Below are 144,179 nucleotides of genomic sequence, written 5' to 3' on the forward strand. Positions count from 1 at the left end.
AAAAAGGCTGTCGGCTCCAATGTGCGAAAATTTCATGCCGCGAAAATATTGTGTTTTACAGTCGGCCTACCCTCCTTCGCGATAATTCCCTACAGCTTTACTTCTTCACACCATCTATGCAGTCAATCTAACTGTGATGCATGCTTCTAGCATTCCGACATCTGATGAGCAGAACTTGCCAAACAGTCCTAGTTTAGAGGACCTAGGGCCTACTGAGCTACAGAACAAATGTACACAAACACAGACTTTTCAAAGGACATGTCGTTGAAATGACACCATGTGTTCACTTATAGAACTTGTTCCAGAGGGGTTGAAAAGTTGCTGCACACCAAAGTCATGAGGTATAAGACGTAAAATTACATTTTCCACTGAACACTGATGCATAGCATCTGATTTACAATGTTGTCTTGTGGCCACAATGCCTTCTACATTTTAAATCATGCAAATCAATTTTTTCTTTTTCTCTGAACTCTCAAACAAAAGCTTAGCAATGAAGACACACTAAAAAGAAATCATTACATTAAAATCAGAAGTGCTTCAAAGGGTAGCAGCTGCAACCAGACTTTGGCTGCAGCTGTAGTTATATGAAGTGTCATCATCAACAAGTTTAACAAGAAGGGCACACCAGTATAACAACTTCACCTTTTCACATCACTGAGATACATGTAGGAGCCAGTCTGATTTAAACATGCCATAATCATGTAACGCAATCAAAAAGAAAAGACATATCTGTTTGGGGGGGGGGGGGGGGGGGGGGGACTGAAATTTATATGTGTCAATTTGGATCATATGATACTGCCTCAATTAGACATATTAACCTTCAGTTACAGAATCTTTTTGTTCCTCAGTGTGTGTGTGAATGAACATGCAGTCCTTCGCACTTACACTGACTGTCCTTGTGAATTAGGCAGACTCCCCCCACCCCAAGACAAACAGACAAAATCTTTCACAGGTGAAAGTAAGAAAAGCAAATATGACTTCTATGAGGTGTGAAGTTTGAGAGGTTTCAGCTGTGAAGAAGAGTATTATTGAGAATTTGATTTGTCACATTCCTGACTGGTGTATACACATAATCATACCGAATAATAAATCTGATTCAATAATATACCTGCTCTTGTTCATTATTTACATTGGTAAAGTCTCATATTTGACAAATCATCACGTGCCATGACATCAGGCACCAGATAAACCTGTACACAAGTCTTTCTTTAGTGTCCTCTACAGAAGAAATATCAATCCTGAATGATTGATCACACAAAGCTTCAGCAATGCAGGAACACAATTGTTCTCACACTCTTTAAATGAAGAAGATGCCAATTCACTTTAATAAAAGAACATGCATGCATACAAGTTCAGAATCTGCCTACAAACTGAAGGTTCAATTTCTTTATAGAAAAAGAAAAGAAAAGAAAAAAAAGGAGGCATTTAAGACCCTATCAACACACATGACTGTTTTGAAGAAAATTGTGAGGCATTCGCACAGTAATCATATTCATGATTAGATCGTTCATATTCAAGTGACTTGAAATAAGTCATTAGAACCACAATGCTCCCCCCCCCACCCCATCTTTGCAGAGTATCACCATGTGCATGATAATAATATACTGACCATCGCCCTGGGTTGAACAATAATTATAGAGTATGACATCACAGCCATCCATCACCATGGAAACGGGTTCTAAACAACATCACGTAACCTGAATATCTGTGAACACTAACAGTTGCTATTAACCATGCACATACCAGGTTCCAACCCACTGCCCTAAGCCTTGTGCAAGACTATATTGTGTCGAACCAGAACTAAGCTACATCAAAAGACTGTGACACCATCACTTCTATGCTCTATACTGACTTGAGGTATTTCAATCTTATGGTGGCGGCATCTTATGAGAAAAAAATAAACAAACGCACAAAGACCTAACTATCCCATGATACTGATCTTCCACCTGCCACTATCAACTTTCAGAGCTGCTATGAAACGACAACACAATAAAAACTTTGGATAGTCACAACCAAGAATCAATTGATATAATACAATATTTGTTGGTGTCAAACAAAACACAACAAAAATAAACATGCTAGAAATTACATATTTATAATCATAAGAATAATACTCTTGGGTAATACCTTTGCTCACGACTGCTCCAAAGATATTGTTGGTAGCATTAGGTATACAACTTTGACGCTATTAAATACAATGAGGTGGCCAATGTCCTGTAAGAGAGTTTTACAGCTAAAAGTGTATGAGGAATTGTTGACCTAAAGTGTGTCCACTCGCAGCTGACTGCTAGAACAAGAGGAAAAAATTTTACGCAATTAGCTACATTAATTGTACAACACGCATCACCACTTTCGCACGAACCTGCCCCACAACAGACAAAGAAAGAAAAGATGATTTCTTTACCCAGTCCTGGTCATCCTCAAACGCAGTGGCAATTTTGCACAGAAATGATCATAAATCTGAGAGCTGGGCTCAGCGGGGCAGCTATTGTCTCCTGATATTTGCTTTGATAAATACGGCCTCTCCACACTCAATACTTGGGCTTTAAAGGCGCATAGTCCCGGTAGTGTAGAGGGCGCTGTTGATGATACTACCAATCACCGTTAGCATTGATACAAAGACTGCCAAAGTTGAGCTGTCATCAAGAGTAAAGCACATGGGTGTTGCTAGGTAACGTTGCCTTCGTTGTCTTCTCTGCACATCACGCAGTCTGTAGTAATGCCAGGGTGCGTGCATATGTGCTTCTCATTATGACATCACAAAATAAGTTTGCTAAAGCTGTCATCCCCCTCAGCCGAATCATGAGCCAAACTGTGATCGGACCACTGACTACAGTGGATCGGACTTCTTCGGACTCGGGGGAAATGGGTCACAGCGTAAGTGCTAAAGAGGAGTCAATAGCGTAGGTTTCTATAGGAAACTTGCGCCATGCGCCCGCGTATGCATTTGACTAAACCACCAGGACCATGTGCCTTTAAGAAATCATCAGAGAGCATGTGTTCTTCTTCATTTGCTGGAAAGACAGTTCATGCTTGTACAAGAGAGATAAAAACCAGACCATACAAGCTCTGCCTTCTTAGAGAAAAACGTAAACTTTCTTTTAGGTACAAACTGTATTCAATGCTTACATTCTATTTCCTACACTGTCTATGTTACAAAGAGTCCATGCTTTACCACTTTTATCAATATTGGATAGATTTGGTGGGTTGGTTTGTTTGTATCTTTTTTTTTTTTTAAATGTCAGGCTGTTAACTACATGGACCATCAACCTCTATCATGATTCGTATTTATACCTCCTTGGCTGGCTTCAATGCTGAAACGCAGAGAGGGTAATGGGGTAGATTTACAATTAAGAGTACAACCACTAGACAGACGGACGAGGATCAATTCTGCCAAATCCACAACAATTCTCTTACTTTCTTGTTAGTCTCTCTTCTAGCTGTTGATGAGATAAGCTCTGCACAATCAAAACTATCTGTCATCTTATTCCTTTCACTCATTTAATGCTATTTATCATTTAGGATGACTGCCATATTCTAATGAGCTCTACTCTATTGATTACCTTGTGATCTGTTCCTACAAGAGGCACAACCTTATATCAGAGTAAAGTAAATAAACAGCTAGACCCTTTTGCTACGTTTATCTGCCCATCTGTTTTCCATCCAGTGATTTTACATGATTGGGTCGACAACACATCTCTACAACTTAGAACACACTGCGAACAACTACGTCACACTCTCTTCTTTTTTTTACTCTCTTTTTTTTTACAACACATCATATTCATATCAAAAAAATCAATTGATTGGTAATAAAAATATTATCTCATTAAATGCATTTTTTTCTCTATCTACAACCAAAAAAATCATATAATAATAATATGCTCTGTACACATTTCTACAATCCTGTCATCTGTAACTCTCTCTTTTTTTCCTCCCCTCCCTCTTAAACTTTACAATTTTTCTGATCTGTACATATATATTTCTGCAACATCTGAGACGTGATGCAAAAAAATAAACCTACATGTATCTGGAGAGATGAACTGCTATTAGTTTTTTCAGGACAGATGTGGCAAGTGAGAAATAAGGAACATCGCCCGGTCACAGAGTTGTCCCTGCGAGCTCCAAGCTTCATTTTTTCTTTTTTTTTCTTCTCTTTTGCTTCAAGTACAACCATCCCCGAGGGGTTCCTAATCAATTAGGGATGCAATCTACCATGCAGGGGAACTGCTCTGTGGGTGAAATATTCTGATACCGTCTGGTATCAATGTCGGGTTTATAGTTTTCCAATGTTCTGGGCACACTGCTTATAACACGGTATTGCTAATGATGACTTCATAATGTATAAAGGTATGGGATATCAAGTTCTTAAAAAAAAAAAAAAAATGGAAAAAAGAAATGAAAAGTAATGAGTCTGGAATATTGAATGGGGTGATCTGTATTTTGCATATTCAAATTAAATTTCCACCCAAATCTCGCTGAAAGATGGCTTTTGGTAACAGACAGCAAAGTTTAAATCATTTTGGGTGTTCAGCAGCAGAAAAAGGGAAACATAACCCTCAATTTCCCATCCATCATCATCTATTCCTGTCTAGAGATGTTTCTTTGGCTCATCCTAACGATAAATGATTAAATTCATAATGGGGAAAAAAAAATGTGAGATTTTGAAAACAAAACTGATGGTCATACTCTGATCACAAGAGATGTCATTGCATTGTATCTCCTATGGTGCCAATTTCTGTGGAACACTTTGCACATGTTGGTTAATGCTCAATACACAGTCCAGTGAAGAAAGGGTAACAAAATTTTAAAAAGGAAAAAGGCTGGTGTCAAGGCTACTACCTAGCAGAAACTGAAATTTCCATGTACATTTCCATTTATCACATGAGACTTGTTGGTTTAGAACAGACTGAGCCAATTCTGTTGGCCAAACAATGGCAGCAAAAATATGAGAAATCTGCCATCAATTTCATTTCAACTTTTCTTTCTTTTTCTATTCACTATGCCTGAGTTTTTTGTTTTTTTTTTCTGGTCACAAAACACTCTCTCTTTCACGACTTTGCCATCTGTAGCCAAATGGACCTGGAACTTGTCCTCTGTCATTTTTGTTAATATTTTTTATCACTGTTTGGTCATCTTTCTATAATTTCATGTAAATTTATCATCACATGCAATCTGACTCATGCTGCCAAACAATGTCAAAAAATTAAAATAATAAAAATAAGATAAAAATGGAGATAGTCCCCCTTCGCCTCAGTCATAATTACAGAATAATGAATTTCTATGTACAAACAAAAATAACCCTTTCAATAGGTAAGACATGGTTCCACCTCATTTGGTGGATGTGGTTACTGCCAAGGGAGAGGCATACCATGGTACTAGTTATGAACATACCAGTCTTGCATGAAGCGTTTTATGGGATGCGAACTCCAAGATGCCTGTTTCTAGAATAAAGTCACTTCTCTTGCCATTAGACTAAGCCATAAAACTTCCCTTTGAGACAAGAGAAGGAAAAGTTTCCGGCAGCCAACACATCTTTAGCAGCATAAGGCTTTGAGTGGGGACTGACTTGACGAGCAAGTGGTAGCTTAAAATCTGGCTACAGGTGTCAACAGAATAACCCTTTTTGTGCCAGGGACTTTGGACATGGTGCACAACGCTATGAGGTTTCCATGGCAAATTGGTATGTAAAACACACAAAGGGTTAATTAAATCAGGCTTTATGTGCTCTGATTAGTTTAGCTCTAACACACAAACCTGTCACAGCTATCAACACTCAAGTTTGTTCCTTTCATACATTCAGCATGAGTTTTCCAAACAAAGGCGACTGCTGTTCTTGCTGCTAATAGCTCACAAGGGGTAAACGTGTTATACATCAAAGGCAGGAGACAAATTGCCCACTAATTCTTGCTGAAAAAGAATTGAATTTGGAAAAAAAAAAAGAGACCAAAACAAAGAAACTTGATACACACTGGCAGTGATAACACATGTCCAAATGACGAAATTTACTGTCTGCTGCCAATCTGTGAACCCATATCACCGGGCGGTTCTGCTTGTTCACAACATATTGCTCTTAAAAGCAAAGGAGTTTCGTAAGTTTTGTGAGTACCATAGGTACACGCTGTGCACCCGTTGAAGGTTACTTACTCACCGATTGTGTTTAGTTCCTTGTACCAACACAACTTTGGCAGTTGACTCGTTAATCATCTACCTATCACTTCAGAGATTCTCTTTTTGCACTTGAGAGATCTGTGGGACAGCTGGGAAATATTAGACATTTTTTTTCTTCAATCAGTTAAATTTACCAGCTGAATTTAAGGCTTTCTATCTTGAATAAATATAAATGAAGAAAGGGAGAGTGAGAGAGAGAGTTCTCTTCTTCTGGTCCTTTGGGAATTTTGAAGAAAACTTGCTCTGGCCGTTTTGTTGTCATGGCAACGAGATGAGGTTGGCGGTCTGGTTCTTCTATTGTTGAAGAGCATGAACAAGGGGGGCAGGAGGTTGAATGTCTGGTAGAATTCTGGGTCTGGTATATACGGCTCTGCGGATCAACGGTAAACATATTGTACAACATATCCATAGAAGCACAAAAATATATCTGCATTATATTTCCTTCTGTGTTTTGTCAATGTATTGTATCTGTTCTTTTGCTTCCTATATCTTTTGTCATTCTGCTGTTATTCGCATATTCTTTTAAAATCTTTTGGCAGTTCAGTTATTTCTTGATGAGAAATCGGGCGTCGGTGGCGACCTCCGTCTCTGAGAAACTGAAGATTCCGATTGGGCGGATGGATTCCGAAATGAGAGAGCGCCGAGGAAGGAAGGAAGGATGACTTTAGGGGTGAAGCGGCTTCCCCCTTCCCTCCCTCCTAGCGCTTTATGTGATTGTGGTTCTCCTTCTTGAGGATCTTGTAGACGTCTTCCTCCTGGGAGATGCGTTCCAGGAGGGGGAGTACATCCAGGAGCTCGGTGTCGGACATGTCGTCGAACCACGAACTGACTGGGATCTGGGGAGTTAGGAGGAAAGGGGTTAATAATCCATACACACTTTGTGTACTCATTATCACTTAATTCATTCCATTCTATTTTATCTATAGAATTGTTTCCACAAATTACAATTTTGACACGTCGTGTATCTACACATTAAACAATGGCCACAAAAATTTTAAAATTCTATGCATACAGAATGAACTTTACATGATAATCAAAGTTCCAGGATACACTTTAAGTCTACAGAATACCTGTCATATTCCTATAAAAGAAACTGAAATAGTGTGTTGGGGAACCAACAGAAAAGCAGATGCTATGAGGATAGGTCCTAGAAAAAGAAGTTGTCACACATACATGTACATATGCACACACACATGCACATACACTTCATGCAGTGATTTCTTTAACAGCTTCATATAGTACAGAATTTGACTACCACATATCTGCAAACCCTAATATTCAGTATAAAGAGGACTATTCAAAACTGGGGATAAAGTATGCAAAAACTACACAAATTGCCCACTCATTATCATGCCTTGACAAAAATGAGAACACAAGGTTAAAAAAAAAAATTCTTCTTTCCAAAAAAATTGGAACAGCTGGCAGGTATGCTACTGCCAACATTTTCTTGAAGCCCGCAACTGACACAAGAGAGGCTCAATATGACTGCTGGGATTCAACATTCATCCAACTTGCAGATTCACAGAAACAATTCCTCATCTTCCTTTCTTTCTTTTTTTCCAATTGCAAGCTTCTGGATATAAGTACATTTAATAGATGGCACACTCACTGCGTTATCTTGGTGGAAGATGTAAGAAGCGGGAGAATTGTCCACAATGACGATTCGTTCTAGTTTGCGCCCAAGCCGACTGAGATCCTGGGGGGGAGGGGGGAAAGAAGGGCAGTAGATCTTGAAAATAATATGTAAGTAAAAACAAACTACCAAACAAACAAATAAACAAACAAACAAAACCCAAACACATAGAAATAATCAAAGATACCAATCACCCTTAACTGAAGTGTATCAGTGGTAATTCCAAACTATGTAAAAGTCGACGTTAAAGGGATGGTACAGTATTGGTGCAGATGAAAATTGGGCTTTAACTTTTTTGCGAGATACCAAGAAAACACTTATGAAATAGTACAGAGCATACAGTGTACCATTTTAAGAGGAAATCAAAGTTTATTTGATGAAAATCGGGTTTGAAATAGCTGAAACATCTAAAAACAAAGCAAAACAAAACGATCGTAATAAAATGTGGGTCCCACACTTTATCAGGATCACTCTGTTTTGGATATCTCAGCCATCTCAAAATCAATTTTCATCAAATAAATATTGAAATTCTCATGGAATTACATGCTCTTTCATAATTCATAAGAGTTTTCTCACTATCTCACCAAAAAATGATAAAAACCTGAAGTTAAGTCTCAACCAAAACTATACGATCCCTGGAGAGACAAATCCGACAGTCATAATGGTGAAAGTTTTGTAAAAACTGAACTTGATCTACAAGTTTTCCATGTGTCCACTGGATAGTGACATTGGTCACTGAAAACTGCATGTGCAAAACAGTGGAGGCAATGCTGTCAGCCAAATCCATTGACTGGTACGTAAAATTATCATTATTAATATTACCCGAGGAATCAACGTTTATCTGATGAATATTAGTTTTGAAATGCCTGAGATAACCAAAACAAAGAGGTCCTAATAAAAGGTATGACCCTAACTTTCATAAGGACCACTTTGATTTACTTTGTTTTTTGATATCTCAGCCCTGTCAAAAGCACTTTTCATTATATAAATTTGTAATTACTCTTAACAAAATTGTATGCTCTTTAAAGGACAAGTTCACCTTCATAAACATAAGGATTGAGAGAATGCAACAATATTAGTAGAACACATCAGTGAAAGTTTGAGGAAAATTGGACAATCGATGCAAAAGTTATGAATTTTTAAAATTTTTGTGTTGGAACCGCTGGATGAGGAGACTACTACAGCTTGTGAGTCACATGCGTACAACAGTATAAAGAAAATGTACATATTTTCACTTTTTTCGCATAATAAAAGAGCTCTTGACTTGCCTCTTTCTAAAGGCAGGGGGAATAATATTACTCATAACATTTGTCGGTAACGAGTCATGGGAATGTGTACTTTTTTCAAAAGATGGCATTTTGTGAAATTCTCTTTATATTTTCCTTATATTGTTGTACGCATGTGACATCTAAGTTATTCATACACTGGAGTAGTCTTCTCATCCAGCGGTTACTGCACAAAAACTTCAAAAATTCATAACTTTTGAACGGATTGTCTGATTTTCCTCAAACTTTCAATGATGTGTTCTACCAATATTGCTACATTCTCTCAATCCTTATGTTTATGAAGGTGAACTTGTCCTTTAATATTTCCTAAGTGATTTCTCATTATCTCACAAAAAGATAAATTCTCAATCCCCTATCTCCATCAAAACTATACCATCCCATCGATGGGAGATTGATGAGGACATATGTGACCCGCTACAACAAAAAGGTCCTAAAGTCGCGCACGGTCGAAGCCGTGAAAATCGAGTTTGAAGTCAGAGCATTAAAATTAGTCAAAACTTACGATTTTCTGATGTTGATATATTATTAGAGTCTAACATGTCTTCTATCATCCGTTGAAATTTTGAAGCAAAATGATCAAAGGAAAGATTAAAAAAATAGCGTTTTACTGAGCCATGTTTTTTGGCGTTTCAACGAAGCAGAAACTGGTTCCAAAATTTGGATTGAGCGCCACAGATAGGTTCCGCCCCTAACAACGACCAGAATGATCTCATTGGTCAGTTTGCTGCTTGCTGCTAACCGAAGCGTGAAGCTCGCACACTGCCCAGTCGACTGGTGCGGGCGGGCGGGGTGCGCTATGCTCAGCCGCTTCTCACATCCTGGTCACTGATTGGTTGGTGAGGAGACCGCCGACGCTGATGTGCTTGAATGAACTCTTCGGAAGTTGCTAGGGCTTACCTTCTATTGTCCAGCGGTGAAAACTGATTTGCGTGTCCCTTGATCGCGGTTGCGTCGAAAGGAAGACTTTTAGGACGCTGTTCTCGAAACAGTGATTTTCCAGACGTCTCGACATGCTCCCTTTTAAACATTGATATCTCCGCGGCCGATTATTTTTATAAAATGTGTTAAATAATAATTTAAAGCAGAAAGATTAGGGGATTATATCATGCAATTTTCAAATAATCGACCTCGCGCGACTTTAGGATCATTTTGTTGTAGCGGGTCACATATTATTACATCATCTTACTCTGATGTTGTTACAAATCATATCACTCTTTGGGGGAAAAATGTGAACCTGTAAAATAGAATTAAGAAAAAAATATTTTTTTGTGTGTTTTGTTTTTGTTTTAATGTAGGTCCAATAATGGAAAATTCATTGGTTGTTTAACCTAAAAAATGAGCAAGAAAATAGAATACTTCAACAAGCATGAACAGAATCATACATTTCACCTGATCATGAACATAACCTGCAGGTATTGGATATAATATTGCTGCACTCATAACTGGCATGCATTTTCTGAATGTAAAGCAAAACAACCATAGTTCCTCTGAGCTTCAAATAATGCCCCAGTCACATATAAACACGGATGCTCAAGGATTTACACGGTGATCCAGGGAAATCCGGGGACGTCTGGCCAGATCCGGGGAGATCCGGGATTTGTACACACGGTATCAACACGGCAGCTACACGGATAAGGCTGGAAGAGCGCGGCGTCTACACGGACAAACATGGCATCTACACGAATCAACATGGCAACTACACGGATCAACACGGCAGCTACACGGATCAACACAGCAGCCACACCGACCACCCCGGATTGCTCTGCCAACACGGCAATCCCCGGATGACGCCGGATGTTTTTTACCTCCAAAAGTTGCCGTGTTGGCCTCCCGGTGTCAACACGGATCTCTCCCCGGATCAGATCCGGGGTGGTCCGGGGTGATCCGGGATGTCTATGTGACTGGGATATTAAGTGTATTTTTTGCAAACAGATTTGCCCTCATCTACAAGAAGTAATTAGATCTAAACAAGTTAGTACTGCTTGTTTTCTATGAAAATTTTTCCTAATTTAGATAAAAATCTTTGGTGCTGTACAGTAATGTGGACCAGGGTGGTCCATTCTATTCACAACAACAAACAACAACAGCAGTGCTTCTCATCTTTCAAATGATAAGTCTATCTGACTGCTCAGGAAGTACAGCCAGGTGGCGGCGTAGGGTACCTTGATGTAGTTGCCTCTGTGGAACACGCAGGATTCCCGGAAAAGCCGACACCTGAAGACGCCCCACTTGTCCAAGAGGTCAGCGACTGGGTCTGCATACTGCATTACAACATATCAAATAGAACGAAATCAATTATTTGACTTGGTAGGGGCAGGGACTTTGTGTAGAATCTCAATGCATTGATTTATTAACCCTTTGGAAACCTTGAGGTTTTTGGAATTGTCGTCTTCTACTAATGCGGGGAGGGGGGTGGGGGAGCAGTGAATTCGGACTTCCTCATCGGTCAAGGCAAATTGATGACCGCCAGAGCAAGACAGCCTTTCTAAGAATAACAAGGAAAAGTAGAAATTACGCGGTGCGTAATATATGTCCCAGCCGAAGTAGCATTTAGTAGCAAAATGTACAATATAGGTAAAAAGATCAATTTCAAAGGTCAAAGAAGTCAAAGGTCAAAATTCTATGTAGAAGTTTTGAAGCCCTCACCTAGTGCCATCACATAAAGCAAACGGAATCGAAATCGGGTTAGAAATGGCGAAGGAGTAGCATTTTGTAGCCAATGTACAATATAGGTAAAAAAATCAAGGTCAAAGGTCAAAGAAGTCAAAGGTCAAAATTCTGTGTACAGGTTTTGAAGCCCTCACCTAGTGCCATCACTTAAAGCAAACGGAATTGAAATCGGGTTACAAATGGCGAAGAAGTAGCATTTTGTAGCAAAATGTACAATATATTTCAAAAATCAAGGTCAAAGGTCAAAGAAGTCAAAGGTCAAAATTCTGTGTAGAAGTTTTGAAGCCCTCACCTAGTGCCATCACATAAAGCAAACGGAATCAAAATCGGGTAAGAAATGGCGAAGGAGTAGCATTTTGTAGGCAATGTACAATATAGGTCAAAAATCAAGGTCAAAGGTCAAAGAAGTCAATGGTCAAAATTCTGTGTACAGGTTTTGAAGCCCTCACCTAGTGCCATCATATAAAGCAAACGGAATCAAAATCGGGTTAGAAATGGCGAAGGAGTAGCATTTTGAAGCAAAATGTACAATATAGGTCAAAGGTCAAGGTCAAAGGTCACAACTGAAATTCTGTATATAAGTTTCAAAGCTCCCATGTAGTGCTATCATATACAGCAAACAGAATCAAAATCGGGTTAGAAATGGCGAAGGAGTAGCATTTTGAACATTTTGATCACACACGGACGCACGGACGGACGGACAGACGGACAGACAGACGGACACACGGACACACACACGTACGGAGCCCATTTCATAGTCCCCTGCTCGAACTCGTTCGGCGGGGACAATAATTTATGGAAATGGATGATATTTCCCGAAGCAAACACAGAAACACTAACCCTAACCCTAAGCCTGGCACTTTCAAGCCCACACAAAAAGTAAGCTAAAATGAATTTCCACTTTTCTCAACAGTTTGAAAAAGATTATGCTCTGAGCTTTAAAATGATAAATAACTTGTTAAAATTGGACCATCTCATACACATTTAAAAAAAAGTGACTGAAATGAGTGTTAGGAGGTGCAATATCATATTTTAATAGGATTTATAGGTTAGGGTCGCTTAGGCCTCGTGTGCATATGAAAACATTTATCTCTCAGTGAAAGCAGCACTTGGCCACACAAACACAGTTCAGAAAAAGTGCTAAGATCTGAACTCCATTTTTTTTTTTCAAGCTGCCAAATTTTGACAGTATGTAGACAAAAGAATACCCCCAAGATTAAGAAAAATTTGAGACGGTCAACCGAAATGACTAAGTATCTTGATCCATTTATGCATAGAATTCTAATCTGTAACATTTTGAGGGTTCTGAGCTGGGTGGTCACAGTTTTGCATACAGGTGATTATTTTTTTTTTACTCCAGCAGGCCTGCGCTAATTGTGATTTTTATAATGTACCCAGGTGGACAACAAATGAAGATAGATGCAATCAGGCCTAACTCCTCTGCCCATGCCAAAGGATTTTTAAAATAAGAATCTGCCACACCAGAATGTTACAAACCTGCTTCCCATCTTGCCACGGGGCACCTAAAGCTCATTGCTGGGCAAGTGATATTGATGTGTCCTTGCCTGTCAAAAGTATAGACTACTTTACCTACAAATGTAGTTGCCCATTCTGGCAGGGAAATAAATCCCTGTACGTAGAGGTACTTGTAGCTTTCCCTCAAAATACTCCTAATGGAGTTTTAACAGGAGGTACCAGTACACTTTACATTTTGCACTTGTCCTGAAAACTGAAGAATCTACACTGTAGAAGAGCTGTTCCAATGAGGCCTCATCTTACGGCTGCACTAAAATACTTTGGTAGTGATAACTATGACTTCCAGTAGAGGTGCTTCCCGGCTTTCGCTTGCATGTTATTTCTGCAAGGGACTGTTTATACTATCCTCTACTAGCTAAACACCATAAAAAGTGAAGGCAGAAAATGTACAAGTTGTACTTCAAGGCACAGATCAGCGAGACACTGTTAACAAAAGGGTGACATTACACAAACCTAATAACGAGCAAACATTTTCACGATTTGATCATTGGTAATAAAAAATGTTATAGAGGAATAAAATCAAATGCAATCATAACATTTAGTCCCATATATCTATATCTGTGTTGGTGAGTTTTGTATGTGTGATCTTTGGCAAGTTGTCTGATTTTGCTCTTTTTTTTTTAAATCCATAAGCTAGTCGCTTAAAAGAATCTGTGTGACCAACTATACTTTTTCCTAATTCCTAAACCACATTCCTATCTAAAATGCAAGATGGTAATATATATATATATATATATATATATTTTTTTTTTTTTTTTTTTTTTTTTTTTTGGGTGTGTGTGCGTGTACTTGTTCCAGCAAACTTGTCTAAAGCCAGCAAGGAAACTGAAATTTCTTGACATCCATAGGTAGAAATAACAGGATCATCCTGCTGTGGTGTCCCATCCTGATACCTTGTTTTGTTTATTTGCCCAAGCACAAGTGGGTCTGAACTCCAAAGGGGAATAAAACTGTTCTCATATACACCACAGGTGTAAACCTGAGCTTGAGGTATAATGTCCCACGCACAACACACAAACACAAACATGGAATGCAATATATCTGTCCTTGACGGGCTACATACACTGTACATGCCTGCTCAACAAGAGAATTATAACTTTACACTCAACCTTAGAATCATGTTTACTTTTTTTTTTTCAATGGGCACTTTTCTGGGTGTCAAATGATCATGCTGTACATGTCAATGCGTGGCATGCCTCCTTGTCGCCTCTGAAGCACAGCTGTTCAACTGAGTAGCTGAAGATTGTCTTACATCATAATGTACATAATACATTGCACCAAACAAAGTGCTTGATTTCTACTTTAATAGTATACTGTATGTTCAACAGTATATCACTGTCTAACCAAAGTAGAAACAACACATGTTACTGTACACCACTTACAACTGTATGTGTGTGGTAACATTGCTGTTTATATTAACAGAAGTGAGTACATCACACCTTCAGACAAGAAATATCCTTAAAAATAGCCAAAAGAATATTTCTCCACATTGGTACAAAGAAATCACAACCTAAATATGAACAATGACTTTATTATTCAACAATGTATACAAACTATATCACCAGTGAATGAGTGATCTGATATTTGCATTATACATACAAATGGTTAGGCCCTATTAACCAGTAGGAACTACAAGTTAATAATCTAAGATTGTAACTTAAGCTAATCCTCATGTTTAGGAATGTTATATGAACAGAACTATAGATATCATGTAGGGCCTATGTTTGTGTGTGGGGGCAGGGAGGTTGCTTGCCTCATAAATATCACATATGTTTGTGTTTGTGTGTTGGGGGTTACTCACCTTTGCGAGGCTGGCTGTAAATAACACACACTCGTAGAGCTGTCCAACTCTCTGCAAGAATTCATCCACATGCGGCCTCTTTAATACATACACCTGGGGAACAAAAACAAAAGACAATGCACAGAACATACACACTTGTAATATCATCCTTATAAATCACATGTGTGCCAAAAACATGCATTCACTATTACATGACCCAAATTCTGGGGAAATGCCCAGTCCTTAGCATCTCAACACAGAAAGTGAGGTCTCTTAAGAAAAGGGCAAATTGCAAATATAATGTATACGTATAATGCAATACTCTTCACCACACAATCTGATTCCATATGTTTGAAATACATATGTACAAAAACTCTCTATATACTGTAGTCTTCAAGTCTGGTGTCATCATAATACTAAATAATTTCTTCTGCCCTCCCAATTTCTTTTTTGTTTTCCCTTGCTATATTTATAATTAACTACATCCATGTGAACCTACCTTTTCTTTTTTTCTTTACCATTACTTTCCAAGAAAAAAAGGGGGGGGGGGATACTGAATCATGCTTACCATGACTTCAGGTTTGACCTGATGTCTTTTTAAAAATCTAAATGTAGCCTTCGTGCAAGACTCTGTGGCTCATGTTTTACTTTGCTAAGACTTTGCCTAAACATGGGACTCCCTCTTTCCCAAGATCTGTTATTGGAGATGGCCTACGGTATCATATTATCTCCCAGTATTTTCTCCTATTTTCCTCCCATCTATCACCATCGCTTGATATCATGCTCATTTTTTTTTTAACCTATGAGTGACCTGGACAGAAAGGCCACCCACTAATAAAGATGACAGCATTACTTCATGGGTGACTGTCACCTTTTATCTTGAATAAGTGAAATATCAAAATGCCATATAGACCTGTACCTAGCTTTCAGATTCACTTTTAGTGAACATCGCATATATTCAATTGGCTATATTTTGTACTCAAAATTATTTGAGCGAGCTCGGGCATGGAAAGTGCTCAGTTTCCCTTTGCAGCACACCCGAGGCAAAGTTTCCCTCGACATGCATCTAAACCTCTGTTGTCTGAGATGAGTGCTTCTTCATAAGAGGAACCATCACTTTGAACCGAGACGCACAATAGGGGATCCAAAGTATATTGAATCATTCAAAGACAAGGGGCCAGTAATGAGTGAAACTCACTTCCTCATTGTTTTAACATTGCTGGATCATACTGTACAGCTATGTTGAGTATCTGTACTGGGTACATGGGTTCAAGATTTAAGGCACGTACAGTGTATCATAAAATGTAATGCAACATTATCGAATGTAAATAAGAGGAAACGACAAATGCAAAGGAATTTCCTGCCAGTAATGGCAAGTCAGAGGTCGAAATGAACACTATCCCCGTTGAGTTGACTCACAGCAACGATAACATCATGGTGGGGGGGGGGGGGGATTGACCACCGACTCATTACTATTCTAACTGCCGTTTGAAGCACTGCCATTCCTGGTGAAAGATGAAAGAAGGTAGGTGTGACCCCTATTAATGAAGCCAACGACAGACTGATCCCTACAGGTGCATTTTTTAAGTAGGCTTTAGCATTATGATTCAAATTCCTTCCACTTTTTATAGCCCATGAAAACCAACAAGCCACTTCAGGCCTACAGTTATGGGATATGGCTGTGAGCAAAATGCACATTACAAGCGCTGCAATCAAAGGCTAAGGGGGAAAGTTGGGAACAATGCCACATCACTATGGGGTCTGGGGGATGAGACTAGGGGAGCGCCCGGTGACTAAATGCTACATGTCGCATGATGCATCACAGAGCACTTATCAATTGGCACATCAGCTGCTGGGTCTTCATGATCAGCTGAAAAGCAGGACCTGAGGTTTAAAGGGGAACATCACCTGTTTCACACTCTTAACATCCCCCTTCCCCAAACTTCATAATCAATTTAGTACAACACAAGAAAACTATTAGAGCTGCACACAAATTTAACCCAGAAATTGCTCCTATACACAAAACTTAGAATATTGATAACACTAAATACTTAAACAAATAATCTATTTACCGTACTCAATTATATTTTGCAAAACAAAGCTATAATAGGACAAGCAAATTTTAGTTCATGACCAACAAGAAAAACAAAATCGTGCACGCCACATTGATTTACATCATTATGGCTCCTTCCCCATATTCTATTCATCTGTTATACCATATTGTATCTAAAACACTCCTTTTTGTTGTAAATTTAGTACCAATACAGGAGTCTCTTTACCTTTTTCTGTTCGACTAACATTCAAATAACACATATCTAGAGAAAAGACATTTTGTTGGCTGCACAAGAGGAGTAAAAACATACCAGCACTCATGTTGTGTTGTCTTTAATATTAAACTACTAATATCAGTGTGCATAGTTATCTATATGTGAAGAGCAGTCTTCAGAATGTTATCTTAATATGTTTTGTTTGCATAAGTGGACAGCCTATCAATCTATTACTTTCACTTTCTATGACTTCACATAACATTCATGCTGACGTGAATCAGCAAGAACAAAATCTCGAGATTTGCTTCATGATAGATATCTTGAAGACTTTTGCCAGTGATAACATAAAAATCTCACTAAATAGCTCGATCAACATCACACTCTAAATCACAAGAGATCTTGCACCTGATTCCAGCATTATTAGGCCCGTTCACACACAAGGGAAAAAGTGCGATTTAAAAATCGATTTTCTTATCGCGATCAAAATTTCGAAATTTTTTCGTGTGTGGACAGAAAAATCTCACTAATTACCGCGATCCTTATCGCGATCCAACTCGCACTATTAGTGCGATTTTTCAGAATAATCGCGATTATTTTGCTTGTTTACAAAATCGAGTCTCTTTGAATCACGCGCGCGCGAAACTCTTACAATTTGCACAGCGGCGATTGTGTGAACCGTAGAGCTAATAACCTAGGCAAATTCCAGGATATATATTTGAAAACCCCCACAGACAAATTGTGCACAGCTTTATCACTGACATTCATGTACACCTAGGTATTTTTGTACACAAGCAGCCTAAGAATTTTGGCTGGAGCCAATCATTACTGATGAGCTGAGGATTCTATGCACACATTCACTGACAAGCAATTTTATTAGAACAGGCCTCCACTAGTTATGGTTTTCGAATGTACCACGGTGTGCAGCAAATGAAGATAGAGCTGATCAAGCCAACCTTCGCTCCCCTTGCTACCGAGTCTCTGAGATACCTGAACACCTCGGTAGTGTCCAAGTAGTCACTACAGTTGCAAAACATTGTGGTGCACGGCTATCTACGGCTGATTTTAGAAGAAATATGTAATGCATCATGTGAATTGCAGTCTTTACATATCATGTATGTACCTGTATGGTACCTTCATTTTCGTATCATTATTTTGATTATGTCTCCGTTCTCTGTCACAATGATTTCCTTACCTTTAATGTGCAAAATCAGCCATGAATTATTATGAACCATGTGTATATTTCTGAAAGTGATCATCGTTGATTACAAAATGTATATTGTACCATACAGAAACAATAAAATGAAATGAAAAAAGCTTTCCCAAGAGCGTGGACCTTTTTTGATACAAAGCATTGGGCACACAAACACACTATGAATACAACACAGAAGGGTAAGCACATGAGATGCAAGTCCCAGTGCCAATGTCAAAAGCCACTGGAGCTCCAAATACTGTATACACTGTTATTTTCGCATACAGATATTTTCGCGAATGAGGAGGTCACAGACATTTTTGCGAGAGTTTGCGAGATCTTGTTTTCGAGAATTGACACAGAGGCCTTCACAAGCACACCATTACCTTAGCGCATGGTGACATTTTTGCATGTTGTTAAAATTCGCAGTCCAACTGTGATTCGCAAAATTTGCGAAATTCGCAAAAATATAAGCTCATACAGTATTTGACAAGTGCTATTACAGCTGCAAATTGGCAATGCTGGCACAGACAATTCAAGTCAAGAGAAACCAAGAAAGCACATGAACAACAGCTACTACAGTTAAATGTTCCAAGCTCTATCAAGAGCCAGCTTACACCTTTAACCCATTGAGGATGAGTCCCGAGTATACTAGGGCAGGTGTCTATGGGAAATGCATGTTGTAGCAAAATCAGTCCGTCCTCAACGGGTTAAAATGTCAGGAATTCCCCCTCCCCCACCCCCTACCACATCCCCCATCTAGATGTTGAGGTGATAAGATACCCATATCAGCAAAGCGCATTCCTAGTCAAAATGTGGAGTGTCCATCTTGTGTCCATTCTCAAGACCTCCATATATACTTTCAAATCGCCCCACTGCAGCAAGGTTGCCATTTTGCCAAATCCAGCCTAGGGCTGACATCATACCGGCCAAATCCTTTTCTAGCGGGCATGCTCTACATGTTAAAGCCCTCAAGCCAGAATGGTCAGAATAGCTCATATACAAAAAGTTTAGTGAATTACTTCAATTTCAATTCATCATAAATGTATGATTATTTTAAACCACAAATTGATATAATGTTGGGAAACTTACCTCATGAACTGTACCGTCAATTTCTACAGGAACAACAAAATCTGCATTTGAAATTGGCTGCAAAGAGAAGAAAAGATAGAAATGTATGAGACACTACGTTGTGCCCACAACATGACTTTGGATTTCACTGGAATCAACTGTCTACTCCCCCTTGCGAGATCTACCGGTATACATCACAGATCTAAACATTCTGTGGATATTTGGCAGTATGTTTCTTGTTTGCATCGACACTCAGTCCCATTGTCAACAATCCTCAAACATTTTTGTCTTTTGGGAAGTAAATTTCAAATGTTAACCTCCAGGGCACTCATACTCGGTGCAATCTGTATGCTTAACATAAACAGCCACTGACAGGTCTATTTTTAGGTATGGGTTGAAATGTGATCGTATTCTGGACTGCTTGCTAAATCCTCCACATGAACAAATACACCATGTATGAGGAGTGTCCACGTATACAGCTACTCGTGGAGAGTATTGATCTTCAAGGTCCAGATCAAACAAGAGCCAGTCATCTTCTTTTGATGCCATCTTTTGCGGATATTTACTCACTGGCTTGTAGCAAACGTTGCTTCTTTTGCTGGCAAACCGTTGTGGCTTACAAATGGCATGAGTGACAAATATTTACACTGGAAAAGGGTCCCGGTATGTGGCTGCGTGTCTGTTTCAGCATATTACACTGCACTCAAAGGGGAATGCACAAACGCAGAAAACATGTTATTCTCGGAATGACCTGTGAGTGTACACTATTAGGTGGATCACATTAAGATTATTGTGGTATCATACAACAGTACAATGTAATTTTATACCATTCTCATTGGTAAAATACCATGATAATATGAAAGTTACAGATGCCACTGTACTTGAGTTTGCAACCGTTCTCATTCAGGAAGTACTGTGGTATTTTTGGCCCAAAAGTACACCTCTATGAGGTAACCACTGTGCATGCGCATTCTCCTGTGGGAAGAAGACATGAAGTGTGCCAAGTCATATGTAAAATACACCACTACTATATGGTGGGCGGTATTTGTTACATGATTCACAATGAAGTCATGTATACATACTATGCATGAAGTTTGAATTATCAACCTAAATACCATGGCATTTTGCAATGAAGCTGTTATTTTACAGTGTAGTTCACAGTGTATTTGTGTTCATATTACAAAATAACTGCACTGAGTTCGAGCGGTAATTCACCATCAGTGTGCATGAGCCTATTGAGCATGCCTGCTGTCAACCCTAAAGTTAAAGTCCACTGAAGTTGACCCTGATAATTAGAGTGGGATCAAATGATTGTAACAGTAGAAGTTTCCTCTAAGAATTGACAGCTGTAGATTTTTAAAGGTTCGCCTGTCTGTATTCATAAAATCATGATATTGGTCTCACTCACATATTTTTTTATTTTAAAAATGCAAATATGGTGATGTCATCACTTTATGAGTCTCCTAAAAAAAAATATCAAATTACTTACACACAAATCTCATATTTGTGAGGTGATCGCACATTGGCTGACCTAATTTGCATCAAAATGACCAACATTACTGTCCCATTGAAAAAAACAAAAATACAGACCTGTGCATTTTATGGTACCATTTAATGTCTTTGGTTTTTGACTGATCTTGATCGGACCTACCAGGTATACCATTTCCTGAGTTTGTTTTACTTGACTATTAAAAGGCAGTGTTCAGTAATGTTTTCAGTTGGCAAAAATCTGCAAAGTGATGAGGTCCTACATACTACCAGTATATCTTGATATTGCACCAAATATAAAAGCTATGAAAAATATGTGGTTGGATATGACAGTGTAAAACTCAACAAGGGTAAAAAACCTGTGACTTAATCCTTAAAAAAAAAAAAAAATGATATCATTGTTGGAATATAACAATTATTTCAGAAAAAGTTTCCTGGCATAATGGAATATGATCATAGATGATTTAAAGATCATCTTCCCTATCCAGGATAGCCTCTTCAGTGTTGCCACTGCTCTACCAGAAGGCCCTGCCATTATTATTTACCCTAGCGTTGACGGGTACCCATTTATACACCTGGGTCAAGAGGGAGGTGGTGGGTAAAATCATCTTGTCCTTGGATGTAGGCACTCGACAGGATTTGAATTCAGGACCTCCCATGCCAAATCTTGATATCCACTATACCACAGCGTGTAGATATTTTGAAAGTACAAGCACAATTTTGAAAACTCTTGTACACGTGCTTCCTTGAGTGTTTCTTCATCCATTTGTTGAACATTATATTTGATCTGTCAGCAAAGTTGGACATTTCTTCAAGACTGGGCTACCTAAATGGCAAAATAGTATCTTTAAACTGGGCACTTTGTGCTGAGGAAGTTCAGCCAAGAAATAGGGCATGACAGCAAGTTTGTTTGATGACTGCCTGAAAGTTGCTTTCCCAGCATATTCTACATATCTGACATTTAGAAACCTTTCATGTTTCTCTTTACTGTATGTTTGGGGTGTTTTTTTATGCCGAAAGAATGTATGCGTGGAGGAAAAATGATACATTCCTGTTATCTGGTCGGCATGGTAACAAAATACTCTGAAAGGCAGGAGCTGACTGCAATATGAGGAAAGTTTCGGTTTTCTTGTAGAGTTAGGGAAGGAAACACGAAAAACAGAAGTCGATCTGTCCTTAACAGTGCTTACCACTTTGCTGTAACAGCATCTGTATTTCAGGGCTTATAAACTGGTTTACAAAAGGAAAGGGGGGGGGGGGACACTGTTGTGGAAGCGATTGACTGTTGCCTGTCAAATTAAGTAAGCAAAACTAGAATAGCCGATCATCTGAAAGCTTCAAAAAGAGCTTCTGTGCTATGTGTATAAAAACAAGGTGAACCTCTACTGATTGCTTAATTTAACCCAATTTTAAACTCTGATTTGAAATATTGTTTCAAAATTTTTTTGCAATATTCTTCTACAGATGAATTTGGCTTAAAAAAGAAAGATGACTTGCATCACAAAATATTGTGTTTTATCAATATGAAGGCATTCTTGGATCTCAAGAACAAACTAAATGTGTCCATGGATTTGCACTATTTAAACATTACTGAAATATTAAACACCAACCCCATTCTTTTGGTACACACATTCATACCAAGATACTAGAATAACAAACTGATTTCATTTCATTAAACTGATAACGGAAATAATAGAGTAATACATTATTTGATTCCATAATTGATACAGGTTCACTTCTCTGATAAACACATAAATTATGTAAGTACACAACAATACACGTAGACAAACAAACAGTTGTATACAACCTTACACACATACATGTACAACCTCACACACATACCGGTACATACGCACATTGTACACACATTTGTACACACATTCACACATGTACAATGTATTATGTACGTACAGTATGTGTATTACAACTGTACAAACATATGTATAATTTACTTATAATGACAAGGCCCAGGGTCCATGCCTCAACTAGCTATTTGCCTAATTGGATTTGCCTATTCATGCATTTATCAAAGGCTATTGAGATAATTAACCTGCTAGGGGTATACAACATCGTATGTGATCGATAATTTGAAATGGCTTACAGACGCCGCAGACCACCTGGGACATGCACCGAGAGCTCAGCCCCAATTGACTAATGGTGGAATATACAGTCAGTACCACTTCGTCAGGAGTAAAACCTTAGGGCCCAAATTCATGAAGGTGGTACAAATGAAACCATGGTTTAAACCATGGACAAAAACCATGGAGCACCAAGTGTCGCACGGAATATTTCGTTACGAAATTGGTCATTTTGTCGATGAAATGATTATTTTGTAACGAAATGACAACATTTTGTAACTAAATGAACACTTAGTCCACGGTCATTTTGTCGGTCATTTTGACGGTCATTTTGTCAACGAAATGACCAATTTCGTAATGAAATATTTCGTGCGACACTTGGCGCTCCATGGTTTTTGTCCATGGTTTAAACCATGGTTTCATGGGCAAGTCCAAGATAAGGTCCCCTCAGAAGGCAAAATTTCATCTTTGCTCAATATTGACATGTTTGGTATCATTTTGAAGCTTATGAGTTGAAGTTTTGATTTCCGTGAAGGAAAAATGATATTATGTAAATTTATGCAAATTTCAAGGGCTTCATTTGCATAAATGTGAAACACAGCGTTACGTATGGGACATTTATAAAAATTCATATTAATTCAAAGGAAAGCAAATAATATTTGATTAATGTGTGGACATAAGAAGTTCATCACATAGTTTAACTTGGTATGAAAATTTAGGGATTATGCAAATGATTATGCAAATTAGCTCGTGTCCTATCATGAGATGTCCCATACGTAACAAAATGAGGTCATTTTTTTAGGTTTTTTCTTAAATTGCTAAGGTTATTTTAATGCCCTTTTGGAAAGTTCTAATTTATTGTTTAGAGAAATTAAATACCAGAGAAAAAAGAAAAAAAAGTAAAAGAAATATTTTTTATTAGGCATTGAAATAATGTTACGTATGGGACAAATGCGTTACGTATGGGACATCCTCATACATATTGCATGTGAATGCATGTAGCTAGCTGGGAAGGTCTCTCAGTACACAAATGGTCAATCATCCTGAAGAAAGCATCCCAACATTGTAGCTACTTTTTGAGTGATAGACACTTGAAACAATACATGAACTTGACTGAACAATTTTCAGAAAGGGGGAGGGGAAAATGGCAAAATACACAATGAAAAATCAGCATAAAAGGGATGGTATAGTTTTTTGTAGAAATGGGGATTCAGTTTTCAACATTTAAAGAGATGATTGGAAACCAATTATATGAATTACTTAAGAGCATAAAATCCTAAGACTAGAGGAATTCAAAGTTTATGTGATGGAGATCCAATTTGAAATGGTTGTGATATATATAGAAGGAAAAAAAAGTAAAATGATTTTTTTTTTTTATTGCAAGTGATACACAAATTGTCCTTATTCAGTTTTCAGTAGTAGCCACAACAAAATTCATGGGTATACATACTGAGGTGTGACTCGAATCAATGACTTGACTGCTAGACAGACATCATATATCTACTCGATTACTGGGGTTCCACGCAGCAGGTATTGCTTATTTATTAAACTTAATATTTCTTGTGTCAAGTTGTGTTTTATTGAAACTAAATGGCAAACTGCCCTTCATCAATGCAAGTAAACACTTTAAACTATTCAATTTTTCAGTAGTAACTATCCTGATAAAAATAGGGCATACATACTCAGGTTGGTCATAAAAAATATAGAATATGATTGAATGTGATTATGATGGTAAATATCTGGGAATATTGTTCCCTTGTCAATCTGGATCAGTATTTGAGTAATTTCAACTGATTCCACCTCAATAATTAGGCAAAAAATTTGTTTAAATGGGTATTTTGCAAAATTATTTTGCAAAATACCCATAAACATGGTTCTCCACACACTAAACGAATGGGGGACAAAGGGCATGCATACCCAGGTTGGTCATAAAAATATAGAAATATGATTGAATATGATTATAATGGTGAATATTTGGGGAATATTGTTTCCTTGACAATCTGGATCAGTATTTGAGTAGTTTCAACTGATTTTACTTCAGTAATGATGCAAAATACCCATAAACATGGTTCTTCACACACTAAATGAATGGGGGACAAACTGTCCCATACGTAACTGTCCCATACGTAACACGTCATGTCTGTCTTTAATTAGAACCTGTAATTAGAGCTTTTTGACTAATGACATGAAACTTACTTGTAATAATCTTGAGTGTTGTGACTTTCATCACAGTGAGTTACAAGTTGTAGAATGATATACTTTCAGAGAGTTTTGAGGTTGAAAAAAATGTTCAAAAAAACGAAATTTTTCTGGTCCCATACGTAACGGCACATATTTTCTCTTCTAGAATATAATTGTCAAGGTCATTTTTCTCAATTTTTTACATGATTATACTTCCTCTAGATATCAATCACCATGATGAAGTTCAATATGATCAAAGGCCCTTAACACTACTTTTCAGGTCATTAAAGTCTCTGAATGTCCCATACGTAACGTGCGCGTTATCTTGGACTTGCCCTCATTTGTACCACCTTCGTGAATTCGGGCCTAAATGTCCTGATTTATTTTATTAACTAAAGTGACTATTTTAGTTACAAGATGTCAGAAATTGAGCATTACTCTGAACGATACTCAATGTTCAATTTGTGAGGTACAATGTAACACTACCACATCACATGTCACATGTACACACATTGTCCTTCACCTAAGGGCTAGGCTGGGCTCAGCATGCTTGGTTGACTAGTATTAAAAGTGGTGTACAGACTAGAGGCTGTAAAATATTTTAGGGTGGATAGAGTTTACATGCAGACAAGTAGTGGGCCACAGCTCGCAGGAACCAGATTTGCCAATGGGGGAATGTCAGTTCTATGTGACTAGTTGAAAACTGTGTCCATGGTACTGTACCTTTCATGGTACTTATACATACTAATTTCCACAAATTTTGCAAGTCGAGTAACATTCATGAATATCCAATAGCAACTTGCAAAAATATTGTCTGTAATGTCTCCCATGAAACAAATAATCTGCATATAATCTCCTTGGTCAGACAAAACATGGATGATACTTACTTTTCATTAAATCAATAAGGTTCTTGTGAACACAAATCTATTAAACCACTAACAAAATTATCTTAAAAGTCTGAATTCCTGAAAAACATGTCATGTACAGTAGTAGATCTAAATATTCTGGCAGAAATGCAATGCACAAAATCCAGTCATTGCCAGGTTTAAATTTTGTTTGTTTTTTTATTTGATTTTGTTCACTGGTGCTCTTATCTAATTACTTCCCGTATAACAGACATGTAAATTGCCGCAACTGATGATGTCATGATTTTTTTCCTGTTCAGACTGAATAATGAGGTCTTCGCACTTTCAGCAGTAATACCTGTATGTACAAATTTTCAGCTTGTTCAACAAGGGGACTTCAAACACCTGCATGATATTATCAGTGTTGTGGCCGTGAATAGGTACTGTAAATATAATAAAGTCAGGGTATAAGAGTTTTGGAAGCTAGCAAATAAGGCAGGGTATGGAATAGTGAGTTATTGCAGCTGTCTGCAGTCTCCTATCCACCACAAGTCAATGTGAATTATCAGGCATTGCCCTGATTAACCTCTCCTGAAATTAACACTACAGCTGTATATGAGCCAAACACACTGAAAATAAAAATAGCAAAACAATATATCTAAATTTCAGGAGTATTATCTACCACATATTTGGATTCTCAGAAATTTTACATTGAATACCAACTAGTAAAAATCAAAGTGCTGTGTCACTCCATCCTTACGTTGTGTAGGCTTTTAAATTTCCAAGTTGTCAAAGCTCGTAAAATCTATTCACTTTGTTTTCATTTTTCATTTCTAACGAGATTAACATACTTTAAATTCACTAAATGTAAGTTAATTGCACTAAATTCAACAGCACACAATGGCTCGTACACAGTGAGGCAACTACATGTACTGTACGACACAAGCCAGCTCTAAAATTTTGACTTGCAGCTGGTTAGTATATATATGTGCAATCAAATTGGTCAACTGAACATCTAACCCATCTCAAGTCCTGGGCAAATTTGCTGCACAATTCATCATCTTGTCAGCATTTAATTGACACTTTGCTCTTTTATAAATATCATATGCAGCAAGTTGAATTAATGAAATCTGCATACAGACAAAAAAAAAAAGGACTAATGCTAATTTGAGAAAGATATACATTAATTCCTAGTTACGTTTAACCTGCTCATATCTGTCACCAATTTAATGATCTTTTATCACACATTTGTATTTTAAAAGCCATTTACAAGCCCATGATAATCCTGCACAGTTGAAGAAAAGCTAGCATATGACAAAATAGGAGCTCAAATAAAAGAAGAATGTTGTATTTTACCTCGTAAAATCCAAGTTGCAATATCAAAAAAGAAAGTAACAAAAAAAAAAACAGAGATACAGAGCCCTCTTAAGTATACACCCACACACACACACACACACAAAGGTTTTTAGGACTTTGATAAGAGTGAAACAGCACACAGGCACTTGAATTACAACATAATATACTCACCTTAAATGAACTATGTACTAACGTCTCGTCTAAGTCGATGACTATACAGCATTTATGTGCGTCCTGCTGTCTCACCTGGGGAAGAAGATATTTATTTGGTTGCTATGGAGATGGAGATAAACAAAAGGGAAGAGAGAAAATATACAAACTCTGTTATGTGAGAAATACACAAATACAGTGATATGACCATGTACCCACAGATTACAACTTTGTGTACATGGCTAGGCAGTACAACTCTATTGGAGCTGGAACCATCACACATTTCTTGATATGAAGGCAAAAAAGAAAAAAGATTTTGAGGTACAGTAATCATTTATGTCTTTCCCGAGACTTCTTAAAGAGTACCTGTGATGTAAATGAAAAATAAACAATTACATGCACAGGGGACTTTCCATTCCCCCTCAATGAGGTTTGAAATGAAAGTATAACATCACAGCAAATCAGGCACAAACACAAGATCTACCAATGTCCAGCAAAACAGAACGGTTTACTGAGGCAGCAAAGGGACATGCACGGGACTGAAAGGGTTATAAAAACTATGCTGAGATACAAAAACAAGGCCACAGCCAGGAGTTTATATAATGATTTTAATCTATTCCCATCGCAATGGCTCGACTCCGAACTCATCAGCTATCGCTATGTCAGGTACTGTTAGGCAAACTATTGAACACTTCTCTTCCGTTTTTTACAACATATTTTCTGCTTGCAAGATTGCAACTTGCACGTTAGAGTACTGGTACACCCAAGACATTCTACTGACCAGGGAGACACCTCCCTGTACTGACCTACCACCTTGTTTAATAGCACTGATTGAAGCGATTTGCTTTGCTTGTTCCTGTGAACAGTACCCATATGTATAGCAACTATATTATGTTGACAGAGATTACAAACAAGAGCCTTATACAGAAAAAACAAAAACAAAACACTGAAGTGGATTATTCAGATATGCAGTTAGTATTCTATGGCTTGCTATTTGTTTCAGTAAGGCTCACTTGTGTTTCTGGATTCATTCACAGGCACCTCATAATGCACCATATACATGATAATCAAAATCTTATGGAGTCATTGGTCTCTTGTGTTCTAAAGCAAGGCCATTATAGGGGGCCATTACAGAACACAGCAGAATAACAATCTATAAACTCTGCTTTTCCTTGTGCAGCATAAAGCTATTGTCCAAGCATTCATGTGGCAAATGAAATGTGGAGAGTCCTAATCGTAAAATCTGTCATAAAACTACACTTGTTTTAGTACCACGTACAGTAGGTACTACTAGACTCCTCTCCTATTGTATATTCTGAGTTGTGCAGACCAGCAAAAACAAAAGAAAGCTACAAACCTTAAAAGAACATGAAATATGAAATACAAAAACTGCTGACACAAAAATGAATATGTGGAATCATGGAATCCTGAAAAAAAAAAAATTCCTCGAAGTACATAAAATAGCACAGTCAGTTATTTGAGCTTCAGCAAAGTCATATTTAATCATCATGCTTTTTAATTTTTATTCATTCAAACATTATCCATGCACATCATGCAACATAATGTCTTCTTCAACAATTTTGTTATCATCTCGTCATTATACTCTGGTAGCCAAAACTGCAAGACACTGCTTGCCTTTGTTCCAAATGTTGTCTAGTTATTGATTTGTCAGATATTACTCAAGTACGCCTATTCCTGCTCTACTTTTGATCTCATAATATCTACTTCCCACAAGCATCATTACACATAATTTTTTGTTTACTGTTGAATTCATAAATCAGGTCTATGTAATTCTTTGTAATTGATGTGATAATTTTTTAGTTCCTTGATGCCAATATACAGCAATGTTTGCTGCGTCTCTATCTCATGGTTCCCTTTAATATCAGGCCTATGAGATTGGTTTGGCACTACCCTGTGTTCATTTGTTTAAGTTTGTTTTTTCGTCTTTTTTGCTTGTTTGTTTGTTTCATTGAAAATGTAATTGATGCTTCAATGAATAATATATGATAATGAATGTTTGTTTTCATTGCTGTTTTTGCATAAAAAAACAGACGTTGATGAATAAATGAATAAAATAAGATATTGAAATTAAAGTTACTCTCGCTGGTTCCAAGGTATGCTGCTTTGCCCACTACAGCTAAATCCTAATGCTGGGCTAGTAAAATATGAGGGGAAGAAGAATATTGTGCACATGAACTCACTCCCAGTATAAAATGCCCTTTGGTCATTCCTTTTCAAGTCTGTTGGCAGTATAGAAACACCTCGACATGGTCAGCTTCTATGTTGGACGAAAAACTTCCTAAGAATTTGGTGATGATTAATTAAAACACATGCACCGTTCATAATTTTTGCTTTCTCCTAGCTTCATTATTCATATCTCAATGAATACCATCACTTACGAGAAAATTGCAGTGGAGAGAATTCTTATTTCCTCATTTTGGAATCAATGTCTCTTGCATTCCCAAAGCCAAGTGGCTATTAACATAATGATGCAGAGCCACCCTACTGCCCAGAACTGACAGGGTACTAATAATCGGTCCCATTTGGTCTGGTGAGCTGTGTCCCACGCACCAGCCTTCATGGCGTGTAAGTCATCCTGGAAAATCATTTAGGATGCAATCAATACATATTGCTTTGAATAGCCTCTTGGACAGGAGGAGAATGCACTGGATGCCTTCTGAAAGGCAGCAGCATATTAGCGAAGAAGAGGCCAATGAAAACGTAGAATTCACTCACTGCAACTCAGGCTTTTTATAGCCCGAATGCCACAACCAAGGTAAATGCCATAGGTGAATCCACACTCAATCATGTAATGGATACTATCCAACTATTTACTTTTCCATCGAACTATAATTTCCAGTAATGGACTCAGTAGCAAGATAGACTCTTTATTGCCTGCCTTAAAAGAGGTATAATGAAATATAAGTAATTGGTTAGGTAGTGGAGACGACACAATGCGATACATCATATACACATGTACATGTACATGTACCAGCACATCTTGATTTCTCCACCCTGCCCCATTCCCTCTCCCAAGTCTTATTGCTTCTCACCTATTTGTACCAGTCTTACAGGTAGAATGATGATAGATTTAATCCACATCCTCCCCCCCCCCCCTGCCATTATCGCTAGATATCATCTACAGCTCCTCATTTAACAACCCCCCCCCCCCAGCCACTTTGAACAACCACTGAATATCACTTCACTTTGAAAGCACATTGTACTGAAATAGCAGTGACTGCATGCCAAGTTCCAAGCTCAAACTTCCTTTCCTGTTTTCATAGTAATCGGAAATAACAGAAGAGATTTAGTTTCAATACAACTGGACAAAATGTAGCAGAATAATAAAATTCTATTTAAAGATGATCCAAATGTTGTCATGAACCATTTAAAATATGGCAAAATCACATGATATGCAAATTAGATAAGAGGATGTCATTGCCCTGCAACTCTCCCATTAGACGGTCATGTGCATAGTACATAAACAATATCATCAAATACCTAGTTTGCCAACAATTCAGCGACTACAACCCCCTTTAAACAATAATTAGATAAAACCACTACCATTTGATATGAAAGATATGATTTCTCCTTCCTACAAATTGCTCTTTGACATAAAAGAGCTCACATCCTAATCAGTGCTAGAGTCACAGCCACTATAAAAATCATTTCTTACAGCTGTACATGTTTTAGTGTATTTGTTTGATTTTATCGTAAATATGTTATGAACCAAACTTGGACCATTTTGGTTATTTTCACTTTATGTTCTCCTAAATGTCATCAAAAGTGCCTATCTGCCAGACCCTCCTACCAGTACATCCTAGATAATCGCTTTGATAACATAATGATATCTCCTATAAAGCATTTATGGTCACGATGGAAGCCCCATAAAAAGGTCATTAAGATTCTAAATTTTGTATGATCAAGAGAAAATGGCATGTACTACAAGGCACAGGAAACCCCAACATGAAATATGCATTTTTGTCTCTGCATTCCCATACAGAATGTTCCCATCTCTGACGCAATGGATATCACTTAGAAGTTGTAAGAACATATTACTGTCAGTTAAAGGCCCATAAGACATAATTTTTACTCAAAAGTAGAATATATCATTGGTGTTGGCACTCTACTGTGGTCATGGCATCCCATCTATGCTATTTGTTTACAGCTGTATATTGATAGTTTCGATTGAGTAGCATTTTTAAACATTCTTGTGCAGTTCAGTGGAAACTTGTATGAAATAAACTTTTATGTTTAGATAATAAAACTCATGAAATCAATTCATTATGGACATAAGGAGTTGAAATCAATGATTTTTTATAGTAAGACAACCCCCCCCCCCCCCCCCCACACACACACACACACATTTCTCATACACATTGATTGATCTTGAAGATAAATTCAAACACAATATTTTCGTGAGGATAGAACAAAATCACCTTCTTGGAAATGAATATCCAGCAATCAAAACCAGACCTTTAAATCCATTCTTTCTGTTGTTTCGAAACCCTTAACATATGTCTCATGGGGCATCTACCATCAAGACTTTACTTGTACATAGTTGCATAATGTTGAAATGAGTGGTGGCCCCTATTAACATTCATACTATAGTTGCCCACAGTTGGCTCATTTTGACATGAAGGAAGGGGCTCAGTCTCTTTGCAGGCAAGGCAGCACTGCCACAGTGATAATTAGTCCTTGACATACTTCCTGTTCCAAGTCTGGAATGCCACTGGAACTTTTTAAAATCACTAGGTACTGGAGGAAACATAGGATCAGAATATACAATCATTCTCCCCCTTTAAAGGCATTATTTACCATTTGAAGATGAAACCCAAACCCAGCTTAAGTCCTTCAAAATAGTTCCAAAATGTGAGGTAGGGATAGAAACAATCAAAGTAACAATTTGAATCACTATAAATCAATGTTAACTAATATTGTTTAATATGCAAAATGTGAACAATAGAACAAAACAAATGTTTCTAAACTAAACTGTCTACATTTATGGTCTAGTGGGAAAGATTGATATTTCCTTTATATGTAGGCTTTATTACGAAATTTTTATATGGTAGTAAGCTTTGTAATACAACTGACCTACACATAGATGCATCAAATGTAGTATCTTTTTTTTTTTTTTAAAGAAAAAAAAAAGAATTAAAACACTGCTCCCTATGGTAAACAGTTTAATTCCTTATAGAGCCCAAATCAATGTTTTGCTGGGGGTGAATCTCCAGTGTCTCTGACACCACAGTGTGATGGAGACAAAGATCAAAGTCTCTATACGTTAATAGCACTGTTTTTCGGTGAAGAAATATGCAGGTAGTCTGAACTGAAATTTGACACAACCATGCCATCTTGCCCCTAAAATCTTCATATAAAATTCATAATTAATTAGGAGAGCAACCAGAACAGGACTACTGTAGTACTCCTTAAAAGTATTAACCGGGGGGCCAAAAGCTGAAAACAGAGGTCGAGTTGCACTCTCTCTACAAACTAAGTAGACCATGCTTATTTTCAAGTTTTTATTGTAACAAACAACATTCCACTGGTCTACCTCAAAAAATTTGTTGCGAAAGCCTCCAAATCCAAGATGGCGTCCAAGATGGCCGCCATATTCACTGAATTTGTTATTTGAAAGATAGAATTTGATAAAAACATCAAATTTCAACAAATGTGATGTCATATGAAAGAGAATAAGATTTTCTACAAGTTGATACCATTTTTGTGGGTTATTGTGACAACTGGATTGAGATTTTAAGGAAAAACACTCATTTTTTGATATTTTTCTGAAAAAAGGAAAATCATGAAAATGCTTGATTCAGCATAAATCAGAGAAAGACTGAAGGATTATCTTGAAACATCTCAAGAATTTTGTTTGACATATAATTAATATTTGGAGAAAATTAGGGGTCAGTACCATTTTTGGTTCAGGAGTTATAATGTCTCAAACTTAAAAACTCACTACGTAAGAATGGCCATTTTAGTTGTGACCAAGACCTTGTTGGTCATAAAAAAGTCTGCGCGCGCCAAGACTACTACACGCACCACTGGCACTGGCGCTGCTACCAGCGCCAGTAGTGCGTGTAGTAGTCTTGGCAAATGCAGACTTTTTCTTTGACAAACAAGGGTTTGTGCCTGCAAACTAACTTTTCATATCAAGTGGTAGCTCAGGTGATACTGATCGCTATTATTTCAAAGTAGATTATTCTGAAGCAGATGAGATGAAGCAAACAAAATTTCAAATAGAGGTAATAGCTTGAAACTGGGCACCAATCTTGTTATAGATAGTTTAAGACACAATTTAGATCAACCGTTCAAAAAAAAAATCAAGATGACAGCCATCAAAGTTGACATAGATTTAGTGTATTGCGCCAAAGTAAATGTATTATTTCGATTTTGATACAATTTTGTCTGTTGTGATATCTTAAACCGTCTTAGGTTTTTATGGACACATTTTTAAAAGCAGTGATATTCTACTCTCTGAAAAAGAAAAAACAAATCGAGTGGAAGTTTTTACTTTTGATGTGAGGAGTGAATAACAGAAAACCGGTGAATTTAGAGTGAAATTGGAGTGACTTTTGAGTGAAAATGTTCATTTTCACTCATTTTAGAGTGACCTTAGGCAGGGCTCCACACTAACTTTTATTTTTGGTAGCCCAAAGGCAAATATCTGACCTTTTTTGGTGGCCCGATCAGGCCACCAAATTCTTCATTTCTGACATTTTGGTGGCCCAACATGCGTTTTTGGTGGCCCCGGGCCACCGGACCAACGTTAGTGTCGAGCCCTGCCTTTGAATAGGGATCACTCGTCACTCTTCAAGTGATCCCCGAGGTCACTCTAAAATAAATGAAAATGAATATTTTCACTCTCGAGTGATCCTGATATCTAATATGGGAAAGCATCTACCAATGGCATAAGTTCAGATCAATTGTGACACTATAACCCACATGAAGTCAGCCCAAAAACAATGTAAGAAAAATCTGATAACAGTAAATACAGTTTCAGCATGCTTATTTGTAAATGTGAATATACAGCACGAGTAATCAATTTGGAAAATTGTATTCGAACAATATACCGAAAAGTAATTTCGCACAACACATTTAAGAGCAAAGTAGAGAAATTGCCGCCATGTCGGATTTTTTTTTTTTTTTTGGGGGGGGAGGGGGGTTCGGATCAGAAGGGCTTTCAAGGACATCTACGGATCAGACATTATTACACATATACTATCATCATTCACGTTTCTACAACAGCAGAGTAACATACAAGTAAAAAAGCATGTAGTATCTTTGATACAGAAGCATTTCTTTTTTTTTATCAAAGATTGGGCCTTACCCAAACACTGGAATGAGCTCCACCCCCCCCCCCCCCAAAAAAAGACCCTTAATATGGTTTACACTAGTACAATATCGTTCGGATGTATAGAAACATGTAATAGACAGAAAGATAAGAAGATTAAAAATATATATCAAATTATAAGTTATAAGTTGAGATTTAACTTTGACGCAACACACTTAAGGTATTTTTTTGCCATGGGAGAGATATCACATTCGATTTATATGTGCAGGTTAGTTGTATTACAAAACATTCTACTATGTAAAAAAATCATAATAAAGCCTAAAACATACGGAGATATCACCATTTCTTTTCAAGAAACCATAACCATGATAACTGTTAACAATTTAGTATTTGAATTTGAATTTGAATTTGAATTTGAATTTGAATTATATAAAAAAAAACATTCTTATCAGATCTATTTAGTACATCTAACAATATTTAGCATTAAATATACTGATTTAAGTTTGTACATTAGTTGTTCTATCCCTAACTCACAGTTTAGAACTAGTTTGAGATTTTAATTAAAGCTGGCTTTTCGTTTTACGTGCACTAATGGTAAATAATGCCTTGAAAGACAACGTCGATTAATTACCGCCATCTTGAATTTTATGTTGATACTGTTTTTATCGCTAATTATTACACATTGGAAAAATTTGTGCCAAATTCCAAGCTCCTATCTCTTTTTGGAAAATTCTGTTCAATCTTATCTGCCTCAGAACAATCTACTATAATGAAATGCTACAGTAATAGCGACCAGCGTCACCTACCACTTGGCATGAAATGTTAGTTTGCATGCAGGTACTTGCAAGTCACTAGACCATTACAGTATTATATGTGACCATCAGGTAAACACATTGTATGCAAAATTTATAATGCATGAATATATTTTTTTCAAGTTTTAGATGTTAACTTGTCAACAGTGTATGATATTGCCTGTAATTCCAGAAATATGAATTATGTCTCGATCTCAGTAAATCTCAATCTCAATCGCAGGTTTCAAAATAATTCTTCAGTTCTTCTTTGATAAATACTAAATCATGCATTTTTACATTTCTTCCTTTCTTCAAAAGAATATAAAAGTATGGATCTCCCCCCCCCAAAAAAAAAAGAGAGAAGCAAACAACCCCCCCCCCCCCCCAATTTATCACAATACACAGCTAAAGTGGTATCAACATTTAGGAAGATTTGCTCTCCTTCATATGACATCAAATTTGTTGCAATCCAATGTCTCTATCAAATTTTATGTTTGAAATGTTAAATTCAATAAAAATGGCGGCCCTATTGGACCGCATCTGTACTTTGGAGGTTTTTGCAACAAATCTACTGAGGTGTATTTACGGAACATTGCTTAGTATGCTTAATATTATGTATGGTTTTGTTTATAGAGAGAGTTGAACTCGAAAAGTAAGCACGATCTTGGATTTGACCCTCTGTGACGTCTTTGGGAACAGATGCGTGCAAATACATATTATGTAAAATGGGATTTCAAGTTTGAGACATTATAATTCCTGAACCAAATACAATACTGACCTCCAAATATTGATTATATGGGAAAGACTTTGATTTCTGCATGGTTTTCATAAACATTTTTAATTTAATCTTTTGTAACTTTTTAGAGAAATATTCATAGTGCATTCTGAAAAATGTCTCCATAAAAACCTAAGATGGTTTGAAATAGGATTAAAATGTTCAGAATATATAAAAGCCATATAAATATACACCAAAACAGACAAAATTGTATAAAAATCGAAATGATACATTTACTTTGGCGCAATACACTATGTCAGCTTTGATGACCTGCAATCTTGAATTTTTTGAGTGATTGATCCAAATTTTGTTTTAAACTTTCTATAGCAAGGTTATTTCAAGCTTCTACCTCTATTTGAAAGATATTTTTTGCTTCATCTCATCTGCTTCAGAACAATCTACTTTGAAATAATAGCAATCAACGTCACCTGAGCTACCACTTGGTATGAAAAGTTAGTTTGCAGGCACAAACCCTTGTTTGTCAAAGAAAAAGTCTGCATTTGCCAAGACTACTACACGCGCCACTGGCACTGCTACAACCGCCAGTGCCAGTGGTGCGTGTAGTAGTCTTGGCGCGCGCAGGCTTTTTTTACGACCAACGAAGTCTTGTCACAACTAAAGTGGCCATTTTTACATAGTGAGTTTTCAAGTTTGAGACATTATAACTCCTGAACCAAAATGGTACTGACCCCTAATTTTCTCCAAGTATTAATTATATGTCAAACAAAATTCTTAAGATGTTTCAAGATAATCCTTCAGTGTTTATTTGATTTATGATGAATCAAGCATTTTCATGATTTTCCTTTTTTCAGAAAAATATCAAAAAATGAGTGTTTTTTCCTTAAAATCTCAATCCAGTTATCACAATAACCCACAAAAATGGTATCAAGTTGTAGAAAATCTTATTCTCTTTCATATGACATCAAATTTGTTGAAATCTGATGTTTCAATCAAATTCTATCTTTCAAATAACAAATTCAGTAAATATGGCGGCCATCTTGGACGCCATCTTGGATTTGGAGGCTTTCGCAACAAATTTTTTGAGGTAGACCAGTGGAATGTTTTTTGTCACAATAAAAACTTGAAAATAAGCATGGTCTACTTAGTTTGTAGAGAGAGTGCAACTCACTCGTTAAGTAAGCGACTTTTTGGGGTTTGGCCCTCCGGTTATATACTATATTTCAGCTTTTGAATTAGCCTATGCTCCAAGATGCAAGCCAAACAATCATACATCTTTACTTTTCAAATTCACAGTGGACACCAGGACCCCACCACATGCAAAAGAAGTATCCAATAACATTTACATCCATGTAATACATGTACATTAGGCCTACCCCTGTGAGATTTTATATGCCATTGTACTTGGCTTTCAATTTTTTTTTGTCTGTTTGTTTTTTTAGTCTGTTTGTTTGTTTGTTTGTTTGTTTGTTTATTTGTTTGTTTTTGAACACCACACTGTCACTTGAGTTTTGCAAGGAGGCAACTAAAATGTCATGTGGAGCATACATGATGTATTTCGTGGCCCTGGGATACCAGTAAAGTACTGCTTTTGTAGTAGATTCTTCAAGCTTTACGGTCATTTATTTCTAGAGGGGATTTGTAGGTACATGTAGTATAACAATAAAAACAAATTGTGTGACAATGTACACAGTGTATATTATTTGTATTCCCCCCCCCCCATACTTTCTGCCATGTTTTGTATGCTCAATGCAATGCCTTTACACAAATTCTCTTGCAACTCTAGTGAAATGCTGAGGCTACATGAATATCCTTTGCTTTTGAAGTTGTGTCACTGATTGAAGAGTTGTATCAAGAGAATTCTAGAATTCCTCAGCAGGACCCCACGCAGAACTCTATAATGCTACTCTTTTATAAATAACATAATGCATGTTTCAAGCGATACTAAGGACTGCATTTTTCTCCTATTTAATCTTTTTTTTTTTTTGTTACTTTGAGATATGATGCAGCACTGATTACTCCATATAGATTAAGTAGTGCAGTTTGGGGAAACCATCAGGACAGAAAAAAAAAAGTTGCAACACTTTTAAAGTATGAAAAAAGGGCATCAAAATCATGGATTGTGAAAAACAAAGTGGGTAGAACTTTGTCAGTATTAAAAAAGGTATCAAGAACTTTTAAATACCTTGGGACACAAGAATCATTTACATTGTAAGACTACAAATTTCATGATATTGTAATCTTAAAAGTACATTGCAGGTGGCATACCATTTCTTGAATGCTGAAAATGGTTGGACATGTTTACACAAGTACAATGTAATCACATTAACAGTATTTACTGCATAACATGGGCTTTCGCCAAGTTTTGTACCTTTGCTCTCATTTTGCTGGTCTACACAATACCATATGGAAATTTGTGTTCACATCAATTAACTATTAAACAAGAAAATTACTTTTTCTTCAAAATACTTAAACATTTGTGTTCTGATCTTTATCACTTCATTATTGTGACTTTATAAGTGCCAGAGTAATGATAACATTTTAATGAGATTTTGGGATGCATGCAAAGTGAAAAATAACCCAACATTGTGAACATTCTAGTCACAGCCAAAGCCAAAACTACAATGTTGTACTAACAAACAATCATGTTTGTAACAAACATGCATGTATTCACTCAGTAGCTTTCAAACTACAAATTGAACACGTATCAGGTACAAACATACACTGTGAACAGAATGAACATCAAAGTGCAGTATATGCATGATATATGTGAAAATATATTAGTACACTAGTAAAATAAATACATAGTTTAATGATAGAACAATCATATTATACAAGGAAAAAAAAAGACTTGTTTTTACACAAAGTTCAAAGTACACATAAAATGTATCTCCCAAAATTATGTCCTTTCACTTGTAATGGACTCCTAGAACTTCTCAAAGAAAAAAAAGAACTTCTGTAATGTAACATGTTTTCAGGATACATGAAAAATTCAAGATACTGTATGGAAAATTCTGCATATTTTATCAACAGATAATACTACATTCAAAGGCAGTGCAAGTTTAATACAACTTGTATGTAGCACCCTTTTAGGGCAAGAAAGCATGCATCTAAAACTCATGCATCCACTTGGCAATTGTCTTTGTTTCTGCTTGAAGTTTTTTTTGCGTAGATCAATTTAGTAATCTCATCTAAAGTTTTTCTTTACAGTGTAGTGCAATTATCATCAGGTGCTTATATCTTTAATATGCTATCAAACATTGAGTTACATGCAAAAAAGGGAAAATTATTTTCATGAACCATGCAAGCAACATGCATCAGGGAAGTTACCCAAAAGAGCATACTCTCATAAACCTTAATGATTTTTAAATCTTTTGATTATTAGATAGATCACATCTATTTATCTGCAGTAAAATATCTTTTATAGTACTGAAAGTTTAATTTTGAACCCAATCATTAATTACAGTCAAGTATTAGCTTTATGCAAAGAATGTTTGCATTCGGACAAGAAACTGACACCTTTGCAGACAGCTAGTGCTAATTCATGCAATACTGCAGCAAAAGGTACTTGCCAGACAGCAAATTTTGGTTGCCCAGGTAAGCAGGCAATTTATGGGTTTGTAGCCCGCTAAAAGTTACGATTACAAGAAATATCCATAAAGGAAGAGACAAATAGCTCAAAGGCATATTGCCGGAAGCACAAGTCTACAGTGTACATCAAAGCTTGCTCTTTGGAGCAACATCCCTGTGCATACTATACACATGTATACCATACTTTCTATTTTAAAAAAAAAGATACTTAACGTGTGACATACCGAGCTAGGCACATTACTGGATACTGGATGGTTCTCAGGCAACTGAATAGACAAAAAACAAAGAAAAATGCACACACAAAGAAGGGTGGGATGAAAAAGGGGGATTGCTTCACCAATATCTCACAAAACCTTTGACAAAAGCACTACATACATGATGTACAGCAATACAATGTGGGATGTACTTTCATTTCCGGCAATATCAAGGTGTATGAACACGAGAAAACACCAGGGGTGGGGGGTGGGGGGTGGGGGGGGGGGGTGGGAGGTGGTGGCATTGTAACACAAAACTACTACAGAAGCAAAGCGACATAACAAAACACCACTGATTGTACATTTGCACAACAATGTTATAGTCCCATTAAAAGTCATAAGAGTTATCACAACTTTGTACTACAGTAGCAGAATAACCTTGTAATCATATTTGAATTGTACACATATTGTCAAGGGGAAGGAATATGCAATGATTCCCCTTGGTACAATATACCTGCACGGTACATAATTTCTTTCATGGCACAAAAATAGTGTTGCTATTTTAATAAAATTGTTATTGCTTTAAATGTTAAAACACAAAGACTTCCAGTGTACATTCACAATTAGACACTGGAGTGACCAAATGATAAAAACATTTAATACAATGTAATTCAACACAGTCAAATATGTTTGAAGTATTATAGGATATGTTATGCATAGTGTACAAAACAGGGCTACTCTGTATTTAAGCATGCACAATGCACAATGTACTTCATTGCGGGTACATGTACATGTATTGTATGACACATTACAAGGGATGGATAACAGGGAAGGCAATCGAGGCATTTTGACCCTTAACCTTTTCAATCTGTCAGGTTCTTGTCACTACTCTTTCAACAAGCGCTCCACCTCCCATCCAGACGTATGGCTTTCGCAACAACTTGTACAAATGTACGAAATGTATGCGGTGTCCATTTAACGGATGATGGAAGAGGTTTGTTCATGAAATGTGACATTTTGTGATGGAGCGTGTTTGGTGTTTTTACACAGTCTCTAACCAACAGGTAGTTTGCAATCTCTTCACTGGTATCAATTGACCATAGATAAAAATCACAGGTATCATACTCCCAAGATATTACAACAACTACAACAGAAAGAAAGGGGGAATGTCAACACTGAATTCCATTTTATGGTCAAATGAAAGCAGACATGATACTGAAAGGTGTGATCTAGTTTAAAGAAATGAAAGCCTTTTTAACATCAAATGCTGGGCAACAACTATGGTAATAATAATTTGCTGTAAATTAAAAGTGGATCAAATTATCAATTGTACATAATGTTCAACATACACAAATCTACATTACAATGTATGTATGACATGTCTTTGTCTTTCTGCTGCGTATGGTCCTTTGCACAAACATGAATTTGTCATTTAATTTCCATTTTGCAAGTCAAACTATTCAATAATACCTTGGGATAGCACTGACAAAAGTGCATGACAACCTGAATTAATTCTGATGTTAATCAATTTTTCTTCTATTAAAGCAGGAATACATTGTGATACAGTACTGTATGTATAGACTGGGTATTCACATTTACCAAGGAGATAATCAACTATGCTCATTTGAATTCATTTAATTTAGCATTTTCTAATATATTATCATAAACTTACAACTTGTATCCGGGGAATAATTTTCATGGTATACTAGTAGCATGGCAATTTGCTATGCATTTTTACACCATTGCTATGCACACAAACTAACTTTTTTGTAGCAGTTTTCTTCCATAAAGAGCACAGGATACCATTTAAAATATTATTCATAAGCTGAAATTGCTTATCAAATTCAGTTGGAAAATTATTCACTGGTATCTCAGGAACATTGGTCATTACAAATACATGTAGATTCATTTATCTACTATGTATTATACAACAAATTTATAGAAAACCTAGGGAAAACTTCTAAGGAAGCACTATTCAGTGAAGCTAATTTGTGATCAAGCATGGGATTTGATGGCATTATACATTATACTAGTACATGTATTTAAACTATGCTGCTGTCATGAAAATAGCTATGGGAGAAACAGTTTTGAAGTATTGATATCTCCTGATGCTGTGTGGGATGAGAAAGTTTTGTTTGCTTTGACAAGTGATCAGTTGGTCACAATTGTCCGATGAGTACGTTCAAAAGAATTCAGTACATGGAAAAACAATAATCCAAACGAAAGAGACAGGTATTAAGATTAAAATGACACCAGGTGGGTTGAGAGCAAAACTGAGAAGGTTTTTAAGCTCACCCTGGGATCAGACTCCGATGTCGTGGGTACGCTTTGGTGTGTGCCATGTCTCGCTGACCCAAAACAGCACAGAAAGGTGTTGAGTAAACTTCTACTCCTCGGCTTCTTTGATGTGCTTTGCCCTGCAACGAGAAATGGGAGCATGTTTAATACAGTAGTACGGTATACTGTAAAAGTGGATATTTTCGTGCGACTAATTTTTCGCGCTCGGCCGGGTAAGAGTTTCGCGTGTGCCATGTTTTTAATTCCGCGGAATCAACACGTCAACTACTGTAACATATGGCAAGCAAAAATATTTGCATGTATGCATTTATTTTTGCGCTAGTTTCTGGTTGCACGAAATGCGAAAAAATTTCACCATCGCGAAAATTTCCACTCTGAGTATAAAGTACTGGGCCACGGATTGGCAAAGCATTATCATAGAAGGCTCCCTAAGTGTTTAACCCATTACCACTCAACACATCTTCTTTAACCCATTACCACTCAACACATCTTCTTTAACCCATTACCACTCAACATATCTTCCACTGCCACAAGGAACTCACTGGAGAAAGACGTGCAGTATCAAACGATTGCATGGGTTTCCAAACAAATTTCAAACAATTACAAATACATGGGATTAGAAAATCTGCAAGTTTATCTTTGAGGAGACTAAAATTGCACAGCTGGACCTGACATTTATGATACAAGGGAATATTTAAAGCAGAATTGTTATCAAAGTGAAGACCTTTAACCATATCATGAGAAGTTGGAATCTAAAAGGCTGTTTCTAAAATCACAGGAAAAGTTCTCTTGTCTAATTCAATATAAACAGTTTATTTAAACACAATGTCATCTGCCCAGTTGGTTCACACACTGAATTTCACAATTATTGGGTATCCTAGAATAGGGAGACAATACTCTAAAACGAGGAATGTTCGCAAACATTCTAATTTCGCAGGAGCCAAGATTCGCGAAATTAAAATGCACGCACAAGTTCTTGTTTACCTATATGCATTGAATGTTAGAGGCAGCTGATAAAAATTTCATGCCGTGAAAATATATTGTTTTACAGCAGATCACATATCAAAGAAAAAGTTACAAATCGTGTTGACCCTTCTCAAAAGAAGAGTTTAAAATTGAAACTTTTGAAGACAAAATCATGTGCACTGAGACGGACAGAGGGGGAACCAGATTTCATCTGGCATCCCTCTGAAGCTGAGGAGTAATATTTGAGAGGGCTTCAGATATATGACAAACTCCAGAAACCGCAGTAACGCATACTGCATTCATCACTGATCTTTGTTCGGCGCTGAGCACGACCAAGCCCCATTTGATATCATATAAACTTCATCTTTTCACCAATATCTTATCTTGATGTACACTATTCAAAGTACGCAAGTATACATTGTAGTTCACTCTGTAGTTTTAAAATTCAGAGATGTACTGTAAAAGTGGATAAGTTTTCGCGCTCAGTGGGGTGAGAAGAGTTTCGCGTGTTTTTAATTCCGCGGAATCAAGACCTCAACTACTGAAACATATGGCAGGTAAAATTATTTGAGTGCTTTTATTTTCGCGCTACTTTCTGGTTGCGCGAAATGCGCGAAAATTTCAACACCGCGAAAATTTCCACTTTTACAGTATTGTTTTACACAGGATATCTGGATTGTGACTACAACTTGAAAATTCCCCCTTTCACTCTCCAAGGAAGTTCACTGGGAAACATAACTGGGGTCTGTTTAGTAGCACATCATACATTGTATGTACAGGTAAAGCAAAAGATAGAGAAGAAACTAAGGCAAGGGGTACTTAATACAGATGCTTAAAAGTGCCATGGAGAAGACAAGATACTGTAATTCCTTGTTTTCTCAACTTTTCCTGTCCAAGAGGACAAAAAGGCAAGATATAAGATCTCCCTACACAGGTCCGGGAGCAAGAAGTTCAGATATGAGATCTCATATTTCCCTTTCTCACCTTCTCACCCTCGAGATCTGCAAGAGAAAATCTAATATCTTGCATTCTCAAGACTCGAAAAGTTGAGACTGATCTCAAAACTTCCCATATAGGGCCTGACAATGTGTATACACAAGATCTTGCCTTCTCACCTTCTCGCCTTCCCGGACCCTAAAAGATTGAGAAGGCGAGTGTCGACACTTTAATATGAGCTTCCATAGGTACAGCCAGGCCAGGGGATAATTTGGCAAGCCCCGAAAGCTTGTTTTCACCCAAAGTCGCCAGCATCGACCAGCAGTGACAGCGTAATCACGTAAGGGAGCGAGCGGATGGGATAGCTGGATTTAAAAAAAGAAAGAAAGAAAGCTTTCACACCCATTAGCATTAAGCCCTGTCAAAGTACAACCATTCAAAACATGCACCAGTGCGGGGGTGGTATGCTTCCCAGCTCTGATGTCATGCTTCCGAGCCTTGATGTCAGAGGGGGCATTTTAATAGCCAAATGAAGGGCAGAAGGTAGGGGGGAGGTGTAGTGAGATGTTGTGACGCAAATCTCGCCACAGCGAAAGTCGCAGCGCACCGACTGTGCCAATACATAATGTCGGCAATTACTGAGAGGGTAGTCTTATGCTATAAACTGCGTCCGATTATTCACTGCTCTCATCCACAACATTATGTTCTGCATTCTAATTATTAAAGAAAACTGCCATATTGCACTGCATTCTTATCGTAATATTGTTCTGTATGCGCTGCTGCTATTCACAAGTAAACAATTATTTGGCATCACAGAATGCAAGGAGTGTTAGAGAAATTTCAACATGGCACCTTTGTCAAGCACAGAGTGTATCAAGGACATTTTACCCAGATGGCATCAGAGCCACACTCATATGACTGACTGGCTGTATCATAATTATGTGTACGCCTACATTGTATACTGTATGCTTTAAAGGCATAATTTACCATTTGCAGATGAAACAAAAACCCAGCATTAGTGCTTTAAAATAGTTCTAAAATGTGAGTTAGGGATAGAAACAACAACTGTAAAAATTTGAGTCTGTATAAGTATTGTTAAATACACAAAATTGAACAATAGTTATAATAAAAATGTTTCCAGACTAAACCGTCTACAGTTATGGTTTACTGCTATCAAGAAAAATACTTCTCCTTATATTTCAGATATTTTACACTTTATAGCAAAAATTATACATGGTACAATGTAGGATGTTTTGTGATATAACAGACCTACGTACAAATATGCATTAAATGTGATATCTTGAACATTTTTTTTTTTTTACATCACTGCTCTAAAAGGTAAAAAGGACCTGATTTAATAAGGTATCATTCAACATACATACAACATCCAAGGCTGGATTACCACTGGTTTGATTCTACTTGATAGAATATTCAATACCTCTTTTGCTCTGAATTCCCTCCATCATATCATAACTAATGCCTGAAGTAACCTGCTCTACATTACTATAGACAAAACTGTTAATTGATCATAGAAATTTGCAAAAGATCTGGAAGAATATCAGATGAAGGACAGGGGTTAAAGTCATCACCAGTCCCCGCCTGCATTTGGCTACCTTATAGTGGCTGGTGGTCATGGAAAACTATAGCGAAAGTGGAGAAGTTGAAAGAAACATTCATGCCATTGGCATTCATGATACACACTGCATTTAAAGAAGAAGTGTGAAGTGTCCTTCTGAAAGGCCCATGTGTATACAACCAGCCACTGTAGTCAGCTTCCATCCATCACATATGTACAGTCTGTATGCACCAGACAGAAATACATTACATTACAATACATTACAATACATTACAATACATTGTTTGCCTACACTGTATTAGCACAGACATCTGGAAACTACACTATGTACCTACTTGCCAATGAATAGAGATTATCTAATCCCCCTAATCCCTAATATTACACAGTGTATGTCACAATGGCCTTCCTGGTGGATTGCAGCACACTGCTACACTTGAATAGGCATGCTAATTTTACGACTCAGTCAAGTTCAGGGATTACTGAGTGAATACAAAGAAAAAGCTTGCAGGTTTCAAAGCTATGAAAGTGCCTGGACACGAAAAGGATTAATACTATTCAAATGTCACCATAACTGATGGTATAAGTTCATCTAATACACAAACTGTACCCTAATACATTTCAAACTGACCATGCACTTCTTCACACACTGTTCCCTTTAAAACCTCAGCGGTGCCAAAGGCATGCACTGACACTGAACCACAATTGCAGAACATTTGGGCCTGCAGTGGAGCTATCGATGAACCCGCCATACGACGATGTATCGTTTGTACATACGTAAGGACTATGATAACAGCAAGCCACCAACACGTTGACAATGCGTGGCATGTCATCGTATCTCATTCAGAGAGACAGCAAAAGAAAGCAAGAGAGAGAGAGCGAGAGGGAGATGACGTTTCTTGGCTTGGTGTGACACTTCCGTGGACATGTACCCAGATGGTGGGCAGGGTCAAGTTCTCCTATTATCAGATTATGACAAAAATCTGCTGAGGGAATGCTGTGATGCACTTCAACTGGCTATAAATTAATTTCAGTGCATCCGTTTGCCAATCATGGCCTTTCACTGCCTTTCAAGCCTTTTCTATCTTTGTTTTCGTTGTCTTCTCTACAGTATTATGCATGCCTCTTTTTTCATACATGTATGCTGTTTTCCAGATCTTAAAATCTCTATTCTTCTCAGGGTCGTGCACTTGGTATATATCCTGATTTTTTTTTTTTTTTTTTCAATCTGTGTTGGGCAAACTGGTGGATTTCTGAAAATAATAATAGAGAAAAAAGATCATGATTAAAAAAAGAATTGAATCTTCAAGTGGAGTAAACTATCAAATACTTTGCCAGTAGCATCAAATTTCAGCTTTGAATGTTCTCCAAGGCAAGGTCTCATTACAGTGTAATCAACACAGCTGGGGTAATATGAACCAATTAGAACACAGATTGATATCATTACAGAATGCCACACACTATATCCCCGTGAAAACAAAAAAAGCTGATGTTGGGATAGATTTAGAGTATAAAGAAAAATAATCTTTTCATGCCATAACAAAATTGCGAGAGAGAAAAAAGAAAGAAATAGTATTTACACTTGTAGTACAACTGCATATGAATGTACATTGTACGATACCTAGTGCTTGTACTGTATGAATATAAGAAGTGTAAGGGGGAGATTTGATTACAAAACACACACACTCTGACAAAACACAGGACATGGAGTCGTGTTGACAGGCCTGTTCTACAAAACACAGACTACAGTGTACATACCACGCTACGACATTTGCAACACTGACAGCAGGACACACAGAGTGTACATGTACATGTACACACACACACACACACACACACACACACACTATATACACACAAACACAGACGCAGTGATTCCCCTGCTTTTGTATGGTACATCTGCCGATTCCACAGGGACACATACACGTATTTAAAGGCATTATTTACCAATTGCACATGAAACAATAACCTAGTTTTGGTCCTTCAAAATAGTTCTAAAATGTGAGTCAGGGATAGAAACAACCAATGTAAAATTGCTAATCAGTATATTCAACGTTATTGTTAAGTATTGCTGAATATACAAAATGTGAACAATAGTTACAACAAAATTGATTCTAGAGTAAACAGTTACAATTTATTGAGAAAAATGTGATATCTCCTCATCTTCTAGGTTTTAATGCAAAATTTTTATATGGTAGGATGTTTTGTGGTACAACTGACCTACACATATGCATCAAATGTTATCAATACTGAAACATACTTAAACTCACCGCTCCCAATGGTAAACAATAGGCCTACCTTTAAAGGGATTGTATAGTTTTGGTTGAGACTTCCAGGTTTCCAACATTTTCTGTGAGATAATGAGAAACCTCTTAATATGAAATATGAAAGAACACGTAATTCCAAGAGGATTTAAACGTTTATTTGATGAAAGTTGATTTTGAAATGGCTGAGATATCCAAAACAGAGTGATCCTAATAAAAGGTGGGACCCATCTTTTATTACAATTGCTTTGTTTTACTTTGTTTTTGGATGTCTCAGCCATTTCAGAACTGATTTTCATCAAACAAACTTTGAATTCTTCTTAGAATACAATACAATTCTAATACAATACAATACAATACAATACAACTGGATCATTTATATAGCACTCTTACACAGTCAATGACTGGTTTCACAGCACTTTACAACAAAATTCAGTCACAGATTAGCAATGGCATGCTCTTTACTATTTCATAAGTGGTTTCTTGGTATCTCGCAAAAAGTTAAAAGCCTAATCCTCACCTCCACCAATACTGTACCACAAAGGGGATGGCTAATGACCGATCAGTGGGAATCAGTAGGAATGCTGAGAGATGATTGTTCCAATCCTTGTGGGATTCATTTAAGAGTACATTATATACAACTGTATCTACTGTTGTGTGAACATTATTTGCTTCATAACGGTCTCATATTCAAGTAATGTGCAGATTAATGCCCCGTCACTGACCAGGCACGCTAACCTGGAAACATTAAACTGCACATTACTTGAATATGAGACCATTCTGAAGCAAATAATTTTCACACAACAACAGATATAATGCACTCTTAAATGAATCCCACAAGGATTGGAACAATCATCCTCCAGCATTCCCACTGATTCCCACTGATCAGTTACTAGCCATCCCCTTTAACAGTGCACAGGAGAAAGAGGTCACTACATGCCAACAACCATATCTCTCCCTCTCACTCTCTCTCTCCCTGGCCATCATGTAGTTAATTACATGTACATGTATGCCAGCCAATAACTTTTCATCTTTAATAGCACATGGAATCAGATGATAAATATCTGAATGATGATGATGATGATGAAACAGCATGCACTTGAGATTTATATTCAATGCAGCTCTATTTGTCCCTCTGTATTCTGGTCACATCCATAATATATATTTTATGCTACGTACATGTCTGGTACCCCCATGATGTCTACACGTTTGTATGCATTCCTTTTGAAATATCCATGCCATCTTAATACTCATTCCCCAGCAATATTTCTTGCTTTATCAAATCATCCATCCATCAAAATTTATTGTCTATAATCATGAATTGCATTACAGTAGCCTGTCTTGTCAAGCATGCAGTACCGCTAAACATGTACAATGTATCTTATTCACTTCTATTCCTCCTTTTTGTCTCATGCTAGAATTTTATATGATTTTTTTTCATAATGACTCTGACAAGAACCTTATAATCTGATTTGAATTTCAACACAAACTTTGTAAATTTTATGAAAATGTGTGAACATTTATCTTTCAATCAGTTCAATAGCATACTGTAAAACATGATACATTCACGGCATGAAATTTTCACGAATTGGAGCCGGCAGCCTTTTTCGTGGCATGAAATTTTCGCGAATTGCTTCTTGCATTCAATGTATGTAGTGTAGACAAAAGCTTTCGCGTGCATTTTAATTTCGCGAATTTTGGCGCTCGCGAAATTCGCGAAATTAAAATGCACGCGAAAATTCCTCGTTTTACAGTATATTGCCTACAATTACATACAGTTGTAGGCCTACTGATCTCTAAAACAAACCACTGTTCCAATTAATGATAAAATGCCTCTTACATTGTATGTTGTTGTTTGTTGATTTTGGAGAGACTTTACAAAGAACTGCACAAGTTGAGTCATGTATTGCAATAGTTTGCGTACACAATCTTCCCAGCGAGGGGGGTACAAAGTGTAGATCTTTATAATGGCATCTAGACAGCAAAGCAGTTTAATGCAGCCTGCATTCTTTACATTAAACTTTATTATAATCTATATATGCCCGTGACCTAGAATGCATGTATGAGATACAGTTTCAGTACTTTCAATGCTAGAAGCATTAAAACATGCCATTAGATGTCACCTAGCTTCATCATCACAAGCCTTCCATCGCCAGTACTCTCCAACCCCACAAAAGAGGGTGCGACTCATATTACCAAGTCCCACATGCATGAATCTGTGTCGGTAGCCTTTGTCAGACGTGATTTTATGCACCCGTTGACCTTAGCATCCTATATGCTTTAATAATTCTCTGGACATTTGCAGTCTTGCCTCCAGAATATGTAGGCTCTCCACAGACATTGGAGTATAATACATGTGGGCGAAGTGAAGACCATACACTGGTTCTTTCCAAGGGCACTTTGTGTATGTTGCACAGCATGTAAAAATAGACATTGCCAATCACAATGCATGTGTTTGCATTTATTTGTGTACATGTCAGAAGTACAATGTAAATATCACAAGGCAAAGATTTTATATTACAAATGGGAAATTTATGAATAAGTTTCAATCTTAATGTTGACTTAATACAGTCAACAAAAATGTCAAATGTTTATATCAACAGTTCAGACTGGCAAAATGTAAATACAACTTGCTGTAGCCATTCCCCATCATACATCCTTGATATTACTGCTGTCTGCACATTCTTCACAAGATTATGGCATTAAAAGAGAACCTTGTATTTAACATTTTCTCATTTCTCTGACAATTGTGGAAGGCAAAATATGTCTATCCCTTGCAAGACACTATATGTGGTATAATACAACCCATTGTATACAGCAATGTAATATTGTAATTGCAGACTTCTGTGTTTCTCATGGCATGTCCTTTTAGTGTGCACGTTTTATAGGGTTGCTTTAAATACTTGTAGTTTTTACTTGTGTTATGAATGGTAGTCAAAACTATGTTTTTGTGTTTGCATGACAGTTACACTTTGTACACAGACACTCACAATAGAGCTGTTCCACATTAAAGTTGTTGCAGACAGGACTTTGAACCTCTTGGGTATGACCAAGAAAGGAACAGGTACACTTTGTGCAATGTACAGTGTAGCACTGTGCTTGTCAGAAACGTTACAGGTACTGTAAAACATGATACATTCGCGGCATGAATTTTTCACGAATTGGAGCCGACGGCTTTTTTTGCGGCATGAAATTTTCGCGAACTGCCACTGGCATTCAATGCATACAGTGTAGAAAAGAACTTTCGCATGCATTTTAATTTCGCGAATCTTGGCACTCGCGAAATTCGCGAAATTAAAATGCACGCGAAAATTCCTTGCTTTACAGTAAAACATATTTCTCGCACTGTATGCCTGCAGAAGAAACCATCAATTTTTGCTCTTTAGAAATGGACACATTACATGTACAAAATGGTATACACAATGTTGTGGGATTAGCACCATAAATGTGCAAAAATGGAATCACTCAGTTTGCACTTTCCAATTTCTGCTCTAGTTCATTCAAAAGTAGTCACTGGGTAATACTCATTCTTCAAGCAAATTTCTACTAAAAGAAAGTAAAAAATGGCACACTTGAACTCACACAAAATGCAAGAAATGCTGACAAATCATTCATGACACATTTGCACATCAGTATAATTGTCAGCAATAGGCCTACATTTAATTGTGACATGTAAAAAAAAAATGTTAAAGACTGTGACTGAGACTACATGTAACTCAGAAGTCCTTAACTCCATAATATGTAGTGCGGTTCAATAGGGAATGAATTCTGCTGGTCATCACTAGCCCAGTAGTGCGAATGTTCTACGTGTATGCGAGCTGACCTACTGTGCATTTCTTTTAATGACAATTCCAGGCACGCACCAGATTGTAATGCATACGCTTCCTGACAAATGAGACACATTCAGACCTTACAAGACTGTTCAATCTTGCGGCAGGGACAGAAGATTTATCAGAGATATCAACTTGTGCATACTAGTCCTCTTGACAGCAGGGCTGCAAACCTCGAAACACCTAACAGCATATCGTTGTAGAGTATACAACTTGTAGGACTACATGTAGGCCTACATACAACAAATATGTGTACATACTGTAACAATCTACAAGTTATACAAACAAGTGTATACCATGTAGGCCTACAAAAGGTAGACAATACAATATATTTTGGTTATTCAGCAAGCATATTAAAACACATGCTGGATGCAATAGTTCAAGAAAAGAACAGAACTCAGTTCCAATAATAAATCTTATAATCTTTTAAACTTTGAATGAAGGGGAACCATATTACATTGTGGTAACAAAATACTACATTTGTATTTGGTAGCCCACTAAAGAACATACAAGTTGTACTGTAAAAGTGGATATTTTCGCGCGACTAATTTTTCGCGCTTGGCCGAGTCAGAAGAGTTTTGCGTGTTTTTAATTCCGCGGAATCAAGACATCACGCACAGGAACTTATGGCAAGCAAAAATATTTGCGTGCTTTTATTTTCGCGCTAGTTTCTGGCTGCACGAAATGCGCAAAAATTTCAACACCGCGAAAATTTCCACTTTTACAGTATTTGACATTTGTAACACCTAGTCTACATAGTACACAAAGAAGACAGGGTGCAACAACCCTTGCTGAGGGGGAAAAATACATTTTCATTCTCAGGTACTTTAAAAAAAAAGGAGCAAGCCCTTGCCTGCCTTTAAGTTGTGAGACTCTCATTTCTTAGCATTCCCATCTAGGACAAAGGTAGAAATATCTTTTGAAATGCCCAAGTACGAGTGTAGAGCTAGAGAGACTAAAATAAAAAGAAAATCTGTCTTCAAGGTCAAACATTTCTTCAGGTTTCATTACAGGCCTTGGCATCTTTATGCAGCACTGATGAATACTTATTACGAATATTAAAGAGATGGTTATGGACAGATTTTCAAAAGGGTCCTTCAAGCTACATTTGCACAAAGAAATCTGTTTGGACAACAGGGAATGAAACATTTATGTATGGCAGCAGATCATGAAAAAATACTAAAATGAGGAAGACATCATGAAAGATATAACCCTGTGAATGCAGGTAATTTTCTCCATATGGCACTATGTTGACAATACAGCAAAAAACAACAACAAACAAACAAATGAACAAAACACAACAAAACAAAACAAAACAAATGCAAACAAAAACAGAATCTTGGCCTTTTCCAGTGCCATGTTTTCATCATTATTCAATACTGACATCCTTTGTAAGAGAGTGTCTTCATACAGGTGTATCTCTATATCTGCAACAATATTCACACAGAGGAGTAGCCTTCTCTTTTTAGAGCTGGATTTGCTGCACTTTTGTACTTGATCAATGTGATAGAATGAGGTTGGTTTTAAAAAAAAAATATCAAACTAGAAAAGCACTCTGAGAGCGCAGACCTCCGCCAAGCATACAGCTTATTTCCACCACTGATCTTGTTCTTCCATAGAGATTGTACATACACACAGCATCGGTGCTGAAAGTCGCCCGATTTCCCAATAAGCCTTTGTTACGTCATAAACCCTCAGCTGCACGGCGCGCCTCGCCCAAGCAGAAACTAGAGCACGCACTTTAGTGCGCGCAGGCAAACCTCAAATACGCGCAGCCTGAACTCCCAAGTTCATTGACCCTACCTGCCAAAATATAAAAAATCCTTCATAAATTCCCCCAAAATTCTCGGATCATTACCAAAAGTTAATCGTTTGTGACTTGTGTCATTCTCAACCTTTCCTGCAAGTTTCATCCCAATCCGTTCACTACTTCTTGGCTTATTTTGAACACGGACACACAAACGAACGAACAAACAAACCTACGGTAACGAAAACATAACCTCCTCCCTTGGCGGAGGTAATAAAAGGAGAGAAGAAAAGCCCGGCACACTTGTGGCTAAAATGTTTGCATACAACCATGCATGTAGACATGCCAGTGGACATGGATGAGTGGTTGGTTTGTGAATATGCACTGTATGCATGTACACTGTAGACATCCTGTATGCCCGCCCGACAGCAACTCTACAGCATGTCAATCAAGTGGTGAGGAATGCAGAGCTGCCACTGTAAAACCAACCACTCCTTTGCCTTTACAGGGGGGCGTGTCTCTTTACCAAATGGTATTGATACCCAGAATGTGGTTTCTGTGGTCCAGGTATCAAGGAGCATTAGGTCCTGGTGGTACACACAGGTGGTAGTAATTTTACATGGTGCTCTGGTTAGGTGAGGTTTGTTATGGTTCAAGGAACTTTTTCTCTTCTTCACAACAAAGCCTGGTGAAGAATATATAATAATTTCTGCTGGCACCATTGTTTACAACAGAATTTAGGAGAAAAAGTGCTCGTAATTTTCTGGGTAAAGTTTTATGGACTTCTCTTCTTTGATAACGATGATAAGAAACGATATGAAATTATTTAAAACTGGTATACAGTAAGTTCATTTACAATACACTACTGAGAGCAAGAATTCATATCTGCATGTAAACCAGCCTCAGCAAGCAACCTGTCCAACATAATACAACCAATAACTACCTTAATCCCTGTGCCATTATAATCTAATCCCACTGACAGCTCTGAAAGGACCAAAAAAAAAAAATGATAATAAAAATTTTAAAAAAATAAAACACTGCGTATTCAGTTTGATTGATTGTTTGGTCAATACTGCATATTTCTATTCAATCTTCTATGACTTGATCGTGGAAACTGAAAATTTATTTCCTTTTTCTATACTTCATATAAAGTAGTTTGCCTCAAAACAATGCTTACACTGTATTTTAAAAGGGTGATCTTTTTTTAACAAGTCCCATATTTCCTTGAAATACCAATATATTACTTTGCATAATGGGCCATCAATTGTATTTTAATGGGAGAGTCCATGTGCAATTTGCCATTAATGCATTGTGGAAAATTTGCAGCACTATAATGTGTATGTAAAGTGCATATTGCACATCACATACAATTTTTACTGGTATTGTGTGTTATAACATTTTCAGTATACATTGTATTAAAGACTCCATGGGTATAAAGACTTTTATCATAGAGAATACTGCTGTACAAGCTACATCTGACCCTAAAGGAGTATTCAATATTTTTAACAACTAGTACAACTACATACAATGTACTGTACAATGCAATGTGATACATGTACACATTGACACATAAAACCAATCAATTATAATGAGAGGTATTAAAATTCAACTACAAGTGCTGTATCTTTCAATACAAGATTACCTGTTCTGGAGTTCAAAGTGAACAGCCTTTTATTGATTTATATTCATGCAGTATAAACTCACACAAATCATTAATTGACCTACACTCCTACCAGTTAGTGCTGACTATTAACCATTGTGCATACAACGTTGTATATAAGCAAGCCAAACAAATAGTGCCTACTGCAATAAATTACATGGTGTTAGAGCAGCTGTTTCATCAAGGTCCATCCAGGTAAATTGCATCAACTGCATATATCTGATCTGTCCAACAAATTGATTACTCAATCAAGAGACGACATCTACACCACGCTAACACAATGAAAGAGTGCAAATAAACACTGGGTCATCTGGTGATTACAACAGCTGAGGCACAAAAAGTTGTTTTCAAGCTATCAATTTTTAATATCAGAATGATAATCAGTGCATGATACCAATACACACTACACAGGATTCATATAAATCAAACTATCACTACCCCAGACTTACGGAACCAGTCGCTACTTAACAGGAAAGCGAGTGACTATTAAAGGCATGATTTACCATTTGCAGATGAAACAAAAACCTAGCCTTAGTACTTCAAAATAGTTCTACAAATGTGAGTTAGGAATAGAAACAACCACTGTAAAAAAATTCTAATCAGTATAATCAATATTAAGTATTGATACAAAATGTCGACAATAGTTATAATAAAATTGTTTCTAGAATAAATTATCTACAGTTATGGTCTTTTGAGAAAAATAGTGATATCATAGGCTTTATTGCAAATTCTTTTATTTGGTACAGTGTAGGATGTTTTGTGATACAATTGAATTAGGTGATCCGAGTATCCTCTCGGATCACCTATTGTATCTGTACGGATTCTTTCTTCTTCTTCTTCTTCTTTCTTTATTTCTCCCCAAAAGTTGTGCAGAGGTTAGCTCAGAAAGTACTATGTCTATCAAGTTCAAACTTATACCATGTATGTATCGTGTCCCAAAGACGGCAATCGAACTAAAATCAAAGTGATCAGTCGACCGTGACGTCACTATGACGTCATTATATGAAAACACATTCTCAATCATATCTCATTAATGGAATGAAGTTTTTCAATGAAATTTACGTCACATATATTTCAAGTTATGCGCATTTTACTCATATTCTCAAAATTCACATTTTCTCTTGATACGTGCGCGTACGCGCGCGTTGAAATATTTGTATGCTCAAATCGAGCTCAAATTTTTTTTGCACACGTTTCAGACCATTTGGAGCATTTTTTGAAAAATTGAAAAAATCGGACGGACGCGTACGCGCGCGCGCATATACGCACGCACAGCTCATATGCAATAGAAATTTTCAGTTTTTTCACACAGATCGCATGTCCAAAATGTCAAGGAATATTTCTATCAAGTTTCAAGTCGATCCGACTCAATATGACGTCATACGGGCCCGTCAAATTCAAAATTCCGCGCGTGCGTCAATGGGGATACACAGTGCAACTATGCCAAAAAACCGCCAATTTTAAATCGGATTTTACTCGTCAGGATGGACGGTGATCCCCCATTTTCTTGTAATATTCTAAAAGCTGATGAGTTGTACATGTCATTTCATGGGTTGGCGATACTGAAAAAATGATTAAAAGATATCACATTTCTTAATAAAGTAAACAAAGTAAATTTTCAAAATGACGTCATCAAATTTCAAATTCACTCGAGCGTATCTCACTTAAATTTCGCCAATTTTCACCCAGATTTCAGTATGTTGTAGCTTATGAAATGTTCTTTCATTAATGTAAAAACAACATTTTGATTGGATAACGTCATCACCTCGTAAAAATGGATTGAAAGTATCCTTGTAAAATTTGACCAGTTTACGTGTTATCTCTATGGGAGAGCAGTTTTTCTGGCAGTGAAAATTGACACGACTATCTTTTTCGAGCACTAGCTCACTTATGCTTCGGTGAATTTTTGCCAGATTTTAGTATGTTGTAGCTGAGACTTTGAGCTATCGTAAGTGTGCCCTCCATTTTTTCATACGACGTCGGCATCACGTCGAAAAACTTGGTTGAAAAATTGCATGTGGCTTCGATGCAGCGTCATTTTGCTTAATACACAGGGCCTATGGAGCATGAAATAGGTCATTGCATAGCGCATCCGACTCGTAATCCTAAGGTCCCTGGTTCGATGCTCACCCCTGCCAGTTTTTTTTTATTTTTTTTAAACACTTTTTTTCTTCTTTTTCTTTAGTTAGTCTGAATCTCCTTTCCTAACTTTATCTTTTTCTGATTTTTTCATGCTTCTCCTTCAAATTTCTATAAAAATAACATAATTTTTTCTTTATTTTTCTTTCTTTCTACTACTTTCTGTGCAATAGATGAACAATAACAATGGCTATTAATCCCATATTTTGCACATGTTTTGTTCATGTCACGTATATTATTTCATAAAATAACAATTACTTGATCGGACACCATCTTGGGTATGTAAATTAGGGTCAAAAGTCATAAATGTTCCATCCTGTATCTTGGTGAATACATGTCCTATCTCTCCCATATTTTGCACACGCAAAGACCATGTTACAAGAATCATTTCACAAAATAACGACTTTTTGCTCAGATGCCATCATGTCTGTGCAAAGTGGGGTCAAAGGTCATATATTCTTCTTTCTGTATCTTCATTATGACGTGTTATCTCTATGGGAGTGCAGTTTTTCTGCAAATGAAATTTGACATGACTATCTTTTTCGAGCACTAGCTCACTTATGCTTCGGTGAATTGCTCCCAGATCTTAATATGTTGTAGCTGAGACTTTGGGCTATCGTATTTTACCCTTCGTTTTTTCATACGATGTCGGGATCACGTTAAAAAACTTGGTTGAAATTAAAGCTTATCTTCAATGTATTGAGATATGTCTTTCTTTCTGCAACTTTCTTTGCAATAACTCAAGAAAAACAGCGTCTATCACCCTCAAAGTTTGCACATGTTTAGTTCATGTCACGTACATTATTTCATAAAATAACAACTTCTTAGTCAGACACCATCTTGGGTATGTAAATTAGGGTCAAAGGTCATAAATGTTTCATTCTGTATCTTAGTGAATACATGTCCTATCTCTTCCATATTTTGCACACGCAAAGACCATGTTACAAGAATCATTTTACGAAATAACCACTTTTTGCTTAGATGCCATCCTGGCTGTGCAAAGTGGGGTCAATGGTCAAATATACTTCATTCTGTATCTTCGTTACAGTGTATACGGAATTTGGTACCAAAGATGGCAGGTCTGACTCGCTTTTGTAAATGAGATTCCAAATATCACACGGCGAATGTCCCTAAACACACATGAAACCTGTATGGTCATGCCTAAATTATGTATTTGTTGCTGAATCTTCGTTATCTAGTGTATACAGAATTTGGTACCAAAGATGACAGATATGACTCCCTTTTTTAAATGAGAATCCAAACATCACACGGCCAATGTCTCTAAACACAGATGAAACCTGTATGGTCATGCCTATTGCGATCAGACCTCGAATCATTGATTAAAAAAAAATCGGATCACCTTAATTTGTCAGTAATGACAAATTACAATCTCTAGTTATTTTTGTACACATATGCAATGCATCAAAACTCAAAAATTTTTTAAATCACTGCTCCCAATGGTAAACAGTTCCTTTAAAGGTACTGTTTACAGTACTATAGATAAGCAGATACAGTGTATGAAATAAAATCTCAAACTAGGACCTACGATGTACACTACACGTACATGTACACTGTCTACTGATGTGCACAAGACAATTTCACTCCCCATATGGACTCTGCGTGAACAGAAATGCCTCATGACGGTAGCAACTTGGTCATTAGCCATTACCTGAGGCACATGAGGAAAAAAGGGGGGAAATTACAGGATTATGCATAATGCTGTGTCTGCCTTAATGGAACACACATACCCCCCCCCCCAAAAAAAAAAAAATACAATAAAAAAAATAAAACACTGCCTGTTACTAAAACGAAAGTCACAGTTGTGAGTTGTACCTACAGATGTATAAACTGCATTTTTAATAAAAAATATACATGACGTTCTCCCTGATATACAATTCCATACTGTGGACTACAATGTAGACACTGCCAGTCTAAATCTGGCACGGGGTGTATAGCATGGTGTCTGTAATTCTAGATTGTATTCTTGTCTTTTTGTCACTTCACACATTACTCTCTTTCAAGACAACCAGACATACTTGTCCTACAACAAATACACATGTAGTTGTACGTACAGTTACCCATACAGTTTGCGATTCTTTTCCTGGCCCTGTGTGGGGTGAGATCTATTTAAATACTGTTAATGATAGTGACAGAAAGATAAAAGGAGACCCGGCTTCAAAGTCCAGCGTTCACATTTGTTTGCCAAATAGCAGAGGATCTAATTTTGTGTCACTAAAGTTTGATATGCATGACTGGGTGTTGTGTTAATGACACTGACAGATTCCATTCACACAGATTTTCCACAGCACAGCTCTAGTGAACCCTTTACACAGTATAATGTACAATGTACCTTACAATGTATGTTGTAGCTTCATCTTTGCTGTGTCCTGTTCAATTTGAGAAATTTCTCTCAATGGCACTCAAGTTTGATATTGTATGTTTATTTGTGACATGTTCCTGCTTTTCAAGCAAAGCACCATAGTAATTAGCAATTTACAAGTTATCAACCTGAAGAATCTTCTTCTTTTTAAAGCGCACACAATACAATTTTCAAAATTCTGGGCAATGTGTTACTTCCAACGATGCTTGCAAACTACAGTTCTGTAGCATCAATTGCAACTTAGGCAAACATGTACAATGTACACCATGTACGTGTACAGTATGCAAACACCCTCTATTAAAGCTGTAGGCTATACAAACGTGTACGCCACCTAAATTTCAGCTGTGTTTCTGCAAAATACATACAAATCACAAATGTAATGTATGAATGGGCTGGCACTATTACTCGGGAAAGTCCTGCCCTGTTGTATGTGGTTGGACAACGATCCATGCACAGTAAGAATGTATTCACATCCTTTTTCATTTCTCTACGTCTCTCCCTTCCTCTTTCCCTTTCTCTCTCCCTCTACATGTATCTCTCTCTCTCTCTCCCTCTCTTTCTCTCTCTCCCTGTGTCTTTTTGCTCTTGTTTTTCGGACAGGAAGATGCAAATTCTTGCTATGATTCATCCAGCCACATCTCGGCAACGCTTTCACTCGTGGGATGACCTCATCATAACCTTGTACCCAAGCCAGACTCCTGTCCACTTGGCGTTCGTTTTTCACCCCAGCTCTATGGGAGGAGGGGGAGGGGGGCTAGAGGGGCAGGGGGGCTAGAGGGGCAGGGGGAAAGGTTCCATCTGTACACGTTTGTAGTACTACAGGAACTTACACAGGAATGCTCGGTCCTGTAGTGGAACTAAGGGGACAGGCCGAGACTGCCATGGAATTCACTCTAAACATTAAAGGCATAATTTACCATTTGCAGATGAAACAAAAAACCCAGCATTAGTGCTTTAAAATACATGTAGTTTTAAAATGTGAGTTAGGGATACAAACGGCCACTGTAAAAATTTGAATTTGTATATTTGTTAAATACATAAAATGTGAACAATGGTTATGATACTAGTTGTAAGAATGCTCCCAGACTAAACCGTCTACAGTTATGATTTATTGAAAAAAATAATGATACAGCCCTGTATCTGCTACATATATTTGAGGCTTTATTGCAAAAATTTCATAGTAGGATGGTTTGTGATACAACAGACCTACACATATGCATCAAATGTGATATCTTTAACATTTTTCAAAATCACTGCTTCCAAAGGTAAACTGGACCTTTAAAGAGTGACATCACTTTTTATCTATAGCCCTTGCTCTTGATGGTAAAAATGATATAGTGTGTACAGGCACTCTAATCTTCTTTGACTTTGAATAAAGAGCACTACTTGATATTTTAAAGCACTGTATAATCTACTAAAAATAAAAAGGGTTGCAATGCATCTGCAAAGCTGAATCTAATCCCCCTCATGTACCCAGGCCCTGTAATATACATGTACAATGTTGTGTCTTCTGTGCAATGTACATGTATTACTACCATGTACGTATCCAATTGAAAAGTGACAGATAATGTACACCTACAAATGTATTCACATTCTTCAAAGAAAAACTGGCAAAGTTCATGCAGATGTATCTACAAATTGCACACAATGCCATAAAGTTTGTACACATAATTCATGTATTATGTCAATTACAGAGAGCGGGAAATGGAAAGCCCTACAAATGTATGAACATTAAAAGAGAATGAAACCCCTTGCACAATAATATCTCTTTATTATCAAGTCTACACATCTGTATCATATATGAACAAATTGATTGAAACATAATCTGGTTTTGAACATGACTAAAGATGACACCATGGTCAAAGGGAAAAAAAAATTATAAAAGACTCTTAAGAGTTTCAGAATGTTTCATCTCATCTTTGTATGACAAGACAATAGGAGCACTTTACTAGTCATATGAGGCCTATCACCATACAGGCATAGGCCTACATTTGTACTCTAAATTGGCCTTGGTAATGTGACATGAAAGGTGGTAACCTGTATTCTTGTGTATTTATAATCTCATTATTTCACATATGACAAAGGGACTGCATTATAGCAATACGGGTAGCGGAACAGGAACGAACTGCTGTCTCACAAAGTGATCTCAATCGTGACAAGAAATTAGGCCACGAAGCCTTGGCCCACTGAGGCTAACACTATTTCCTGTTCAGAGGCTGCATTTGAGACTCAGTCACACAGTGAAGAATAATATGCATCCTACTGGTGTTGGACATGACTTGTACGTGTACTGTCAGTGTGCAGTGGATGTCACAACACTGTCTTTTTGTCATCAGCATTTACACTGTATTTCACACAACTGGTATTGTTTTGAAGCTGAAAATTTTATGTCTTCATTAACCAATTCTATGAAGAAAGATAAATACACACAGATGCAAAATGTGTAAAATTCGAGTACATGTAAGTATGCCAACAAACTCGTATGTACACTAGATCTACATTTTAATAATTGTATTATTCAATGTAAGCCCAAACATTGTATGACTACATTGTAACTATAGGCAGCAGATACCAGCAGCTACTAGTAATTTTTTTTTAGCACCTCTTTAATCTCTTTGATCTCCAAATTTTATGAACAGCTGTTGCAGTTTTTTTTTTTCTTTCTTTTTAAAAGTCTTCTATTTTCAAGCAAGTGCCCTGGAGAGTAACAATCACATACATGTACAAAGTGTACAGAGTACACATACGATATAAAGGATTTGAAACAGTACCACCAGTCTAGAATTTATGGTGATTGGGATAAGGAATAAGAATGTTTCTGAAATTCTTTACAAAACACAATAAACGAGGATGATGACATACAAAATGTACAACTTTGTTAATACTTCACAGAAAGAATGCATGATCTAAAGGTACAATGCATACTCTGGGAAGCAGAACAATGTTAAGAAGAAAGCATGCATAAATTCTACACAGGTGAAGCTGTGAAGCAAGTGGTATTGTCATGGAATTACACTGCTACAAGTACACTACTGGGTAAAGTCTCCTATAATGTACAACACAGGTTTTAAAATGTCATCAGCTTTGTTCAATAGGCCCCCTATAATATTTTGGGTTTTCCAGAGTATTGGTTTTTCTGCTCTAGGACCACAATAAATTCCACAAATCTACACATGGCACTATTGATTTAACTGTGTGTACATCCGTCATGTACAGACTGTATGTACTCCATAATGTGAAATTACCACACACAAAAAAAGGTCTGGAATGTCCCTTTATGAAATACACACAGGAAAATAAAAGACAAATTCTTGTCCTATTGCCTTTTTTTTTCATTGGCAAATGATTTGGACGCTTTACATACAGTGTACACTCACAGGGGAGTACAAAGGTACAATGTATGTTCACTGTGCTATTTCATATTCTACCTGTAGGCTTGAGATACTTAAAGCAACAACAAGTATTCCTGGTATTCCTTGTTTACTGGTACATCCTTGGATATATTAAACAAACAGCAATGACATGGGTGAATGATCTTCTGATCAAACAAAGGCTGAATATTCAACAACAACAAAGAGGTTGCAAACAGGGGGAAAATATGACAAAGCCTATTCATAAATTGAAAGACATAATAAAGACAAAACCTAAACATCTCAGCAGGTGACAGAGAAACAGCTTGTTTCTGTTTTAAAACATACACTATTATGTGTACGACAATTGTATGTCTTTAATATGCAGAATTTTTAGCTGGATGAAAATTTTCACACAACTTGTACACCATAGCACAGGCACAACACACAAAGACAAAAAAAAAAAATGTACATCTTTTGTTTGCTAACTACATAAGTATATTAATGCTAAAGTGCATGTAATGCAGAGTCCAAGGGCACTATGGATAGTAGGTCTGTACGTAGTACTAATATGGCAGGACTAATACAGAAGTAGGTGCATATAGGCTTTTCTACGGTTCTGACAGAATTTTACTGACAATAAATTACGAGTGCAAGTACATATGTAGGGTTACTCTTTATCCTATAGACTTATGGTATCAACTGGAGCTGCAGAATATTTTTTTTTTTTTGGGGGGGAGGGGGTAGGGGCTGCATGCCGATGGGGGTCGAGGGTCAATATACAAATTACAATTCAGAACTCTGAAGGTCATACCTTTTGTGATTTGTTTAGAATTATCATTGCATTCTTTTAAAGAACCAAAAAGGTGCAAAGCACAGCATCCGATCAGGCTAAATGGACACATAACCTTTTAACCTAGTCCAAGAAGTACGTACCAGTTTACCACTTTGCCTTTGTATAGAGGAATGAAACTTACACTGTAGCAGGTGTTGGACAATTCGTCAGAATGAAGGCTAGTAAAGTCTCAACTCTGGATGTTCGGTCTTTCAATTCCATTTGAACGGTAAACATTTTGTATTTTTATACTTGTTTACATTCAGATGATATTGTATTTGTACAAACAAGGAAAAGTAGAAATTACGCGGTGCGTAAAATGTGTCCCCGCCGGAAGTAGCATTTAGTAGCAAAATGTACAATATCGGTAAAAAATCAAGGTCAAAGGTCAAAGAAGTCAAAGGTCAAAATTCTGTGTAGAAGTTTTGAAGCCCTCACCTAGTGCCATCACAAAAAGCAAACGGAATCGAAATCGGGTTAGAAATGGCAAAGGAGTAGCATTTTGTAGCCAATGTACAATATAGGTCAAAAATCAAGGTCAAAGGTCAAAGAAGTCAAAGGTCAAAATTCTGTGTAGGAGTTTTGAAGCCCTCACCTAGTGCCATCACAAAAAGCAAACGGAATCGAAATCGGGTTAGAAATGGCGAAGGAGTAGCATTTTCTAGCCAATGTACAATATAGGTCAAAAATCAAGGTCAAAGGTCAAAGAAGTCAAAGGTCAAAATTCTGTGTAGAAGTTTTGAAGCCCTCACCTAGTGCCATCACATAGAGAAAACGGAATCGAAATCGGGTTAGAAATGGCAAAGGAGGAGCATTTTGTAGCCAATGTACAATATAGGTCAAAAATCAAGGTCAAAGGTCAAAGAAGTCAAGGGTCAAAATTCTGTGTAGAAGTTTTGAAGCCCTAACCTACAGACTGTAGTGCCATCACATAAAGCAAACGGAAATGAAATTGGGTTAGAAATGGCAAAGGAGTAGCATTTTGTAGCAAAATGTACAATGCAAGTCAAAAATCAAGGTCAAAGGTCAAAGAAGTCAAAGGTCAAAATTCTGTGTAGAAGTTTTGAAGCCCTCACCTAGTGCCATCACATAAAGCAAACGGAATCGAAATCGGGTTAGAAATGGCGAAGGAGTAGCATTTTGTAGCCAATGTACAATATAGGTCAAAAATCAAGGTCAAAGGTCAAAGAAGTCAAAGGTCAAAATTCTGTGTAGAAGTTTTGAAGCCCTCACCTAGTGCCATCACATAAAGCAAACGGAATCGAAATCGGGTTAGAAATGGCGAAGGAGTAGCATTTTGAAGCAAAATGTACAATATAGGTCAAAGGTCAAGGTCAAAGGTCACAACTGAAATTCTGTGTAGAAGTTTCAAAGCTCCCATGTAGTGCTATCATATAAAGCAAACAGAATCAAAATTGGCTCATAAATGACAGAGAAGTAGCAAATTGAACATTTTGATCACACACGGACGCACAGACAGACAGACGGACAGACAGACGGACGGACGGACACACGGACACACACACGTACGGTGCCCGTTTCATAGTCCCCTGCTCGAACTCGTTCGACGGGGACAATAATGCACAGATGAGAGTCCGTTAGTGGAGATGCAGTCCACTCAAGAGTGAGTTGGATCTCCAATATTAAACGCTACAAACTTAAACTTGTGCATTATTTGGTTTAGAAAATGGGTCAAAAATTAACAACATTTTTCATGCACCTTTATGGGTGAATACCAGTCAGCTATGCTGAACAGTGGATGATGTCCAGAGGTCGTCCACTGCTCACCCTAGACCACAGTTGGTATGAAAGGTAGCCCGAAAAAGACACCTGGGTAAACAGTGGACGAACAGCGGACGAATAGTGGACGCGATGCGTGCTAGACTGTCTAGCACAAACAGTGGGTGAACGGTGGACAAACAGTGGATGAACACTGAATGTCGTTCCGGTATGAAGGTCTCCGCACGAACACTGTACATCTTATAGAACAAAACCAGAAATCGTAAAACGTGGTCATAAGCACGCGCTTTGTATCACTTACCACTTACATTTGTACGTGCGTTGGAAAAAAAAATGTGTGTATTAAACACAATTCACTGTACAGTATGCATGCATGCAATGTGAATGCAGGTAACGACGATAAAATCAGTGATGACAATATGCTGTATTAATAATCTGTTAATGATAGATAATTAAGAAGTGTGATTTGATCTTTTAATCTTAAACGCTCTACTTTAAACTGCTGTAAGAAAGAAAGAAACAATTTTAAAACTCAAAAGAAATAGCTGCTGTGGTAACGTGTGCCGAGCTTACCCGAGCACACTCCAGACGAGCCTCTGGTATGAAACGGTGCTCTACCCGCGCATCGTGTTTACTTAACAAATCACACCCCAGACGTCCATCTAGAGTGCGCTCGGGTGACATCCGGCCCAGAGCCTAGAGGAGTTTGGTAATGGTATGAAAGGGGAAAGGCCTACTACAGATCTAGACATCTAGTTCATGTAGGTAGGTAGGGCCTAGAGCCAGACCACACATAATGATATGAGCAGCTAGCACATAACACAGCTACATGTACAGTTTAGTGAGGAATAGGTCCTACGTGTTACAAGTATCATCAAGTCTCACGGTCATCCACAAGCTTCTTTTTTTTTAGTTTTACGTGCTTGTCTATGGGAGCATCACGGTCACCCGCACACGTCTTTTCCGTGCTTTGTCTATGGGAGCGCAGGTGGCAAGTTGCGGGCCCCTTCCTTAGCGCGCAACTTTTTCGCATGGTTCGCGTTTGAGGACGATAGCTGCAAATTTCCGGTATCGAACAGTGAATTTGTGGTTCCATCCATTGGAATCTTCAGCATTTTTCCAGCATGTAAATGGGATTTCACAGAATTTTAGTGACAAAATGTGATTCAAATATGCATAAACATATGGCGAGGTGCGGGTCACCCAATATAGGCCTACATGTAGCAGCACAGCCACAGGCCACCATATGCAGTGCAGTGAACAGCACACAGGAGCAAAAAAGACCAGTGTCAGAATTGTTTAACGTTACAATTTTGTTTTGCACCACCATTCTCAGCTAGAAAAAGGGGCGACGTTCAACAACTACCTGGTTGGAGTCTCTAGTTCTGACACAATATGCGATGTTGGTGCATTATTCTTTTTTATATTTTCGGTGGCTTTTTTTAGCTCTATTTTGACGAATAATTGAGGTGATCATATATGGTGATTATTGAAATCAAAGGGGTTCAGCGTTCTTCTATTCGTTACACTAGCTGTTGTGAAGCCATCAACATTTCGCTCCAGCGCTTCCGGATTTTCAAAATCATCCCGCCCGCCCGTTCACTGTTTACTCTAGTTCTCCCTCAAATATCAGCTCAAACAGTCAGGTAATACTGATTGTACAGTCTTCATAGTACTAAACATGTTACATCATTTGCTGATAGCCCTCTTAGATAATAAAAAGTAACTTGAAATTTACAGGAAACAATCATTTTGGAAGAAACTCGAGCTCAGCCCTTCACGATAAAATGGGTATTAAATCACTGGCGTACGCACGTACGTTCGCGCGGAGAGCGCTGCGTGCGAATCAAGTGGACGTCCCGCAGAAAACATACGACGATCGTTCGAAAATAGCACCAAAAGTTACCTGATTCTGATGTAGGAAATGTATTTAATTGTTCCTCATCCCGGTTTACTTGAGTGATAATGGAAGTACTTTCCATCTAGCGTGCTTGTCTTTACTTGTTCTCAGAAGATCTTGTCCAAATTCGATGCAATAGTAATCCTTGCATGGGCAGTCACGGCACAGTTTACTACGCTCGTTTCAAAATGGAGGTTTCGGGTCAACATTTTCTATGGGAAAATAATAAGATCAATTTACATGGAGCGGGTTCAGGCAGCAAAAGCCCGGATGTAAATAAACCCTCGGCGAAAATTGGCGGCATTCCAAAGGGCTGGCCCGTGAATTGTGTAGGATGGACACACACAAATTCTTGCAGGGCATACTGAATTTTACATGGTCAGTCTTGTGCCGAGGTTGTGCTAGAGGCAGAGCTACCAGGCGGAATAGGGAAAACTAAAGAGCATGTGTCATGAAATTAGCTGATCTAGCTGGCACACATCGTACGCCCAAGATTGGCTTTTTGTTAGACGACATATTCGTGCGTGATTAACTTTGTTTTTGTTTTGTTTTGTTTTGTTTTGTTTTTTTGGTTGTTTTTTTTTATGTTCTTTTTACTTTCTAGATCCAACTGATTCCAAGACATCGGCGCGGTGTTATCTGTACGTTGTATTAAATAACTTGAGAACACGAAAGCAAAATGTTCATGTCAGCCCAGTCTACAGATCAGTGCTCTTTATTGAACAGTGCTGAACAGTCTGCAATTCTACAATTACTCACAATACGGATTGAGCAGATATCCACCCACTGTATAATAGCAGCTGCTATTTTGGGATATCCTTGGTATATGCAGGGAGGTGTCTCACCTCCCTGGTATATGAAAGGATGAATTACAGCAAGAATAGCTAGGAGAATGGATTGATATTCTGGGCAAACCGCTGGATGAGGACAATGACACTAAATCTAGCTTAAACTGTATTTGGATTTTGATATGTAAAGTGGCATGATTACAATTAGAGACAATTGTAGGCCCTATTATACCTTGTCGATCCTTTACCAGATGAAACGATATAACCACATAACATGTGTCTAATAAAACAAAAATAGTTAATTCGTATGTAGTCAGAACAATCAAGATTAAGTCATTTTTATAATTGGTCGAACAGTGATCTCAAAAAAAGGTCAATTGGATTTTGGACTGTTTTTGTTTTTGTTTTGTTGTTTGGTGTGCGTGTGTGTGTGTATGTGCGTGCGCGTGTGTGTGTTTTACATTCATTGTGAGACTTTTTATGCCGGCGATGAGGAGCGGCCTTGCATTTTCAGAAAGTCAAGTTAAATTCAACGATCTGGTGTACAGTATAGGTACTACGGGTCCCTACCTATAATATGGGTGGCCTTCATTTTGAAGTTTGTCAAAATGTAAGACGATAGGTTACTAAGACCTATTTGAAAGTTGCAAAAAAAGAACATAAAAAAACTTAATTCTACTTTGTGGTGATGAAAATCATTTGAAAATCTACCCGTAGATACTTGCGCAGAGACCTACAAATAACAGGGGAGATTGAGGAAGGGGATATCCCCCTTCCCCTCCACATGAGGGAGCTTTTGCATCTTTAGAAATGAAATTCGATGATTTGGCGTACACTTTTGGTGAAATTGTTTTAAAGTTTTCAATTTAAAAAGTGAGACGACAGGTTGTTAATTTGCCAATATTGCAAAGAAACCCCAAACAAGCTAAATTCTGAATGTTGTTATTGTTTCTTGACTTTCTCATTTACTGCTTGAACTATTTGAAGATCTATGAATAAACTTGGTCACTCATGATCACGACGTATAATTTTTGAATTTTTTTCAACTGAAATTCTGCATAGTGTCCCCTTCGTTGGAATATTCAGAAAATATTGTGCCAAGTATATCTGGTTGTTCAGTTCGTTAGGTTGGTTAATTTGACTACGAAATAAAAAGTTAGTTAATCCTAAAACGAAAAGGTTTGAAATTCCCAGGGTTCATCTTACGCACTTTTTCTTTTCCAGAAACTCGAAATTGGGAAGAGTATACTTAGTATTTGTTTTCATTTTTTTATATGAGGCGAAAAGTCGCATGTTGGATGCGATCTACAAGTGACTGTACGAAGCAGCGCAATGTCAGAATTGCTTTGTGATGTCACAGTAGTGTTGTTACATTTCACAAAATGACTGTACGAAGTAAGTGCGCGATGTCAGAATTGCTTTGTGATGTCATAGTTGCTCTGTAACATTTTCACAAAGTGCCCATTCGAAGCAGGGCGCGATGTCAGAACTTTGTTTGTGATGTCACAATCATCTACGCGACATCATAATGTGCAGTACCCCATGTACTAGTTACTGGTAGTACAGTACAGTATTTGGAAAATGTCATAAACAGTGACGTCATTTTCCAAATCGTATATCATGCACGGAGTGTCAAATAGGCCTACCTTCTGAAAGAGTTGAAAATGATTACTTGAAGATCTCTCAACCAATCACTATTCATAGAAGATTGCTAAGTATTTTATCCAAAATATGATATAGTATGCTAAAATATCATACTGCTATATTACTGCTCGCGCTACTGCTCCTCCTACAGGAGTAGAAATAAGAGGCTACCTGTTATGTAGTAGCAGCATGCAGAAATGGGAGATATATACGTACCTCATAATGTTTTTATCGTCATCACAATTTTTCTTAAAATAAATGAAATACTAGTATGCGTCACGCCCTGTGAGGCAGCCTTCTGTTCTTATTTGTGAATTGAATTTCATATTTCGTTTTCGAAAGAATATACAATCTTCGAAATTACGAACCTTATTTCATTTTCGGATTGACGAACCTTCGGAATAACGAACATCGCCCAGGATATCTATAGGCTTAGCAAATTCACTTCCCGTAATAACATTTCAAAATCTGTGATTGAATATTATATTCGAGACAATAATTACTGGAGGAGTATTACGATCTGTAAGAGCAAAACTGCATGCCTTTAATGTTCTCCTTAAATCCTCCACGCCTAATCTAAATAAGGATGAACACTGAAATCATATACGCTTGTGTTAAAACGACACTGGCAAGATGATCACTATATAGGCCTATCCGTCAGAGTACCTTCAAAAAATGTTATTCCGCGAGGTTTTTTTTATATATAATGGCCTATTCGTCAAGTAGCTTCTTTGCGGTTTTATTATCAGACCGTAATTTTCGGTTATCCCAATTTTCATTGAAGAAGCGTGATGACTTTTTTTATTATTAAAAAAAATAGTATAATCTTACTTTGGTGTTACTTTTGTATAGGTATTTTATTTTGACTTTGTTTGAAACAAAGTATTCTTGAGAATGTGAGTTTTTAGTACAACTTGAGATTTCTTCTTCTTGCTGCAATTTCAATTTGAAATTAATTGATTGGTACAAACATGATCAACTGTGATGATTGCAAACGCAACTTTTCAAAATAGGATCATAACCTTCATGTCCTTTTCATTTATTTCAATCATCCATATAAACCAAAACATTTTATCCAACATTTCATTCGAATTGTCATAGTAACATTGGTCCGTCGTTGCCTTCTTTCATTCCTATTACTTTTTCCTTCTTTGTTTCTTCACTATTTATCCATATACTTATTTATCAATACCTTTGTTTACATGCAATCAGTTTTTTTTTCATTTATGCAGACAGGAATTCGAGAAGCTATTTCTATATTTTCTTTTGTGATCAATTTAAACAGCGACAAAGTTCAGTGGATACGCCTTTCAAAGAGATCATCACTCGCAAGAATTAATCATGACAACTGGTGTGGATTGGATAAATATGATATCATAATCACCCATCCGCAGAAGCAATGAAGAGTATAGTCTCATTTTCTTCAATGATAGAAGCAAGTCAAGCAACACGTCCTTTTCCTTTGGCGGTTATGTCCCCACCATCAATGCGTGACCTCTGAACTCGTTAAGTTCCTCAGTCTCAATTAATTTAGTGTATATACATCGACATGATACTGAAAGAGTTAATGTTCTTAAAGTGACAGGAAGTGCACTTTGATCATGAGTGAAATGTGAGAGACGTGGAATTCCAGCGAGGCGAGAAGAAAATAATTTATTTTGCAAGATTACCTGGGAGTCGAAGTGTTTCCTTTTTGGTTAACCTCAGAAGCTCGTATAAACATGATGTGTAGATACCAGGAAGTGACATATACCATAGAATGTTATTTTCATAATTATTGCTTTTTATTAAATGTTTTATTGAAAATAGACGTTGGCAGACATGATGAATGAAACAGGCTCACCATATCATCTTTGAACATGATTTTATGGCATTGTAAAGTTTTTTGATCTGTCTCAATGTAGATATGAAGAGTTTGTTCGCAAAAACCGATAAGTCCATATTTGCCAAAATAATGGAGATATTTGCGATTAAAGGTCAAGAAAAATAAAGAGAATAATAAGAAAATATTTGCTTCTTTTGACCATAACTTCAGAAATGTACCTTTATATGTAGTGACCAATATGTCATTTAAAAGGTATTACTTTGTACTTTATGACAGAGACCGTACTGCAAAATCTTCAAAAATGGACTTATCGGTTTTTGCGAACAAACTCTTTTTACTCTATATTTACACTGTACAAGCTTTAGATTTAAATTCCATAGAAAGTGGACGCAAATAAACATAATGCAGCAATATCAGCAGTACATTGTAAAATTTGAGGAAATTCGGAAATTATAGGCCGACTCAGATACAATGGAGCTATTAGCTCCATGATTAGCCTAATCATAGGTCCTCACTCCTGCTAGAAACATGACAGTTCATGAGTTGCAATATGAACGAAGTCTAGTGCCTGTATGATTACCAAGCTTATAATGTGTGCGCCAACCTCCCGCGGTACCCCGCGGTGCACCTTTGAGTGGCCACTGATGTTTTACTATAATTATCAGTGTGAGTCCACGGCCCACTGTCAGACTGAGGTATGAAACTTTCTTATACTTCGCGGTTCCTGGTCACCGGATCGGACCAAAACAGAGTTCTGTGGATCGGACTCTCCTTGAGGGAGGAGCTCGGATCCGTCGTTGAGGGCGTTTATCTGAATTCCTCTCTGTCAAGATAAATACTCTATATCAGAACACTTTTTTCCACCAGGGATCTTTATTCATGTTTCCATTTAAAGGCATATCTAGCGTTTGCAGATGAAACAAAAACCCAGCATTGGTGCTTCAAAATAGTTTTAAAATATGAGTTGGGAATAGAAACAACCAATGTAAAAATTTGAACCAGCATAATCGATGTTAAGTATTGTTGGGGAATACTAAACAAACAATGTAAAAATTTGAACCAGTATAATCGATGTTAAGTATTGTTAAATGCACAAAATGTGAACAATAGTTATAATAAAAATGTTTCCAGACTAAACCGTCTATGGTTTAATGAGAAAAATAGTGATATCTCCTTATACTTTAGGCTTCATTGCAAAAATTTCATGCGGTGAGGTGTTTTGTGATATATACAACTAACCTACACATATGGATCAAAAGTGATATCTTGAACATTCTTTAAATTACTGCTCCCAAAGGTAAATTAGACCTTTAATACAAATGAAATTTCCACAATCACTTTAAATGTGTTGAAAATCAGAACAAAACAGTTATATTGATAGTTGAAGTACAAATCAAATAATTACGATTAGAATAGCTGAAAATATATCACAATATTTAATTTTATCCCCGTAATCAGGTAATGACGCTGAATCAAACAAAGTGAACATATACAATTGTATATTTGCGGAGTCTATAAAACAGAACGGCAAATACCCTCCCTGCCCTCATGTATTCCTACTCTGAAGCCTATTAACCAATTCCCTTTTAGGAACCTGCCTTTCCTCCCATGTAAGCCCTTTATACTTCCCTAAATCCAGACATCCACCCTACCCCAAGCGCACGCGTAATCTCCCACTCTTTATTATTTTTATAATGCATCAATAATTTTACACACATGCATACTCTTCGTTTTACTGTTGTCTTTATTAATTTTCTTAAAATCATACTTGATTAACAACCCATTCTCGGTACAGAATGGAAAAACAAACAAACGAATACTGTTTAAAACAAAATTAACACCATTTTCCAGTATTTACTGCAATGATACACTGTATCTCCCTTAAACATCGACAATAAATCAATTAGAGTCAAACCAACTAATTGATGCACGCACACACACACACACACACACACACACACACATCACACACGTCATACGCTTGAAAGGCTAAAATATCATTCCAAATCAAATAGAAAAAAGGACATTCCAGTCGCAGTCGTATATGCTATACGTGAACTGTATTTGTAATTTGGATTAAGATTGATGGTGTGAAAGCGAAGCAACTTTGCACATTGGTTATAGGACCCTATTACAATGTCAATTTTAATTTCAATTTTATTTCCGTATTTCTCGATGGAAAATACATAAAACATAACAAAATATAATAATACGAAATGTCCAGCTTGGATATACACAAAAAGAAATAGGAATACAAACATAATATACATACATAGCGGTCGATGTGTCATTTTCAATCAAAGTAAAGAATGCAAAGAGAAATACGATGGAACCTACTAAAAAGCAAAGCTTGTTGAGTGTATAGAAGGTCCCAACAAAAGCCTAGTGCGGACAACAGGATGAGGAGCACGCCAGGACGGGTATACAACTAAAGACCAAACTAAGGATAAACAAAAGAGAATGACTATTAATACTCGAGGGTACAGAAGATTCTTCTCACATAAATTCATGTGTGTGATAAAACGAGAACAAGTAACCACATGCTGCACACTAGCAGTTGCTCTAATAGCAATTATGACATGGGAGTGATAATGTGAATACGACATAATTTTAGGGTTTAAACATTCCGGCTTCCATTGACACGGGAAAAGAGTCGGAAAATGGAAGACATGAATCAATTACAATTCCAATATGTGATATACCAGCCAGCTGCAATGCCGCATGAAAATATATGTTATGACATTCAAAATATCATCGATGTGCAGTCTTTACATGAATTTCACACCTCAGCACAGACAAATGGAAGGTTTTACCCAGATTTGAAAGACAAAAACAAAAACAACAACAACAAGAATTGATCTATACCTGAAATGAATATTTTGAAATCAATAGTCTATTCAGGAGGACGGCGAATGGCTCAATATTTGTTTATATAGTTATACAGAGTGAAGAGGGAATGGCCTATTATTTTTAAGTATACAAGACTGGTTATTTCACAGTCACTAAAAATGTTATGTGAGGTCAGACCTCACATAAAATTTTTCATAGTGACTGTGAAATAACCAGTCTTGTATATACTTAAAAATAATAAGCCATTCCCTCCACCGATCGCTTTCCCGTACAAACACTGAAATAAAGTAGGGAAATTTTATGCTGAATCAGAGATATTCGTTTTTGTTAAGAACAGTAAACTAACAGTGGTTGATAAGGTAGAATACCTACTATACGAAGTACATTCTTTGAGTCCATTTGAGAACATAACACAGAGCACTTTAATCTAAATTAGAGAATATTGGACCTATTTGTTTCGGCGCCATATTAACAAAGCACGTTCAACCGTTAATGGATCAATAAGTCTCTATTAAGGGTCTTGGAGTCGTTTTAAAGATTATGAACTTGAATTACAAATTATGTTACGAAGTAAAACAATTTGATTCTCTTGATAATGACATAATGCAATATGCCTTCTTCTTGCGTATATTCCAAAATCTTTTTCAACACGTGTCTCTAGCTACTGGTTGGAAACCCGTTATATAACCTCTGAGAAAAAAAAACAAATTAAAGAATACAACTTTTTTTCACTGAATGATCATTGTGTCAAAAGATAGGTTGTCGAAAAAGCCATGAGAGAGATACGAATAAATGGTAATAAGTTCATTTTCTTTCTGAAGAGTTTAATGCCTATGAATGCATTTGGATTCCTTACCTCTTATGACAGTATTATCTTCAGGACAAATGAATATCATGTCAACATAATAAGAGACCGCACGCACACACACACACACACACACACACGCACACACACACACACACACACACACACACACACACACACACACACACACACACACACACACAAAATGAAGGAGTATTACTTCAAAAATTTAAGTGCGGGTTAATATGAGAAAATTTATTTGTGCATGCAAACGAATATGCGTTTCGTAAAGATAGAGAAAAAATTCTATTGACAATGTGTGATAATGATGATCATGCTACCTGAGAACAGGGGGGTGTTTCACAAAGCCGTTCTTAAAGTTAAGAAGGACTTAAGACCGACTGGTGACCAGTACTTCTTGTGCTGAAATACTGCGATTCTGATATGTATAGCACATAAGAACTGGGCCCCGTCTTATAAAGCCTACAAATCAATCACAAGTCCCCAAATCAATCGCAACTTGCATTGCAGCTCTCAAAAAACATGTGATTGATTTCTATCACAAGTCTTTATAAGACAGGCCCCAGATCACTAAGTCCTTCTTTAACTTTAAGAACGGCTCTGTGAAACACCCCCCAGATACGAAATTGAAATTCTCTCACACTAAACTAGTCACATAAAGGCTGCAGCTGCAGTACTAAAGTATTTTGTAGGACGCCATCTCTCGGTGTATGCTCCAAACTTGTGGTAGATGATCATAAACAAAGGCAGGCAGAAAGAAATCAGGCAAGTGTGTGTGTGTGTGTTGTGTGAGTATGATAAATGTGACAGACGCGTGTGTACGCTCTTTGGTATATGGTACTCTCTACTACCGGTAAAGGGGCGGAGGCTGGATCATTAGTAAAAACTTTTGAATGATTGCCCCTTTTCAATACATCCATGTGACGTTCGTCTAACTTAATGTCCAAAAACGGAATTCATTTGACCATTTGGCCGAAGAGAAAAGTATTGTCAGTCTGTTGCAATCGCGGAAAAGTTTGCCATATGTTCAGGACAGCAGTTTAACAGCAGGCAGCTGGATCCACTGACCAGGCACTGCGTGTCAAGCCGCGGAGAGCTACCGGGGGTCGTCACCGCTCAGACGGTATTCGCTCGTCAGAATAAGCCGCATCGCAGCAATTTCGTTTCGTGTTTGGTGATACTGACGGTCTAGGAGGAATCATCGAATTATTCGCAACCTAGATGACAATATTGCATTTGTCCTTTTCATAGCATTCCATGCTGACGAGTGCTAGAGCATAATATTCATCTAGATAGATCTAGAACTACCTTTTGTTAGCCGTATAGCCGTTACTTTTAGACCTCCCGAACTCTGAAAAGTAAGTCACCACGCCGTATCGCGTATTCCGTCCGTAGATCCCAGGGCCAAGGCAAGGCATAAACTGTGGTGGAATGTCAGTTTAGTGAGCTGAGAGAAAATAATGATGAATGATATGCCGACCCAGAGTTCGAATATCACTGACGCAAACAGTGAAAGAGGTGAGTATAACTGTTTTTTTTTCTCTCTCTCAGTTGTGTTCAAGAACTCTTTTTACTTCTTCTAGAGATATATAACAGTTCAGCCTACTTCAAATTATATTAATAACCGTAGATATCAGATAATACCTATCATTTGTAGTACAAGTACTCTTGCAAGTTGCAGTGTAGTTAAGTTCTACCCCAGACACTAGGATCTCAATTTTACCGAGTCCAAGGCTAGATTATGCAGTCTATAGATTATGGACATAAGGACAATGTTGCAACCATAACACACTCATAAGAGTCATATGTGACCCGCTACAACAAAAGGATCCGAAAGTCGGGGAGGACAATTTTCTGAAACTGGCATGATATTATTCCCTTACACTTCTTCTTTAATTTCAGATATGGCACAACTTATAAAAGTACTCGGTCGCGGAGATATCGATGGTTTTATTAGCGCATGTCTTGTGGTTGAGGAAATCACTGATTAATCAGAGTACTGTATCGAGAAAAATGCCTTCAAAGTTTGCCTTCATGATCAAGGCGAGGCCACACAGTTTTCACCGCTTGACAATAGAAGGCACATTCCTAGCGACCTCTGCGATGTTCATTCAAGCTTAATAGCGCCAGCGGTCTACGCACGACCAATCAATAATCAGGATGCCACGCACTGACCAATAAGATCACTCCCTCGTTGCTAGGGGAGGAGTCTAGCTGTGGCGCTAAATCCAAATCTTCGGACACGTTTCTGTTTCGTTGAAAGTCGGAAAATCATGGCTTAGAAAAACACTGATCTCTTGCCTTTCCTTTGATCATTTAACTTCGAAATTTCGGCAGATGATAGACAAAACATTAGACTACAAAATTGTGCAAAAAACAGAAATTCACTGGTTTTGACCAATTTCGATGATGTGACTTAAAACTCGATTTTCTCGGCTCAGCCGTCAGCGACTCTAGGATTCTTTTGTTGTAGCGGGTCACATATGTTGACTGAAAGATTGGTCTGTAGCCAGGGATATGTTCCATGGAGTCTGCATCTGGCTTCACGGAATCCGGGCATAAAAGTTTAAAAAAAAAAAGATATTTAAAAAGCTCCTCTGGACAGACAGATTTTTTTTGTCTAACTCATATGCAACCATGTACAAGACAGATGTGCAAATGAAGATAAAAACAAATGAAAGAGAGAGAGAGAAGGAGAAAAAGGCTTCAGGAAATGGAATATATGAGAAGGTCAAGAAGAGAAATTAAAACAAGCAGTCCAGTAATTTACAATCAATTTCATAAATAAACAACAGGGTAGTATTGCCTGCCATCGTCAAAAGTTTAGCCTCTAACTGTATACTGCCCACAGTAAAGTCAGGGCTGGCAACTTTTACACAGTCAGTATGAGATTCACAGAATTTTTCCAGTTTACGTGGGTATCTCACTGAGCGGCAAATATTTGCGAGCGTAGCGAATTCTAGGGAATTTAAATTCATAAACAACTGCAATCAAATTCACAAACAGTTTTTCTTGTCGCGGAGAAATTTTGAACATGTTCAAAATTTTCTTATTTCAAAAATAGAAATGTGGCAGTTACTGTCAAAGTACTGATAACAAGTTTTATGAAACAGGATCCTGGTGTAACCTTCAGGTTGAATTATACAATCTTACTGTCTGCTGATACTTTTGTGTGTACTGTTTTTTTTTTTTTTTTGTTTTTTTTTTTTGCATAGGTGTAGAGAAGACTACCTCTTTCTCTGTTGATGTTTTGCTAGTTTTTAAGGGAAATTCATTATGAAGATTGGAAATTTAAATACCTAATGCTATTCACCATACTATTCCATCATGCAAGTAGACACCTTTGATCTTTGCTAGCATTATTATATAGACAAATAAAAAGGAAAACTGGATTTGGAGGGTGCAGACCTCTGCCAAGTAGCTCATGTTTGCCCTACTACACATACATTTTCCCAATGATAAAGAATTCTTTGAAAAAATAATCCTTGAACCAGACGTTGATCCAGATCACTACAAGTAACATGTACTAAAATTTAATTATCTGTTCCTTGTGTCAAGTATCAACTTCTCTTTAATAGAGAATTTCTGTTAGATCTGTTCATCATTTGAGTCATGTTGTAAAAAGACAAGCAATTATTCATACAGACAAACTAGCAGACAGACAAACATAACCTCCTATGTGGAGGTAGAAAAAACAAAAACAAAAACAAAACAAAAAATTAAAACAAAGCAAAACAGTTACAGTGTTACAGGCACTGCAAGCAATTCCATGATTCTCAAGGAGTGGCCAGGGTGTAGATATTGATGCTTTTCCTCTGCTAATTTTGCAGGGTAAAGAGCAAAAAAAAAATTAAAAAATAAAAAATAAAAATGTGGAATGATGTGGAATATGAGTTGATGTGCACAGTGTTCCTTTCAGCCACATATATTTTACTAAGAGAACAATGACACAACCATTGTGACTCCATTCTTTATTGCTCTTCAGCAAGTACACAGTATGAATAAAATTTACAGTTTGTTGTAAAGGTGCTTACAGCATGAGTATTTGTAAAAAATTTCAAGGCCAAGTTCTACTGTGAGGTACAAGTACTAGTGCATGCATACTTGAAGATCTGGCAATTGTATCAAAGCCATATATGACAAAGGAAACTTCCATTATGATTTGTAATTTCTGCTCATTTATGCCCTTAAAGGGATGGTACAGTATTGGTGGAGATGAAAATTGGGCTTTTAACTTTTTGCAAGATACCAAGAAAACACTATGATATAGTACAGAGCATACCATTTTAGGAGGAATTCAAAGTTTATTTGATGAAAATCGGGTTTTGAATGATTGAAACATCCAAAAACAAAGTAAAACAAAGCGATCGTAAAAAAGTGTGGGTCCCACACTTTATTACAATCGCTCTTTTTTTTTGGATATCTCAGCCATTTCAAAACCAATTTTCATCAAATAAACGTTGAATTCCTCATAGAATTACATGCTCTTTCATATTTCATAAGAGGTTTCTCATTATCTCACCAAAAAATGTTAGAAACCTGAAATGAGGTCTCAACCAAAACTATACGAACCCTTTAAATTCTTGATGAGCTTAATATGCTAATTATGAAGAACCATAACCACTCCCCCCACCCTTGACTATGATGTACGGTTAATATGGCAGAGAAATGGGAGAAGAGAAAAACTTGATATTTAAAGACCTAATAAAATGCTTGCAAAATGTTTTAATATGCAAAAGAAATGTAAAATATATGTCATGCTTATCAATGTAAATATGTTGTCAGTGTCGTTCCGGTTTTTATCGCTTCTAGAAACTCCCCCCAAATATCACATTTTTGGAGGACCCCGTTGCAGCTTTTGCGAAAAAGATAGTCACGTGACCAACACCCCTGGACCGATTGATGACGTATAAGCACGGAGTTGTGCTCAGTTAGCAGACGCCGCTCAGCACAAGCACTCAGATTACTAGCTTGGTACACGCGCGTACAGGATAGCTAGCCCGGCCAGGCCCGGGCCCCGCGGGATGTGCGCTCCCGGTCGACCCACTGACTGTCGACATGTACGCATTTAACCACGTACATTATCACTAAGTTAGCTTGCACAGATACCTGGTACCTCGAGCATAATGTCTTCCCCTATATGGGTAAACTTCGACATTGATGATGATGATGAAGACTGCAGCTCTGACGATAGCGGAGAAGAAGAGGAGGCACATGAAGTTGAAGGGGAAGATGGGGAGGGAGAGGCAGCCGATGAACCAGAACGTTATCGTGGGGCTGCACCTTACCGATATGAACCAGCTGCATCTCCCCCGCCCCGCTGCCAGTGCAAGAGCGTATGAACATGGCACCAAGCCCGAGAATAGACCTCACGGAAACGATCGCCTGGGAAATACAGAGTGGTATGTCTGGTATGCCCCCATATAGTTTAACGTTAGAAAGGATATACTGTATTCTACTTGATTGACATTGTAAGTTGTAACTGTTTGTCTAGTAAGTAGATTAGAAGAACAGGCCCAGCTCGCTCACAAAGTGAGCGGCTACTCCGGCCGCAGCAAGCAAGCGGGAGCGTCCCGGCCGTGGCCTGGCCCGTCGGCCGGCGCTTACAAGTTAAACTACCAGTAGTAGTCTAGTACGTAGTAGATCTAGTAGCAGTCTACTACTAGTAGTAGTCTACTAGTACTACTACTACTAGTAGTACTATTACCACTACGGCACTAGGTCTAGTAGACTAGTAAGTAGTAATAGCAGAATCTTTGGTAGTAGTACAGAGGCTACACTCTAACGCCTAACAGTTAGGGGGATATGTTGTTACAGGGTGGGTCGTGGCTCAAAAAAAAAAAGAAAGAAAAAAAAAAGGCCTAACCAGTTTCCCATAGTCAGTTTCTGCAACATTTTTTATCAGTAATTTAGATGCGCCATTTTCTAAGAAAAACGATACCAAGAATTATCGTCAATTTTGGTCGAGTAGTTTTTGTTTTATGCTAAAAATCATACTGTGGAAGGAAGCCCAAACGCCGTGCTTATCTACCGATGAATGCCACGGTGGGGCTGGATTCACGAGTAGGTCTAGGCCTATAAAGCAGGCGAGTCGCCGTAGTATTAGTACAGACACGCAGTGGTGGTGGGGCTATCGTGAAATAAGCCCCACCGCAGTGCGCGTGCACCGTACCCGTGCGTTTAAATAGCAAGCAAGGGTAGGTCCTTCTAGGGTTTGGGGTTAGGTAGGGTTGTATTTATGGTTAAATTGGCCGTTAAATTAGTCGAGGGCCATATTATGAAGTCATTTCCGCCGCATTCACGAGTATTCACTGTGGAAGGCAGCCCCACCGCCGTGCTTACCTACCGAGATGAACGCCACACGGTGGGGCTGAAACAGGCGAGTCGACGGTAGTATTACTATTAGTACAGACACGCAGTGGTGGGGCCTATTTCACGAGTTTGCAGAAAATAATGGATATCCAAGCGTACCACAGTTGTAATCTGTATTATTGGCAGTATTAAATCCGATACAGTTCATTAAATATTCTTTTGTCTAAAGGCTTAGCCAATGACAATAGTGCAGTGCAGCACCTGCTATGCGCTCTCTAGCTCGCTCCCCCGCCAGCGCTAGCCAGTGCAGCCGACGGCCGGCTGTCGCTGCGCTGCGCTAGCATAGCCTTGCCAGCTCGCTGGCTACGGCTCTAGACTGGTCGTGAACGACTCCGTTCTTAGACGTCATCACAATTTAGAAGTGATAGTGCGCCGCATGCGGCGAAAGTATAGCAAGTTTTCCAAAACCGAGGAAATTGCATCCATTATGTTAACAAATATAGAACAAAATTCAGAACAGTAAAAAACCCCGCACAACCATAGAATTACTTAGAATTTAACATTTAATATTATTACATCATTGAGAAAAAAATGCCTAAACCATTTTATTAGGTCTTTAATGTTATCAGTGATTTATCTTGACATATAAAAGGAATGTACATAATGTATCTGATTTTTATTGTGTGAACAGTCCAAATATACACACTGTGTATCATTTGAGTGCAAAACTTAGGGCCAATAATTGTACTGTACAGTGCTGACTACCAACAACACAGATCATTTTAAAACATCATATGAAATTTCTTTGCTGAGTGTAGACAAATTTGTTTGGAATTGCTTTGTAAATCCATGGTCACTAGTTGTGTTGGGCAGATGAGCACTTTACACAGGTTCATTTTTTTTGCAGCACAATACCACATGGCCACTCTGGGCAGGTGGTCATTATACATGTTGACTAATGGTCACTAGAGTAGGTTTGACTGTACTTTCCCTCTCAGAGTTTCCCCCAACAAAGTTTACATGACACCACAAATCCACAAAAATAGCACCATTTGTGTTGCTCTCCAAATTTTACAACGGAGCATGAATTTTCTATCCAAACCCATTATCTTCTTTATAATTAGCACTGAAATAGTGTGATGATGTGCCCACACGCTGATGGGAGTATGGTTTAAATTGAATACATGTGAGCACTGCATACATTGTAAATTAACAAATCATATCAACATGTTTTTATGCATACAGCTGTATATGGCAGAACATAACAGGAACACAGCTACTGTATGAATAATTCATATGAGTGATTCTAATAAAATCTATAGCTTGTAGATCCATATCAGTGGGGGATCTATAAAGGAGGACTGCACTGGGCGCACGCCCCCTTTATATTTTTGTTGAAACAAAAGAAATAAAAAGAAAAATATGGGGAGAGGGGTACATGCACCCCCCCCCCTTTAATTTTGTAAATTTCTGTGCCCCCTCTCTGGGGAATTCCTGGATCCGCCCCTGCATATCATGTCATTTTGGGCAGCATGACACTGCCTCTTCAACTTAAATTGAGCTTCATTTCTGGCATGATGTTATATTATGATATGCCAATGGAACACCATGTACATGGGACCCCTTAATAATGGATTGATCAGTATAATCCTCATTAGGTGCTGTTGATATTGCACTGTATAATCTTACTTTGGGGCTTTGGACATTGTACATCATTATCTGTTCCTCCGTAGGTGGTGTATATTAAATCACCACAAAATATGAGCATACCCATTTTGTATTGTGAGGAATATATATTACAACCCTGCAATCTCAATCATCCTTTATGCATCAATAGATTGAAGTCCATCCCACCATGGAGTCGACCTTTGTGTGTCAATATCAGTGTGTGACCTCTCCCCTAAAAGCGAGAAATATATGGAATTTTAAGATTTTGCTTTGTTTCGTAGAGTTTATTGTGGAGGGGTTCAATATCTTTCGCTGAAGGCGGAGATCTATAAACAATCACCTTATTATGTAATTGTGCATTTGGGCAAGTCCAAGATATCGCGCACCTTACGTATGGGACATTCAGAGATTTCAAACCTCTGAAAAGTAATGAAGGAGCACTTGGATTTTACTGTTTATCATCAGGATGACTGGTATCCCTGAGAAGAACATTGTGTTTAAGTTTGATGTCATTTGACCTTGGGTTAATTATTTTATTAAGAAAAATATGGCAACTTACGTATGGGACCAGAGAAAAACTGGATTTTTCAAAAAAAAGTTTGACTTGAAAGTTCTCTGAAAGTACCTTATTGATCAAGTTCTGTTTAGAAGTGAAGAAAGGTACAATACTGAAGTATCTTTCAGCAAAGTTTCATTGCAAAAGAATAAAGCATTTTTTCATGAAGTTGGTTTAATTAACGAAAGTACACCTTATGTATGGGACATGGCTCAACTTACGTATGGGACATATGTCTTTAGTGCACAAGTGTATTCATGGGAATGACTTTGAATTTTCCCATAGTGTCATATTCAGTTCCACAAATCATACTACAACATTTAACAAATGAAATAGACTGCTAAGTAGGTGCTTTCCCAGTTCAGGTACCTAACAAAAGCTAAAATAAGACAAATAAAAGTAATTACCAATTTACAATTAAGTTTAGTTTGGATTCCGTCATGCATTAACACTGTCCTCATGATGTCTATACATACAGATACAGTATATACTGACACTCTATTTCTAGCCCATTTGTAATACTCTGGTCAATATTTTTATCAATTGAAAAAAAAATGTGCGAATTCTAGCTTGTGACCTTGATGTAGCATATATGCACATGTACCATGACTAATTTGTAGTCTTGATAATTTCAACTGTAAAATCAAATGTCATGTACAGTGTAATTTGCAAATACAGTTTGAAGTGGGTACTTTCAGTAGTTCTAGGCTTACCTTGCAAGTTGTCTAAGTTTTTATAGAGCTTTATAATTGTTTGAAATGCAGCACAAAACACAACAACAAGAGTAATTCATTTTGCACTGTAATCATCATGTTTTGCCATGTGAATTTTAGCTTCTGCAAAATCAATCAAATTTTAATGAAACTTTTAGACTTTAAAAGCCGTGGTAGAACAAAGAGATAGAAGAATGTATGTACCTATGCTGGCTTTTTTTTCTCAAATTGCATCATGGCTTCAAGTCTATGAAACCAAAGACCACAAAATTTGTGTTGATACTTTGTACATACATAATGCTTGTGTAGTGAAACAGGAAAGATTATCATTTGTATTCAAATCTTAAGAGAAAATGTAATTCTAGATTTGAAACACTTAAGTAACTCACTGATCTGAAACTTACAATTTTGATAAATTCTAATAACCTCATTTGATCATACACTACCAGATTGCAATGTATGTTGATAATTGTGTAGATGTGGGGTACAAAGTAAGTATGATCTGATGAAGGTGTCTCAGAGCACATCTGTTTCCTCAAACACAAAATAGAAAAAAAAAATGAATTCCCTATTTTTTGTGTAGTTTGTGTTTTTAGCACTCCAACCAGAGAACCAGTATTGATATTGTGGTTCATGGCAAATGTAAACTATAGTCTTCATTTTACCGGATTTTCAGAAATCATGTTCATGACCTTGATAAAGTCATGACATATTCTGAGGGTGTGCAGTTGAAATATTAAACATCATATCAAAATAAAAAGTATTCTCGTAGGGTTTTTCCTTTGCTATCAACTCTAGTAATGACAAAGTTACCTGCTGTCACCTCAAGTGATTTTTCTATTCAGTAAGACCTGTAATGTTGTCATTGATGAGCTCCACAAGCACAATTGTTTTGATTTCCCTTTTGAGGCTGTACAGCATGTAGTACATGCTGAACAATGTACTGCACTTAAAATGACATTCAGAGAATCCCATTCTCTTGGACAAAGTCATTTTGTAGAGAGGTAAAGTTGAAAATGAAAACTGAATTAAGAAAATATCCAATATCAAAATGTTAAAGGGAGGAATGCTAATTGAAGACCAGCTGCACAGCCTGTAATGAAAATAAGAAAATAAATGAATATTCTTTGTTTTCCTTTCTTAATCATAGAATGACTCAATAATGCTGTTCTTACACTCTCCCTGAGGTCAACTGAGTAGGAGAGGCAGATATATAGACATATCCTTCAGAGTAGGTGCAAAGATAACCATTAACCAAACAAATGTAAGGACATATAGCATCCATGTCAAAAGGCGGTTTTCCCATTCACTTTGCATGTAATGTCCCATACGTAAGGCATTTGTCCCATACGTAAGCAAACTTTAATTAGTTATAAGACGAAGGACTAATTAAATTTCCACATTTAGTTTTGCTAATCTGGAGTTAAAATGAATAAATTAGAACTTCCTGAAGTATGATTGGTCAATGTTAGAAATCTTTAGAGAAAACTTAAAAAAACATACTCAAATCCTTACGTATGGGACACTTCGTTCTGGGAAAGTGCATAATTTGCATAATTAATGTGCTGACCTTGTCTTACCAATTGGAAATTATACTAGCTCATACAGGGGTCATGTCCATAAAGGAACTAGGTCAAGGACAAATTCTACTGATTTTATATGAATATTTTTAATTTGTCCCATACGTAAGGTTTGTTTTTACTTTATGCAAATTAAGGTCATATTTCTTGCATAAATTTGCATAATTCAATATTTTCTTTGCTGGAAATATATAATTTAACTCTTTGGCTACAACATGATATCAATAACTTTTCGATTAAATCAAGATGAATTTTGAGCATCTGAGGGGACATTATCTTGGACTTGCCCATTTCTACACTGTAAACCCATGTAGACCCCCTCCTTTTTGTCAATGTACAGTGTTGTAAATGGCTTCAAACTCATCACATTTTTGTCGTACACTGTATCTACTACAAAGTTTGTATAATGAAGCGAAATATAGTGTATAGTAACGGCATGAAATTTTCGTGAATTGGAGCGGATGGACCTTTTTCCCAGCATTGAGCATGATATTTTCATGAATTGTCACTGGCATTCAGTGCCTATGGTGTAGACAAAAACTATCACATGCATTCTTATTTTGGAAATCATGGCTCTCGGGGAAAATCCATTAAGTTAAAATGCGGGTGAACATTCCTCATTTTACTGTACAGTACCTTGTATTTTCCAGAAGGTCTTAAATCATGTGATTCCTCATATAATTTCTTGATGTCACATGATATTCTCATGAATCATGATTCTGTCTCAGAATTTACTGATTTAATATCAAAAGTTCTATATTAGAGATGTGTCATGAAATGATGGATCTTTTTTTCCAACCCAGTTTTGAGCTGTAAAGACTTACACTCCGGGATCCTTTCCTCTTGATATGTACATTTGTATCAATGATATGTTGTCCATAGTTTTACAACCCAGAAATCAGAAAATTCTGATGTGGTGATACTTAGTAAAATCCCTCTTGGTATTCATGTACAAAAAGAGAATTTCACAAAATTTCATGGGAAACTACACACTCCTTTGACACATTACTATTGAAACATAATGGATATGGTGATATATACTGTTCCCCCTGTCATCTGGAAAAAGGAAGTCAAGTGTTATTGTATCATAATGACAGGAAAATGAAAATATGCTGAATTCTTTATATTTTCAGTATATTTTTGCCCTTCTGTGATATCATGAATTTCATTGGTAGACTCGTCTTCCAGTGATCGTAGCACATTGATTTTAAAGACCCAGTAGCATGGGGATAGCCATGGAGTGGGAAGGCTGGCCTGGCTTGGATATATTTGAGAATCCTGTCAGAAATTGTGTACAATTTTATCACTGATCTCTGATGGGTACAGGTTGAATTGTAAAATTAGGAATGTTCACATACATGTATTTCCATTTCACAAATTTCGCAAGAGCCAAGATTCACGAAATTAAAATGCACGCGAAAGTTCTTGTCTACACTACACTGTATATGCATCAAATGTTAGAGGCAACTTGCAAAAATTTCTTGCAGGGAAAAAGGCTGTCGCCTCCAATTCGCAAAAGTTTCATGACGCGAAAATGTTGTGTATTACAGGTATTACATGTACAAACACAGCCACAGAATCTCGACTAGATTCAACTGTTACCGATGAGCGTATCTAACGCATTGATGCACTCCACTGACTGGTGCTATTTGTGGTTTTTGAATGTACTCCGGTCGGTGCAAATAAATCAGGCCACCAATGTACTGTATTCATTCATTTATTCATTTCATTTATTTCCAAATTCTCATTAAAATACGTACATGTAACAAGAACAAGGCGAAGATGATAACATTACATTTGGTAACAGTATACAAGAAAAACAAGCACATTGGAGAGAGAAAAAAAAAATTTAAAAAGTATCCCCATGCTACCAGGAAACATTGAAAAATGTGTAACTTTTGAATGGACTGTTTGATCATGATACTTTCTAGAACCATCACTGATGTGTACTTTGCAGTATTTTTGCATAGCTTTCACTAAATTCACATATTTTTGGATAAATCTCCCCTTTATTGTAGCCTTTGTGCCGTAAGGTGTGAAGAGATTTGAAGTGCAACTCTCTGCTGAGTTGAAAACATCAGATTTGTTTGGGTTTTTTTTTGTCTACCCTTCACTAAATTCAGAGCACCAATTACCATACACATGTTTGTGTCTAAGTCAATGAAACAAAGCTACAATTTGTAACTCGGAAAAGAAGTTGCTGGTATGTGTAATCTATGCAAATATTCAGTTTTCACTCAATGACCAGATTAGGTGCATTCACATTGAAATTTGTACTCCATGGTATTAAATACCATTTTTTTTTTTCAAAACTACAATGTATTCTCATAATTCGCAAAATACCAAGTAATAGATACCGCGGCATTTAATTTGGAACTGTTCTCAGGGGCAGATCCAGGAATTCCGTAAAGAGGGGGGCGCCTTTACAAAAAGGGGGAGTGCAAGCGCCCCACCCCCAATTTTTTCTTTTATTTCTTCTGTTTTAACAAAAATAAAGGGGGGGGGGGTGGGGCATGCGCCCAGTGCACCCCTGCCTGGATCCGCCACTGGTTCTCATTCACAAAATACAGTTGTACTATGACGATTCTGGCCCAAAATTACACCTCTCCAAGGGAAGCACTGCACGTATAAAGCAATTTCTTTCATACATGTAGTAGACGGGGAAGTATATGTCAGGTTGAATGAGAAACGCACCACCGTTTGAAGGGTGATACAGTAAATGTATTTTGTGAAAGGATTCACATTCAAATGCCACATTGTTCAAACTTCGAACTAGATCACTCGAGATACATGTACCATACATTTTTCGCGAGGTGTTTGTGTTCTTATTGCTAAATACACTGTACTGTGCAAAATATGGCATTATATCGCTGTATGTGTGAATGGGCCTGCTGATTTTTCAACAGATTTTTCAACTGCGCCAGCATCTCTTTCATTTCAGCCAAAGTTGCTGGTTGGCTCTCCATGATGTTTCTTTTTTTATGCCATATGTTTTATGAAGTGTAAAGGTGTTATTTCATCCTCTAAGAATGATTGATGTTTCACAATGGATGCCGATCTGTAGGATGAAAAAAAAATTTTTTTTAGTGCATCGAGGAAGACATCTGCATCTTTTTCATAGCAGAATGAAAAACTGTCCGTGTATGCAATGTATGAAACATGAGTTATTTTGGGCAAAGTATTTTAAAGGCACTGATAGTATCACTATACAGGAACACGATCATTGCTATAGCCAGTAGAATTGTAATAAATGCATACCACACAGGCATATAGATAGGACTTTCTGCTTTTTTTCTGTAGTGTGCCCAACAGTCATTAGTTGTTAAAAAATTGCAATTTAGCATCCTCATCTTAATATTCCTCCATACTTTTAAGTTCAAGAAAACTGAGGCTGCAATTTTGACCAATATCGCACTTATTGTGATGGAATGCAAGTTGTGATTCATGTATTATTAACATCTGACAGATTTCCATTCATTTGTAGATTGATGGAAACAGTCAAATTCTCCTTATGTGTAAATGTTGAAAGATGTTTAATATGGAAATTCTCACAGCTATTGTAAGCTATTGAAGCAGTGCAAAGTACAGTATCTTGTCAAAAAGAGCACAATATGTATTTAGAATAATGAATATATATATATTATACTATGTTCACACGGAGAAACTCTTCAATAGAATTATTGACTTGTAAGCGAAGTTCCCTAAAATGTAGCCAGATTAAAGTGCACCAACACCCTGGAAATAATTCCCCTGTGACAGCCCTTGAAAGTAAATGTGTTTCATTATATCAGATCATAACATAGGGCATGTCTCAAGAACATTCTACAAATATATAGCAAATATGATACATGGGGTATTGGTACACTTTTAGAAATACAGTACTTATATTGTGCACCTTTGCTCCTGTTTCTGCAGTACTTGTAGGTTGAATAGAATGAATGAAGATCGGTATGTTTTTAAAGACAAAGTCTGTAATTGAGTGAAGTTAAAGTTTAAGTTAGGGACTGCTGAATTGCTCCTACCCAAAGTCAAGCTATTTGTACAAATTGCAGATTCTCATGTCAGCATCACAGAGAAAATTTTTAAAGGAAGGTTCTAGCTTTATTTGTACAGCAAATTGAGAAAGGTTCGATAGTGTGTATTAACCGGAGGACTGCAGTGGATATCAGTTTTTTGTAAATGTGTATCTTACTGTGTTTTGATATTACGTGACATGTAAAACTCATACATATCACACACAATTTTTCACTTGCAAGCAATATCCATTGGTAAAATATATGGAGTTGTTAATTATTCATCACTTCGTATATTTAAAATACCCTCAAACAAGATGAATTTAGAACAAAATTTCTGACTAGCATACAGGGCTCAAAACTAGCGATGATACAGCATGACTTAAAATTTATGTTGGGCCACCAGATTTCCAAAAAGGTTATCTTTTTTGCAACTGTGTACATGGTATTTTATGCAAAGTTGGAATCACCACCCTAAGTACAATGTACCATGAGATTTTTTGACACATAATTTGTGGCATATTAAAATTGTGTTCAAATTTAGAAATGCTGTGGGCTAGATACCACAATATTTTTGATATTCCAGGATTCCACCGTCAGTACGAGTACTCCTGTCGTATAATGTACCCGTAATGAGATATTTTGGCCCAAAGCGTAGATTGGCTCTTTGCTGACTGCGTACTTGTGTGAGCGTGTGTGTGTGTGTGTGTGTGTGTGTGCGCCTGCACCTGCATGAGTAAATGGGAAAATACAGGCAATATGATATGTTTGAAATTCAGCGAGCTCTCACCCTTTAATGGATGCAGTGAAGTGGGGAGATACTATCTGGACATTATGTATGCTAAGCCATACCTTCTTCAGCCTACCTCCCATGGGGTGGGGGCAGCCACGTTTCCTGGTGAAAAAGTCAAGGAAGGGTTGTTGTTTTTTTTCGTGTTCTTGTTGTGTTTTTAAATTCTCCTAACACCAGTTTATCACTGGTAAGCTTGCAAAGAGTACATGCCCCAGCCACGTCATGTGGTGGATTAATTTTGCTGCTAACCAAGTGTGACAGCCAGCGATCTGGGAATATGGGCACTCATGCAGTCGACAACTTTGTAGCTTCTAGCCTTATTTCCAGCCTTGGCCCTGTATATTTTTTTCTTTAAGATCTTATATGCAATGTATTTGCTATTTAAATATTTGTATCAGATCTATTTCATGCTGTAGAGTGTATAGAATTGTCTTTCTTTTATATCACATGCACTACAGTAGACATGAATGGAAAATTGTGTAGAATGGAAATTTTCACAGATTCAGTGGCTATTAAAATCCTTTTGAAACTCTTTCATTATTTGCACCACATTTCCAATATTAACAGCATATTCGTATTTATCTAAAAAGAAAAATCATCAGATTTTTCCCCCAGTACTCCTTTTGCTCAATTGAGTAATGAGATGTGCTCTGTTGTTAAGGATATGAACGTAACATGAAGAATTCACCAAAATCTGACATATTAACTAGACACTTTATTATTGTTACATTTTGCATGTTTTCACATTACAGTGATATTGTACACAACGAACTATGCAAATAAGGTATGATGATGTCATTACATCATGACCCTTCCATTGGATTATTCACCATATGTGTAGAGATTTCACAGAAAAATCGAAAACTTTCAGATAATTTCCATAGCAAAATTATATCTATGTTCAATCCCATTTGGTCTGTAGAGGTCAGTATTGCTAATCTATCGCAATTGACAGGTATAGAAATAATTAGACATGAAGTATACTATTCAAAACAAATCTTTTACCTTTATTTTTTATTTCAAAAGGAAATTTGGTACTGTATAAGCTGATATTTCTGTGAGGGTTTAATTTTCACAAATTTTGCGAATCACTGTTGGGCCATGAATTTAACGGGTGCTGTTCGTTATTCCGAAGGTTCGCTATTCCGAAGGTTCGTTATTCCGAAGGGTCGTTAATCCGAAACACGCAAATTCCCTATACCTAGAGGTTCGTTAATCCGAAAATGAAAAAGGGTTCGTTAATCCGAAAGTTTGTGGCGTTATTCCGAAGGTTCGTTACTCCGAAGATTGGTTAATCCAAATCTGAAATTCGGAACAATGAACCTTCGGAATAACGAATCTTAGGAATAAAGAGCCTTCGGAATATTAAACGAACCTTCGGAATAACGAGCTGTAACCGAATTTAACAAGATACAAAATTATCGCCTTGCGCTAGGCTACCATTCAACTTAACCCGTTGAGGACGAGTCCGGAGTATACTCGGGCAAGCGTCTATGGGAAATGCGTGTTGTAGCAAAATCAAACCGTCCTCAACGGGTTAAGATGACCTCAGTGTCAATGCGCGAAAGCAGCATCTCGCGAAAATGTCCATGACCTGCTCATTTACAAAAATATCTGTGCGCAAAAATAACAGCTTATACAGTATGATAGATTAGAAATATTATTTAGTATTCAGTGTATATAGTAGGCTTGTCAATGGGAGATTGTGAAGTCAATTGGATATCATTACTTCATATAATGTTATACTGAATGTAGACATTAAGATTTACTGCAAATAAAGAGATGCAAAACTGTAAAATCCCATAACTTTCCTAATTCTTCTTAAATTTTAGTGAACGTTATGCTGTTGTAGTTGTTTGATTTTTGATACTCTGTTGAAGCTACCTGTAACTTCGTACTGTATGTGGAGTGCACAATGCACTTTCAAGACAGCATCTATATTGATAGCCCATGCCTTACATTTATGTGGTCTGGGGGCTAGACTAGATTTGAGGATAAAATTTTTGCCCACATGCACTGTGGGATTCCTGTAGCGACTCTTGAATGCGTAATAAGCTGAATTACAGACTATTCATGAATCTTTAAAAGATGGTCAGTGAAGTTGCAGTCAGTGGCAAATACCAGAAACATTCACCGACCTCATTCCTCATGGCACCAGAATATCATTCAAATGTCAGGATTTACTTCTAGTGCTATTCACACACAGTCAGTTCATCCTCTGGGGGCCCCATTCATACTGTTAAAAAATGCAGCAAAATATGATACTGTTGTAAGACTAATAGAGTAGGGCCTACATAAATCAAGAAGTTTTGATGTTTCTGTCCTCCTCTTCCAGTATTTAAAAATACAATGTAGTTGCAAGACCAAACACAATACAACATGCAGAAGAAAATGCGAATCCATGTAAAATTTATCTTAATTGATCTACAGGGCTATAGCTTGAAAAAAATTAGTCACACAGATACTGGTCAGTGGTGGATTGGGGATGGGTGCAAATAGCACCGGAGCATTTTTTTTTCTTGTCAGCTGATTAAATTCCTGGAAGTGGCACCAGAAGTATTTTTTTTTTCATCCCCTCCCCTTTACAGAATTCCTGGGTCCGCCACTGTTGATGCTTGTTGAAATGTTTCTGAGCAGTGTGTACATATTTTCAAATGGATCAGTTTTATAGGAAAACCCTAAAGTATGAGACTTAAAAAAAGGTGCATTAAAGTAGCCTGCATCTGAGGCCTTGCCAAAGCTGTATATCAATCATTATACAAAAATAAAAGTAAATAAACAAAAAACTTTTGTGAGAAAAAGAGCCAGATTATATACTTTGTGATCATGTGGAAACTGTTCAAGGACAAAAGAGACTAAACACTGTTCAATAGCTGCAATACATCATTTTAGTTTGACCATGAGTTGCTCTTTCACATTGTTTTTAAATGCAGCATGATGACAATATATGGTATGCCAGAATGAAAGAGACCATACAATGCACACATTGTATGCACAACACATGCACTGAAGGACTGGCTGGCATATGTACACGTAAAACCACTAGATGATATGTTCTGGTCCATGGAGCTAGCAATGCAGTCTTATGAAGGTTTTATGTGATTTTAGGTCGCTTGTCAGGGAGGTAACCTCCTTGATTATACATAATACATACACAGTATACATGCTTATTTTGTCATCTACATTTTGTATACGTACAGTACAAATTCAATGCAAAACAGATCTTAATCCATTGAACATATTGTATTTATATTCATTTTGCACATTGCTGTGCTGAATGTTGAGCTAGAAATGTAATGCTTTGGCTTGAATGGGCAATCATGAAAATCATTGTTTTATTAATCAACCATGCGATTCATTATGAAGTACGTGACAATGCTAATCTACTGAACCCCATTCTGTTTTTCTGCATCCATTTCACTCTGTGACAGGTCTCAGCATAGCATCATAGCCCCTCCAGTTGACCTCCACCTTGTACCTTCCCCCTTTTCCATGACAACCTCTGCTTTCACCGCTCTATCATATTAAAGCCAATATATCCAACACAAAAAGCTCTTTTCCCATTCTCATAAAAAAAATCCACTAATCATATACACAGTGCATGAAACATACATCGTAACTATCCCTTTAAATGATTCATCTAGAAATCTAGTCTGTATCACTTTTAATACTCAGTGATCTTTAAGGGTAGAATGCTGAAATACTATAAACAGAGTTTGTGATGATAGATCTTCTGTTTACCTTTAATCATGCTATTTTTTAAAACAATACCATTCAGATTTTACTGAAATTGTGCTTGCCATCTCACTATCCTCAGAATCCAGATGTTAAATGAGGGGACCACAAGGTCCTTGTTCATTATCTCTTTAGGGGTTATAAAGTACTTTAATGTTTCATCTTTCTGTCTAGTATTGTAAAATGTTTTGACGGTAGGCTTAATGATTTTGAGCGCTTGCTGGTAGAGGGAGAGTTGTAAGGCTTATTAATATCTCTAACACTGCACAAAGCGGGGAAGAGCAGCGGACTACAGAGGGGGAAAGGGTCTAGCCTTTGATTGGCTGGAGTGAGCTGGACGACGGATGACGGACCTGGCCGAAGAAAGCGAGCTGGTTCCTTTCATCATGGAAGAAAATAGCGCCCCCAATAATGGTGGCAAACCTACTCCAAACCAAGGTATAAACAGCAAGATGTTTGTTGATGTGGGATATTCTTCACATATCTGGAGTGTTTAGTGCTGAGTGAAAATCTAACCTTCCTTCCCCATTACCTTCCCCCTCCTTTTTTTTTTGTTGCCAAATTGAAAGCTTTTGTTTGACAGATACATGGTCTACTAGTACTGCAACTACTTCCGCTGGTGCTTCTACTAAATGTACTATACATCTATTATTTCTACTATCTACTGCTTTGTTGCTTATTTTGATACTACTGCTGTATTGTACTTCTATTCCTACTACTATTACTAACTGCTACTACTACCATGGCCAGCGCCATGTTTTCAAAAGTGTGTATGTGGGGGGGGGGGGGCACTTCACACTTCTGGTACCACTTCCTGATTTCACCAGCTAACAAGCAAAAAAAAAAAGAATGCCTTACCGCACTCACACTTCAAGATTTCTATACTATTTCTTTCTAGTGCCACTTAAACACTTCTGGGTTAAAAAAGTGGGGGCCCAAAGTGGGGATGAGACCTTATGTATTCTTTTGTATGGTGTGAAAAAAAAAAAAAGTGTGTGTGTGGGGGGGGGGGGGGGGGGGGCCCTCGCCCCCTCGCCCCCGTTCTGCCAGCCCTGACTACTACTACAACGATGATGACGACTACTACTGCTGCTGCTACTTCTACTTCTGCTCCCGCCACTACTACTATTACTGCTGCTGCCACTACCTCTACTACTATTAATAGTACTACCACTACTGCCACTATATTTTCTGCTACAAGTGATATCTCCACTATGATTACTGTGATGTATGCTTACAGCTGTGATAAAGTCATTTTAGTTTATATTCTGAGACAATTTCTTCTTCTGCTACTCTTACTAAAAGTTTGTCACTCCTTCAACAATGGCAATGCATGCTTGTTGTACACTTTCTCCTGATGCTACATACAGTATATATGCTTCATCTGCTTCTGGTATGCTGTAATGCCATTTCAGTCTGATGTATGAAAAAAAAAAATCTAATTGAAAACGAATAAGGACACCATCACCTCGGCATGCTAGTAAGATCACTGCTATACATCAAGTGCTTTAATATTTCTTTCTGAATTCATTTACTATGGGCCCAAAGTATCACCATGAAAGCAAACCTGAAGACAGGGCAACACACACAAAAAAAGAGCTGATGTTCATGCTTCATATGTGATGTAAAGCTTCATATGAATTTAACTCTAACAGAGTTCATAGAGTATTACAGTGCTCATGATGATGGTTATTCCATGATCAAATTCATGTATTAAATTCAAAATTCTTTTGTCGAGAGTTTTTCCTCCCATCGTCTGTGCCTGATTGATGTTGCAGATACGTCGCTGATAGGCAAACAGCCCGACAAGAAGATAAGCGGCAAAGGATGGGGGCGTGTGGGGGTAAGTCATGAATCCCTCGTTAGGTCCTAATGAGGACTAATTTCATATTAAGGAAGGATGCGTGTGCATGAGTTTGTCGGAAGAGCTCACCAAATGGGTAAATGTAATTACGCGATTTGAACATATTTAGCTACGCTGCTGCTGTTGGGCGGCAGTGTCAAAATGTAGGTCGGTGCAAAACATCAAGATGACAAAATGAACCTGCCTATTTTATATCATTTATCAAGCTTGCTTGAATTAGTTGTTGATAATGACACACCAGAAATCAGAGCAGCGTAAACAGCAATTGATTGAAGAAAATGGACAGAAAAGTTCCACAGTTGAAATGTCAGTTGGTCATGCCATCCTAAAGATAATCATTCTAATTGTCATTAGTTTCATTCAATTCTTCATTTTGCTCCTTAAAAGGCACAATTTACCATTTGCAGATGAAACAAAATCCCAGCATTAGTGCTTTAAACTACATGTAGTTTCAAAATGTGAGCTTGGGATAGAAACAACCACTGTAAAAATTTGAATCCATATAATCGGATAATGTTATAAAGTATTGTTAAAGACGCAAAATGTGAACAGTAGTTGTAATAAAAATGTTACCAGACTAAGCCGTCTAGAGTTATGGTTTGATGAGAAAAATACTGATCATGTATCTCCTTATATTTTAGGCTTAATTGCAAAAATTTTACATAGTAGGATGTTTTGTGATACCACAGACCTACATACATGCATCGAATGTGATACAGTACTCTCCACATAATCGGGTAGGCTCGGGCAGAGCGTTTCTTACCCGATTAAGCGGAGTACCCAATTAACAGAGAAACACGTCTCATTCACAATATGACGCACATTGTATACTGCACCAAACACCTACACAGTATGCTTAACACAAGTGCTTGCACGGCACATTACGAATACCTTACACCTGCTCAGTCACGAACAATTATATTGTTAAATTATATTACAATTTACATTCTTTTTTTTTTGAGGGGGGGGGGGACAAATAATTATGTCTTCAAAACACTTTATCATTTGACTATAGACTCCACGCTAACACGCAGACTTTTCCGAAATGAACATGTCTCTTTGCGTGCACAAGTCACGTAGAACGTCGGGTTACTTTTCGCTTTTCGAGAAGTGACTGGGGAAAAGCCAAATTTTATGGAGCTGGCCAGATGGCGCATGGCCTGATTTTCGTTGCAAACTTCTCGTATTGTGAATGTTGTGGCGGAGCAAGGCGGGAGCGCAAGTGTGTTCAACTCCTGTCTGTCTATGCAGTTGTGAGTGCCAGCTACATAAATGTTCGTTTTCATGTGGCAAGTCGGTATGTGTACAAGTGTTTGCATGTTTAATCACTCCCAAAATGATCGATCTTCTTTGCAAATTATGCAGAAAATGTGATTAGCCGTGAAAAATTTGACATGCATGATATCTTAAAGTGTTATATCTGCGATAAAATGTGGGTAGAAATTAGGTTAGAAGAACATTTTTACCCGTTTATGCGGAGAGGCAACCCGATTATCAGGTAATTTTAATGTGCATTGGAACTGACTTTAACAATACTACCCAATTAAACGGAGTACCCGTTTAAGCGATACCTGATTACGCGGAGAGTACTGTATTTTCAACATTTTTCAGATCACTGTTCCCGACCTTTAACCCTTGTGCTGCTTTACAAAACAGCCATTGGCTGCTCATTGATGTGTTGTGCCATGACAGTAATTGAATGCAATGGTTCGATGGCTGGCATTTAGTGACACACTGAGTTGCATGTGACAATACTAGTTTTGTGCTCCATTCATTTGGTCAATGCATTCAATGAGCTCTGTAATTTCCATTTTCTCCCTATTAAACTTGTTGTTCTTTTTTTCTGCCTCTCTTCTGTATAACTCTCTATCTGTCCATCTGTGTCTGTTGGTCTGTCTGCATGTCTTTCTGTCTGTTTTTGTTTATGTCTGTGTATTTGTCTGTTTCTTTGGCTATCTCTCTGTATTTCTGTCTGTCTGACTGTCTTTTTCATTTCTTCTTTTTTATTTTTACTGTCTGTCTCTCCATCTGTCTGTGTATATCTATTTGTTTGTCTGTCTGTATATGTCTATTTGTCTGTCTGTCTGTCTGTCTGTTTGTGTGTCTATCTGTCTGTTTGTTTGTCGGTTCCAGAAATTCATGACAGGCAAGTCCGGGTTCCCCAAGAGTGTCTTTTTCATCGTTGGCACGGAGTTCTGCGAGAGGTTTTCATACTATGGCATGAAAGGTTTGTAAACCATAACGCCGTTCCTTTTTAGATGTACTTTGTGGTAAAAAGAACAACAAAAACAATATCAGTATTGATTAGGATGTTGATCATTGATGGTTACTGATGATTGTGAAGATGACAGTGATGATAGAAGCTCTCATAGTAATGATAATGATGATTGTAATGATACTACTACTACGACTGCGACTACTACTACTAGTACTACTATGTCTACTGCACGTTGTGCTACTACAACTACTACACTACTACTACTACTACTGCTATTACTGCTGTTGCTGCTACTGCTACAACCACCACCACTACTACTACTACTACTACTACTACTACTACTACTACTACTACTACTACTACTACTACTACTACTACTACTACTACTATTATTACTACTACTACTGCCAGTACTACTGCTACTAGTTTGTACTACTACTACTGCTACTACTACAATGTACTACTACTACACATTGTTTAGTAATTTAGCTAAGGGTGATGGTGTTAATGAAATGATGTTCATGGGGAAATGATTGAACAATTTTGTCCTCTCTAATCAAATGTAATGAGAAAGAAATGGCAGGTATACAGATAGCTATATTTACATATGACAAGGTGTCTTTGCATTCCAAATGTCAAACATGTTTGCTTTGTAAAGTGTTATCCATATCCATATTGTATCAAGATTGTATTTGTTTAAACAGAATTGCTGTGTCTGACTTGATGTCTGGCAATAACAATTCTTTTTTTTTGGGGGGGGGGTAGGGGTAGATTTTTACACGATGTCAAAAGCATCACAAGTCACATATTTCCATGATGTGGTGCAGAAAGAGTTAAGAGAAGAATCGATGTGATGTCAGTGATTTGTTAATCTTGACCACCCAGGATTTAAAGGCACCACTTTTAACATTCACGTTGTTTCCTGTTTGCTACGTAACAAAGCCTCTGATATTATGTTGACATAAAGCTGTGAAAAAAATAGGCTAGGAAGTAAATGCTAATTGCTTACAACTGAGTGAAACTATGATAGTGTGCAGATTTCCAATACAAATCACTTTACCACAGACAATGGCATATGAATAAACAGTGCATTATAGTTTACGAGAATGGTAGTATTCAAGCTGATTGACAAATTGCCTTATTGACGTAAATAAGCACTGAATTGATCAGTGTGTCTTTTGTCATGGCTGCCACTGAAACACTGATCAATTTAGTGCTCATATGATGTGGGGCAATTTGTCAATCAGTTGCAATAAAAGCAACTTGACACAAGAATTTCATCAATTTAAACATGCTGGTATTCATTTGTAAATCTTGTGATTGTAATGGCATAATTCTCAAAACATTTGTATTCGGAAGTGTTTATCCATGTTTTTGAACATCATGATGCAGTTCAGTCAGCAAAGTTGGACAGTCGCTTCTAAAATGGAGCCATGACAAATGAATTAGAGGGAGCATGATCTGAAAACCCACCCCTTTTGTACTGCACATAACTTTAGCTCACTTCTGAAGCTTTAGCTCAGGATAAGTCATTTTGTATTGTCATTCTTCACCACCCGAGTTCCATGCAAGACCAGAGTTAAACTTGGTATTCTTTATCACCCCTCCCCCCAGCTGTGCTTCCCACACATGCATTTTTTTAAATCAATATGTACTTCATGGGTTACTGAATTTAGTTGGAGTTAAAATCGAGATACTACTTGTGACCTGCTACAACAAAAGGATCCAAAAGTTGGGGGAGGTCGATTTTCTGAAAATGACATGACATTATTTCCTTACTCTTCCGCTTTAAGTTCATATATAACATGATTCCTAAAAGTGCTCGGTTGCAAAGATATCGATTTTATGAGAGCATGTCAAGTGGTGTAGGAAATCAGCGATTCGAGAAAACCACCTTTAATGTTTTCTTTCTGATGCAATTGTGATCAAGGGGAAGTATGACAGTGTTCACCTCTGGACAATAGAAGGTATGCCCCAGCAACCTCCACAATATTCATTCAAGCTTAGCGCCAATGGTCTATGCACAACCAATCAGTAACCAAGATGTCATGCACTGACCAGTAAGATCACTTCCTCATTGCTAGGGGAGGAGTCTATCTGCGGCGTTAAATCCAAATCTTTGGACACATATCTGTTCTGGTGAAATTCAGAAAATCATGGCCCAGAAAAATGCTAATTTCTTGCTTTTCCTTTGATCATTTAGCTTCGATATTTCTGCAGATGATAGACAAAACATTAGACTACAAAGTTATGCCAAAAAAAGCAATTAGACGGTTTTGACTGATTTTGATGATTTGACGTCAATCTCAATTTTCTCAGCTCAGCCATCAGCAACTTTCAGATCCTTTTGTCGTGGCGGGTCATATTTATACTGACATTAGCTTGGGCCTGGAGCTGGCCTGTACTGCGTCTGAGAGTGGGCTAGCTTTTAGCAAGGGCTATTACATATCTTTTGACCTTGTATACTGAGAGTCATTTTGCTTCGGGTCTGGACCTGAAGCCAGATAACTCCCGTATGAATGGGGTGCTGATGAAGTCAGCTGTTTGCATTGCTCCACTCCTCCAGCTATCCTGGTGCTCTACTTCACCAACATCCTTCTCCTTGGCGACAACACGGCGACAGCCATCTACCACTCCTTCAACATGCTCTGCTATTTCTCCCCCATCTTTGGAGCCATGATAGCGGACGGATGGCTGGGGAAGTACAGGTAGGTAGCAGGAAAATTCTGACTCGGCACAATTAACCCGTTGAGTACGAGGCCCGAGTACACTCGAGCAAGTGTCTAATGGCAAATCGTTGGTGGGGTGACAAACCCTCGTATCTCAAAAATGTCAAATGTTCAGGAGAGCTAAAAAACATGGCTGCCATAACATGTAAGTCAATGGAAACAGCCAACTTTTATTTATCATTTGTGACCTTATTTTTGCAGATGGGCATATAAGGATTGGGAATTACATAGTAATGGTTCCTAGCTTCAATATAATGAAGAAAACTAATTTTCACCAAATATTGAGATACGAGGTTTTGTCACCCCACCAACGAAATGCACGTCGAAGCAAAATTAGCCCATCCTCAAGGGGTTAGGAGCCATTCACGCTCTGTGAATAAAGTTTGCCTGCATTTATTTATTTTTCATTTTGTCCAGATGCAAGAATGAAAGATTATGACTTACTGGTAAAATGATGATGCAATTTTCTAAGGCTCATTTAATAAGGTTGCTGAGGTTTTTTTTTTTTTTGTTTTTGTTTTGTGTGTGTGTGTTTTAAAATATGATACTGATAGGTGGTTGACTGATTCTAATTATTATTATTATTATTATTTTTGTTGGTGATGGCCAATAGCGAGACACCTGCCCTTAGCCTTGGTCTTTTTGCTTAAAACCAGTCATTTCAAGCATCCAATTGACATTGGAGTAGATCGGCTTGTCAGGCCAGACTTGATCCTTTTATTTTGTTGCCAGCGAAAATCTCATGGTACCCTAAGTCAGAGAGAGAAAATAAAATACTTTAAAAGTGGAAATTTTCTCACATTTTGTATGATCAAAAACTAGCACAAAAATAAAACCACAGAAATATTTTCTCTTGTATGTTCTACAGTGTAGTGTCTTGATTCCACAGAATAAAGAACACACAAAAGTCAGCTTAGGAGAACGCAAAAAATTACTTGCGCAAAATATTCACTGATACAGTAGGTCATATTAAAGTTTATAGTGTACGACATCTGTGCATCTCGCAATGTAAAAGTCTAGTATTATTACACTTGTCCCAATCTTTGAGCAACAGGTATGTGGAATAGAAATAATCCTCCCTTTTGCATTCAATCAATTTAGCTAACTGGAGTAGGCCTTCCATTGATGTTTTTGAAATCTGTATCCATGACGATGACATCACACTTTTCATGTTTTATTAGTCACTGTCCACCTCATCTCTTTTCCGCTGCTCCAGGACCATCGTGTACATCGCCCAGATCTACATGATTGGCAATGCCGTGATGTGTTTCACCGCCTTACCTCCCCAGACTACGGGATCACCCGAACTGTAAGTGGATGACATTCAAACTTCTTTTTATTCTTTTGTTTTTGCACTTTGGTGCTCTCTGTAACATCAAATTTCACTTTGACGACTTCGTACTTCATTAAATAACACTTTGGTGACTCAAATAGACATTTAAAAGATGGATTTCGGGTGCGTACTGTACATCTACATGTATGTTCACTTGAGGGAGCATACATCTACCTGTTCACTTGAGTAACAGAACATTTTGGCCCCCAAATCCGTCAGGATGGTATGAGTGTGTTCTTAAAACATTTAAAGGGATTTCTAGTGCTTAGCATTGTATCAGTGAATTTAAAGTGAACATGAGTAAAATATGCTCTGTAATATACTGGTAGCCTTCAAAGTGTGTGTATGTGCATGCTGTCCACACAAACCAATAGTGTTAGACTAACAATACAGCACGCCCCCACAATCGTTGTGTGTGTTCAGGTTGCGCGTGCCTTGTGTGATCACATTGTTCATTTCTTTCTCTGCAGATATGGACCAATGATAGGCCTTATCCTAATAGGTCTTGGAACTGGTGGTATTAAGCCCTGTGTGTCGGCTTTTGGAGGAGACCAGTTTAATGCTGATCAGGTACAGCTTGTTTTTTGTTTTCTTTTTGTTTGTTTGTTTGTTTGTTACATTCAAATCACAACTATCTAAGACATCAGTCATATATATGTAGCATATGCTCCTATTTTCATCGGTGATGAATGATAGTCTTTCAGTTTTACAGACACATTGTAATTCAGCACATATGGAAAGTAGTTTATGGAGATTTCTAATACCAGTAGTTCTCACGATATACAATGTATGATATCAGCTAGTCTTCTTTTGATAGTACACATGTATTCTTAATCTACATACATAAGTCTATGATAGTTAAAATGTACTCAATACATGTATATGCATATAATTGTTATAGTGAGTGTATTAATGTTTCATTAGGAACCCTTTTTTGTTCCAGTATTTTGTGTCTGAGATATTGATCTTTGACTTTTACCAAGGCATTTTTGTTAATTTCTTTTTTTCGTCTGGGCACACTCATTAGGGGCGGTCAGACTGGCAAAATATTGAGAAATTTAAAATTGCAAAGTCTTGGCAAGTAAGGTGATGACAACCATTTCTCAGGAAAAGCAAATAGTACAGTTGTGTGAGAAATTAGAGATTGATATGAAAATTATATCATTGGAACTATTTAAGGTGCTTTTGTTCCTGAGTGAGTGTGCACTACAAAAGTGTACATCATGTGATGTCACAGGAAAACTGGGATCTTGAGGAAGAGCGTATTGGAGTAAATGTACATTATTGATAGCATTGTCGTGTGCTGTTCAAACTGGCTGACAAAAGTTGTATGCTCATCAGTGAAAAGCATGCAATGGTACTTTCTAGGCAACGTCATTTGACCAGGCTGATAGTAAGAATCATTGTAAGTTTTGTATGATTCACATATCACTTGCACAGCACTACCTTGTATCTTTCTCTCGCTACATACTATCCCAAAAATCTACCTTTAGAGGCAAACCTGAGCTACATTCCTCGTGAGGCCATAATTCAGCCCAGTCAAGCCATGCTTATGCTGATAGTCTCCTGCTTCCTTGTTGAATCAAATGTACTGCCTGTTTTGATTTATACAACCAAAAATGTTGTATAATAATTGTGCTGTAGTATTCTATGACATTGTACATACTTCTATTTTGATCCTTTGTGATGTACTCAAGTTTTGTTTAATTCTCTGCAACAATGTAATTCTATTTTGCATTGATTTTAGAAGCAGAATACTTGTAAACAAACAAATGAGCAGTAAATCTGAAAGACTTTGCATCCAAATTAAATGCGGGGAATGAAGACACCTTACTTTGAAACTTTTCCGCGTCCAGGAGCGAGACATCCAGAGATTCTTCTCCATCTTCTACTTCTCCATCAACTGTGGAAGTCTCCTGTCCACCTTTCTCACACCCATCCTCCGTCACGATGTCCAGTGCTTCGGCAACGACTGCTACACCCTGGCATTTGGGGTCCCAGCGGCTCTTATGGCTGTGGCGATAAGTGAGTTTTGAGAACAGACTAACATCAGTCTTTGTTTGCTAGGCATCATGGGAAGGAGGGGAGGGTTCTTGACCCTTCCTTTCTTCTTTTATTCTCACTCATGATTAAACACCTCTGTGCCTTTGTTCTGTTGATGTCCGACATGTGTTTTCAAGTGTTTGCCATTTCTGTTTGTGTTCATGTTGCCATTGTCCTTTTCATTTGTCTCAATATTCTTTATGTTTCCTTTCAATGAGTGGATAAATCAAAAACCTCAGCATGCAGTATGTGCCAGCATTTTTCTCAGATTTTGATGAAGAAATAAAGAGTTTTTAATAGTGTGCCATCTCAAACCAGCTTTGCATTCCTTCAGGTTATGATACTGATGATTGTTTCTTGTATGAAGTGTATGTAGTACAGAGATTTCAACACAATGCTTATAGGGAGATTTCAACAAAATTAATGCCTACGGGTGTCTGTATGTGTATGTAGTCCAAACAGCCTGATGAGCCATAGTACATGAGCATATCTCTTTTGTCTCTATTACAGAAACATAAACATGCACATTAAAAGACACTGGTTTATTGGAGGTACTCCATGTCTCCCCAAGGCGACATTACCCTAAGAGAATGAAGATTCTGTCCATGACATCATCTGTCAATCACTGGAAAATACTGAAATGATGAACAAAAGACAATGGAATGCAACTGGAATATCCTTACAATGTCTTTTGTTAATCCCTACTAATGACATTGGAAACACGCAGCATATGCTCAGTTTAGGGAAAGGTGCATTCCATTGTCTTTTGTTTGAAATCATATTATTACTTTAGCAGTGATTGACAGATGATGTCATTGACAGTATCTTTGTTTGGATGTTTATTTTTGTAAGAGTATCCACGTTATCTGACTAAAAATATTTTCAAAAAAAGTTGTGAGATATATATTCCTTTGGCCACATAAGTGGTGTCCAGGTAATCATTTATCAATATAAGTCAACTTACATTTGCAATGCATACACTGTAGTTCCTTGATTGCTATGGTAGCATAGAAATATTAAAATATTGTTTTCCTTCTCTATTTCTGCAGTCATCTTTATCATCGGCCGCAACTCCTACAGGAACACCCCTCCGACAGGCAACGTGGTCGGGGAAGTGATCAAGGCTACAGCTGTATGCATTTTTTTTTTTTCATTTCAAAGTATCGGAATTCAGTTCAGTTCAATTCAATTCTCGCTATCGCCAATGATGTAAAAAGTACCCGGATGTGGCTTTTTCGTCAAGATTTAGTGCACTTGGTAGCAAGGGCACTTCCGGCGCGGGGCATAATTTGCACAACGCTAGCGTGCGTGTACGTGTACCTTACCAATAGCGCAGCGCCGACCACGGATACTAGTACAGTAGGCCACTGTGGCCGCTGTACCGCCCGAGCCAGCGAGTGGCCAGGCCTGTCATACTCGTACACCATGTAGTCCCCGCCGGCGGCCGGCCTACGCAGCACATAAGCTAACACATACTGGTACAGCGTACTTCGTGATCATGCGATCGATGTGCGCATCACAGATCAGTCATCTCTGCATACGCTGAAAATATGCTGGAAAATATTCACCCACCTGGATATACAGTATATCGTCATGGAATGCCCATCTTTTTTCTTTATTTGTTTTCTGTCGAAATGTCGCGAACACAATCGGGAACGAACAGTGATCTCGAACTTATCCTGTCTCCGAAGCAATAAGTAAGTACGTACAATGTACGTAGGCACTATAGGCCTACTACCTAGTGCTACTACCACTACTAGTAAGTCGCGCGTGCGCGTACTGCGCTGTGGAGTCACCCGCAAACTTCACCCACGCTGCCACGTCACGTCTCGCATGCCAGTAAGGGTCCTATTTCTGCAGATTTTTTTTTCATTTATTGTCGTGCGAACAACACATGGCAGCTTCGCAGCAACACCCAATAGTTGTATTAACAGCAATTTCTTAAGAATGGAGAAATTTCAAATCATATTAAAGCTGTAATTCAAGTCGAGAAAACCGGAAGTACACATAGAATACAGTCGGTTGTGTGTGTAAATAGCATTAGTCACGTATCACGCGCGTACGAACGGAATTGACTTTGCTACCGGACTATCCCATATTGCACGTAAATGACACTTAAATCAACATCCGGGTACTTTTTACGTCATTGGCGATAGCGAGAATTCAATGTTACTGTCCATTTCTCAAAAATTTGTTTTTGCCTGCATGCATGCATAGAACACATCGGTACATACACTCCATAGAGTGCATACACTCCATAGAGTGCATACACTCCATAGAGTGCATACGTGCTTGACACAGGACATGTATAATTTACGAACATTGTAGATAGATTATGGTGTACATACATTGTACATACAGTACATTGTAGGAATACAAGGGATATGATTTGAATATCAGTATCAGTGTCAGAGATATGTGACATTAGTGATATTAATATTGTTCAGCACATGACATCACTCTTATTTGTTTTGTATATGGGATTGATTTGACTTCATTTACTTTCTTCATGCTTCTCAGAGTGCTACAAATGAATGAGATTTACTGTGTCAATATAACATGAAGAAAAAAAATCTAGAAATGACTGAAAAGAGCAAATTATAGTGTTTTTTGTATGAGTACAAACAGATCATCTGTCTTGTTTGATAGCACATGTGAGCTGACATCATTCCTTTGATTTGCCTTAGCGTCGTCATCAAAATTTTCTTCCAGAAATGATCAAAATTACTCTCATATTTAATAATGCATAAAGTTGAATGAAGAGTGCCATGCAGGCCACATGTACATCTAGGACACATTGTGGACACATAAACCTAGATGTTTTCATTCTTGTTTCTAGTGGATACTTATGCAGGATGAGTTACTCCTTTTTGTGTGTGTAATTTGTCAAATTTTCCTATAGTTTTTCGTCCTTCAAGCCTCAGTCACAACCCACGGTGCGTGTTATTAGTCCATACATTTTTGGTGGAGACCATGGCATTCACGTTTAGAAAAACGTGGGGAGGGAGTGGCAAGAGCAGGGAGGGAGTACGTCAACCCGAACACCTCGAAAGTTCATCGTGTCCCATAAAAGTGCTACGGCATGTCTGCATGCTCCATAATTCGTACTGAGGCGGTACTTATTACCATACATACAGATCCCCAAATTTTGCCCACTTTTTTGCAAGTAAACAGCACGCCCTTGCAAGTGCGGCGGGTTGTGACCGAGGCTTAACTTATTTCAATATCCCCTGTGATGACAAGAGTGTAAAGATTTTGTCCCATTTCTTTAAATTAGCAAAATGTCATTTGAGGATATTCTGATATGAATTTTCGTTTTCTGTTCTACATTTTTGGTAATCATTATCGTCCTTGCCTTTATTTTTGTCAACAGTATGCAGTGAAAAATCGTTTCCAGCAGCGAAAAAGCGGGGAGGGGAGAAGTCACTGGATGGACTGGGCTTCCGATAAGTACGAGGTAAGACTCAGGAGCAATCCATGATTTCCTCTTACCTGTGGCAGAATTTACATCATTTGTGCTACAATCTTTTCATTGAGTACTTTGATATGGTCTATTGGATGGCAATTGATGGGATACCAGGGAATATTGCACAATTTAGGGCCCATATTGCACGAATAAAAAATGAGTGCAATAAGGGCCTTAAAGAGTGCAATATTCCCTGGTATTCCATGAATCAAAGCCATCCAATGTGATTATTGGCATCTACCTGGTTAATCTCCTGAACCTTTGGAGTGATTGAGAAAACAAAATCAGTGACAGATTTTTTTCCAAGTTTCATGTATTTTATGCCACAGTGGTGACAGTAACAGCGACTATGGTATCAATAAGAAGAAATCCTAAATGTTTGTTTGTTGCTTGATCTGTTATGTTTGATAGCTATGCATATAAAGTAGTTACTGCCATTGCAGTTCATCTTGTAGTGTAAGCAAAGAAGTCAAGTGATTTTAGCCAATAGCATACTTGTGCAAGTACTATGTAATGTTCCTTCTTTTTGTTTTGCTATTTTAACCCGTTGAGGATGGACTGATTTTGCTACAACAGGCATTTCCCATTGACACCTGCCCGAGTATACTCAAGACTCGTCCTCAAGGGTTTAAGTTGTGAATAATTGAAATAAGAATACAGCAACAAAAATAAAAATAGATAATCGTAGCAGTTTTTATGTCATCACTGCCTCACTTTATAGAGCGGGTTGATTGAAGACATCAAGACCCTCTACCACGTCCTGTTCATCTACCTCCCGCTGCCGTTTTTCTGGGCTCTCTTTGACCAGCAGGGATCTAGGTGGACACTGCAGGCGGAACATATGGATGGGAGACTGGTCAGTTCAGTTGTGGGGCCCATCGCCACACACCCCGTATCATTCCCTTCACCCAACCCCAACCCTCCCCCCCCCCCCCCAAAAAAAAAGACACTCTTATGCCATTGATATGTGTGAGAAGTGTTTGACTTTAACCCATTAAAGGACAAGCTGATTTTATTCCATAAAAAAGGCATGAGAAGTGATTTGAGTACAGTATATTGGTCCATTTGCATAATTTTTTCTTTCTTTCATGCATCATCACGTTTCACATGAACTCCATCAGGCAGCTTAGGGTTGAGGCTGAAATCTTCATGAGTTTGCTGTTAATTCAAATTATTGTCAGCTTCAACAACATCAAAATGTGTATTTATAACAAGCCCTGAGACACGTGGTCTGGTTTGTAAATGAATGTCTGTCAGTGTGCATGCTTAAAAGACCTTCTGATATAAACTTTACCCAAGAGTATATTTGATAAATACCTAATATACGGTATATGGCTTGAATCGCCCCTCTTTTTTTAAATATTTTTCAGTCATACAAATGTTAATCAACCTTAAAAACAAAAACAAAAACAAAACCACCTAAATATAGGGTATCTTTATGAATGTCCGATATTGGGAAATCATGTAATCAATGTCTGTGATTTTTTAAATGAGACATGACCATAATCAAAAGAAGACAGAACCATATGGCAATTTTGTGAACATACAGTGCTGTACATCATCTATCATTTCTGTTTTATGTGGTGTTGAACATGAAGATGTGACACTAAGAAAGTTGCATCTAAATTTGATGTCAAGTGTCATGCTCTATACCAAGCATTTATTGTCTTTCTATACATATCGTTTTGTTTGTTTGTTTGTGTTTTTTTTTTTGTTCACATATTTTCTTATTTGTACCATTTTACAGGGATCATGGCAAATCAAGCCAGACCAAATGCAGGTAAGAAAACTTGTCATATTCAATATCATTATCATTCCTCTTGTGTGTGTATAAGTGTAATAGTTGGCACACACTGGATTATGCTGTAAGTCTTTAAGACCAATTGCTATAAACTAGAATGTAACATAGTCACTATTAAAAGAGTTGCAAATGATGCCACATATTGTCGATGATTTTGACCCCAAACCAGTTATTTATCCCTGTAAACAGTTTAATGTCATTTTGTAGTAGTAAAAATCATTTCAACATCTGAGAGAACTACAATGTATGTTGCATTAAGTAAAGTTTCAACTGAAAAAAGAGAAGAGAGTTAAAAGTGTAGTCCAATAGAAATCAAATGATCTTTACAGAAAAATGATCTAATGCTTTAAGCAAGTAAGCACTTGAAACCCTACTCATCTACATTATGTATGTGTATGTTGATTTTTGAAATCTTAAACTCTTTTGTATTATTTTTCAATGATTTGGTGAAAAATGTGATGAAATTTGGTGTCATTTATTGAATTCATTCAAGTCAGCCTTCAGGTCTTAAGTTGTTGTGTATTTGCATTAGGCATTTTTGTCTAATTTCTCTTTCATTTCCAGGTACATACATGTAGAGCTCTTTAAATAGCTCTAGTGATGATCATTTTATGTTATGAAAAACGATTTGGTGAAAAACAGCTTAACTCTCTTATTCAAATATCTAACTAACATCATAAGTACTCAGTTTGTTTTCATACTCTTTCCATTCACAGGCTTTGAATCCAGTTTTTATTCTGCTATTCATCCCTCTGTTTGAGGGGGGCATCTACCCCCTCCTGGACAAATGCGGAGTGCCGAAGCGCCCTCTACAGAGAATGGCTGCAGGGATGGCTCTGGCCATGCTGGCATTTGTGTGCGCCGGCTTCTTGCAACTCAAGATTGAGGTACATTTTTATCTTTGTGACTGCCACTGCTAACTATTTTGCTGGATATGTCATGAAAAAAAAAAAGTAAAAAAAAAAATCAAATATACTGTTTATACCTAACAGTCCTAGTTTAGATATCTATTTAAATAGAAGGCAGGCTTCTATGTCAGATCATTCATAATGGGCCCCACTCACAAGTTCTGCTTCTTGGGGACTCATATCCATCTGCTTCATGTTCATTCATTACTGTGACTCCATGTATGTCTGATTTCAATAAATTGAAATTGAAAAATCAACAAAAAAATTCATATCAAACACTTAAAAACCCACTTTGTGACCCAAAATTCATCCTCTCAGTTCTAAGAGAAATTCAACTTTTTTGTGAGTTTTATGATGCATGGTGATCTACCTACAGTGAGTTCTAGTCTTGTACACCTGCTCTGTCTAGTCTTTATTCCTTCTCCATCTTCCATCCTTCTTCCTTCTGTCCATCATTCACCTTTCAGGGTACAGAGATTAGCCTTCCGGGAGATGAGCAAGCCATAGTGAATGTCATCAACTCGTCGCCCTGCCCAATAGATGTCCAGAGCAAATTCTACACTGGCCAGCTGGACATTGCGGAGGTGAGAATTGTCTGAAATCCGTACACATTTCAGTCTTGGTGTATTGTGCAGTTGTTCTCTACACACTGTGTATTTGTGATGGAGTTAGGACCAGTTTGTAATTGCAAGGGATTTGGAGGACTCTTGTAAGTACAGTGCTTGCCAGGAGTTGTCGGCACAAGATGCAGAGAGATTTGATGGGATTGAACAGCGATGTTAGATCTATTTTTAGCTCATCCTTCTGACAAATTTGACATTTGTCATTTCTTGTCCATGGGGAATCTTCCCTCATGCTGTCTGTCCACACTTTGAAAATAACTTTGTGCCTTTTGGGGGGAGGGAGCTGGATTGTGATTGTTGTTTGTTGATCTGAACAGGTTGGGTGTCATCACTGAAATGTGCAATCCAGTACTCGCACATGATGTTAATTCATTCATAGTTTTTGTTTTTCATTACATTTATTTCAGTTTGGATTATTATAGATATATTGAGGCTTGATTTTTTAATGAAATCTGTACTATTTGGTCCCATTCATTTCTCTCATTGCATTTATAGTTCGAGAGCTGTGCTGTAAGGTACTGTACACACCATATAGCAAGTCTTAAGTTTTCCAGAATCTGAACTTCGCGACAATTTTAAGAATGGGTAAAATAGTGATCGTAGAGTAGAGCAGTGGACCAAAAAATCAGTATCATTCACTCATTTTCAAGAAGAAGTGTACTTATCCATTCACACAATAGGTGTGCTGAATACGAAAATTTAAACACCGCACATTATATGGCATGTACAGTATTTTATATTTTGATTGTCTGCAGAGCACAAAAGGAAAAACATTTGCCGTAGGAACGTATGAAATGAGCTTCCAGCCTGGTTGCCAGGGGCTGACACCAGCTCTTCCATTTTCTGCAAACCTCGACGAAAGAGGAGAAGAAACGGTTATCGTCTACAGCCAGTCAAACCAGCTCAAAGTCATCCAGGTATGAAAAAATTGACTCTGATTCTAGCTTTGTGATCAGACAGTTTTCTTTTTTTTTTTACCTCTCTCAGACAGATGAATGACATTGGCTGTATGCTTGATAATCTGCTCTAAAAACTGGCTGTATAAGTTGTGTCGGCTCTCTTTGTAAAAGTGCTTAAATTTGTGTTTATAAGCAAGCAAAAGTACAGATGTAAATACACAAAGTAAGCTTACTATGCTAGACATTCTGAAATAAAAAGTAGCTGTGTAAGTTGTGTTAGCTGTCTTCGAAAAAGTTTTTATTTGTGATTGCGAGGGATCAAAAGTAAATGCATGCACTTGTCTGGGTCGCTGGCCAATCCCCTGAGATTGTGGAGGGACTAACCTAGGTGCATTGTATTACACTAAATATATTCAGCTGGTCAAAATTAAACATCATTCTAATGACAAATGTATTAAATCAGAATGCACATATTACTTGTGTAATGATGGCCACTGATTTGTCTTCTCTTTTTTTCATCAGGCAGATTGCTGGAAAAAAATTCTTCTGAAATAGTACCGTATGTTTCACACCAGGGTGTGTGGTATAATGAGTGGATGATTCACATTACACTGCTTGTCAATCACAGAGTGAGATGCCATGGGAAATGCCCTTCCATGCTCTCCCCCCCCCCCCCCCCCTCCCCACCCCTCCTCTGCAAAATTTCTAAATCTTCACCAGCCCCTAACAAATGCCATTGTGTGGTTAATGTGGAGGATGCTTCTGGACCCCGTTTCATAAAAGGTGTTAGGATAGCAATTCTTGCCAGAATAGCAACTTCCTATAGTGACAGCCAGTCAGGAAGCTGGATTCTTGTCGTTACCATGACAGTCGCCATTCTAGCAATAGTTACCAACATAGCAACTTTTTGTGAAATGTAGCCCAGTGTTTTGCTCTAATGCAAAATACTGCATGATTGACTCACATATTGTAGCTAATGAATGAAGTGTAGTGATCTTTAGCCTTGTGATGTCTTCAAGGCCGTACATGGGTATTGTCTTCCAATCTGTTTCAGGTCAAGGGTCATTTAGAGAAGCCGGAAAGAGGACTAGGGACGGTCAGGTAAGCAGATTCTTGTTAGACTTCTTTAACTATGATGCACACAATGCATCTAATTTTCTTATTTCGATATGAAATGTGAACACAGATTTTGAGAATATACAGTATGAACTGTTCGAACAGACAAAGTTCACCCTTTGTGTCCTTTGTGTTTAAAGCAGATTCTTGTAGATGTACAACTGTACTTCAGGCCCTCTCTTTCATTGTAACTTGCATCCCTGCACCAGTTTGTGTTTCAACATTTAAATACATTGTATTTCCTCACAGCAGTACTTTCAAACTGATAGAAATATGTAATTCCCTTTCTTCTTCTTTATTTCATAAATGAGACTGCATTATTTGATTTGTCTTTGGATTTTCAGGTCCTTCAAGAGTGCTAAGAGTTACCCTTTTGAAACAATGAAATGAAATAAAGGAAGCTACATGTAGATTTATGTCACTTAAAATGCACAAAAATTTCCACAGAATGAAAATTTTTATTGTCATAGGAGTTCAAACTGTCATTAATATTTCCTTTCTGATATTTATTCCTCCAGCCTTGGTTACTTCATTGCCGATGATTCTCTGCCCACTAATCTGACAGTGTCTCTCGAGAATTCTGCTCGGAGTTATAAGCTGAATGCCCTCATCTTTAATGTCAGCAGTCCAATTGATGTGGAGCCAGAACAGTAAGTGGTCGCCATGGAGACCAAGCATTGTCATGTGCTTGATATTTTAGGGAAGCGGGTGATGTGAGAGGAGGAAGGATGGGGAGGTTTGGGAAATAGGATGAGGATGAGGGGTTCAGGAATGGGTGGAGAGCAGACCTCCCAACCGTTCTGAATTTGGAGGAAAGAATTTGAATTTTGACTATTCCAGGCTCTTATTTCAATAGGATTTTCCTATTTTTCTTGATAATTTCACCACACACTCCTATGAGTACTGCTCTTTCTTTCCTACTTTTGAGCCAAATCATCCCTATTTTTCTGTCAGAAAGATTGGGAGGTCTGGGAGGGGGAAGGAGGTGAGGGAAAGAGCGGATGAGGAAGGGAGGTACAAGGGAGACGAGGAAGGGAAGTGAGAGAGAGAGAGGAGGGGTATTTGGAGGGATGGAGGGGAAAGGGGTGAGGGAGAGGTGATTAATTGGAAAAGGGGTGTAAGAGAAGGGAGAGGCAAGGGAGAGGAGAAGACAAAGTGGGAGAGATAGGAGGATGAGGGGTTCAAGGATGGGTGGAGGGGAGAGATGGGGAGAGGGCAGTGAAAGAAAGTGAGAGAGGAGGGGATGATGTAACAGTGGAGGGAGTGACGGGGGGGGGGGGGGGCGAGGGGCTAGGGAGAGTAGGAATCATAGTAGGAAAGAGAAAGATGAATGGGAAGGGGTGAAAGGGAAATGGGGAGGTGAGGGAGGGGTGGTGGATGGGAGGAGAGGATGATAGAGAGGGAGGTGGAGGAGAGAGAGGAGGGCGTCAGAGAGGGGTAGAGGGGGAGAAGGCGAGGGAGGATGATAAATTTATTTATATTAATTCTAATTCATTTTATTATATTCAGTCTCATTTCAACTAGGTAGCCCCATCAGTGGGCAGGTACTGTTCTTCCTGGGAGCCTTGCCCAAACAATCATAACAGATAACTAGGAAAGCACTCTGAGAGCGCAGACCTCCGCCAAGCATGCAGCTCATTTCCACCACTGATCTTGTTCTTCCATAGAGATATCAGTGATTTCCACCCATACATACCTATATAGCATTGTGTGCTGAAAGTCGCCCAATTTCCCAATATAGAAGCCTTTGTTATGTCATAAACACCTCGCCCTAGCAGAAACTAGAGCACGCACTTTAGTGCGTGTATGCAAACCTCAAATACGCGCAGCCTGAACTCCCAAGTTCATTGACCCTACCTGCCAAAATATAAAAAAATCCTTCATAAATTCCCCCAAAATTCTTGGATCGCTACCAAAAGTTAATCGTTTGGTACTTGTGTCATTCTCAACCTTTCCTGCAAGTTTCATCCCAATCCAATAACTACTATTTGAGTTATTTTGCACACAGACAAACTAACTAACTAACTAACGAACACACAAACACACAAACCAATGGTAACGAAAACAATTTCCTCCCTTGGCGGAGGTAATAAAACAATGAGATTTACACAAAGTACAGCATAGTGGACAGGTACAGTTCTTCCACTGACCCTGAATACATACAATCATGGAAAGAATGGGAGGAGGAGGTACAATAGGGAGGGGCAGAGATGGAGCAGGTGAGGGAGGGGATGATGAATTTGAGGAGGGGCAAGGGAGGGAGTGGGATGAAGGCAGGGGAGATTAGGGAGGGAGATGGGGTAATGAATAGGAGAATAAGAAGCATGTGAGGGGAGGAGGAGATGGGGAGAAGAGAAGGGGGTACAGTGGGTTCAAGGGGGTTCAAGTGTATGCCAATGTGATGTATGTATCTGTCTCACAAGTTGTCACTTAATGTCCCATTTCTTTGATGAACTTAAAAGAAATTACATGTATATCACTGGCACCAAATTACTGAACAGTGTTGCAATGATTTAGCAAAATGATAACTCTTTCTAGGATTGTTCTGCCAACTAACCAGTGTAAGCGTAATCTTTATATCTTATTGTCCAAAGTAGTGGGAGAACTGCCCATTACCTCATTTAATTTGCATATTTAGCTGTGACCGATATTCCTGTCTTGTGACACTTAGGATAAAATCTTGAATTACTCAACTTCTGTGTTTTGTCTTCTGTTTGAATTTGCACCTTCCTTTTTACTCAACGTGAACATGATGTCAGGTTTTCCCTTCAGTGATGTGCATTTACGTTTCCATGAAAAGTACCACATGTCCTATGGCTTCTCCCCATGCAGATACAACATCTATGCTCTTCAAGTTGCAGATGGAGTCAACGGCACCAAGGAACACCTAGGCCAAGTTGATGTCTGGAGTGGGGGAATCTACCGTCTGTTCTTGCAACCAGCAAATAAGACACACCAGGATGAGGTTTGTTACTTTCCGTTTGCTTGCAGAGAAAATTGTAGTCATGATTTGCATTGTGCGCTGATGAGATCAACCTTGCACTTACAGCACACTTACGTACTCTGCTCCCTGGGAAGCATTTCTGGGAATAAGGCACTCCTGGAAAGCATTTCTGGGAATTAGGCACTCCTGGAAAGCAGCCCTGGAATGCTCCCATTGGAAGCAGCCTTGGAAAGCAGCCCTTGGATTCATCTTCAGGAAGCTCCCTGTCAAACGGCCTTCAGGGAGCATCCATTGGAAGTGCCCATTGGAAGCACCCCTGAAGAGTTATCCCTAGAAGTGCCTCCAGGAAGCTCCCTTTGGAAGTGCCCCTGGGAAGCACCTCTGGGAAGCTTGCCTGGGAAGCGTTCCAGGGGAACATTCCTGGGAAGCACCCTTGGGAAGCACCCCTGGGAAGCACCCATTTGAGTGCCTCTTAGAAGCACTCCAGGAGTATTTCTCAGCGAAATGAAGAAATGATGAAAGGAAGTATTTTTTATTTTCACAATAAAAGAAAACAAACAAAAGTACATTTTTTTTTTTTCTGAAAATGTACTTGGTCTTCCTCACCATGGTAGATATAGCACTCTCTCTTCTCCATGTTACAGGTTCTCCTCGCTGTGCATGTGGAGGTGGAGCCAAACAGTGTGTCCATGATGCTACAGATTCCCCAGTACATGATCATGACCTGTGGAGAGATTCTCTTCTCCATCACTGGTCTGGAGTTCTCATACTCACAGGTAACTAGGTGATACTTGATGTTTGATGAGGTAATCCCTCTTGTAGCTCCTGGAAGCTAGACTGGGATCGGGTCTAGGGCAATTACCCCCTGGACAATTACCCCAGACCCTTCCCCTGACCCTAACCCTAATCCTAATCCTGAACCTAATCCTAACCTCGATCCATACTCTAACCGTATTACTAACCAGTATTTAGCACAGGCGGGTGATATGTTATCCACACTTGGTTATGGTACATTGTCTACGCACTTCATTGGTGCGCTGTGCGAGTAAGATTTGGATGCATCTTTCTTTAAAGAGATCCAGTAGATGGCTGCAAAGATGTAATAGGTGAACTTTGTCATAGTAGTTCTTCAGTCTTTACAATTTGTAAGTGATTTAAATGAAATCTGGCACACATTTTGAGCTCAATGTGAAGTTATGCCAGACACATTTTTCAACAGTAGAGAAAAGAATGTTGCCAAGAAGGTAACAGCACATTATGGTCTCAAAATCAGGTAAAAAGGTTGTGGATTGAACTTCACCAGTTTATGATTCAAACAAAATATGGCACACATGCTAGTCTCAGTGTGAAGTTGTGCAAGACACATTTTTCGACAGTAGCACAAAGTGTAGGAAAGGGCATTTCCATGGTAACAGCACATTTGGGACTTAAAATCAGGTAGCAAGCTTGCGGATTAAACTATCTCTCCAGTTTTCAAGTGATTCAAATGAAACTGGCACATATACTGAGCTCCATGTGCAGTTGTACATGGCACATCTTTTTTTTTTTTAGCAGTAGCAGAAAGTGATGTTGGTCTCTTGTTCCTAAACCAGGCTCCGGTCAGCATGAAATCCTGCGTCCAGGCGGCCTGGCTCTTGACCGTTGCTTTTGGCAACCTCATCGTAGTCATTGTGGCGGAGGTGCAGCTTATTGGAAGTCAGGTGAGTTGATTCTCTTCACAGCGCTCCCTTCCACTGTCTAACACATGCAGTTTATATTTTTATTTTAAAATATGCATGCATCTGTATTTGCAAGGTTGGTATACCAACATAATCAAGTAGTAAATGACAATGTAAAAAACTAGTGAACTCATAAGTGCTAATTGTAACTCACCCCCCCCCCCCCAAAAAAAAAAAAAGAAAAAAAAAAGAAAAAAGAAAAGGGGGAGTGGGGGGGGTGGGGAATAGTTGGCTTATGTGCAGTTTTGGAATATGACAAATCTATATCATTCTTGAAATATATAAAATGTAGTTATGGGAATATCACCAGTATTTCCATCTAATTCCTGTCAAAGCAATTCAGATAAAAAGAAGAATAGAAATTTTAATGAATATAACAGTTCATTTGGTTGAGATTGTTTCCTGATGTTTTCCAAAGGGATATTACTGTTACTTTTTCTCCTTTTGTAGTGTTTTTTTGTTGGGTGTGTTTGTCCAACAACAAAAATGTTTTGAAGGAATTGAAAAAAAAAAATCCTTTTACACGAAAGTGGCTAGTTAATGATTGTTATGATCAGGGATTTTAATGTATGTCAACCGTACTAGTGACCAGTCAGTTTTCTTTACTAGTGACCAACCCAAGTTAGCTCTGTAATAGTACTGGATGTTCAATATGAAACAGAAGTAGTTAGTGATGTGTGTAAAGAAAAGAAAAGTTTGGATGTCTATAAAGTACAATGTAGTTTTATTTCACTGAGTGTCACACTTGTAATACCAGGTATCTTATGCAGACAAATTTTTGTCTTTCCCGTTTCCATTTTGCATGCAGGCGATAGAATTCTTCATGTTTGCTGGCCTGATGGCAGTGGTCATTTTTATATTCTCAATCATGGCGTGGTGCTATGTGTACGTCACACCGCAACCCCCTGACGTCCCGATGAGTGACAATGCTGGCCTCATTTCAAACGACGATTTCGAGGACGCGGCCCCGCCATCGGGGAGCTACCAAAGTTTAGAGGATTCGCAGAAATAATGACTAGCCTGGCTGGCTGCATGTGATAAGTGCTAAGTTACAATGTTCAGTGTTTTTAATTGGATAGTGCCAATTGGATGTTGTGCACTTATTTCTGCAATCGTGTCAGTAAATGTGCCTGTTTAGGTGTGATAAGCCCTCATTGGCAGGAAGACATTCTAGATGTTTAAAGAAACTCAGTCATTGTTTGTGTGTTTGTTTGTTTTTCACTAAAAGTGACCGTTTCCCTGATCCATATGCGATGCTCCCTTTGCAGAATGAAGCATTTTTATGTAAGGATGAATTAATGGTGCCCATAGCGTGTTTCTAGGATAGATAGAATCTCCAGAATCTTCCTGACTTTAGACAGACAGTATTATGTTGCCTGTATGGTAACAATGGCGTGAGATATCCGTGATTGTCAGTGTTCTGATAACATGTGTGGGAGTTATCCTGCAAACGTATTGTACCAAACAAGTGTGTTTTATGGTGGCATGCCCGTCTTGCTTTAATCAGCTGTTGGCAGGTTAGGCAAGCCATGCTGAAATGAACAGAAGCAAAAAATATGTTTAGAAAAGAAATCAGTTCATGTGAGACGCTGCTGCCAAAATGCATAAATTTATAAGTTGGATGGTCGTAGATTAAGACTTTGCTTTATCAGTGAAGTTTGGAGAAACCTCCATTCAGCTCTTGTGATGTGCATTGATGCTTTGTATTGAAGATGAGTGGAAATGAGGTGTGATAGATTATGAACCAAACTTTCTTTACTAAAAGTTCTCCCTTGCCAACACAGTATATCCTTTATATACTTTATCAATTTGGGATTGTTGTATGTTTACAAAACAGTTTTAATCAAATCGGTTTTCCGTACAGTTATAGACCGTGATTGATTGCATTTCCTTTTGTAACTTAACAATATAAGTGATCTTTGATGTATGATAGGTAAATAATGACATTTATAAATGAATCACTGTTGAAATATTGCATGAAATATCATTTGATGTAAGTACATTGTAGTTCCAGTTCAATCAGTGCCTACAAAAATCATTCAAAAATTATTCTGCCTTCCTCAAAAAATCACCACTTGCCAATAAAAAAATATTAATGAAACTTTTTGTCTTATACTCACAGGAGAATGAAAAACAGATAAGTACGGAGTATCACCATCTATTGTGCTTTAGACCTCCCCCCCCCCCCCCCCTTTGACTGGAGAGTTCTCATATGGACATACAATGTTTGGATATTAGATGTATGGAGCTAGTCTGAAATCCTCTTACATTGATATGACATACTTGTATTATCTATGCGATGCTTATGCATGTCTGAACGCCCCCATATCCATGTGGTGTATGAGCAGGCGGGGCTTATTCCTGAAAGATGCAAGAGTTAGCACCGACTCTACCGATGAATGCACTTCGAAGTACAAACACCATGTCCAAAGCATCTGTGAAGTTTGTACTGCACAAGGGATAGATTTTTACGTACACGTATCTATGACCTTCCCATGAAACATGACGGTTCACAAGGTCTGGAGCTGCCATACGATTAATGTCTATTTGGACATTTTGTCTGCACTCATATCAATATGTTGCATATCCATATGATGAATGGATACACAATAACTCGGTGTGTCTTAAAGCAGCTAAATCGGTGGTAAGGATGCCTTGTCTTTTTTCTCTGACTCCTTCGTGCCACTCTCGTCTCTCTCTCCTGTCAAAGAAAAAAAAAGTGAAAGAAAGATGAAACATTCCTGGTGTCGTAACAAGACCCAATTCATAGCTGCCTCACTAATTCAAATTTGTGTCTGACACTCGCGTATTCCAGCTCCCGTCTTTCCAGAGCATGAATTGCCTCTTGATTCTGTACAGATAGAACTGAAGGGACTTGTACCATAAGATATTTAAAAATAGTTGAATGTTTGGAAGATATTATGCATAGGGATGGCTTAATCTTGGCTGCCTGTACAGCTAAAAAATATATGCACGCAGTCACTTAAATGGTGGATAAATTTTTCTGCAATGGGAGAAGTGTGTCTCATAATTTGCTTACATATTTAGTAAGATTAGAGTCAAATGTGTTTTACAGTTGTGATACATGTATTATGCAGCTGCTGGTGTGCTCTGTAATGTCACTGCATAGTGATTATTTTTGAATATATGCATGTTGAGGAGATTATTATTATCCAAATTTTATTAGTACCTCACGAAGATTGTTGGGGTTAATTAGTGTGGAAGATTGTCTCTTGGAAGGAGATTCATGTATTAACCTATTTGAAAACTATGTTAAGTCAAAAGAAAAAGTTGAATTGTAGAAATATGTTGTGCATGTCAGTAAAATTGTGATAATCGTCTAGATGTATTCTTAATATACTGATATTTCCTTCGTAGAGGTGTGATATAATACTCGACATCCTCATAAGATATTGATATTTGCCAAAGTGATGATATTTCATAAAAATGCAGTCTCAAAACTGTAGAAACTAGGAAAGCAGTTGGAGAGTGCAGACCTCTGCCAAGCAAGCAACTCATTTCAACATGTACACGCATGCAATTTCCCAATATAGGAGCCTTTGTTTACGTCATCAGCTTCCAGCTGTGCGGTGTCTTGCCTGCGCAGAGCATGTGCTTTCGTGTGTGTATGTAAATCTCCAGTACATACAGCTTGAACTCCCCAATTCCTTGACCATTGACCAAAGATAAAAAATCCTTCACAAATCCATAAAAATTCCTGGATCACTACCAAAATTTAATCATCTGTTCCTTGTGTTATCATCAACTTTTCCTGCAAGTTTTATTCAAATCCAATCACTGAACTTTGTTTGTTTGTTTTTTCATTCTTTTCATGTTCACTTGCACCCCCTGTATTTTGTCAAAGATACAACAAATTGTATGTACATGTTTTGAGTGAGTACTGCATGAAAGCACACAGGCATAACATAGCAAGGGATAGAACAGAGGAGTATGTTTCCCATGTCGGCTACACTGCAATCAATAGAAGAGGTCACATGATTAGATCAGACGAATCAAAATTGCGCAACTGCTGGCACATAACATACTCTGTTCATCGTGCTTTGTTGATGTTTAATTTTGTTTTTGTACATGTTAAGAAAAAAATAATGCCGTTAATATTGGTATGGCTGCACTGAAGGGCGAGGGAGATTGTGTGGTGTGGAAACAAAATTTGGTCATGGTTTCAAATCGTATTTAAACTTTCTCATTGTTGCCAGATCATGCATATCATCACTGCATCATTGCATAATTTAATTTCCGTTCATTCCCACATCATGCACATATTAACTATTACCACAGGCCTGCTTGATTAAGTACCAATGTATGTATGCAATGTGTTTGTGTGTGTGTTGTTACTTTTTTAAATTAATTTTAGAGAAAGAACCTGAAGAATAATCAAAAAGTGGTCACAAAAGCTGGGTTGTGTAGCAAGTATTTTGATGACGCATAATACAGCTGTAGATTAAAGTTTGTGTTATCATGATGGTTGGTTCTTGGCCCATTTAACCAGGTGTAAGGTGATCTCTTCTCTGTGGCATCTGTATTCATGTATGCATTGTTCAATGCTGCTAGGTCAGGCAAGCCAAAGACCACTCTGGGACAAATAACAAGGTTGCTGACTATGTCAAACACTTCCAAAGATATCCAAAGGTGGCATGTGTTTAACTTGGATGCCTGATTAATATGAATCATATGTGATCATATGACAGTGGCAATTTTATGAATTCTCCCGTTTACTAGTTTAGAAATCTCTGGATATCTGTATCTCTGCCGAAAGAACTTTGAAGGAGGTTATATTATAGGAATCATTGTGTGGACTGTTGGCTGGTTTGGTGGGCAAGCACTCAGTTAGTCTTATGCAAATGTTCCGAATCAAACTTCTACTCCAGTTAGCAAGCGATTCTAATATAAAATTTGTGCAATTGCAGAGGAGTAAAGATGCAGGGTATGTTTTTTTTTTTTTTTTGTTTGGGGGGGGGGTAAATCAATTTCTCTCCCTCTATATAGATGATATTTGTAAGATGGCAAAGATAAGATCTACATTTTTAAGAAACATGTCAGAAATAAGGAACCAGTGTACAAAACCATGTCAAAATTTGGAGCTTGGGTATTTGTTCCAGGTTCGTGTCACTGCCGGCAACCAGGGACAGCCTGATGATAGTGTGTCTGCCCGGAAAGCAGTAGGTTCGATTCCCGCTGGTTCCTTTTTTTTCCCTGACATGTTTGTAAAGAAATGTAGATAAGCAGTTGTGATCTTACAAATTTTATTTGTACAGAGGGAGACAAATTGAAGAAAAAAAAATCATACCCCAGAATTTAAATTTGTTTATGTCCATCTGGGGTAGAATTGTTTTCTTTGACCTCGATGATTTTTAAACTCTTGCCAGGTAGGCTTTAAATAGGTAAGATTGAAAGTATATACATGTAATACTAAATTGGTCTGCGGTTGATGATATGTCTATGATTGTCTTTTCTTGAAAAATATGCTAACTTTTAGTGTCCATGTGTGTTTTAGATTATGAGAAATCACACACACACACACACACACTTATGTGTTTGTGATTTTCACACATTCTTTATAACCCAAAATGCTGGTACAATTGTAGAGGAATCTTCTATTTTCATATGCTCTAACCAATTACTGTACCTCACTGATACTTCAGTAAGATTCTGCAATATCAGATGATTATTTATAGCATTCACTTATGTCACAATAGGAGATATTTTTGTATGATTGTGTGTAGATCTATGTTGTAGAGGCAGTATTTGTATAGATTTAATGTATAATCAGAGAATTGGGACATATGCAAATATTTAAAAAAAAATGACAAGAGGCTAGTCTAACGATATCCTAGTCTGTTTGGGATTGTTAGATCTTCAGAGGTTGCATCTGTAGCAGTATTTGAGTTGTCTATTTAGAAGAGATTGCTTGTAATTAGACGTAAAGATGGAATCAGTGTAATTGTCCCTTGTAATGATCCAAATCGATATACTAGTACTGTGGATCCAACAGAGGTGCATGTGATGTGTTCCAAATTTCCTCATTTGTGAGAGAGCTTTCTTCCAGTGGTCTTATATTGTGCAATCACACTTTTTGTTTTCATTTTCTTTGTGAAGCAAGCGTATGTGTGTGCTGCTTTTATAGTCCTTCATGTCGTGAGTCACTTTTACATATGCAATGTCACTAGCATCTTAAGAGGCTTGAGTGCATTTCTTTTCTATTCATCAGCCGCAGACACACTGACAATATTTCTAGAAGTTCTCAAATTTTGTCAGCATGACCGTACACTTCCTAAAAACTTCTCACCAAACTTCTTGTGGAACTTCCCACTTTAAACTAGGGAAATTTCCTGACCCCCCCCCCCCACAAGTCTTCTCCAAGTTTGTGCAGTCTGACCGCATGCAGTTAAAACATCTCAAAGTTTGTCACGTTCTCAAAGTCCATCACATGACCAGTCCTCTTTCTGTTTGTGGTGCCTCCAAAGCTGTCAGACCATGCATACTTGTGTCTTTGTTGTGCATACGCGCCAGTGACCCAAACTTTAAGAACCCGAGAAACGAAATCTGAGAAATTTGCCTGCCAGTGTGAACGGACGAGCAAACTCTGTGAAGTGTTCTCGAAGTTTTGCCAGTGTGACCTCGGCTATTGTTATGCAAATGTTGTCATGTCGTGACCGAAATTGCAAAGTTTACTAAAGTTCCAGACTCAGTAAGCCATTACGTTGAATGATTGCTGTTTTCCAACGTGAGTTTCTATGTGTGGTTTGAATGTAGAATGTGGAACATTGATGTACATCAAAAGATGTTTGCACAGCACGTCAATGATTTCACAAAAGTGGAATATGTCCCTATCAGAAATTAATGGAATTGCCCTTTCGTATCTCATGAACTTGCGAGAGAACCCATAATTTGGTCACAATTTTGCACATGTATCACATGTTAAATGTTTTTGATATCATGATATACCAAAGATACACAGGGTAAATTTGACAGGAGAAAATGACTATTGCTTGAGTGTTATCTATGCTTGCTATTTGTTCACTGTTTGTCACAGCTGTGTAGCTGTAGTACCGTACTAGTAATTGTAAGCAAAGAGGGGGTAGGAAGAAGCAGAGCCAGTACCAACTCACCAAGTATGATGAGGATCGTAGAAGATGGTAATTAGTAGTAGTCATAGTAACAGTGAATGATAATGAAAGTGCTAATAGTAATTTTATATCAGTTTATAAAGCTTTGCAAGAACTCCCGATCAGCATTGATGATAGATCAATTGCAATGTAAACAACTTGATGCAAGAATGATTGATTTTGATAAAAGCTTTATCTTGTTGCGTGGTTGAACTCTTTAAACTGCCAAATATTTAGTCTCAGAATTCCATTAATTGTGCACATCACTAATTATTTGCTATTCATATCTGTTTTGGGTCATTTTATGCTATAAAAAGCCCACAAAATATACCAGCTATATTACCATCATTATCTAGATTAAATGTGAATTTTCATATAGAATATTTTTATATTACCTTTGCAATATCAATGAAAAATGCCATTGTGGACTTTACTGTCACTTTAGATGACATGTCTTTTTCTTGCTCTGAACACATTTACTCATGTAAATCAAAACTGATGTCATGAGCTTCCATACAAAATTAGACTTGTTAACCTGTTATATCAGGACATGAAAACTCTTGTATAGTTCATCTAAACACACAGCCATTGTTACACTTCATTTGATTTCCAAAAAGAAAGGTGGTAGTTTTACATAAGTGAATAAGATCAAATAAATGAATGAAATGAAAATGGATGTAAATTAAAAAAAAAAAAAGGTGACAATTCTCTGGTTTATCTTGGCTTACGCAAAATTACTGTTCATTCTATAAGAAGATAAAGAAAGATAAAGAAGATATGAATTTTTATTTTGAAACTTTTACTTGAAATGTGGAATGTATATCCGGGTTCTAATTTGAATAAAACCTCATTGCCAAGTTTACATTTTTTTCCAAACTGGCTGCCTTCTTTGTGATAAACACACATGTAAGCCAGTGCACAAATGGAGAGGAATTTTAAGTGTTTCCCTTTTGTTTGAATGTTTTTGTTTATGCTCATATTGTGTTTTCAGTTACTTGTTTAATTAATGTATTAGCTCAATGTTCATATCTAAGTAATACAATTTTTTTTCTTCCAATTTAGCCTGTGTTTTACGATACTATTTTCATCTCGACTCCATTTAAGAACAGATGTGCTACTTAGCCACAGCTGATTATGGGATATTGATTAAATTCCTTTTGTTGTGTTTGTCTTCATAGAAAATAGATATTCAAACGCAAGTACCTGCCAGATCATGAATGGTTGAAAGTAGATGTTACATGATACATTTTGAAATTCCTTCCAACCATGACTGTCTGCGCAGGTAGGGGTATGATGGGTTTTTGACTTCTGTGGAAAAACATCGCACATGTTCAAAATCCCTTGTGGACCAATCTTGAATACTTGAAATATTATCAAGTATAGATATGCATAGTAGAAAAACAGATTCATTCTTCTCAATAACGTTAGGTACCCAAGTTTACATGTGTGAAGAGCATAATTATGTTAATGATCTGTTTTGTGAAAGATCATAAAATGTTTTATTGGTTCCCATTAAATGCATCATTGATTCTTTTGGGATGATTTATTCTGTATTTATGTGTAACCCAGTACTTGTATTAGCGTATACATTTGCTTACTCAGAAATATTTATTTAGGTTTATGTGTACATAATGTGGTAAAGATGTTCCTATGTATCATTTAAAATGTGAATTCAGTATAAAATGTGCTGTTGAATGATTAGAAAGATGACTCCTTTCAAGGTTTTAGAAATAAAGTATATATTGCTTTCATCATAAACTGACTCATCAACTTTGTCTTCACCGAATTGTGATAACTTTAATGAAACGGGGAGGTACAAGTCCATGAAACAGAGACAAGTGTAAACACACCCAAGCCAGGTGTGTTCACACAGCTAATCATTCTCTGTCTCTCAAAGTTGCATCAACAGATTGGAATGGCAAAGTAGCATCCAGTATGAACCGTTTTATCCAACCCAATCCTTACGGGAACATAATTACAATTAGTTTATGGAGAATGGTAGGCACTGCATGGGTTTCTTATTTGTAAAATTCCAGCACATGAAAATAGAATAAATCATTATGCCTTTGATATTTATGTAAATGTGTTAATACATACATTAACAACAACAATGATAGCAATAGTAATACATGTAGTAGTAGTAGTAGTAGTATCAATAATAATAATGATTACTATTATAATTATTATTATTATCATTATCATCATTATTATAATTACATTTGTAATCTATGTAATGCTTTTACAATGTTTGTAGGTGCAACTTACAATCAAATAATATAGATGTTTATATATATTACATGTGTACTGACAAAAAAGTCCTGCTCACCACCAATTATTCACTTTCATCTCATCGCATCTTTTTATTTCTTATCCTGCTCTCCTGTCCAAATCATAATGATGATAACAACAATATGAATGATAACTGTGTCCTCATTTTTATTGTTATAATCACAATTCATCACGCCTTCCCTCAAAATTCATCTTCTACCTCTCCTCTTCCACTTTCTTGTACTATAAGATACAGCTTATTATCTGAAAAGTCACACAAAGTCTCTCAATTAGCATAAATATCAGGTTATTTTACCATTATAACGTAGAATTTATGAATTTGCCACAGGAATCACTTCACTGTATACCAGTACGTGATTACAACTCATTGTTACAAAATTTCGTTAATCTGAAGGTTCGTTAATCCGAGGACAAAATAAGGTTCTAATTCCGACGATTTGTTTAAAGAATACGCTTTTTTTTTTCATTTTCGGATCCTTGTTAGAGGACCCCGGGAAAGAAACGGTCATAAATTTAACTACATAAGTAAATAAGTATTTCAATTCATTGTCTCATTGCATAATGACCAGCCATTCTCTAAGAAAGAAAAGTCTTTGATAGTAATTACTTTTCATCATCCCTATCCACTTATAAACACTGAGCGGTACATAATAATAAAGACAAGGGGGAAGCTCAGATTGAAGTTATGCAAAGATTGATAAAATCAAAATTAGAATTATTCGACAGAGTGTTTCCGGGCACTAATCTGATATATCGGTTAATAAAGAACTATATTTGCCTTGAAGATTATGGATATCAGTATTATTTGTAGGAATTAAGCAGAAAAATTACATAGATCTGATTGACCTTTGCAGAAGGGCACATTTTCAAACACTTCGCAACATTATGTAGGGCCTACAGCTCTGAAGAACACTTTTACACATATTGTTTCTGGACGGGATATTAAACGTTTTATCGTTAGCTGAAATTCCAATCCATTGAATTAAAAACAAGCAAAATATACGCCAAAAATAATTCTGTTCAAAATGAATCCTCATTGCTCAAAAAGACGGCGTCTTCAAACCCCGAACATCAAAGGCAGAAATGCACCTGTGGAATAGTTTTCTCCATCCACAGAAAACTGACAGCTGTTTTAAATACAGCCATTTGGAACTCCAGCTCTTGAACGTTCCCGGTGAAACAAACCACGAGTGATTCCTTTTAATAGCTCACAAACTGTCTTCATGCGCACTGACCCTCGGGGGCACTGTTTCTTCCGTATGAATATACCATTCATTCTTAATAAGAAAGGTTTTCAGCTGACAGAAGTAATTTTTGAAGTCGGACAACAAAGTCTCTATTTAACAAAAACTCAAGGGCCGCGGAACTGGGGGACTGCCGTGGAGATGCACTTTCGGTTCGATCCGAAATGAACAAAACCACCACCACCATCAACAACAACAGCAGCAGCAACGCAAGCCAGAAAACACACGAATTTTCAATTATTCCGTGGAGGAAGCCCTCCCCTCCCGGTCGGAAGCCCACAAACGTTCCAGGGCCCATGAGCTTTTGGAACAGTTTGGAACAATATCGCTGTTTACCTATCGGCCTACTGTAGAAACCCTTGAACAACGATGAGCCTATCGGCCTACTGTAGAAACCCTTGAACAACGATGAGCCTAAAAAGGAACAGGACATGCAAAACCAAGCAAACAAACAAAACAAAAACAAGCCATTTGGAAGAATCTTTCTGAACAAGAATTCTACCAAACCGACAACCCTTTGACCAACGGGCTATGTCATTATACTCAGTTCAATATGATATCAAAAAGCTATAAAATCTTCCGAATAACTAATATCCCCCGAAAAAAAGGCTTTGTGAAATGTGCGGTGGAATAGGGAAACGGTGCAACCAACTTAATCTTTTTATTTCTTGAATAGACTAAAATACCTTCAAATTGAACCCGAGAAATAGAGCTCACAGGGCAGAACAAGTCAAGGTTACACTTATCGTTGGCCTGGTAGATAGTGTCGATGTAATTATTGGTCCATCAAATCAAATAACAGAAAACTAAATACAAGTTGTAAAATGTTCTAGCAGTGCTTTGGTCTCTGCATCAAGGTCTCTGGGGAATATCATTACGTCTCGTCTTTCCCATCCACGAATCCTTTGGTCATTTTTTTTTTTGTAAAACAACCTTATTTTTCTTGAATTACATAGTATGTGTAGATGAAGTCTTCTTATATGCCTTGAGCATCTCCAAAGATAAAGTTAGTGCATTACATTCTCTCTGTCATTATACATTGTCATTTATTTTGATAATCGAGTGACGTTGCTAGATATTCCGAAAGGTTCTTTCATCAAAAAAAGAAGAAAATCTATGTAATAAGATTTTTTTTATCGTAAAGGTTTGTTATTCCGAAACACATCAATTCCCTCCACCCAGATATTCGTTAATCCGAGTATGAAATAGGGTTCATTAATCGGAACATTCCTTGTGGCGTTATTCCAAATGTTCGATAATCCGAAAATGAAATAAGGTTCGTTAATCAGAAAATGAAGAGAAAAAAAGATGCGTTTTTTTTTTCTTTTTCAGTTTTGGTGTGCAAACGGACCTTCGGAATAGTAAACCTGATTAGATTTTCGTATAAACGAACCATCGAAGTAACGAACATTATTTCATTGTCGGATTAATGAACATAGTTTGGAATAACGAACCTTGTATTTCATTTTCGAATCAACGAACCTTCGACATAACGAACCTTAGGTTTACTCACTGATTGTTAGTCAATGGTTATAGCTGTACATAAAGCTAGATAAACTTAACTGAAAATGAATTTTGTCTGTACTGTCTTCGTGCACTCATAATTGGAAAAAGACTCGTGAATTCAACTATTTTATCACATTGAAACACGCGCGCACGCACACACTCACACACACAAACACACGTACACACACATAAATATGATGTGAACAGATTAGTTTCATGTTGATTTGGTCAAAGGCAGGGAGTAACGTGGTAAAGCTTTGTTAACTTGACAATTGAACGAGCTACGGAGGAGTTTTCCCTTTTTTTCTTCTCTTTCAAGGCTGTCGTATCTTCAAGCTATATGCCCGGGACGACAGTCTTCTGCATTCACACTCCCAATACATGTGCCATAATTCAGTCAGATCATAATGATTCACTTTATCCCGAGTGGTTCCCAATTGATGTGTTCTCTTATTCTTTTCATTATTCTGTACACGTATATCTCAGTATATATGTTCGGATGTACACATTGTATGTTTTATTGTCTTGAAAACAAAAAGAAATGACTGTATTTCATTTCTTATATGTTATATTCAATGCAGAAAATTTCCAATAAATTCATTGGAATTGAATTGAAACTGAGGAGTCAGACGGGGTAAATCAAATATTTGCCGACTCTATCGTGAAACCGACGACTTCTGAAATATGAAAATGATGACCCCGCAGGCAGCCACATCGGATCTGCTCTCCGTTCTACATAGACAATGCATCTCATGCATTGATTCTGTCTATTCTAAATACCAAAGATTAATTGATTTGAGAATATCTGTTTTCTCACTGCTACCCGTGACACTGTTGACATGCACCATATAAATGTCCTCCCTCTCAGTGCCTGCACTACTGTTCTTGTATCCCTTGACATTCGTAAATGCGCTTTGGTCTAGGATACCCACTTTCAGAGAGGGGATATATTTGCTTGTGATAATTCGATTTAGAATCACTTGAGTCTGCATCGTCGGGTTCGAGCGCATGCGTATGATCCATTCTTCCATGAGTTTTATCGTCTGCTCCGTAGCCGCGTAGTACGCGAATCCGACACAAGCGAGCATCTGATTCGCCTTCGAATAATAAACGTCGTATTCGGGCGGTGTGAACACCGGTAAAGGGTCTTTCAACCATACGACATCCGCGTCGGAAAACAAAACGTCGACGCCGCGGCGTAATAAGCGCAGGATGTAGATTGCTCTCTTGCTGACGAAGTCGCGATAGCTCTGTTCGCCCCACGTCATAACCTTACGCTGCGATCGTCCAAGTTCGGTGTACTCGACGGTCAAGTTCGGCCTGCGGATGGCCCGGAGTTCGCTGTGCGAGGCCTTGTCCTCTGCGATTATGACCACACGTTCTTGGACTCCGCTGTTTCGCAGGCTCTTTAGCCAGTTCTTGGTCATGTTGACAAAGCCGTAATTGGACGTCGTCAGTATCACGCGTCTGCCCTGTGGCGTCTCCACCGATGAGGTCTCCGACTGGGTCTCTCGACACGCGGCAGCCGGCGGGGTGTGTTGGTCCAGGACCAGTTGAAGGGTCTGAAGAATGGACTTGGGCTCGTCTGGTTGAGAGGGCAGGGGCACGGACCGCCAAGACCTGCCTTCAATGTCTTCAGCAATGACATGGACGGTGGATAAGGAAAATAAAAGATCGAAGAAGATGGAGAAGTCAATAAATGCGCGATGTGAATGAATGGTATTTTAAACTTCTTACGTCAATCATATACGCTCAGTTAATTTTCTTATTCCAAGAAATCCCTTTTAACCATTTCTTTCCCCCTAACTTATGAATAATTGGCGTGTGTCCGTTACGATGATCATAATAGGTTAAGGGTTGTTTCTTGAAGTCTTTGGTTTTGCCATTTAAACCTATTACATGTTGTTGTCATGAAAATAAAATTGTATGCGTGCTGAGTCCTGAGAATGGCAATTAAATGTTCGAACCTTTGACATTATCTTTAGATCTGCGACGTGAACGTTAAGACGACGCTCATGTTGGGCTAAAAATAATGCTTTTTTCTGCACGTGCGCGTGACACCTGTTTCCATACACTGTGGTAGCAGTAGTAGTAGTAGTAGTAGTAAAAGTAGTAGTAGTAGCAGCAGCAGTTGTTGTTGCTGTTCATGTTGTTGTTGTTGTTGTTGTTGTTGTTGTTGTTGTTGTACCCTAGGCTACTACTGCTATTATTAGGGCATACTACTGCTACTATTGCTACTAGTACTACTACTACTTCTACTACTACTGCCGCTACTCAACTACTACCACTGACTACTACTGCTATACTACTGCTAATATACTACTACTATACTACTACTATACTACTACTTCTACATCTACATCTACAATAGACTATACTGCTGCCACTACTGCTGCTGCCTCTACCTCTATGCTACTATGCCTACTGCTACTGCTGCTACTACTACTACTACCACTACTACTACTACTACTACATATGGCTACTATTACTTCTACTACTATACTTCTACATCTACTACTACTAGCCTATACGCCTACTGCTGCCACTACTGCTGCTGCTTCTACCTCTACAACAACAACAACAACAACAACTACTACTACTACTACTACTACTACTACAACTACTACTACTACTACTACTACTACTACTACAACAACAACTACTACTACTACTACTACTACTACAACAACAACAACTACTACTACTACTACTACTACTACTACTACAACAACTACTACTACTTCTACTACTACTACTACTACTACTACAACTACTACTACTACTACCACTTATATAGTTAGGCCTACCCTACTACTTTTATCATAATTATACTATATACGAACATCCGTGTCTCTTATATACTATGACTTATCGAATATATTGGGCAAGGAAAATGCGTGTTTTGCTACCCAACCGACAAGCCTGTAAGAAGCATCCAAGGAACATACTCGTATACGACCAAGTTTCATTTGCATGGACAAAATTTTATGAGACATTTTCTTCTTTTGTTTGTTACCAACTTTCCCTGCAATTTGATCTCCAGCTTTAAAATTCTTTAAAACTACTTTTCAGTGTTCTGCTATTATAGGTCGAATGATGAGGTACTTACTGCCGTATTGGAAATCCCATGCCAGCAGAAAGCCGCCTATGAATCCGAGACAGAAAACAGGGGCAAGATAGAAGAGCTGTACGGAGAGGAGAGTGCGGATAAGAGAAAGCGAATTTATTAAAACTTTTGATTATAGAACATCAGTGAATTCAAAACAACTTCATGTTCGGCTATATAATGAAAATTGATAAGATGACTATTTTGAGGCAAATTTAGGACATTATTCGGAAAAGAGAACACGAACGTGAAAGTAATAAATCACATGGCCTTTCGTTTACAAAAACAGCCAGGCAATATTGAACGCATCTTGTGCTAGCATGATCTTGTCACTTAAAGAAAAAAAGTATATATGATATAAAGATATATATAAACACACACACACACACACAGACAGACAGACACACACACACACACACACACACACACACATATATATATATATATATATATATATATATATATATATATATATATATATATATTATGCCGTAGTTTACGCCGTAGTTTATAATATATCTTAAAATATGGTTCAATGATTTTATGTGAAGTCAAATCACATCAACTATACATGAGCACACATAATATATCAGACATACACAGGACACACTTAAAACACACACACACACAGGCGCACAAACACACACACGCAGCATTACTGATAGGTAAAGGGATAGAGAAAGAGAGTGTGTATAACGAGACAAAGTTATAACTGGCTTAACGTGGCTACCAATGACTTCCACGAAGTCTGGAGTTATCGAGGGGAAAAATTAAAAAGAAAAACCTATTCGTAGATCTTTCATGCAGTAATATTGTTGACGAGTGGTACATTTCAAACTAATCATTATATGTGGTTGTGGGTAAGCGTAATAAATCAATGTGCTTTTGATATTAGAATTAATCAATCTTATGAAACAATAACCAGAGAATTCCCTTCCCCCCCCCCCCTCCCCCAACACAGTAGTAAGGTTTAGATCCGAGACGTGAACGCTAAGATGACGCAACCTCCCTGGTAGGACAACGGAAACAGCTGTCTCGCGCATGTGCAGAACACAATTTGTGGCCTAACAGCGTCGTCGTTCGCGTCGCAAATCTAAAGCTTGCTAATATAAAAAAAAAACCCGCATATATATATATATATATATATATATATATGTATAATATAGTTATATTATATTCAACTGTATTATATTGCAGTTATATTATATTATATATATATATATATATATATATATATATATATATATATGTTATATAAAACGAAGAATCAAGAAATAAACGAGTAATGCATTATTTCGCCAATAAGAATGAGTTTATTATACTCAAATTATCGGTGGCCTCCACCTTCTTCAGGAGTCTCTGACTAACCTGTTTGGTGTCTTGTTTCTAAAACATGCGCTTTCCTCGCCAGGACAAAGCGGTTTAATGCCATTTTAGTTGTTTATTACATACAAAGTTGTAAGCAAACTGCATGCAATGCATCTCTTTCACAACGGACTAAAGAATGATTGCTAGAAATGAAATCATGGGATGACTGTCTCATCCATACGCGTAGCCATGCCACGGTAATTGTTCATTTTGTGACAGCAGCAAAACGAACAGCAAAAGCGAACTGCCTATACTTCACTCGTTAGATCACTCCTTGAGTACGGTGCCACTGCCTGGGACCCATATCTACAAAAGGACATAAACAGACTTGAAAGTGTCCAACGAAGAGCTGTCCGATTCATAACAGGGGATTACGTGTCCAGAGATGACGGCTTTATCACAAACAAGCTGGCTGAACTTTGTCTCCCAAGCCTGAAGGAAAGAAGAAGGAATCTCAAGCTCACCCTCTTCTTCAAAGTGGTCGGGGGGCTGGTGCCAGCTCTCCCAATTCAAACCTTTGCTCAACCTAAAAAACTTAGACGACGTATCCGTGTTAAGCAATTCACAAACTGCGATACTGTAAATATCTTGGACAGACAAGTGACAAATAACAGTAAGTGCTTTAATCAAATAAGAGCACAAACAGAACAATTCAGAAACTCATTCTTCCCGTCTACTGTCATCGAGTGGAACCACCTGAGTGACGCCACTATTAACTCGCCATCAATCGCCTCATTCAAAAAGGCCATTGATAGAACTTTCTAATCACCTCTGCGCCCTCTCTCATCCGATGCGTTATGCCCAGTAGGGCCCTGCATCGTAAACATCCAGATCCAGATCCAGATCCAGAACCAGAGTTATGGCTAATTGAGTTGTCAAACTATATACTATTGAACGGATCTATTGGACGGTGCAGCTCAAACTTGTCGATTAGGAATACAATTGACAATGAACGTATGGGTGCAACTTTAGACTCGTTACGTAACTATACCCTGTTTCACTCCTCCTTCCCTATTTGAACCAGACATGAGTGTGAAGGCAAACATCAAAAGAACCACAGTGATGAGGAAGAAATAGCGAAGAAAAGAGAGGGAGAGAGAGAAAGAGAGTTCTAGAAAGGCAAAAGTAAACTTAGCCGATGGCTTTGTTTGCCGTTTCTTTGGTCGTGGGGGGGGGGGGGGGATGACATGCATTCAATTTTTTTCTCCCCTTTGCCTCATCTAACATTTTCCGTGTAAAGTACTTTGGAAGATATGTATAACTATGGGGTCTTCTGAGTCCGTCGGCACACAAAAGTTTAAGAGAACATAAGCAAAAGATGATCTAACAATTGACATGGATCACTGACACTAATCTAACTCTTGAAATTTGATAGCAGACAGTTTTAAATTCGATATGTAAAGAATTGTCCTCTCTCCCGCTCTTACACATGTTATAATAGTCGTTCTCCTTGCGAATTATTCCTACTACACTTCAATTTCTTTGCCATTGCAGCTCAAATACTCCGTCTGATAGCAATATTGGTTGAAGGGAGAGAAGAAACCTTAGAGGCATAATTTACGATTTGCAGATGAGACCAAAAAAAAAAAAAAAAACAACACACAGCATTAGTGCTTTAAAATAGCTCTAAAATGTGAGTTAGGGATAAAAGATTGAATTGGTAAAATCGATGTTAAGTATTGTTAAATATAAAAAATGTGAACAATAGTTATAATAAAAATGTTTCCAGACTAAACCGTCTACAGTTACGGTTTATTGAGAAAAATACACATGTCTCCTTATATTTTAGGCTTTATCGCGAAAATTTTATACGATAGGATGTTTTCCGTGTGTTACAACAGATCTACAAATATGCATTTCAATCTGTCATATCTTGAAATTTGTTTTTGAATCACTGTTTCCAAAGGTAAACAGGACCTGCAAACCGTTGATGATTTTTTTATTTGTTTTGATTTGATTTGATTTTTACATTCCTTTTTCCATACAGAAATATAACAGGAGGTCAATATTGAGCAGTTATTGAGTAATATTTGAACAGTAAATTACATGGAAACAGTTTAGTGGTTGGCTGAAATGTACAGCATGCACTGTTTTTCTTGATAATAAAATGATTACAGCAGATGTCTTTTACGCATGGTGGATCCCACATTTTATCAGAACCACTTTCTTGACATCTCAGACATTTCAAACCAATATTCATCAAATGAATTTTGAATTCCTCTTAGAATTGCGCACTCTTTCATATCTTATAAGTGTTTTATCTGATAGACACCAGTTTTGAAATGGTTGAGATACCCCTAATCAAAGTAGCCCTAACAAAAAGGCGGGTTGCATCTTTTATTAGGACCACTTTATTTTTGGATATCTCAGCCATTTCAAAACTGATTTTTAAAACAAAATCAAAATAACAATAAACTTTGGATTCGATTATTGTCTACACTATCATATTCTATAAGTAGCATCTCATCGTCTCTTCAATTGAAGATGAATAGATAAGTAAATAACTGAATTAAAGAGAGATAAATGAATTAATGAATAAATGAATAAAGATATGGAGCCCCGTATCAGTCAAAACTATGCCATTCTTCATTTTCATAGCTTTCTTGAATACCGATATTCGTAAATTCAACTAAATTAAACGTAATACACATCAAACAGTGCAGATAAAATTACTTACAATCCCTTCAGTCATTAAGATTTAACGAGATCGAAATGTCAAATGAAGAGACACATCAGAAGCATGTGTAAAATCATTTAAATCTGCAAAGAGAATCTTTCAATTACTACGAACACAAATTTACTTACAAAGGAGATTGATTTAATATATCGTATAATCAGAAATGATATAAAGATAGAAACAGATATAGATAGAGATAGAGGTATAGATATAATCTTATGATATCATATCATATGCTTTATGAGGGAGATTTACAAAACAGTGTATCATATAATTAACCGCCCTTAAAAAAGGGGTGGAATGTAATAATGCTGTACGTCCAAATCTGTGTTCATCTAGTAAATCGCGGTTCCTCTATCTTATTATTATTTTTTTTTTTTGAACAGAGCAAAACAAAATAACTATCGATCATTCCGCTGCTGGTATGGCGAGTTTTCAACGGCACAAGCTCGATTCAGGAATGGTCAAGCTATTTTCAAGAGTTTACCTGCATATGCCTTGTTGGTATCCTCATAGTGGACTCTCCATCATTCTTCATAGTTCTGATGAAGTAGACATCCTCAGCTCCAAGCAAATTTATTTCACATTTTACGCAAGAAATAACTTTCTCTCATCCATTTTCTTCCGTTGAGGGATGCAGACTTCGTGGGAAGTTCCAACGATTTTCTATGCTTGCCGAGGCTACTTAGCAAAGTTTTATGCAAATGCGGGCCGTGACTGCAATACCGTGGTTTTTCCCTCCCGGCGTGTGAAGTAAAAAAAAGCGCACTAACGAAGAAAATTTGGCTTCCTCCTTTCTTATCTACGACTGTCCGTGTTTGGGTGTCATCACTGCCCGAGGCATCTGGAACGAATTCTGTTGAAGATTCAGTTTGAAAAGGCAGCGGAATGTTTTTAAGGTTCTCCGTGGTTGTTAAAATGCTAATTCGTACATCACATCGCTCTATGCGTGTACAGGGACATAAAAGTAAGGCCGTCTCTCTGGTGGCGACATCTCGTGAACTTTCGCTAATCTTTCATCCTGTATGCAGAGTCAGTCAGCAATGTTTACCATCGTGTTTGGATTGTTGGTTCTGATTCAGGCCAAGCCTCGTCGGAGTGGCGTTTATTTTGTGGGGCGTCTACGATTTGCATCGAGCAAACAGCATCAGTTCCCAGTTTTGACTGTATACTTCTCTTTCAAATTCCTTTGATATTGTGTGTGTGTGTGTGTGTGTGTGTGTGTGTGTATGTGTGTGTGTGTGTGCATGTGTGTGTGTTGTGTGTGCATATATATATATATATATTTGTGTGTGTGTATGTGTGTGTGTGTGCGTGTGTGAGTTAACACTATGCGCACGCATGTACTGGTACAAGGTGGGTGGGCAGGTATATCGTTAGCACACATGCATGACAATGTAAAACAAGAACCCCCCCCCCCCCCCAAAAAAAAAAAAAAAAAAAAAAAAAAAAAAAAAGTCATTTGAAATGGGTCCAAAGCAAATTTCGTTTGATCGGTGAGGTACTAGACAAGTACCTCCTTGGTTTGGTGGTGCCTGTTTAGATTTACCGCCGGACCAGAAAGTGCGAAAGAAAACATCCTGAAATCGAATGTCTTTGGAAGCCGCTAAAACAGACCTCGCAATGCTCGAACGAAAATGTCTTTTGTTTTTCACAATAGGCAGGCAACAGAGCAAAAGGAGCAAAAGTACACGAGTACTATTTGCAATTTAGAAATAGGGGACGTAGAGATAGCTATAAACAGGTTGATACAGATTCAGGAACCGACGAGAAGAAGGTGATAGAATAAAGAAGAGAGGGAGAGTGAGGAATGTGAGACTCATGGTATAGAGTGATAAAGGGTCATCGCAAAATTAATGAGTGAGGAAAGGGTATGGAAGAAGAACAATGTAGATCTAGACAGAAAGAAAGAGAATTTCAGTTAATGGAGGAATGCAAGAGGGAAAACGGAGATTTAAAAGATGTTAGAATATGATAGTGCAGATTGAGCAGACTCAATCATGGCATCACTTGCATGATTAAGCTACTTAGATAGATTGAATGTTTTCGCTACTTTAAACTCGTGGCTGCAAAACAGAATACTTTTTTTTTTCTTATTTAAACTTACTTCTATCCTTTGTCACAAACACAGATACCCAAGCATACAAAATAGCAAGGCGAATTCGAAGGATTTGGATGAACATTGAACATAGAGATAATGATTATGAGATGTAGCGCCTAAATACCATTACAGTCATGTATAGTGATGCTATGTAATTGGAAGACCTATCTTAAAGTAATCTTAATAAGATACATAGTAATTTAACCACATTGGCAAGTCATGTGTAAAATATTATTTGTCTCTATGTCAAAATCATATAAACTTTAATTTAATCAGAGAGAGATTTTGTAGATTTAAAAGACAGCTTGTGGTTTTACCTGAACTTTCCGAAATTTGCAGTAATACGAAAAAGAGAAGAAGATCCTTAGATGAAGAAATATCGTGCGAGAACAGACTATAGCAATAAATGAAGAGCTTGCTTCCAAACAGGCGCTAAATCCATTGAAAAATGATGGATTTAGCGCCTTTTGGAAGCCAAAGCTCTTCAAATACAAGTTAGACAAAATCAACCATTTCTATTGCTGGAATGTATCACAGAAGAAGAATTGAAAGTAAGTAATGTGTTTGTTTGTTTCTTTGTTTGTTTATTCATTGAACAACAAAACGGAAATTACTTGCGTTCAACATTTTAATGCATCACATTATTATTAAAGCAAGTGATTATCAAGTAGGAGGGTGAAGAATTATGAGGCAGTGAGGTGCCAGGTTTTCATCAATTATTTTGTCTGCCCTCTGTACAAATGAATAAGGTTGCTGATCTATGCTTTTAACAGATATGTCAAAAACGAACAAAAGAACCAGGGGGAATATAAAAGCAGTATATGGCAAGTTCGATTCCCGCTGTGTTTTTCTTTCCCCGAAGCATTTGTCAAAAATGTAGATCAGCAGTTGCGATCTTACGAATGTTTATTTGTATCGTGAGGGCAGATAGATTGAAGAAAGCTCATACATCACATCGTAATATTTCAAATGTTTAGGAAAAGCTTTAAATCTTTTTTAAGCTCTTAGCAATTTAGCCTATTTGATGTATTCGTATTTGAGATGATGAAAATTGGGGATAGCCATTCGCAAACAGAGGATTTCAAACACATGATTTCTTGCCTGTTGTTTGTATAGTTTCTCAAATTGTATGTGTTTCTCAGATTAGTCTTACTTTCAAGAGGTGCATATAAAAAAGGTTTAGATGAATTTAGTAATTTCTAGTTGATAAATTTAAAGTTAATAAACCTAAAATGGATGAATATGAGGTTTCTTAAGATGGTATAGGCTCGCCCATGTATGGCCCATACGTGAGTACATACCTTACGACGAAAACTTGAGGTGTTCTTGCCTGTACCCTGCATGTTGCGTCAGTTGTGCGGCTTTTAAAGTCAGAGATCTGCAGCAACTATTATACATACAGTGGACAGTGTTTTCTTTCTTTGTTTCAAATGATGTTTGTCGAGGCGCTTGAGGATTGATTGTGGAGATTCCCTTTGAGGTTCCGTCCCGCTGACATAGTCACACCGTCTTTTATCAGGTACGCTGGAATGGAAGACGCATATCAATAGAGTAAATGGGACATACGCTTAGTTTGAAGATGGAGCTACTTGCATGGCTCCATACTTTGAAAGCAGGGCACCAGAAATAAAATCGGCTCATTGGCTATTCAGTAACAGTTGTGTCAAACGACACTCCCTATCACTGCCTATGTTAATGACATGAGTGAAGACAAGAGGATGAGTCTAAGCCATAAAAGCCATAAAGCCATAATAAACATAGAGCTTACTTTGTAGTATGATTATTACGTTGACACTTCTTTTTCGTCAACAATTATATATGTTTCATTTTGTGACTTACTGGGGTTTTGCGCCCTTCCTCAGCCTAACCATTAAGTTGCGTTGTGGAACAGACTGCACATCATATCCAGGGGTCGCGGACCGCGGGACCGCGGGAGGGGGGGGGGGGTGCAGCCCCTAGCTCACTTGTTTTTTTTGTCTGTAAAGAAGAAAAAAAGAAAAAAGAAAAAAAAATCGAAAGAAAAAAAAACATCATCAATGAGTGCCCCACCCTTTCCCCCGCCCTTAATTATGATTTGGGAACATTTAATGAAGCGTTTTGTCTGACAAATTTGTCGGACAAATTGGGGGGGGGGGGGGGTGCAGCCCCTGGCCAACTTTTTTTGTCTGTAAAGAAAAATGACCCCAATTCAATCGCGTTTTGGCGCCCTTCAGTAGCATACATCTCATTTGTATCAGAATTTTCACGGCATGCACGCAATTATTTAGCATTCTTATCAAATTGCGTAAACCCATCAGAGACAAAACAATGCATACCCGTGCAGCTTGGATGGAAAGATGATACGCCCTTGCCTCTTGCGGATTCAAAACGAAATTGGGGTAAGTGATTGCTCATACTACGTGTATAGCTCACAGTTTAATTCTTTGTTTTAAAGGAGGAATATTATCCAATATTTAGGAAGAGGTGAAGTTTTTCTATCATTGTCCTAAAAATTTCCAAGCACTATTCCTACGAACTGTTGCACATTTGCTTTCTGCGCTCTGTTTATTTCGTCACAAAAATGTTCCTTCAATGCAGTGCTTGTACGTCCTTTACCTCCGGATTAAACGAATGAATCGATAAAGCGAATTAAGGAGGTATGGCCTTGTACAAAGTAACCGAGAATATCCCTGCTCCGCTAGTGTTACACTGCCTACTTGGTACTACACACTTGTACGTTTTCACATTTATTTTTCGGGTTGAATCTGTTCTCATCAGGTATTTCCCTTGGAAGCCTAACTATACCAACGGCCCTTTGATTAGGATTTTGTTTGCTCGACAGGACATCGAAGGTTATTTGCACAAACACCTTAAATTGGTATTTTGACTGCTATTGCTGTAAAATTAGAACGCGCAAAAGAAAAGACACATATATATACAATGTATATCCTGTATATTGTATTTGCTAGGCGTATTGGCAGTACTAAAAATAGCAATAATAATGTTGCAATAGAGGAATGCATTAACTGCCAATTGCCTTGATTTCAATTCAAAATCCGAATTTTCGGGGGCCTCCCCCTTCGTCAGGGATGAGAGTGCTAATAGGGAGCTTTCGATTTGTGGACGCGGATTACACGCTCAATTTACGTCCGCATCCATAAATCGAAAGCTCCCTACTAGCACTTTCATCCCTGACGAATGGGGAGGCCCCCGAAAATTCGGATTTTTAATTAAAATCAAGGCAATCGGCATTTAATGCATTCCTCTATTGTGACATTATATGTATATATATATATATATATATATATATATATATATATATACAGTATATATACACTCAGCAAAAAAAAAGTAAGTTCCCCCCTAACATTTTTGGATATATCTCAAAAAGTATTTGACGGATGTTCATAATTCGAACGGGAATGGATAGGGAATTTCATTACTCATAACATGAATGGCATATCATTGCCACCAGATATCATTATTGGAAAATGTATACAATATGCTCTCTATGGCCTAAAGTGCAACTTTTGTTTCCTTGCATTTTTGACATAAAATGCATTTTTTCCACACCAATAATGATATCTGGTGGCAATGATTTTCCACTCATGTTATGAGTAATAAAATTCTTTATTCATTTCCGTTTGAATTATGAAAATCGGTTGAATACTTTTTGAGATATATCCACAAATGCTAGGGGGGAACGTACTTTTTTTGCTGAGTGTATATTTCTTTTAGTGCAGTATAAGAAAGCTAAATGTGTCATTTGACTATTGAGTAATCACATTAGGTCCTTAGTCTCCAGCAGGTTTCACCCCCCCCCCCCCAATGTGTGTTCCTTAATTTCAGGATATTATTTTAAGATATAACTTTATTTGAATGAGATTAGCGGAGG

General features: G+C 37.6%; 3 protein-coding genes across 3 annotated transcripts; 1 reads left to right on the forward strand and 2 right to left on the reverse strand.

Annotated features, from left to right (window-relative positions):
* Positions 1-5,346: 5,346 nt before the first annotated feature.
* Positions 5,347-68,137, reverse strand: LOC139722994 (carboxy-terminal domain RNA polymerase II polypeptide A small phosphatase 1-like). Its single transcript, XM_071634271.1, has 9 exons — positions 67,929-68,137; positions 42,600-42,721; positions 40,335-40,376; positions 27,720-27,821; positions 19,622-19,678; positions 15,095-15,187; positions 11,250-11,348; positions 7,778-7,864; positions 5,347-7,004 (listed from the first exon to the last, which is right to left on the reverse strand). The coding sequence occupies exons 1-9, from the start codon at positions 68,002-68,004 to the stop codon at positions 6,867-6,869; spliced, it is 816 nt and encodes a 271-aa protein (XP_071490372.1). The 5' UTR covers positions 68,005-68,137; the 3' UTR covers positions 5,347-6,866.
* Positions 68,138-76,763: 8,626 nt separating this feature from the next.
* LOC139722983 (solute carrier family 15 member 2-like) lies at positions 76,764-120,725 on the forward strand. The gene is made up of 20 exons (XM_071634261.1): positions 76,764-77,373; positions 97,004-97,068; positions 99,223-99,316; positions 101,874-102,015; positions 103,253-103,345; positions 103,840-103,939; positions 105,226-105,394; positions 106,462-106,544; positions 108,786-108,869; positions 109,600-109,734; positions 110,626-110,658; positions 111,396-111,566; positions 112,055-112,171; positions 112,966-113,127; positions 114,164-114,210; positions 114,744-114,875; positions 117,058-117,190; positions 117,814-117,945; positions 118,762-118,869; positions 119,696-120,725. Exons 1-20 carry the CDS (start codon positions 77,316-77,318, stop codon positions 119,897-119,899), a joined length of 2,262 nt encoding a protein of 753 aa, XP_071490362.1. The 5' UTR covers positions 76,764-77,315; the 3' UTR covers positions 119,900-120,725.
* An 11,095-nt stretch (positions 120,726-131,820) lies between these two features.
* LOC139722989 (uncharacterized) lies at positions 131,821-138,757 on the reverse strand. Its single transcript, XM_071634267.1, has 3 exons — positions 138,692-138,757; positions 134,163-134,238; positions 131,821-132,686 (listed from the first exon to the last, which is right to left on the reverse strand). Exons 1-3 carry the CDS (start codon positions 138,740-138,742, stop codon positions 131,821-131,823), a joined length of 993 nt encoding a protein of 330 aa, XP_071490368.1. The 5' UTR covers positions 138,743-138,757.
* Between the last annotated feature and the right edge of the window lie 5,422 nt (positions 138,758-144,179).

The sequence above is a fragment of the Diadema antillarum genome, unplaced genomic scaffold, assembly GCF_040938485.1.
Source record: "Diadema antillarum isolate AM-2024a unplaced genomic scaffold, OU_Dant_1.0 scf00000179, whole genome shotgun sequence".
Classification (NCBI taxonomy): domain Eukaryota; kingdom Metazoa; phylum Echinodermata; class Echinoidea; order Diadematoida; family Diadematidae; genus Diadema; species Diadema antillarum.

Excerpts from the sequence above, each read along its gene's own strand:
- LOC139722989 (XM_071634267.1), bottom strand. The coding sequence starts at position 138,742 with ATGAAGAATGATGGAGAGTCCACTATGAGGATACCAACAAGGCATATG. Across the intron at positions 134,239-138,691 it reads TACCAACAAGGCATATGCAG|CTCTTCTATCTTGCCCCTGT; the intron begins GTAAACTCTTGA and ends CTCTCCGTACAG. Across the intron at positions 132,687-134,162 it reads ATGGGATTTCCAATACGGCA|ACATTGAAGGCAGGTCTTGG; the intron begins GTAAGTACCTCA and ends TCATTGCTGAAG.
- LOC139722994 (XM_071634271.1), bottom strand. The coding sequence starts at position 68,004 with ATGGAAAGTACTTCCATTATCACTCAAGTAAACCGGGATGAGGAACAA. Across the intron at positions 40,377-42,599 it reads CATCGGAGTCTGATCCCAGG|TTGCCTGAGAACCATCCAGT; the intron begins GTGAGCTTAAAA and ends TTGTCTATTCAG. Across the intron at positions 15,188-19,621 it reads TTGACGGTACAGTTCATGAG|GTGTATGTATTAAAGAGGCC; the intron begins GTAAGTTTCCCA and ends TTTGTTCCCCAG.
- LOC139722983 (XM_071634261.1), top strand. The coding sequence starts at position 77,316 with ATGATGAATGATATGCCGACCCAGAGTTCGAATATCACTGACGCAAAC. Across the intron at positions 117,191-117,813 it reads ATAAGACACACCAGGATGAG|GTTCTCCTCGCTGTGCATGT; the intron begins GTTTGTTACTTT and ends TCCATGTTACAG. Across the intron at positions 117,946-118,761 it reads TGGAGTTCTCATACTCACAG|GCTCCGGTCAGCATGAAATC; the intron begins GTAACTAGGTGA and ends TTCCTAAACCAG.